Source organism: Hylobates moloch, unplaced genomic scaffold, assembly GCF_009828535.3.
Source record: "Hylobates moloch isolate HMO894 unplaced genomic scaffold, HMol_V3 SCAFFOLD_3, whole genome shotgun sequence".
NCBI lineage: Eukaryota > Metazoa > Chordata > Mammalia > Primates > Hylobatidae > Hylobates > Hylobates moloch.
Window position 1 is genome coordinate 171811947 of NW_026652278.1, and position 144179 is coordinate 171956125.

Below are 144179 nucleotides of genomic sequence, written 5' to 3' on the forward strand. Positions count from 1 at the left end.
CATTCCTCTTGATCACCTCTCCCTCCCTCCCCACCTGGATCTAAGGGATGGGTCGTCAGACCCCGTAAGGGGGCAGCTGTGGAGCCGCTGCCTCTGATGATTTGTGGCTGAGACCCCGTGCAAGCGGGAGGCCCCTGCGATAGGGTTTCAGTCTGAAGAAGATCTGGAGGGAGGAGGCATTTTTTCTAAGATGTTGATGTTTGAGTGGCAGTAATAAGGATAAGTAGGGCGCATTGTTTACAGTTGAAGACAATGAATAGTCTACGCCTACTCCTCTAATCTGTGACTATTACCCCCGACAGCAAGGAGCTGACAAGACGTCCATGAAGCAAGAAGACATGGAAGGGGAGGAGCAGCGTCTCCCCCCCACTCTCCTGCCCCGCCCCGGCTTGCCCTGCAGGCACCAAACACAGGCATCAGGCTCACCTGCGCTCCGGTGTGTGTGACCAAGAACGCTGCGGGCTCCTCTCCACCCTCCACTCTCAGGAAATAACAGGAAAGATGTCTCCCTGGCATGCCTGGACTCGTGCGTTTATTCATTCAGCCCAGGAGTCCAGGTGCTCGGGTGCAGGCCTGGCCCCAGCACTTACCGGCACATGCCTGACCTTGGGGAGGTTGCTGAAGCTTTCTATGCCTAGCTCCCTCACCTGAAAAGTGTGGCTATGACTAGTCCCCACCCCCTAAGGCTGGTGGGAGGACTAGGAGATAAGGCAGGTGAAGGGCTTGGCACACCACAGGAGTCCACTGCATGCTGTCTCTTGTTGGAGAGATGGCCATCAAACGCCTGCTATGATCCAGAGCAGGGACGTGGCCCCTTCTCCCAGCACGAGGATGGGCAAGAAAACCACACCAGACAACCCATGCCGGCCGTCGGGGTCTGGAGGAGCAAGGTGGATGGACATCCAATCAGCCTGAGGTAGGAGAAGGGACCCAACGGAGATTTTGCAGAGGGAATGACCGATCGATTGAACTCCTAATGATAAATTAGGCTTCACCAGGTGAGGAGAGATGGGGATGGGAAAGGGGAGAAAACTCCAGATAACAAGAGTCGTTTGCAGGTGGTTCTCTAAGGCTAGAATAGATCACAAAGACTCCCTGTGGCAAAGAGGGTGCAGTCGAACCGGGAAGTGTCTCTTCTGCCATGGGAAGAAATTTAAACTTTATCCCAAAAGCCAAGGGAAGACCCTGAAGGATCTTAAACAACCTGATCCCCTAAAGGAGTAACAAACCGGCATTCGATTGTCCACCCTCATCCTTAGCATGTGTCTCAAAGAAAACCCAGGGGATTTTTTTTGTTTTTGTTTTTTGATCTTCTCCAAAAGATTTGTCATAACACATGTCTGGGATGTGAATTGTGGCCAATTTTTCCTGCAGCAGTAGTTATGATTTTGTAGAGGCAACTGGCTAGATATTAGATGCTTGCTCCTGAGAGATTTTTCGTCTCCATCTCTTTTCTCATGTTGTACAGTAATTTCCGAAAAGGACCCACCAACTGTATTTCTTTATCCGGGTCCTCCACGTGGATGGATTCGTGGCAGGGCCTTTTGCAACATTTAGGGCAAACCACTTGGCTGAGCTGTCAAGTCAGGGCCTGGGTAATCAGCAGATTTATTCGAGGAAATGTATTTATGGTCCTGAATGGCTGTTAAATGGAGCCATTATCTGGCTTTCTTGCTGTTGCTACAAATGTCCCTCCAGAGCATGGGTACCCACACTAAGTCCATGATGCTTCCAGGGCATGAATTCAAGACGGTATTTATGCTGCCTCCAGTCAATGCACACGCATGTGCTGAGGTCATTTCAGTCGCGCTTCTTGAATGCTGAGGCACAAACTCAATGCCAGATGCTTTATTAAACATTCCCAGGGCAATCAAAGGCAGAAAGAGGGAGAAAGAGGATTTGTTGAACAGCCAGTGGAGACAAGAGGTTGAAATGCTGCCCTAAATTATTCATGGCTTGCTCTGAGCTGAGGAGGAATCACAATGAGCATCCTGGGGCCATTGTAGAGGACACCATCTTTCTTCTGGCCCCAGGGGTGCCCTCTCCACAAGAGTTTAATGAGAAAAACCCAGCCGAGCAGGAAGCCTGGACCAGTGGACCATCTGCAAGGAACGGCAGGGCTGGAGCTCTCGGGTTGAGCTTTCTGAAGACCTGGCACAGCTGCAACGCGACCAAAATGGAAACTCTTGGTTTCCATGTTCTAGTCCCCACTTTGCAAATACGCTTTGAGACATCGATGCTTTGAAATTTCTTACAAAATATCTGTGCCAAACCCCAAAATACCTTCTCCATATGTTCTTGTTTTGCTTCCATACCTCTAAAGCTTGTACAACAGAAATGGGAACAGATTCTTAAAGAACGTACCCATTTTTATTTATTTAAAGAACTAATTTTGTATGTATAGACATAGGCATGTGTGTACAGAAATACAGAAGGGTTGCGAGTATCAGCAAATTAGATGCCTCCAAAGTCTGATATATGTACACCTTTAATGAGGAGAGATTACTATTTCAAAAGTGAAATTCTTACAGAATTTTCACATTCTAGGGGAAAAGGCATTGTTCAAAGTAGTGGATGGCCAGTCGTGTTGACTCACACCTGTAATCCCAGCACTTTGGGAGGCCGAGGCAGGCAGATCGCTTGAGCTCAGGAGTCCCAGACCAGCCTGGGCAACATGACAAAATGTGGTCTCTACAAAAAAAAAAAAAAAATTATTGGGTGTGGTGGTATGTGCCTGTAGTCCCAGCTACGTGGGAGACTGGGGCGGGAGGATAACCTGAATCCAGAAGGTGTGGGCTGCAGTAAGCCAAGATTGCACCACTGTACTCCCACCTGGGTGACAGAGCGAGACCCTGCCTCCAAAAAAAAAAATAAAAGTAGGTGGCACATAGGCTTAAGGAAACATTTATGGACCTTTTGGTGAGGAAAGAAGAAGGCCCTGTCCAGTCTGGGTGGCTTGGGATTAGGCAGAGGAGAGTGGGAAATGAGAGAATTAAATTGCTCAGTTCAGTAAAGTAATGAGAACTTGGGTGTTCTGGAAGTTCTAGAAGGAAAAGACTGTGTGGGCCTAGAAGATGAGAAGAGGAACAGAAGGGTCTAGAAATGGAGTGTAGGCCTCAGAAAACATAGCAGCGGGCACTGCCAGAATGAGAAGGCCCTGGGCAGGAACAGCTGATACTCAGTTGCAAGTCATTGCCTAATCTGAGCAGCACGTAGGACTCCTCTTGAGCCCTAAACTTTCATCAAATCCTTGTGCTGTTGGTGCCTTGGGAAATGAAGAGAGAGGAATTGAGGCCACCAAGGAATATAGGCCACCAAGATTCAGGAAAAGCAGGAATTTGTAACAAGAGATCATCATGGGAACACAGGGCTGTATCCCCCACCCCCAAATCTGGGTGAGTCTCCAGAAGGCTTGGTGAGACCTTGAACCTTCTGTATCTAGAGCATGCTGGAGAGCCTCCAGCAAGTCACACGAAGATGGCAAGAAAAGGACATTCCAGGGGTTGGAGGACATTAGGAGCATCCAGGCAGCTGACCCCAGATCCCAATGATGCATAGTTTTGTGTCAGTATCAGAAAAAGAAGAAAAGAAGTGCTTGTGAGTCATCACATCCAGATTCGCTGTTCTGAGTCTCCACTGGGCACCAAATCAACACCTCTGGCTCCCGTTATAGACTAAATTGTGTTCCTTCAGAATTCATATGTTGAAGCCCTAACCCCCAGCATGACTTGGAAAGCGGGCGTTTAAGAAGTATTATCATTAAGGTTAAATGAGGTGATAAGAATGAGGTTCTAACCTAGTAAAGCTGGTGACTGTGTAAGAAAAGGAAGAGAGACCAGAGACCTGTCTCGCTGCAAGCACAGAGGAGCGGCCGTGGGAGAGTCCAGTGAGAAGGCAGATGTCTGTAAGCCAAGGAAAGAGGCCTCACCAGAAACCAGCCCTGACAGGGCCTTGATCTGGGATTCTCAGCCTCCAGAACCATGAGAAGATACAGTTCTGTCATCTGAGGCACCGTCTGTGGTATTTCATGGTGGCCGCCCAAACAGACTCATGCAGCTCCTGATGCACTTTTCTGTCCTTGGCTATTTTTTTAAATGTTGCTATAGGCGGGGAGCAGTGACTCACGCCTATAATCCCAGCACTTTGGGATGCCAAGGTGGGTGGATCACCTGAGGTCAGGAGTTCGAGGCCAGCCTGGCCAACATGGTGAAACCCCATCTCTACTAAAAATACAAAAATTAGCCAGACATGGTGGAGGGCACCTGTAATCTCAGCTACTCGGGAGGCTGAGGCAGGAGAATCGCTTGAACCCAGGAGGCGGGGGTTGCAGTGAGCTGAGATTGCACCATTACGCGCCAGCCTGGGAGACAGAGCAAGAATGTCAAAAAAAAAAAAAAAGTTGCTATAGTTTGAATGTTCTGTCACCTCCAAAACTTATGCTGAAATGCAATCCCCAATGCGACAGTATTGAGAGGTGTGGCATTTGGGAGGTGATTGAGGCATGAGGGCTCTGCTATCATGAATGTATAAAAGGGCCTGATGGAGGAAGTTCAACTCTCTTGCCCTTCTGCCTTCTGTGAGGACACAGCCTTCCTCCCCTCTGAGGAGGCAGCATGAAGGTGCCATCTTGGAAGCAGAGACTGGACTCTCAGCAGATTTGTCTTGGACTTCCCAGTCTCCAGAACCATGAGAAATACATGTCTGTTTTTACTATAATTATCCAGTCTTAGGTATTTTGTTATAGCAGCACAACAGGGACTAAGTAAATGCCTTTTCAGTTTTTCTGTTTGATACAAAGAAGAGAGCTCCAGTAGGCACACTTCCTTCTTTTTAATTTCTTCAATTAATGAGGTGCTAGTTTCCCATTTCTCTAATTGAAGCCATTTTTCTACCTTTCACTAGTGTAACACATAATTGCCTCATATCTGAAGAATGGCCAGATGGGCATGAACAATTACAATATTTTTTTCAGAATAGAAGTTATTTTATTGGATTTTCCTACTATAAAAGGAAATTTTTAAAGAAATATATGTTTATTGCTTTTTTTAAAAATCAGATAATACAGAAACCTAGAGAAGGAAATAAAAATACCTAATTTTCTACTACACAGCTTTTTTACTTTCTAAAAATGCAGTGGTAGGTTGTGTGCAGTTGCATACGTGGCTTTAGTGTGTTATAGCTCTGTGTTGTGAATATCTTTCCAAGTCATTAAATATGGAGCTTTATTTTAAATGGTTGCATAGTATTCTATTTTGTAAATTATCATAATTCATGTAGCCAATCTCTCATTTTTAGACATTTTAGAAGCTGTGAAGTCAAATGACCTTTGACTGACATTTCTGCACACTTAGCCAATTGTTTCCTGGGATGTATTCATCCTAGAAGAGGGATGTATTCATCCTAGAAGAGGGATGCATTCGATAACCCTTTAACACACGTGTTGTCTTCTAATGCACAGCTGGAATGAACACTGAAGACAGAACAACGATCCCAAAGACAGACATGGTCCCTCTCGAGCTTTTGAGTCCAGTGGTATTACACAAGGCACTAAAGTGTGATGAGTGTTTTCATGGTGAAATACAGAGCATTTTGGTTAAAAGGAAATGTACTTTTTTTTTCTTTAGAGACAGAGTTTCCATCATAGTGCACCATAACCTCAGCTCCTGGACTCAAGCAATCCTCCCATCTCAGCCTCCAGAGTAGCTGGGTCTACAAGCGTGTGCCACCATGTCAGCTAATTTTTTTTATTTTTTAAATTTTTTGTCGAAATGGAGTCTGGCTATGTTGCCTGGGCCTGTCTCAAACTCCTGGCCTCAAGCAATCCTCCTTCCTCAGCCTCCCAAAGCGCTGGGATTACAAGCATGAGCCACTGCGCCTGGCCAGTGCACTTTTAAAAAGGCTCTTGCAGGTGGGGCACAGTGGCTCATGCCTGTAATCCCAGTTCTTCGGGAGGCTGAGGCAGGAGGATTACTTGAGTTCAGGAGTTTGAGACCAGCCTGGGCAAGGTGGTGAGACCTCGACTCTACAGAAAAATAAATAAATAATGCTTTTTCTTTTTCTTAGCTAGTTGTTCCTCCAGAAACTTTGTGTTAATGTGTACTCCCCCCAGTCACTATGGAAACACCTGTGCCCCAGGTCTTTAGGCAACCTGAGAACTCACGTTGTTTCATCTTTCTGGCAATCCCAAAAGCCAACATTCTCATTGCGGTATAATAGCAACTCATTGTTCAACTAGGTAAGGTTATTTTTCTATTGTCCTGAGCATTTGTAAGACACTTAGCAACCCTAATTGCATTTCAAAATGCAATTCACGTTCTGAAATCATACATAAGTCTTCACTTGTATATGATTTTCAAATCAAGTGAAGACTTGTGTATGATTTCAAGATGCTAATTGCTTAATTTCCCAAAGATATGCTTAAATGTCATACCTCCAGCAAATTGTTCAGAAGCTGAAATTGGTCCCTTGTAGCCTCCTTTGTCTAAACCTCCCTGACTTCACTATGTTCCATGGCATCCAGCCCTCATGTTTCCTCCCACCCATGCAGGGACTGCTTCCCGTGCTACTCTCCCTGACTACTACCCATCCCCGCAAATGAGTTTGCGGAGGCCTCTGCTGTGCCCTGGACTTCTTCTCACGAATGCATAGCTGTTCTTTACTTTCTGCACAAAGTGCATTCATGTGGAAGGCTTTGGGTGGGTGGAAAAATGGAATGAAAAGGATAAAGGGTTATTGTTGTTGTTGTTGTTCTGAGACGGAGTTTTGCTCTTGTTGCCCAGGCTAGAGTGCAGTGGCGTCGTAATCTCGGCTTGTTGCAACCTCCGCCTCCCAGGTTCAAGCAATTCTCCTGCCTCAACCTCCTGAGTAGCTGAGATTACAGTCATGTGCCACCACGCCCGGCTAATTTTGTATTTTTGGTAGAAACAGGGTTTCTCCATGTTGGTCAGGCTGGCCTCGAACTCCTGACCTCAGGAGATCCACCCGCCTCGGCCTCTCAAAGTGCTGGGATTACATGCGTGAGCCACCGCTCCCGGTGGTAAAGGGTTTAAATAGTGATCCAGTCTGGGAGAACCTGAAAAGTTGGCAAATCCTGCACCAGGTGGATGGATCCATGGCTACAGGCATATCCATCATGTGGCCCCGTAAATCAATCTGAGAAAGAAAGTGCCATTCATTCATACAACTAATATTTTTTGAGCTCCTAATCTGTGTGAGGCCTAGTATCTGAGGATATAACTTGTGTTTATAATTCTATGAAGATCATAAATTGTTTGTATTTCCATTATTGTTATACTAGGGGACCTGCCGACCTGGAAAGCCATTCCCAGGAGGGGGCGTTGGTAGGTCCCATGAACAGGTGAACAAGTTCATTGCATCAGTCCTCAGGGTGAACCCTCACGTGGGAAACCAGAACCGAGGGGAAGAGCACTAGGGGGTGGGGCTTTCCTTGGAATCAAGCAGGAGACAGATGGAGGACTGACCTGAGATGGCCCTGTCACCTACCTGTCACCCGCTGCACGAGGCCGGCCCCTGCGCCTGTGAGGCTGCACTGTGCCACGGAGTGAGAATTTCCCCGTGGTAGGATCAGACCTCTGTCTCTGGGGAAATCTGACTTTTGTATGCTACCAACATTTTTCTGTAACTATTTCCTCTTTGCTTTTCTTTGTCAACGCCCTTTTGAAAATGCCAACTTGTCTCCTTTGTACTAAGAGACACAGGAAAGGACCTGTGTGCGGGCTCAGGTTGGGCAGTCCCCTGGGGACAGTGGATTAGCAGAGGAATCAAAGCCTGGGGACGGTGAGGGGTTTCATCTTTCTCACAATACCATCCATCCTCTTTCTCTTCCACTTCTTCCTGCTTCCTCTTTCTCCTCTTTCTGTTTATTTTTATCTCTGGCCACCCCTTTCCAGCCCCTCTCTAGCTCGGTGACAAGCTGGGAAAGAGCCAGGCCTCCTGAGGCCCCATGAAGAAACTTACTGCACAGGAAGTTTGATGGTGACCCCCAGGGCTGCCGCCGGTGGGAATCATCTTCCCAAAGTGCAGAAGGGCGTACCGCAGCCCTTCCTGAATCCTTACACTTCCATGGGAGAATAATATCACCCTTTGATTTAATTATAGTGGAGCTTTGTTCTTTCCATGCAAGAAGCCCTTAGCGATAGGCCCCACTGAGAAAATATACGGGCTGTTCTCAGTAGACCTGATAAACCCCGAGCCACGTTGGAAGAACAGCGTCTCAGGTTTTTGATTCATTTCAACACGGTTCCCGTATTATTGTATTTTCCTTGTGATTTTGTGAGTTTTTCACGGATGGTTTGGGATGTTTGCGTTCTTGCTCTGACAGGGAAGATTCGGGTCTTTGCACAAGAACCACACAGCATCCGAGCCTGGAGCAAATCAATGCAAAGATCCACCCATCCTGGGCAGGAGATGTGTTACAACGGCGGTGCTGATGGCCGGGCACACGCCCTCAGGGTGCAGAGCGGGCACAAATCAAACCACGACCCCAGTGCTTATTGTCAGCATTGGCTACACATTATTGGAATTCAGAAAAGATTCAATCGTGTGCGAATTATTGTAGCTTGATTTGTTTATGGACTTTTATTTTTAGACTTTACAAACATTCCCAATGTTAAACCCTCCAGGCAGATGTACGGTAGCAATACAGTTACACGACCAGCAAGCTGACAACAGCCAGCCAGCTCCTAAAATGGTTTAAAACCAGTCTCTGCTGTCACCTTCTCTCAGATCAAACCCAGAGTAAATATCCGTCGTCTTTGCTCTCTGTCACTAAAGGTCAGAACAGATACCAAGATGTGGGAGGCCGATAGCGCCAGTGCAGTTTGGAGCTGAAATCTGCCCTGTAGTACCCCCAGATGAGAGCAAAGTCCTCTTTAAAAGCTCGCTAAGACCGGGCACAGTGGCTCACGCCTGTAATCCCAGCACTTTGGGAGGCCGAGGTGAGTGGGTTGCTCGAGCCCAGGAGTTGGAGACCAGCCTGGGCAACGTGGCGTGGAGACGTGTGCCTGTAGTTCAGCCTACTTGGGAGGCTAAGGTGGGAGGATCACTTGAGCCCAGGAGGCTGAGGCTGCAGGGAGCTGTGATTGGGCCATTGCATTCCAGCCGGGGCAACGGAGTGAGACCCCGTCTCAAAAAAAAAAAAAAGGCTTGCTAATTGATTTTTGAGGGCCAGCAGTTGGAATCGTCTCCCCAAGCATGAGGAAGTAATGCCCCAGCATGAAGCAAGAAGTCAGAGGACCTGGTCTACAGCTGGAACTTCCTAGCTGCACAGCCTCGAGCAAGTGGGCCTTCCAGAACCTCAAGTCCCCACCTGAAAGGAGGAGAAATGATGCATACTTACAGGGTTTAGAGGATGACATCTTTCACCCAACACGTTTTTACTGGGTCTGAAATGTGTACTAGAAATTGTTTTAAGCACTGTGGATACAACTGTGAACAAGACAGATACAGGCCCTGGCTTGGTGTTTAAGGTCATGTTGGTAACGCTGAGACATGAACAGACAGTATTAATGACAGTGATCATCACTACAGTGGGACGGGAGAAATTCAGGATGCCACAGCCTTCAACACAGCTAGGGGTTGCAGACAGCCTTCCAGCATCGAGTCTTCCACACTGAATGCCAAAGGCTGAATCAGAGTGGCAGGCATTTGCAGGGAAAGTGTGCACGATGAGGGGGAGGGGAGGGGAGGGGAGGGGAGGGGAGGCGAGGCCCAGGCCTGGTGATGCCTGCCTCACCCCAGGTCAGTCCTGCCTTTATACCCAGCTTGGAGGGTAAGGCCCGGGAGAGGGGAGCTGGGTGGGCTAGCTAGGGGAAACTGGAGGCTACAGACTCCCGTCTCTCAAAGGCCACATCTCCCAGAAGCAGGGCAGTGAGCAGCACCCCCACAGAGGAAACCCGAAACATCTGCTGGTTCTGTGAGTTCAGGCAATTTATTCAGTGAACTGGTTTCTGTTAGGTCTGGAGGACACTTTTAGACAATTCAGAAGTGCTTGTCTGATCTAAAATACCCACTGACCTGGGTGGGGAAGAAATTCAGTGGCCCTCATTTATCAACTCCCTGCACTGTGGACTCTGTGGCTCCTACCCATTCACGACCCCTCCTTCATTAGCCCGGGCAAGCCGTCAGGTGACCCCATCGCCAGCCAGTATCCGACGGCAACTGCACAAGAGACCCCAAGGAGAATCACCTGCACCCAGGCAGGCCTCTGAACCTGAGAGAGAAACATATACTGCTGTTTTAAGCCACTAGGTTTCGGGGTGAGGGTTTGCACAGAGATAAATAACCAGAACAAAGGACAACCTCAAAGGTAGCTGTTAGCACTGTGGTGGCATCAGATTTGCCAAAGCTGACACTCTGCCTAAAGAAGCTCTAGCATAAGAAATTCTGGTTTTGTTTTTGGTGATTTTTGTTTGTTTGTTTGTTTGTTTGAGATGGAGTTTTGCTCTTGTCGCCCAGGCTGGCGTGCAATGACGCGATCTTGGCTCATTGCAACCGCCTTCTCCTGGGTTCAAGCGATTCTCCTGCCTCAACCTCCCAAGTAGCTGGGATTACAGGCACGTGGCAGCACACCCGGCTGAGTTTTGTATTTTTAGTAGATACCAGGTTTCACCATGTTGGCCAGGCTGGTCTCGAACTCCTGACCTCAGGTGATCCACCCACCTTGGCCTCCCAAAGTGCTGGGATTACAGGCATGAGCCACTGCACTCCAGCCTGGGCGACAGAGCGAGACTCGCAAGGACAGAAAACCAAACACCGCATGTTCTCACTCATAGGTGGGAACTGAACAATGAGAACACTTGGACACAGGAAGGGGGGACATCACACCCCGGGGCCTGTTGTGGGGTGGGGGGAGGGGGGAGGGATAGCATTAGGAGATATACCTAATGTAAATGACGAGTTAATGGGTGCAGCACACCAACATGGCACATGTATACATATGTAACAAACCTGCACGTTGTGCACATGTACCCTAGAACTTAAAGTATAATAATAATAAAGAAAGAAAAAAAAAATATGTGCTCTATTCTTTCTTTATGTAAAAGAGAGCAAACCTGGACTATCCACGCTGCACGTGGTTGTGGAGAGGCTGGCCCGCTCCCCTTCCGTGCAGTCTGCTCCCGCATCACCTCTGTGACCGCTGTGCCCAGTCAGGCCCCACAGAAGCGGCAAGCGACGTCCTCAACCGCAACCTCGGCTCCTCGGGCGCCACCCAGTGGCCTCAAAGCGGAATCTCGGGCGAGCTCGGAGGGGCTCCGAGGTGGCGGGGTGCAGCGCGGCGCCTGTAAAACAACCCTTTGTCTTCAGCAGGCGCTTGCCCTGCCAAAGCAAAGCACCGTGCTTTACAGCTACTGGAAGAGCAGTCCTGAGAAACAAAGCCCCGATTTTTTATAGCCACCGGGGAAACCAGACCCCACTTCCTTCCTCCAGGACCAGGGCTTTATTGATGCGGGTCATCTTGTTTCAGGGCTTACCTGCTGCCATCCCTCCACGAGAGAGAGGAGAAAGATTGAAGCTCTCTCAGGGAATTTATCAAAGGTCTTTCTGTTCAGGTTACCAAACTGTTACAAAGAACTCTCTTATGGATCTCTTTCTCTTTCTTTTCTTTTCTTTTCTTTTTCTCTTTCCTTTCTTTCTTTTCTTTCTTCCTTCCTTCTTTCTTTCTTCTTTCTCCTCTTCCTTCTTTCCTTTCCTTCCTTCCTCTCTCTTTTTCTTTCATTCTTTCCTTTCTTCCTTCTTTTCCTCTTTCTTTCTCTTTCTTTCTTTCTCTCCTTTTTTCTTTCTTTTCTTCTTTCTCTTCTTCCTTCTTTCCCTTCCTTCCTTCCTCTCTCTTTCTTTCTTTCCTTCCTGCCTTCTTCCTTCCTTCCTTCCCTTTCCTTCCTTTCTTTCTCTTTCTTTCTTTCATTTTTTTCTCTCTCTTTTTTTTTTTTTTGAGTTTTTAAATAACACTGAACATGAACTGCCCTTCCCTGCACAGCTGAGAGGAAGAGGCTTGGGGGCACGTGATGAGTGACACCTTTATTGCCCTTCTGTGCCCTCCTGTCAGGGAGGGAAACAGCTTCTGCCTCTGGGAGGGAGATGCCAGGAAGCTCAGCACGGGACCAAAGGGGGCCCAGGTGAGGAGGGTGTTTGTGGCGGGGAGCCGGTGGGCACCATGGGCCCTGGGCTTCTTCAGGCCTCAGTGCCCACCGTCCCCTACTCCCCCAAAGAGCCGTGCATCCAGGTGCTGTGACCAAGTGAGGCGGTACAGTGGGTGCTAGACCATGAATTCAATTTCTCATAAAGAAATTCAAGAGAAACCATGTCAGAATAAAGGTTTCACCAAATTCAAGAATGAAAACTCCATAACCAATTATTACCCAAAGACGATGATGCAGGGAAGGTGGTCTTCCCAAGCAGGGGGGTTGCATTGAAAGTTCTGCTGTGAGTGATCAAGTTACTTAACCCTTTGAGGCTCAACCTCCTCTGCAAAATGGGGATGTCAATGACACCCACTTCATAAGACTATTGTGAGTTTTTATTGAGGTGATATACATTTAATGGTGATAAATTTTACTCATAGACTTGGAGTATTAAAAAAAAGTGCCACATTCAGAATGTTCCCAAATCATATTAAATCAGCTTGCCTCTATGGTGAGAAATTCAATCCGTTGAATTCGAGGTGTCCTTTTTGTCTCTAGGATCACATGAGAGTCGTTGGTAACCCTGTGGTGTCCAGAAAGCCAGTGCTGGGCCTTTAGCCCTAGTCCATCAGCATGATGCCAAGCCCCTGCTGTGCCCAGCCAGCCTGGTCCCTAAGACTGACAGCCATGGAGGGCAGGGCCAGGTCTCTCAGGGCCCCCTCCCAACCAAGCCCTCTGGGTTGCTTCCTCCTTCCTGAGGGGGCTGAGTGTGGGCTGATGGGGCAGGGCTTGTCTTTATTACCAGCAGAATACACACACACACACACGCACACACACACACACACACACACACACACACATCTATTCCGCTGCCAGCCTTGGGAGCTGTCTCCAAGCCTCTGGCACTCTGCACCCTCCACCTCTTGCCCTCCAAGGACTCTATCCTGTGCCCTGAAGGAGAGATTTCACACAATCCCCAACATGAAGCTGGAGAGCCCAATACTTGGGATGGCAAAGGAGAAACAAAGACAACAGCAAGAATGACAACATGGAAAACACCAATTAATTCCTCAATGAATCACCCTGTAAAACCATAGCACATGTACAAGGCAAATCCTCAGTAACTGGGAATTGTCATCGATGTCAGAGGCTGGATTGGGGACACATAAATTATTGTCATTAGTGCTGTATTATTGCTGTGCTGCGGCCTACTCAGCTGTTCCTTTTGTTGTATGGACCCACCTGCTCATTGGTGCCCTACTGGTCTGGATGTAGGCTCTGGATAGCAGAGAGCAGCTTGCTCAGAGCTCACTCAGGGGACCTGCCTAAGCCTTTGCTATGTGAGTTTCTGGTGTGTGTGTGTGTGTGTGTGTGTGTGTGTGTGTGTGTGTGTGTGTTTTCAGTATCTACAGAGATAAATCAGTTCAAACAAACTGTGCCGTGTAAGTGACCTGCCCTTGGTGAGCCCTCACTGCAGATTTGATCTTTCAACCACAAGAGAGAGAACTGTGCTCCAGGGGAGAGAACGGCATGGGGTCAGGAGGTCTGGCCTGTCCTTCCGCCCGCAGTGGCTCTGTGCTCGGCCTCTGCACACTGGGACCTTGACGTTCACTATCTGGGGTTTCTCTCCTCTGATGGGAGATGGGGTGGAGGCAGGGGATCCCACCTTCCCTGCCTACGTCCCTGGGATCAAAAGAGGTCACAGGATATTCAGTGGACACATTCTGAAAAACACTTGTCAGACGAGGTAATTATATTTCAGGTAATAACGTGAGCAGGGAAATGCCAATGCCGGAAATTCCCTATGTCACTAAATAGCTTCATGTTAGCCTGATACCCAGGCGCGACAGAAACTCAGAGCCCATGCCACTTTCTGGCCTCAAGCTTGCATTCTTCCATGGGGCGTGACCGGGCCAACCATCTCTGTCATCTACTCCCAGCCTCCTGCCACTTGCCGAGAGTGGGGGCTGTGGAACCATCCCTTGGGGCCTCTCGACCTGTCTCTATCCCACCTTCCTCCTCCTCCATACCACCCCCCTGGCTTCCTGGACCTCCTACTTGAGGCAGCCCTGGCCCCTCCTCGCTGATCACTCCCGCAGGGGAGAGAGGGCTGAGCCTCGCAGAGAAAAAGCTGGCGTTTCATGAACGTGTGTCATGAGCTGCATCATCTCACCAGTCCTTGTACAACCCTCTGACTTGGCCTTTTCATTTTTATAGATGAGGAAACTGAGGCTCGGTAATGGGTTCAGCTTATGCCCAAGTTCAGACAGCTAAGAAGACACAGAACAAGCCCCTGCGCCTTGGTCCCTGGACCCTGTCTCTGCAGTGCCAGAGGGCCTCTGAAGCCCGGGTCTCCACCCCATTCTCTGCCTCTCCTAAAGGGACCGATTTCCAGCTTGGCCACAGAGTGTGGGCAAAACAGAACTGGCCCCACTCAGTCGCCTCTGAAGAGCTTTCCCAGCCCAAGAGGAAGACACCCAGCTAAGCAGACCAGCTGCCTGCAGAGGCTTCGGGGAGACGGTGGCCCCAGCAGGGGTTCCCGTTCATTCTATTTAAACAAGGGAAATGTAATAAGTATTTTTTGTCACAATGGTCAAAAAACGACAACAAATTTAGTTTAAAGATCTTAATTGTGGTCGGGCATGGTGGCCCACGCCTGTAATCCCAGCACTTTGGGAGGCCGAGGCGGGCGGATCACTTGAGGTCAGGAGTTCGTGACCAGCTTGGCCAACATGGTGAAACCCTGTCTTTATTAAAAATACAAAAAAAAATAGCAGGGTGTGGTGGCGGCATCTGTAATCCCAGCTACTCAAGAGGCTGAGGCAGGAGAATCGCTTGAACCCGGGAAGCAGCGGTTGCAGTGAGCCGAGATCGTGTCACTGCACTCCACCCTGGGCAACAGAACGAGACTCTGTCTCAAAAAACAAACAAACAAACAAACAAACAAAAAACCTTAATTGATTATTATTCATGATTCCAGAATCAGGCAGCCCCTGTACTGGAATAGGTTCAAAGCACCGTGGCCAGACAGCACGGTGGTCAGGCAGTAGCCGAGGATAGAAAATGGAAGGGCAGTCTAGCGCTGAATGGTTGCAGCTGAGCGTTTGCCTAAGTTGACTCAGTTGGCCACCCATGGTTGACTGAAGCTCAGCTGCTATAATGAGTTGAGGCTCAGCTGTTTGTTACAGACGTATGCTCCTATATTAGGTTTTCAGTTAGTTTCTGAACTAAGCCAGGCGGCAGTTTGTTATGTCAGGGCTCGTGTGCGGAGGCATCCTTGGGCCAAGTTTAGGTTAATTTAACACCACAGAGAGACCACAAGATGACAAAGAAAAATCCAGCATTGACAAGGCAAATCTAGAAATTTCACAATACTTCTCAGCCTCCATGACTCTTGTAAATATTAATTTAACCCTCTGCGTAAATTGGTAATAAAATTCTCTTTGTATTAAGGCAGTGGTAAAAGTTAATAGGCTGTAAGCCAGAATAATTCCTGGGTGGTTTTACTGCAGAGCATGTGAGCGCCTCGAATTGTACTGTGAGGCACTGAGTTTCTATGCCACACTCCATGACTGGAATAGCATTATCATTGACTCATGTGGCATTCCCATTATTGTTATACAACCTGGTACAAAGTAGGTGTTCAATAAACATCATTGTAAGGCCAGGTGCAGTGGCTCACTCCTGTAATCCTAGCACTTTGGGAGGCCGAGGCGGGTGGATCACCTGAGGTCAGGAGTTCAAGACCCACCTGGCTAACATGGTGAAACCCAGTCTCTACTAAAAATACAAAAATCAGCCAGGTGTGGTGGCATGTGCTTGTAATCCCAGCTACCTGGGAGGCTAGGGCAGGAGAATCGCTTGAACCTGGGAGGTGGAGGTTGCACTGAGCCGAGATTGTGTCACTGCACTCCAGCCTGGGCAACAGAGCGAGACTCTCTCAAAAAAAATTAAAATAAAATAAAGATAAACATCATTGTAGTAAGTATTGAACTCAGCATACATAACACCAAACAAAAATCTAGGGGCTACAGTTAATATTTTTTTAATGTCCATGGTTCAGGAATGGATCTAGAAACTTCTTCCTTTAGTGCCCTAAAACAGAGATGCTAGAAAACTAAGATGCTTTAGTTTGGGAAGTTTCCTGATCCCTTGTAGAATCTTCCTGGTAGCTGACCCCAGTGCTCAGAACCATAACAAATTCTGAATTTAGTACAGGAAGTGTGAAAAAAAACAAATTTTACCACTGACCTCAACAAAAATAACAACTCCAGTCAAAGATCTAGTGACATCAGAGTATCTTTTAAAAATGCCCGTAGGCTGGGCACGGTGGCTCATGCTTGTAATCCCAGCACTTTGGGAGGCCGAGGTGGGCAGATCACCTGAGGTCGGGAGTTCAAGACCAGCCTGGCCAACATGGAGAAACCCTGTCTTTACTAAAAATACGAAATTAGTTGGGTGTGGTGGCAGGTGCCTGTAATCCCAGCTACTCGGGAGGCTGAGGCAGGAGAATCCCTGGAACCCGGGAGGCAGAGGTTGCGGTGAGCCGAGATCACGGCATTGTACATGGGCCTGGGTGACAAGAGCGAAACGCCATCTCAAAAAAAAAAAAAAAAAAAATGCCTGCTACCTGGTCACTAAACCTGAGGAATCCAAGGCCTCGGCTCACTCAGTGCTCACAGTTTGAGGGTGACATCTACCTGGGCTCTCTAAAAGAGCAAAATATCATTCCATAGCGTCACTATGAACAGCTGGCCTTCCCATCATTCTCCTCACTTCATCCCATGATCAGTCAGAAGTCAGCAAGACACTGACGCGTTTCCTGTTACACAACCAGGAAGACCCGCGTTCAGTTATCACGCTGGAAATCAATCCTGATACCTTCTCCGTGATCCCAGGTCTTCCTGTGGCATTCACTGTTTTGTTTATGTCCTTTTGCTTCAATTCAAGACCCTGTGACCGCATCGTGCCCAGATCGTGCTCTGCATTAGTAAAATAGTGGCCGCTGTGGCGTTCGGGTGTTTTTCTTGCCCTGGAGTTTAGCTCAAGAACTGGGGCTTTCATGTACAGACACACAGCGGTGGGTGAGCAAGGATCTGGAGGAGCCTGGAGGATCTGGGGCTGGTGGGTGGTTCTGGAAACTAAGGACTCTAGTGCCCCGCCATTCATCTGACTCCACCGCTCTCTCTATCTCTTTCTCTTGTGATGCTTCTCACTTCTCCTGCCCCCAGGCAGCCGCTGCACTGTGATCTGCTTGTCATTGTCTGTGCCTCCTGCCCAAGGGAAGCCTCCTCCTGCAGTGATCCCTCATAGCCCTCCTGCCTCATCACCTTTCCTGTGCGGCCTCTCAGCAAAGTCAGCTTCCACTGCTGCCAGCCTGCCTCTGCATATTTCAGAGAGGTGACCTGGTGGACATGGCAGAGCTCTCCGGGTCAGGCCCCTGCAGGGCCGATGACAAGCATACCATGTGGCCCAGAATAAGACACCAGGTGCCCCCAGCAGCCTGGGTCTGCCTAGGTGCAGCTGTGTTTCAGGAGCAGGCTGAGCGTGGCAGGGGCTGTGACGGACACATCCAGGACAACAGCCCGGGGCACAGGAGCCTTTCCTTCACCTCTCTATTTGGGTTTATGCATCCGTTCATCTGGTCTACTTGGGGTCACCAAGGTCCTCCATGTTGTTGAGTCTGATGGCCAATTTCTAGGCCTGGTTCTCCCTGACTTTGCGCAGGCATCCGACCAGCTGTCTCCCTCTCCTCCCAGAAGAAGCTTGGCCCCAGGACACCACACTCGCCTGCCGCCACCTGACTCTCCTGGCAGCCCCTTTCTTGGTGCCCTTCACTCTTCTGCCCCTCCCTTTATCATTCCCTAAGCGAGGGCTACAGATTCCTTGATTCCCTCATCGATGTCACTGGTCTGATCGCTTTGAATACCATCTCCACGCTGAAGACTGGAATTTACACCTCCATCCCAGGCCTCCCCCTGAACTCCAGCTGCAGACTCCCGGCTGCCGACTTTCCACTCAGCTGTCTAACACTCATCTGAAACCAAAAGTGCCCAAACTCCTGATATCAGTTTCTAAGTTTATTTTAATTTATTTTATTTTATTTTTTTGAGATGGAGTCTTGCTCTGTCGCCAGGCTGGAGTGCAGTGGCACAATCCTGGCTCACTGCAACCTCTGCCTCCCAGGTTCAAGCAATTCTCCTGCCTCAGCCTCCTGAGTAGCTGGGATCACAGGCGTGCGCCACTACGCCCAGCTAATTTTTGTACTTTTAATAGAGACGGGGTTTCACCATGTTGGCCAGGATGGTCTTGATCTCTTGACCTTGTGATCCGCCCTCCTTGGCCTCCCAAAGTGCTGGGATTACAGGCGTGAGCCACTGCGCCCAGCCGTTTATTTTAATTTTTGTACATTAAAAAATTTAGGCCAAGTACAGTAGCTTATGCCTGTAATCCCAGCACTTTGGGAGGTTGAAGCAGGAGGGTCACTTGAGCCCAGGAGTTCTGACCACCCTGGGCAACACGGCAAAACACTGTCTCTATTAAAAATATACATTGAGGCCGGGTGCGGTGGCTCACACCTGTAATCCCAGTACTTTGGGAGGCCGAGGCGGATGGATCACCTGAGGTCAGGAGTTCGAAACCAGCCTGACCAACATGGTGAAACCCTGTCTCTACTAAAAATACAAAAATTAGCTGGGCATAGTGGCACATGTCTGTAATCCCAGCCACTCAGGAGGCTGAAGCAGGAGAATCGCTTGAACCCGGGAGGCAGAGGTTGCAGTGAGCTGAGATCGTGCCACTGCACTCCAACTTGGGTGACAGGGCTCAGTCTCAAAAAAATATATAGAGATAGATAGATATATAAAATTATATATATATAAAAATTTAATAAAAATGTTTCTGTAGTGAAACATCTTGGTATGTTGCCCAGTCTAGTCTCCAACTCCTGGCCTCAAGTGATCCTCCTGCCTTGGCCTCCCAAAGTGTTGGGATTAGAGGCATGAGCCACCACACCTGGCCTGACAGCCGTTTCTATCAACTCCTCCCGTGATCCCTCCCCAAAATCCCCTGCTCCTCTGGGCTTCTTTGCAAATGATGACTTTATTCTTCATGTTGCTCAGACAAAATCTATATATATGATAAAATATCTTAAGAGATATATTTTATATAGTCATCTTCAACTTCTCTTTTTTCTCTCACTCCCACTTCCAGTCTTCAGCAAATTCTGTCAGTTCCGCCTTCAAAATGTGTCCAGAATCCACCCTCTGCTAACTCTCTCCCCGGCTCCCACGATCCTCCTGGCTCGTCACCTGCTTCCACCTTTGCCTGCTGTGGTCTCTTCTCAACTCAAGCCAAGCAACGCCGTTCAAATATGATTAGATCGTGGAATTCCTGAGCTCCAAACCCTCCAATAGAGCTTCCTCTGTTACGGACGTTCAATCCAAGGCCATACAAGGCTCGCAGACCCACGGTACCTGGACCCTCGCTGCATCTCTGACCCTTCTTCCTCCTCCTCTTGGTTCTCTTGCCCCACTTCCTCCAACACCCCAGACATGCCCCAACCTTGGTGGTCTTTGTCCCTGAGAGATATCCTCATGGTTGCCCCACCCTCTCCTGCAGGTCTTTATTCAAATGTTGCCTTCTCTTGAGGCCTTTCCTGGACACGTCAGCTAAAACTGCCACCCATATCCCCTAAAGCCCCCCTCCCTTCCCTCCTTAGTTTCCTGCTGAGCACAGAGCACTGTCTAACACCCCACATTCTTACTGATTTATTGTCTGTATCCCTCATTGAACAAAGGCTCCGGGAGAGCAGGCATTTGTGTCTGTTCTGTTCTGTGCTGTATCCCTAGCACCTAGAAGAGTGCCCAACACAGAGGAGTTTTCCGTGAATACTTCTGGAATTCTCGAACCCATGCAAATCTTCATTGCCTTGTTCATCAGTCTTTGCGAGGCAGCTGCTGTCCGTGTGTGCACGCCTTCTCATGGCTGGTTGCTAGCTGTCTTTCAGCCAAAACAGAACCTTTCCGGGGTGCAGTTTGCCTAGACAATGCATTACTTACGTGTCGTAGATCGACTGAGAGAGGGATTTTTTTTAAAACAATTTATTTATTTTTAGATGGAATTTTGTTCTTGTTGCCCAGGCTGCACCGCAATGGCACGATCTCGGCTCAGTGCAACCTCTGCCTCCCGGGTTCAAGCGATTCTTCTGCCTCAGCGTCCTGAGTAGCTGGGATTACAGGTGCATGCACCACCACACCTTGCTAATTTTTGTAGTTTTAGTAGAGACGAGGTTTCACCATGTTGGCCAGGCTGGTCTCAAACTCCTGACCTCAGGTGATTCGCCCACCTTGGCCTTCCAAAGTGCCAGGATTAGAGGCGTGAGCCACTGCCCCTGGCTGGATTTTTTTTTTTTAATTCACAAGACTTTGTTACTCTGTTCCTTCATTGGTACAGTATTAAAAAATTAAGAATATTCACTTCACCCTATAGTCTCATTTGCAACTAAAGATGGATCTATATCACATGGGCGCTATAATGTTGGAAGGGCAATAGAAGAGTCTTTGTCAGAGGCCCTTGGTTACTCACTGTTAAAGTCTCTAAGCTTCAAGAAGTTGGAATCTCAGAGAAGCAGGGCATTCTTCACTGAGGGCCAGGGAGGGCGTGTATGGGCAGCTTGCTGACATCGAATTTGTAGGTCTAATCAGGAAACTGCCAGACCACCTGTCAAAAAGCAATTATTTCTATGTCAGTATTGTTCCAGCCACATGATAATCTGATGATAATCTTCATCTGGTCATTTAAAACTATGTCAGAATGACATTTCATTCATAATCCCTGAGGTGAAATTTAGGAGGAAAAAACTTTCTGTAATTTAGTTTAAAATGTCCATATATTGAAATGAACAGTGTTCAGTGTTTGTTGCATGAAATGACACTTCACCGCTTTCTCTTATATACATTTGTCATGTTATATGTTAAAGTATGAATGATTGTCAGGCTCTAGTTGAAAAGAGAGGGGCTGTAACAAGTCACCTGGGGTTCTGATTCCTTTCTCCATTTATTTCAGTCACCCCACAGTTCACGATGTCTAGTCCGTCTGGCAGGCACAGGTGCAACTATAAAATAGGAAGAGGTTTTTATTACTTTCCAGTCCCATTCTAAATGGAGCTGGTGACTGCAGTAGCCTGTCAACCTGCTGGTGATAAAACCTTTCAAATAAAAACTTCTCTTCTGCAAAGATAAAGAAAACTAGATTCAGAGTCTAATCTCCTTGCCTCTTATAACCTTCTTCTTCTTCTTTTTTTTTTTTTTTAACAGCCTCTGTGAACATTATTTTTAAAGCCAACAATGAAACTCTGCACTTCCACAACACAACCCAGGCCTTCAAACACACAGATGCCGCTGCCTTTGAATCATGGCCTCGCTCACTTCCTTCAGTCCTGGCAAATGAAGCATTCAGAGGAATTGAATTGAGGCCCATCTCTAGCCGCCCTGCATTCTCCTCTTCCCTCCAGGCTGTGTTGCTGAAGGAGACAGCTCAGGGGAGATGGCATGGACGCATGCTGGAGGATCCTGCAAAATTCCGACAAGCCAGCTATGAGGCCAGCGGCGCTGACCCTCTATGCCAGATGGGAAGGCAGAGACACAATCTGTTTCACTCCACAAACATCTGGGAACAAAATGGTCTGTCCACCAGTGCAAAACACCACCCCTAAGCAGTATTTCCAATTGTTCTTTTTATGGGCTGTCTGCACACACTCAGTGAGGCCAGCTCAAGTGGTTATTACTAATAGTCCATGCTTTACAACCACACCAGCACACAGAAAAAGAAAGAAGTCTTTCCAGTTCATTTCTTGATGTCAAAACAACTCTGGCACCAACACATCTGACAAATACCTTGCTGCGGGCACACCCACATGAGACCAATATTATTTATGATAGATGTACACATTATAAATAAAATACTAGGCCAGGTGAGGTGGCTCATGCCTGTAATCCCAGCACTTTGGGAGGCTGAGGAGGGTGGATCACCTTAGGTCAGGAGTTCGAGACCAGCCTGTCCAACATGGCAAAACCCTGTCTCTACTAAAAATACAAAAAAAGTAGCCGGGCGTGGTGATGTATGCCTGTAATCCCAGTTACTTGGGAGGCTGAGGCAGGAGAATCAATTGAACTCAGGAGGTGGGGAGGTTGCAGTGAGCTGAAATTGCACCACTGCACTCCAGCCTGGGCAACAGAGCCAGACTCCATTGGAATAAATAAATAAATAACTAGAAAACGTATCTTGGACAAGAGTGAAAAATAGTGTAAATGGGTCCTGTCTTGGTCTGTTCCTGCTGCTGTAACAAAATAGCTTGTATTGGGTAATTTATAAACAACTGAGGCCCTGAACTCCTGGCCTTAAGTGATTCTCCTTCCTCAGCCTCCCAAAGTGCTGGGATTCCAGGCATGAGCCACCATGCCTGGCCTGGAAGATGTTTTTGTGACAGATGAGTCTTTTAACAGAAAAAAAAACCCCTTGTGAATCCCTCAATCCAGCCCCTCCCACCCTAACCCCTAAAAATGAAAAAGAAAAGAAAAAGAAGCCCCCCTTCCCACACCATCAACACACTTCATCGCAATCCGGAATGTGCTGAACTTCAGTTCCTCACCTTGGCGGGTGGCCTGTCCACTCCCAGGACCACCAGCTGGTCTCTCTGGTGTGGCTCTCGGGTCAGCTGCCCCAGGGCTTCGTGCTCTCTTGTTCCATCCTTTTCACATCACACACAAACGGCCTCTGCTGGGCTGTGGACTCCATGCAACTGGCCTCAGTGGAAACCGGTGTCCTCCAATCGGCAGGAAGGGGTGGGCATTCAGGGCCACAGTCCAGGTTTGGCCTGGCAGGGCCACGTCAGCAAAAGTCACATCGCCACGGCCATGAGCACATGGTACTTGCGCTGGTGCCGAGCACCCTCCCTCGCAGGAAGGATGTTGGTCCTCTTCTTGGTCAAGTTAATGAGGCACGGCCAGAGCGGTGGGAGGACTCCACGGCCTAGACTAGAGCACCTGGACCTACAATGTCAGAGACATGGGAGATGGTGCCTGAGGCAGCCCCGAGGGACAGCGCCTGGGCCCTGGCTTGATGTGGGAGGGGTTCCACGCTTGGGACTCCATGCTGTCGTCTCCCGGCGAAGTGGGGACTCTCTCCTCTCCATAAACTGATTCTCCAGGGACCAGATTCTCAGTGACTAGTGCATGGTCTGATCCTTTCCTCCACAATGAAGACACCTCAGCCCATACGGATCCACTGTCACATTCTTCCCAGACTGCTTTCTTCCTTGTCTACCCCACCACCACCCCGGTGGCCACCAGAAGGGAATCCTCCACCACCTCTTCCTCCTCCCCCACCACCTCTTTCTCCTCCCCCCACCACCTCTTCCTCCTCCTCCCCCATCCTCTTCCTCCTCTCCCACCACCTCTTCCTCCTCCTTTACTTCCTCCCTCTCTTCCTTCACCTCCACCTGGACCTCGGCCTTCACCAAAGCCTCCTCGACCCCACCACAACTGCCACGGTCACCAATGCCCCCTCAGCTGCGGAAGCCACCCCACAGGGACTAAAACCTGGCTTCATTGTGAGCCCTGACTTGCGCAGTTCCAGAATCCACAACGCCACAAGTCTGGGGCTTTTGCTCATGGGAAAGAGTGGAAGACATTTTTAAAAACAAGAGTACTGAGGAGCAATTGATGCCACCATGCAGTACAGTGTGTCTTTTTAAGAATGCTGCGTAGCTATGCAATTTGAGGAGTAAAAGCAGTTATGCAATTTGAGGAGTAACTAAATCCAATAATTGCTAATGCTAGTAATGCATTTTATTAAACTACACAAATACTTAATAAAACAGTAGTACTGTTGGATTATCCAACAAGTAGATCAATGAAACAAAATGTATTGAATGAAAATTGAGTACGTTGGCCGGGCACGGTGACTCAAGCCTATAATCCCAGCACTTTGGGAGGCCAAGGCTGGTGGATCACCTGAGGTCGGGAGGTCGGGAGGTTGAGACCAGCCTGACCACCATGGAGAATGGAGAAACCCTGTCTCTACTAATAACAGAAAAATTAGCCAGGCGTGGTGGCGCATGCCTGGAATCCCAGCTACTCAGGAGGTCGAGGCATGAGAATCGCTTGAATGCGGGAGGCGGAGATTGCAGCGAACGGAGATCGCACCACTACACTCTAGCCTAGGCAACAAGAGCGAAACTCTGTCTCAAAAAAAAAAAAAGAAAAGAAAAGAAAATTGAGTACCTAATACGTTCCAGGCAGTGGGCACTACAGAACCTATGTTTATATGTGGTTCCTGCCTGTGAGGTTATGCTATAGTGGAGACTGACCCTCAGTGACACTGCAGTAACTAATGATCATAGTGACAGGGAGTTGGGGGAGGTGTGATGGGTTGAATGGTGTCCGCCAAAAAGATCTGTGCCCCTGAGACCTGTGAATGTGGCCTTATAGAGTCTTAGCTGAGTGCCGTGTCTCACACCCGTAATCCCAATATGCGGGGAGGAAACAGTCTTGGCTGAGTGCCATGTCTCACACCTGTAATCCCAATATGTGGGGAGGCCAAGGATAGCTTAAGCCCAGGAGTTTGAGACCAGCCTGGGCAACATAGCAAGACTCTCTCTCTAAAAAAAATAAGAAGTAAAAAATTAGCTGGGCATGGTGGTGCACACCCATAGACCAAGCCACTCGGGAGGCTGAGGTGGGAGGATCACTTGAGCCCAGGAATTCTAGGCTGCAGTGAGCCGTGACTATGCCACTGCGCTCTAGCCTGGGCGACAGAGTGAGACCCTGTCTCAAATAAAATAAAAAAGAGAAAGAAACACTGAGTGTGCCTAAGCCCCTTGAATGTGTATTCTGCCATGCCTTTCCCTCTAGAAGAGAAAGTGTGATAGTAGAATTGTTATAGATTTCCATCCCTGGATAAAATACCCAGAGATATGCCTTGTCCCTCCGGGGCCAAGCCCGGAACAGAAGGCACAGCCTCCCAACTCTCCCTAGACCAGAGTTTCTCAGAGTATGATAAACACAGCACCTGAAAGCATATGTTAAGGTTTAAAATCCAAGGCCCACGCCCAGATTTCCTGAATCAGAGTCTGCTGCGGTGGGGCCCAGGAGTATGCATTTTGAGAGATTGTCTCACGTATTTGGACGCACACTTAAGTTTGAAAACCACTGCATTCATGCATCTGTGACACCCCTTCCCAGCTCTAAAGCATCTGACCCACATTGCATTCTTGGTTCCGTTCCCGCCTATCAACTGAGCCCCAACTACCCATCTAGAAAATAGAGAAAAATCTTATCTGCCACCAGGTACTTGTCTAGCATTCTTTGAAATCCTGAGATCAGAGGGTCCAGATAAAGGAGCACAATTATTTATCCACCCTTCATTTTCAAGAGACCCTCAGCGTTTTCCTTCCCTATTTGTGCTGGAATTTGCCAAAGTCGGAAAGGCCTGGGAGCCTGGAAGATCGTTGTTTCTCTCTCAATCCACGTATGTGGCAGGTTAACATAAGGTTTTTGTTTGTTTTTGTTTTTTTTGAGACAGGGTCTTGCTCTGTCACCCAGGCTGGAGTGCAATGACCCCGTCTTGGCTCACTGCAACCTCTGCTTCCCAGGTTCAAGCAATTCTCCTGCCTCAGCCTCCCAGGTAGCTGGGACTACAGGTGCGTGTCACCACACCCGGCTAATTTTTGCATGTTTAATACAGACAGGGTTTCACTGTGTTTGGCCAGACTGGTCTCGAACTCCTGACCTCGTGACCGCCTGCCTTGGCCTCCCAAAGTGCTGGGATTACAGGTGTGAGCCACTGTGCCCAGCCAACATGATGTTTCAAGGGCTTCAGATGTCTCTTTTTTTCCGTTTCCTTGAAATAATCTGAATCAAATCTGGAGACTGCCCTCAGGCCCAGTTGAGCTCTGAATAGTCTGAGCTAGTCAAGTCTCCAAAGGACTCACAGCCAATCTCGGAAACCGGTTACTCCACGGGAAAGCCCAGCTACCTCCCAGCACCTCAGGGGCCCACAGTGCAAGCAGGTGAGCTGGCTGGATGATCGAGTTCCTGCTCAGTACATGGGTTTATTCGCTTAACACTCCAGAAACCCCACGAGCTGGGGTTCATTCTTTTCATTTTTGAAACAAGAACAATGAGACTCAGAGAAGTTAAGTGGCAGAAAGTCACACGACTGGTAAAGTGGCATCGCTGGGATGTGTGGTCGATAGCATCCTGTCTGTGACAGGAGGCACACCCTGGCACTCAGCATTGAGTAGACCGGGACGCAGGGCCCTGCCCCAGGCTCCAGCCGGGTCATCACCATGATGAGCACTGGCTCGCTCCTCTCCTGCCAGGCCTGCAGCCTCAGGGAAGGTGCTCCACAAACATTTGGTGAAAGCATGATGCCTCTACCTAGGAGGGATTGCCTGTCCCTGAACTTGAGCTGACTTCTCTCTTACAGGCTGCCTGACCCCAGAAGGTCCTCCCTGAAACTATCCATCCTGCAAGCCCCACTCCTCTGTCCCACTATCTGATGGGACCCTATTTGTATTGGAAACCCCCTCCATTTCCCCACCAACTGCTTGGCTATGATACCAGCTATTTTCCAGGCAGGTGGGTTCCAAATATTTAGTCAAGGGCTGGGCCTATTCCTCCCACCGTTTGACTGTGGCTAACCATCCCAGGCCCAGTTACATTCTCAGACAGGACAAGGTGCTGGATGGCTGACACTTGTGCAGAGACTTACTACCTACAGAGATCACCAGGCTTCCGAGGTTCTGTATTCCTTTCCTCCTGGCAATCCCATTAAAGTTATTACAAGTAATAAAATAGCACTAATTCCACAATGCCAATGATACAGAGGCGCATTCAGCAGGCTAGGTATTTCAACACATTTAGAGAAGATGGGAAGGGTCTGAAGTAATTCGGGGAAAGCTGCCCTCCAGAGGGGGCGTGTGGCCGAGCAGATGGCTGAGCTGCCAGGCACAGCACCAGAAGCCCTAGGTGTACACAGCTCAGGTGTGACAGGGGAAGGAGGTGAGAGGAGAGTGAAAGAATGAAATGCAATGGAATATATATATATATATATATATATATTTGTATATTTTATTTTCTTACAAAAGTCACACATGCTTCTGTAAAGATTCAATTAATGGGGCCAGGCGCAGTGGCTCATGCCTGTAATCCCAGCACTTTGGGAGGCCGAGGCGGGCAGATCACGAGGTCAGGAGATCGAGACCATCCTGGCTAAAACGGTGAAACCCCGTCTCTACTAAAAATACAAAAAATTAGCCGGGCGTGGTGGCGGGCGCCTGTAGTCCCAGCTACTCGGGAGGCTGAGGCGGGAGAATGGCGTGAACCCGGGAGGTGGAGCTTGCAGTGAGCCGAGATTGCGCCATTGCACTCCAGCCTGGGCCACAGAGCGAGACTCCGTCTCAAAAAAAATAAATAAATAAAATAAAATAAAATAAAAAAGATTCAATTAATGCTAGAATGCCTAAAGTAAAATGAGTCATCTTTGCCTGTCACCCTCCAATAGCTGGAATGTACTTCCTTGGCATAATTATGGTTAACAATATTTTTTTGTGGTGGGGGACAGAGTCTTGCTCTGTCGCCCAGGCTGGAGTGCAATGGCGCAATCTCAGCTGACTGCAACCTCCACCTCCCAGGTTCAAGCAATTCTCCTGACTCAGCCTCAGGAGTAGCTGGGATAACAAGCACATGCCACCATACCCACCTGGCTAATTTTTGTATTTTTTTAGTAGAGACAGGGTTTCCCATGTTGCCCAGGCTGGTCTCAAACTCCTGGCCTCAAGTAATCCACCCACCTCAGGCTTCTAAAGTTCTGGGATTACAGGCGTGAGCCACTGTGCCCAGCCGACTGTTAACGATTTTTTTTTATCTCTGTCCCTGAATTTTCGTTTATTTTTTGAAACACATGCAAGCATGTGCATTTGTAGATTTTTAAAACATAAAATGGAATCACACTATATGTTTTAAAATGTAGGTTTCATTATTATTCAGGTGTGGCGAGGCCAAATAATCAGGAAACAACTGCCATTAAAAACATAGTTTTGGCCAGGCCCGGCGGCACGTGCCTCTAATCCCAGTACTTCCGGAGGCCAAGGTAGGATGATCACTTGAGGCCAGGAGTTTGAGACAAGCCTGGGGAACATATTGAGACTTCATATCTACAAAAATAAAAATGAAAATAATTAGCCAAGCATGGTGGTGCATGCCTGTGTCCCAGCTATTCGGGAGGCTGAGATGGGGGAATCACTTCAGCCAGGAGTTGGAGGCTGCAGTGAGCTATGGTCGTGCCACTGCACTCCAGCATGGATGACACAGCGAGAGCCTGTCTCCAAAGAAAAGAGATAGTTTATTACTCCCATTTCCCGAGGTGGGGGGGGGGACACTATACCAGGCAGGGCCACTTGGGGAGGTGCCAGGGTCAATCAGGAGGCAGCAGGAGTGAGGGGAAAGGCTGGCCAAGAGCCTTTATTGTGGTTTTCCTGGGAAGAAATGGGCAAGGCAGGGTCAGCAGGACAGGCAGGTACAGGAGTGCTTAGTCTGAATAATGGATGTAGGCACTACCCTAGTTGCTTGTGCCTGGCCCTGGTGTGATTAGAGCAGAGAGACAGTGGCCAAACCTGGGAGAGGTCATGGTTAAGGGTTGGGCAGGGATGGGCTCTGGAATCATGAAAATGCAAAGTGCACTCCTAGGGGAGTCATTTGCTATTGTAGGAATTAGCCAGCCCGGGGAGGGTTGGTTTCTCCAGGATCGGCAACACCTTAAGATGCCAGATTAGCAAGAGTACAGAAAATTAAAACATAAAAATAAAAGGTTAATATGGCATATCTCTAACTTTTAAGCTAAACGATGTATTCAGGCTGGGGACAGTGGTTCACGCTTGTGATCCCAACACTTTGGGAGGCCGGGGTGGGCAGATCGCTTGAGGCCAGGAGTTGGAGACCAGCCTGGCCAACATGGTGAAACCCCATCTCTACTAAAATACAAAAATTAGCTGGGCATGGTGGTGGACACCTGTAATCCCAGCTACTCGGGAGGCTGAGACAGGAGAATTGCTTGAACTCGGGAGGCAGAGGTAGAGGTGAGCCGAGAACACACCACTGCACTCCAGCCTGGGTGACAGAGCAAGACTCCATCTCTAAGTATAAAAATAAATAAGTAATGTATCCAGAACAAGAGTACATACGTAACGGCTTGTTCTTTTTAATAACTTCATCATATCCCATAATTTGGATGTTCCCCATTTGAATGTGAATTCCACGAAGGGACAGTTTTGTCTCCTTTTATCCACTACTATACCCCAGAGTCTAGAATAGTGACAGACACAGGGTAGATGCTCAAAAGTATCTGCCAAGTGAACAAACAAATGGCCCACAATGGACTCAACCATTGCCTTATCAACAGATATTCAGATTGTTATTTTTTGTTATTTCAGACAACACTTCAATAAACCTATCTGTATCTACAGTTGTGCCTCAGTACCATGGAGGATTGGTTCTACAATACCCCGTGTCAGATACCAAATTCCCAGATATAAAATGGCATAGTATTTCCATAGAACCTACACACATCCTCTTGTACAGTTTAAATCATCTCCGGACTATTTATAATACCTAATACAATGTAAATGCTACATAAATTACTGTCATACTGTTTTGTTTAGGGAATAATGACAAGAAAAAAAACCTGTATACGTTCAGTTCAGACATAATCACAATTAAAAAAAAAAATTCCATCTGAGGTTGGTAGAATCCATGGATGCAGAATCCAGGGATGTGGAGGGCCAACCCTAAATCTTTATGCATTTGAATTAGTTAGGACTGGGCTTGGAGAGTAAAAGAATGACCCAAATAATTGTGGCTTAGCCAAGATAGATTTTTAAAATATTTGCATTCATTTATTTTTATTTCAATAGTTTTCGGGGTACAAGTGGTTTTTGGTTACATGGATGAATTGCGTAGTGGTGGAGTCCGGGTTTTTAGTGCACCCATCCCTGGAATAGTGTACATTGTACCCAACAGGCGATTCCTTATTCCTCACTCCCTCCCACCCTCCCCACTTCTGTGTCCCCAGTGTCCATCATACCACTCTATATGCCTTTGCATACCCATAGCTTAGCTCCCACTTATAAGTGAGAACATCTGGTACTTGGTTTTCCACTTCGGAGTTACTTCACTTAGGATAATGGCCTCCAGTTCCACCCAAAGTGCTGCAAAAGACATGATTTCACTCTTTTTTATGGCTGAGTAGTATTCCATGGTATACATATACCACATTTTCTGTATTCATTCATTGGTCAGTGGGTACCTGGGTTGGTTTGATATCATTGAAATTGTGAATTGTGCTGCAGTAAATATATGCATGCAAGTGTCTTTTGATATAATGACTTATTTTTCTTTGGGTTGATACCCAGTAGTGGGATTGCTGGATTGAATGGTAGGTTGGTCTACTTTTAGTTCCTTGAGAAATCTCCATACCGTTTTCCATAGAGGTTGTACTAATTTACATCCCCACCAATAGTGTATAAGTGTTCCCTTTTCACCGCATCTGTGCCACATTCTTTCTTTAAAAAATTTTTACTAAGGGCCATTCTGACCGGAGTAAAATGGTATCTCACTGTGGTTTTCGTTTGCATTTCCCTGACGATTGGTGATGTTGAACGTTTTTTTCATGTGTTTGTTGCCAAGATAGATATTTCACTGTCTTATGTTCAAGAAGTCTGGAGGAGGTCAGGTCAGGATTGGTCTGGAGCTCCCTGGATTCGGGGCTCAGGCTCCTGCTACCTTGCTGTCTCTGCCCTTCACAGCTTCCACTTCCAAGGACCCCGCATGGCCCATCTTGCTGCCAGAGCTCCAGCCAGTAGCCTGTATTACAGGAGGAAGAAAGAAGCAAGTCCCGGCATTACTCCTCCTTTCAGAGGTTACTTCCTGGAAGCTGCTACTTCTGTGTCTACTGTATTGCCCAGAACTGCAGTGCAACATCAAACCTAACTATAAGGTGTGATGGGAAATGACATTATTCCAGGTGACCATGTGCCCAGCGCAGCATCACAGGCTCTGTTACCGAGGAAGACAGGGTGGATGGATATCAGAAAACAGCTTGCTCTTATTTCTGTCAGATAAATTTCCAGAAGTAAAATTGCTATATTGAAAGGTACATACATTTAAACTTTTTTTTTTTTTTTTGAGACGGAGTCTCGCTCTGTCACCCAGGCTGGAGTGCAGTGGCGTGATCTCAGCTCACTGCAAGCTCCGCCTCCCGGGTTCACGCCATTCTCCTGCCTCAGCCTCTCCGAGTAGCTGGGACTACAGGCGCCTGCCACCACGCCCGGCTAATTTTTGTATTTTTAGTAGAGACGGGGTTTCACTGTGTTAGCAAGGATGGTCTCGATCTCCTGACCTCATGATCTGCCCGCCTCGGCCTCCCAAAGTGCTGGGATTACAGGTGTGAGCCACCACGCCCAGCCTGCGGGCAAAACTTTTAAAGACTGATAATCTGATAAACAAAAGAAGTTATACCACCGTTGTTTTGATTTGTATTTACGTGATTACTAGTAAAGCTTAACATCTTTTCACATATTTACTTGCCATTTCCTAGTCCTCTTCTATGAATTGCTTTTTTTTTTTTTTTTTTAAGACAGGGTCTCACTCTGTCACCCAGGCTGGAGTGCAGTGGCGTGATCTTAGCTCACTGCAACCTCTGCCTCCCGGGTTCAAGCGATTCTCCTGCATCAGCCTCCCGAGTAGCTGGGATTACAGGTATGAACCACCACACCTGGCTAATTTTTGTATTTTTAGTAGAGACGGGGTTTCGCCATGTTGGCCAGGCTGGTCTCAAACTCCTGACCCCGGGTGATCTGCCCTCCTTGGCCTCCCAAAGTGCTGGGATTAAAGGCGTGAGCCACTGTGCCCAGCCAAAACATAGTTTTACAATCCTGGCTATACAGAATGTCAATGAGAAATCCTTTGGTTGCAAGTGGCAGAAATCCGCCCCAAACTAGCTTTAACAAAAAAGGAGTTCATCAGTGTGAGAAAGAAAAGTAACTCAAAGCAATCCTACGGAAAAGATGCAAAATGTATCAGGCCCAGAAAAATTAGCTTGGCATGATGGTGGACACCTGTAATCCCAGCTACTTGGGAGGCTGAGACAGGAGAATTGCTTGAACTCGGGAGGCAGAAGTAGAGGTGAGCTGAGAACACGCCACTGCACTCCAGCCTGGGTGACAGAGCAAGACCCCATCTCTAAGTATAAAAATAAATAAATAAATAAGTAATGTATCCAGAACAAGAGTACATACATAACGGCTTGTTCTTTTTAATAACTTAATCATATCCCATAATAATAAAAAAAGTTATTACAAGTTATATAATGTGACCCTCACCCATCATCTTCTAGTTCCTAGAATTTGTGATACAAAGAACCATGTGTACCGAATCAGTAGCTTATTTTCATGTTACTTTAATGAACCAATGTAAGAACTGCCCCTTCTTTTTTTCTTTAAAAACTTACTGGCAACTGCTGCTAATAAGAGCATAAATTCAAGGAAACTGCAATCTGTGTTCCTAGGTTGCAGTCCTCAAATTTGGCCCAAATAAACTCTCTACTTATATTAATTTTGCCTCAGTTTCTTCCTTTAGGTCAATAGGATCGTTAATGACACTATCTAAAACAGTACTGCCCTAATGTGTTGCTTTTTTCTGTGACTGAGTTTTGCTCTTGTCACCCAGGCTGGAGTGCAGTGGCGCGATCTCGGGTCACTGCAACCTCCGCCTCCCGGTTCAAGCGATTCTCCCTGCCTCCGCCTCCCGAGTAGCTGGGATTACAGGAGTCTGCCACCATAAAAATTTTTGTATTTTTAGTAGAGACGGGGTTTTCGCCATGTTGGCCAGGCTAGTCTCGAACCACTGACCTCAGATGATCCACCTGTCTCAGCCTCCCAAAGTGCTGGGATTACAGGTGTGAGCCACTGCGCCCGGCCCCTAATGTGTTTCTTATTCTGTTCCTTTCTCTTTAATAGAACGTATCACCACCAGAATGATCTATAGGTCTACATGTCCATCCATGCGTGCATCCACCCATCCATGTACCCCATCCATCCGCCCACCAACTATCACTATGTCTTGATGTTTTCTTCACCAGAGCTTCACAAGGACCGAGACTTGTTCACTGCTGAATCCCAGTGCCTGCACAGAGCAGATGCTGAAGCCTGACCCTCGCTCTCTCCATTTCTGGGTTCTGTAGCTGCCTGCTCCTTCACGATTGCAATCCATGCTCTGCATTCTATGCACCCAAAGGATACACACATTCTTTTCCCGGTTGCTCCAGCAAAAGTCTCACAATTGGCTTTCAGTGGCCAGGCCTGGGTGATGTGTCCCCCTGGATCCAGTGATTGGGGACAGCCCCATACAGACCACAGGGACTGCCAGAGGGAAAGGAGCAGAATCCTGGGGAAGTCACGAACTGTTATCAGACGAAGGGGGACAACAACACAAATCCATTCTCTTTGGTCAGGCTGCTTCAACCATTTGGGAAGAGGTCAAGGAAATGTATAGACACAGACACACTGAGGGCTATAAGAATTCACATGTGACAAACGTTATGGTGAAACAAACAGGAGAAAAGCAGAACCACTCGGGCCACATCCTTCACCAAGGATTTCTTCTTTTGCAGATGTTCTAGGTGTTTCCTTTCTCACTGTGATCTCTTAAGTCCAGCTCCTGTCAATACACATTCCTTAATCTAATAAAAATGGTTTATTACTAATAGTAGAAGTATTTACCAAACATCCACAAAATGCTGGGCAAGATGCTGAGATACTTACAAGGATTATCTCATTTTTTAATTTATTTTTTATTTTTATTTTGAGACAGGGTCTCACTCTGTTGCCCAGGCTGGAGTGCAGTGGTGCAATCAAGATGCACTGCAGCCTCGACCACCTGGGCTCAAGAGATCCTCTCACCTCAGCCTCTCCAGTAGCTGGGACTACAGGCATATGCCACAACACCTGGCTAGTTTTTGGATTATCTCGTTTTATCCTCACAACAATCCTAAGAGGTAGTCACCACTGTTGTACCATTTTACAGATGAAGCAAGCAAGGCTCAGAAAAGTTAAGTAACTCCCTTGAGGTCAAACAGCTGGCATGCTGAGAAGGAGATCCTCATAAGCTTGGAAGCTTTTCTGCATGGGCAGGGCAGAGCAGGCAGAGCAGGGCTGGCTTGACTGTGGGACAGCAGAGAGAAGGAACTCTTAAGACATAGGGCTGGGTAGGGTCTGCACCAAGGAGGACGGCTTTCTCAGCCCCCCAGGAGCAGGGGTTTACTGGCCAGAGGTTTACTGGCCTCAGGGGAACTCAGGGCCTGGTCAGCAGACTTGAATGCAATCCCTTAGGGATGCATAGCGCCCCCCACTGCCTCTCTCCTCCCTTCTGAATCCAGAATTGTGAGAACGACCAGGAGAAATGGACTGAGCCCCAGGCCTGCACTTCGGAGAGGCCGCCAGGGGTGTGACTTCCTTTGCACTGTTTGGGCCTCTGGCACTTCCTGCCAGGCAGGAGATTTCTTGAGACTTCAAAGGCGGCACACAAGAGGAGTGTGAAGCAGATTGAGCACTAATAAAAAACTAACGCCTAGAACAATCACAGCTTCCCTGTGATTCCCGAGAGTGAGGAAAGCACAAAGAAGAAATGAAAGTCTCTCGCTAACTCTGGGAGAAACTAAAACATCCAGGAGCAGATTCTATACTCAGTAATGTGACAGAGTTCACAAAAATGTTATATTCACACTCGAAGCTACTGAGGCTCATGCTCAGTTGCATTGAGAGCGGGTATCACCACACCCAGAGAAAAATGGCCTCCTACGGAAAAAGCGAACCTAATATCATGCATATTATCCTGGAACAAAACAAGTAGAATAATATACCTTATATTTCTACAGTGCTTTTACCTTTTAAGGATTTTAATACCAGAGCGGCCAACATTATCTTGTTGCTTTCTCACATTTCCTTTATAAAAATTTTCTTTAGAATGTTCAAAATCACATTCTTGCTTCCAGAAAGTCGTAAGAATAAAATTGCATTTCTCTCTCTTTCTCTTTTTTTTTTTTTTTGAGACAGGCTCGCTTGGTTGCCCAGGCTGGAGTGCAATAGTGCCATCTCACTGCAACCTCCACCTCCTGGGTTCAAGTGATTCTCCTGCCTCAGCCTCCCAAGTAGCTGGGATTACAGGCACACGCACCACCGCACCTGGCTAATTTGTGTGTGTGTGTGTATATATATATATGTGTGTGTGTGTAAAAATATATGTATATTTTTAGTAGAGATGGGGTTTCACCATGTTGGCCAGGCTGGTCTTGAACTGCTGACCTAGGTGACACGCCCGCCTTGGCCTCCCAAAGTGCTGTGATTATAGGCATTAGCCACTGCGCCGACCGAAATTGCATTTTTAAATGTAAAAGCCCCCAGAAGGAAGGAGACTAAATACAGTTACCAGGCTCCACGCAGCTCTCCCCATGGGCCTACTTGGGTCTCCATGCTGAAACCTCGGGGTGAGGGGGAGGCCAGGGGAGGGAGTCACACAGCAGTGGCCAGTGTGGCTCTGAAGGAGGTGCTGCTGTGTGGTTAAGACTCTTCACACTGTGGTATGTCCAGTCTTGTGTTGTTTTCTTCTTGCCTTTTAAGCATTGTGAATTCCCCAAGTGAGTTTAACTGTAATTCAACTTGGATCCTGGATCCTTTCTTTGTATCTGACTAGGGGACTTCCGGTGGTAGCCCTGACTAGCCTTTTCTCTTCTGGAGACCAGGGCTCGTAGAAACAATACTGACCTGGAAATTGTGTTAGTCACTGCTAAATGGCCTCTCTGAGCCTCAGTTTCCTAATCTTCCCTAAATTTCCTAAAAATGAGGAAACAGCTTCAGTTACCCCTAAGGAACCTGCCTATAAAAGAATTCCATGAATCCATGATGTCATAAGACAGCAGTCCCCCACTTTTTTGGCACCAGGGACCGGTTTCATGGAAGACACTTTTTCCATGGAAGGGGGGTCGGGGGTGGTTTCAGGATGATTCAAGCGCATGGTGTTTGCTGTGCACTTTGTTTCTATTATGATTACATTGTAATATATAATGAAATAATGATACACTCACCATAATGTAGAATCAGTGGGAGCCCTGAGCTTGTTTTCTACAACTAGATGGTCCCATCTGGGTGATGGGAGACAGTGACAGATCATCAGGCATTAGATTCTCATAAGGAGCACACACCCCAGATCCTTCACATACGCAGTTCACAGTACAGTTCTCACTCCTGTAAGAATCTAACGCTCCTGTCTGATCTGACAGGAGGTGGAGCTCAGGTGGTCATGCGAGCAATGGGAAGTGGCCGTAAAGACACATGAAGCTTTGCTCACTTGCCAGCTGTTCACCACCTGCTGTGTGGCCCAGGGTTGGTGGGTAGTGGCAGGGGGACCCCTGTTATAAGAGAATTGAAGTGTTTAGAATTGAGTAATTAGATTTGAATTACTTTCAATTTTTTTCTAATAGTTCTTCCCCCCATCCCCCAATGGGTATATTACATCTCCTCTCTCTGAACCAGTAACTGAAGCATATATGATCTCTGTCTTGAAAGACAACCAATGGTGATGCTAAGTCCATAATGCTATGACCCAGGGCCACTGAGGCCAGGCCAGCGCCCAGTGAGCAGTGGGACGGTCCACACACATCAAGCTCCTTTCGTGAGTCTAAGCTGAAGCTTTCGGCCGCAGTGTCTGACTCTACCTACTTGCTTACTAAAACATGCCACCAGAGGTATTCCCCCATGATAAGAAGTAAATTCACAGCCTTGGGGGTGATATTAGCGTGTTCTTTTCCCTTCCTTTCTGGTTCTAGTTTCAGGTGGCAGTGATAAAAGGAGTGTTCTCCTCCTCTTAAACTCTAGGTTGGAAAAATAAATGAATGTGAATAGACATCCCCTGCTCTCTTCATTGTGTATCAAAGCCCTCGGGAATCCATTTTTTACCACACTGAGTCTCACTGAAGTCAACAGCGTAAGCTCCCCATTCATTTCCATGAGACTTGGCATTGTGAAAATAATTGGATTGCACTGCACTCTAATACTCCTTTCAGGGAACAGAGAAAATGTGCCTTTGCTAGCACGTGGGGTGAAAACTCGTCTGAGTGCTGGTAGGTTTCACCCTGTGTTTTCAGTATTGTCTTGTCAAGAGCAGTTATTATCAAGTCCCAGATGAGCCTGGCAGTACAACCCCTCAATGAGGCGTTTAAAACTGCCTTCCCTAGTGAGAAAGAAAACGCTGCTTTTGTTCTCGTTTTTAAAATTAACTGCATAGTATTACCACTATCAGTGAGGTATTTAACATCAAAATTGTCTTCCCTGGTGGGAAGAAAAACATTTACTTTGTTTCCTTTCTTAAAATTAATTGAGGTTTTAAAAAACGTATCCTTATTCAACCAACAGTCGCTCAAAGGGGAGAAGAGACGAAAATGTGATTTTAAAATGTTGTCTTTGGTGGCCCAAGAGTGTCAGCACATTGTTCCTCTTTAGGCCACTTGCTGAACACTTTTCTTCGCCTTTGCTTCATTTCTCCCCCATCATATTTTATGACTTTGGCCTCATTGGTGTAGTCCTTGGTAGGGAGCTAATCATAAGGTCTTTGCAGGAATGACTACATTGATCCATGTATTTTTTTGTGTGTTTGTTTGTTTTGTTTTGTTTTTAGATGGAGCCTTGCTCTGTCACCCAGGCTGGAGTGCAGTGGTGTGATCTTGGCTCACCTCTACCTCCGCCTCCCAGGTTCAAGCAATTCTCCTGTCTCAGCCTCCCGAGTAGCTAGGATTACAGGCGAATGCCACCACACCCACTAATTTTTGTATTTTTAGTAGAGATGGGGTTTCACCGTATTGGTCAGGCTGGTCTTGAACTCCTGACCTCAGGTGATCCGCCTGCCTCAGCCTCCCAAAGTGCTGGGGATTATAGGAGTGAGCCACTGCGCCCGCCCTGATCCACATATTCTTTATTACCTTGCAAATTTTCCAGAAGGCTACTCTACCTATTCTATAAGGTTAACGAAATTGCTTATGAAAAGTTAAAATCAGCCTGTAGTAGTAATATCTAAGGGGGCTTTGGCAGATATGGCTAACGACGCTCCCTCCCTCATTTCCTCAGGGGATTCCGGGGGGCGGCTCTAACCTTTAAAACTGCCTCTGCCTGTGCTCGAGGCGTGGAAGTTCTATGGCCACTGCCTTTTACAAGATGCAGCAGAGAAGAGAAGGCAAGAGAAGCAAAGCCCTGGCTTTTACGGGCATAGTTAACAGTAGGTTTTGGAGGACAAATGAAGACCCAGGCTACCTCATATCCAGACAAGAAATTATCCGATGGAAAGGAAAACTTGAAGGGTGACTTCCCCTTGAAGGGGACGCTAGGGAATTCGACTGCTGGTATGGTTCCCGGAAGAGAGGCCCCTTGTCCTGCCTACCGGTACCTCCAAGGCCGAATTGCAACTGGCCACGGGGGCGCGGCCGCGGGGTAGCAGAGAGGTGGGGAAGGATGATGGCAATCTTCTTTTTATTTATTTATTTATTTTTTGAGACGGAGTCTCGCTCTGTCACCCAGGCTGGAGTGCAGTGGCGCGATCTCGGCTCACTGCAAGCTCCGCCTCCCGGGTTCACGCCATTCTCCTGCCTCAGCCTCCCGAGTAGCCGGGACTACAGGCACCTGCCACCACGCCCGGCTAATTTTTTGTATTTTTAGTAGAGACGGGGGTTTCACCATGTTAGCCAGGATGGTCTCGATCTCCTGACCTCGTGATCCGCCTGCCTCGGCCTCCCAAAATGCTGGGATTACAGGCGTGAGCCACCGCGCCCAGCCAAGGATGATGGCAATCTTCAAAGGTTTGCGGGACCCATGAGTAAGGTGACCATGCCCATTCCCAGTAGAAGCCAGCGAAGCTGCAAGATCTGGAGCATCCATCCCTTCTTCCTGGCATGGCGTGGAGGAGTAGACTAGAAATGACGGCGTGCCATGTGTGGGCAAGTGGACTGAGAGGGCCTCAGAGAGAACCTGTGCTCCCCAGCACAGTGCAGTAGGCGACGGAATGTTCACCCGTGCCTGAGAGAGGCATGAGCACAGCAGGGAGAGTCACCTGACCTAAACAGGCACTGCTACAGGGATAAGGAGGAAGCAGCAGTGGCCTATGTGGGCCGAAACCTGGTGGGAAGATGGCTATTTCAGGGGATGCCTGGGAGCGCCTCACCTTGTCCCTGACCCTGTCCTTGTGCCTCAACACTGTGTCAGCTCCCTGGAATGGATACTCAAATTCGTACAGAAGGAAGTAAAATCTTGAGGTGACTGAAATTAAGTTTCCACCATTTGGCAGGATGGGACCTTAAAATAGAAAACAAATTTAGGCTGGGATCGGTGGCTCACTCCTGTAATCCCAGCACTTTGGGAGGCCAAGGTGGGCGAATCACCTGAGTTCAGGAGTTTGACACTAGCCTGGCAAACATGGTGAAACCCTGTTCTCTAGTAAAAATACAAAAAATTAGCTGGGCATGGTGGTGTGCGCTTGCAACCCCAGCTACTAGGGAGGCTGAGGCAGGAGAATTGCTAGAACCCAGGAGGCGGAGGTTGCAGTGAACCAAGATTGTGACACTGCACTCCAGGCTGGCGAGAGAGTGAGACTCCGTCTCGAAAAAAAAGAAAAGAAAACAAATTTAATCAGAGAAAAATATTGTGGCTACATTTGTTTACATGCCTTGAAATTATGGACAGAGATTTGTACCTACCATACTCAGAATTTATTTGAAAAAAACGTTCTCTGTACAAACGAAAAAGAAACAATTATTAAACTTTGTCAATATCACCAAATAAAACCTAAGATATTTCTAAAGTTTATTAATTGGATTTAAACTATGTGCCTTTATATACATCATCTCGTTTATTTCTTATGATTCATAGGTGCTGGTATCCCCTTTTACATGTAAGGAAATGAAGACTTAGAAAAGCGAAATAATTTGCCCATGGCCACAGTGATGGTAATTAGTAGAACCAGAATTCTAGCTCAGGAATGTCTGACTCCCAAGTCTATATTCTTGACCACTAAATTAAGCTCGATGCTGTTCTTTCCTTTGACTTTCTAGATCTCTCCAGGAACATTCCTTTCTGCTTCCTCGGCTGCTCACATTTACAAGGCAATCACACATTCATGAACTGGAGCCCTGGATACAAAGAAGCACAATTTTTTTTTTATCCTTCCTTCTCCTAATTTCCAAAGCGCCCAATAATTAAGTGGATTATTGTGGTCATAATCTTAGTTTTTGGATTTAACAAGTCTTTTTTTTTTTTTTTGGAGACATAATCTCACCCTGTCGCCCAGGCTGGAGTGCAGTGGCGCGATCTCAGCTCACTGCAATCTCTGCCTCCCAGGTTCAAGCGATTCTCCTGCCTCAGCCTCCTGAGTAGCTGGGATTACAGGTGCGCACCACTATGCCCGGCTAATTTTTGTATTTTTAGTAGAGACGGGGTTTCACCATGTTGGTCAGGCTGGTCTCAAACTCCTGACCTCTGATCCGCCTGCCTTGCTCTCCCAGAGTGTTGGGATTACAGGCATGAGCCACCATACCTGGCCTGGATTTAACAAGTCTTAGCTCAGTTCTTATTTATCTTTCAGTCACCACACCTTGTGAGTTAATCATTGGACAATAAACAGCTTGGACAATAAGTTAACCACTCTGAACCTAGGTTTGTCTATGAAATAAATGCCATCATTCTGTTCATATTGTTGTTATCTCCATTTCCTTGAGTGTAAATTCTTTTATTTATTGAGTTTGTTATTTTCCTTGCATGATACTGACCTTACTCAGTTATTTTATCATTCTTAGGGAGAGTGCATGACTCACACCTGTACAATCATTTCATACACCTGGCTAGAGTGTTTATGTAAGGGATATATGACTCAACAGGACCAAAGAACTCCTAACAGAACCTTAGGACATTGGCAGAAACTACCAGGAAAGAGAAGGTCTCTTGCTACTGAAGTTGCTGAGCTATGAAGAATGTATGCTGTAAGCTAATAGGAACCATTTTGCCACTCTGTAGGAAGAGCTTGCCTGAGACTGTAGAGACAAGAAAAACAGCTTTCCTGACTATATTGTTTCAGTACCTGGATCTCACAGTCTACCTCGGGACTCTCAATAACACAGCCAATAAATTCCCTTTTTGTTTCAGCACAAGCCATTTTAAATCATAATTTTGTGTCACTAGCAACTGAAATTAATCAAACGAAAATTTGTGAACCTGTAGAGAAAGTCCATAGTTCTCTAACTTCACATCAGTAGATGCCCAAGAGGCCTTTCTGTTTTTTCGTTTTTGTTTTTGTTTTTTTGAGATGGAGTCTCACTCTGTCACCCAGGCTGGAGTGCAGTGGTGCAGTCTCGGCTCACTGAAACCTCTGCCTCCCTGGTTCATGCAATTCTCTGCCTCAGCCTCCCAAGTAGCTGGGATTACAGGCGCCCGCCACCACTTCCGGCTAATTTTTGTATTTTTTTAGTAGAGACGGGGTTTCACCATGTTGGCCAGGCTGGTCTTGAACTCCTGACCTCAGGTGATCCACCCGCCTCAGCCTCCCAAAGTGCTGGGATTACAGGCATGAGCCACCACGTAGAGGTCAATTGCGACACTATGGGAAAAGAAGGTAAAGTGGAGTCACATCTGACTTCCATTTACATGCTGGTTTTAGAAACTCACCCCATGAAAGGTATAAGTTCACAATCTACTTAATCCTCACAGCAGCAAACAAATTTATTAACATTTATTAATGTTAAGGCTTAATGTAAAAACAATGGCATAAATCCTGCAGGTAAGTAGGAAAACTTCAGAATTATCCACCTGCTGTCAATTTATCACGAGAGATTAGATTTTATCCTAAACGCATATTTTGGGAATATCCAAATATCTGTAATATGGTCTCTCCTTCAGAATTTTCTTACATGATGTGGAAATCAAGAGCTACCTGCCTGAAGTTGACAGATTTAAAAATGATGATTAAGTATAATATTTGAATTTATGACAGGTAGCCAACAGGAAAACAATAAAAGATAACAAAAATTACAAGAAAAAAGTGGTAGTGTAAATGATATGGATTTCTCAGCTTCAACATTCAGGAGTGAAATAAGCACTGCTTAAAGTTGAAAAATTAAGAAATGGAAGTATAAGCATTTAATTTGGAGTTATGAAAATAATCACCCAAAGAAATCAAGATAGAAATGACATGAATGCTGATATCCACAGGGTGGGACCAGGTTGAGTGAGGGAGATTGTTTGCTTTCATTTATGCGTCTTTTTTCCTACTTAGATGTTTCATTTTTGTGTGCACGCATTATATTTTTATTTTATTTTTTGAGACAGTCTCCCTTTATCGCCCAGGCTGGAGTGCAGCGGCGCGATCACAACTCACTGCAACCTCGACCTCGTGGGCTCAAGTGATCCTCCCACCTTAGCCTCTCGAGTAGCTGGAACTAGAGGTATGTATCAACACACCCAACTATGTTTTGTATTTTTTGTACAGACAGGGTCCTGCCATGTAGACTAGGCTGGCCTTGAACCCCTGGGCTCAAGTAATCTGCCCACCTTGGCCTCCCAAAGTGCTAGGATTACAGGTGTGAGCCACCACGCCCAGCCTGTACTTTTAAATTGGCCAAAAAGACTATGTTCATCTAGGCAGCCTGCTCTTCTGCCCTCTAAAATATCCATTGCAAGCATTCTCTGCACCGTCAGATGGCCTCCATGTCAACTTCTCAGCTCCAAACTTACAAACGTCTTCTTTTAAAATAGAGGAAGTGTCTGCCCACCTAAGGTTAATCTCTCCACCTGTGTGTGGATCCCAGCCACACCTGTGTCTTCAGAAATTGCTAATTACCCTCTTTCTCTTCAGGATCCTCAAACTCCTTTTCTGTGAGCTGCCTTCAAGCAGTGGGCGACACGCTCAGGCTACTCCCATCTGAAGTTGAAAAGCCACCTTGACCCCATGACCCTGTCCAGCTTCCTCTCTCTTCTCCCCTTTACAGCCAAATATCTCCATTTCTGACTCCTGAACTCACTCTGATACGGAGTCTGCCTTCATCACTGCAGTAAAACGACTTTTGCCAAGCTCACAGGTGGCTCCAATCCCTAATCAGACTGTTACTACCAATCTTCTTCCTACTTGATTTCTCGAAGCTTCTAACAGAGGGGATCACTCTTAAAACATTCTCTTGCTTTTTCAGGACATCCCACCTTATCACTGTAATTTGGCAGATTTGTGTCCTCACACATCATTAGCATAAAATATTTCCCCTCACCATGAAGTATTTCTCACATCAAGTCATAACCTTGGCCATAACTGGAGTATTTGCTCCTCACAAGCCTCTCCACTCCACATGCAGACCTTCCTGCCAAAGGCTTTCTTGCTTCCACAGTCATATCCAAGAACAGGGCCAATCCCTTCATGTTGCTCCACAGGAAAGCCATCTGCAGAAAAGCCAGCTTGCCGCTGGAATTTTTATTGGATGTCTTCAGAGAGATATGCTGCAGCACCAGTCTCAGTGAATGGGCTTCCACTTACAGCAGAAAATTTAATCTTGTGAACTCAATCACTTGTTTGAAACTCAATTTGGGATGATAGTGGATCTTTCTCAATTCATTAGAATTCTCTCCCTTTTCTCCTCTGAGTAGATTTCTAGTGAGGGCAGTGGTGGGGCGAGGCTTGGTTATCATCCTAGCATTGTCCTGTGCTTTCTTCCCTGCGGGCTCTGTTGAGAGTGTGTGTAACTGCTTGATCTACCAGCACAAGCAATGCACACTGATCATTTCAGGAGAGGTTGAGGGTCCTCTCCTATTGATGTGGCCTGATGGGCACTGGTCTGATGACTTGCTGAAAACTAGTTGCATCTTCCTTTGCTGACAAGCTGACCACCCTTAGCCTCATTGACCTTGGACCCTGGTGCTTGGTAGCACTTCACCATTCAATTCTTTCTTGGGAACCTTTTGGATCTCCTCTAGGCCCTGTGAGATATATGTGCGTAAATGCGTGTGTGTGTGTGTATATATACACACACATATGTGTATATATATATACACACACATGTATATATATACACACATATGTATATATACACACACACGTATATATATACACACATATATGTATATATACACACACATGTGTATATATATACACACACACATATGTGTATATATACACACATATGTATATATACACACATATATGTATATATACACACATATGTACATATATACACACACATATGTGTATATATACACACACATATATGTGTGTATATATATATACACACTTGTGTGTTAGGGGCAGAGGAGGGAGTTGTATAGTTGGTTATCAAAGCTATAAAAGGCCCTTTCTATGTTCATTTCTAAAGGCCAACACATACAGGCTCAGAGCACTACTGGGCTGTCTTCTCTCAGAAATTCGGGCAGAGTCAAGTCCTTCTGCTCTTAGACCCAAAATCTACCCAGCAATTTATAACAGCCAACACTTCCCTCCCTGCATCTTATTCCCTACTCCCACAGATTTTCCTAGTTATCACCTAAGTTCTCCTCTCACCTTTTCTCTCAGAACGTCTCCCCCAGCTCAGAGAGGAATTTGTCTCTGTAGGTGGGAGGGTCTTTAAAAAAAAAAAAAAAGAGGCCGGGGACAGCGACTCATGCCTATAATCCCAGCACTTTGAGAGGCCGAGGCAGAAGGATTGCTTGATATTAGGAGTTCAAAACCAGACTGGACAACATAGTGAAATCTTGTTTCTACAAAAAAATAAAAAATTAGCCTGTCATCGTCGTGCCCGCCTGCAGTCCCAGCTACTTGTGGTTCATAGTCTTTGAATCTTTATACGCAGTGTCAACTTTTTAAGAGTCAAAAAAGAAAAATGCATGTATCTTTTATTCCAAGCACCTGGTTTTTGCACGAGTACTCCACCTTTCAGACTCTATCGCTTTTATTATAATTTAAAAAAAATTTTGAAATTCAGGCTCTATTTGTTCGCTCTTCAAGGCAATGAAGCCCATGAGTGGGAGGAAGACTATAGGGCAACAAGAAAAAAAGTGAGAACATTATTATTTTTTGAGATGGAGTCTCACTCTGTCACCCAGGCTGGAGTGCAACGGCTTGGTCTCGGCTCACTGCAACCTCTGCCTCCTGAGTTCAAGCGATTCTCCCGCCTCAGCCTACAGAGTAGCTGGGACTACAGGCATGTGCCACCACACTCGGCTAATTTTTGTATTTTTAGTAGAGATGGGGTTTCACTACATTGGCCAGGCTGGTCTCGAACTCCTGACCTCATGATTCTTCCGCCTCTGCCTCCCAAGGTGCTGGGATTACAGACGTGAGCCACCGCACCCGGCCGTGAGAACATTCTTGATTTAAAATTCACATATATAATCTAGGTATGCGATCATAGCTTCCTTTACTTGCTATGGTCCCCTTGCCAAAGAATTCATGAAAGGAGAAATCATAATTTCTCCACCTTTTAAATAGCCAGATTTCTGCAATCCATCCACCCCCTCTAGATTTTCAGCAATTACCTGTGAAAAGGAGGAAAGACTAGCAAACAAGAAGCAAAATCACAAAGCTTCAAAATTTCTTTGTGCCTCCGTTTTTATGCAGTTTCTTTTGGTACGGCAGGAAAATGGGCAATATTGTTTTCATACAATAGCTGTATTTTGTTCCAGCATGCACATAAATTACAGTTAACCTTATCTGATCTTACCTAAAGTGACCTTTTTTGCTTGATTATTCTGATTCACGCATTTTTACATCAAAGTCTACATTTATTGAAAGAAAATTTTCATAATTTATATCATTTAACGTATTAATCTTAGAGTGCATGTATACCTGGAATGGGAAACGTAACAATAAGCAAGCCAGCAGTTAAGAGTACATAACTGTGGGAAATGTAAAGTGGAAAAAAACATATAGTTGGAAAAAATAGCTCTAACAGGGAGAGGTTTGGGGCCCTACAGATAAATAGGCACATTTCCACTCCACCTCCGGACATCTGCCGATTGGTGGTAAAGATGTTGATTTTAGGAAATTCTAGAGACAGAGCGTTGTCGGGGTGTTGTTTTCCTACTGACCAAAACAGGAAGGCAATGCCTGGATTAACTAGAGACGTAAGAAACTGCGGGAACAAGCGCTACCGCTGCGGGGCCAGGGCTAGCTTCCAAGGCTGCAAGCCTCACGGCAACACGGAGTCAGGTCCTCGTGTGACCTGTCTACTACTGCTATGTAAGGGGACCGGCACTCCCGCCCTCCTGAAGGCGCCGAGACCCGGACGGCCTTGGAACGAACGCTTCGCTCGGGCACACTGAAAGCAGTGCGAGACGCAGTTCCCAACACTCTAACATGGAGGCCGGCTTTTGTTTTGGCCCCGCTCACACACAGGCGTCTCAGGGCGGAGACCATAGGCCCCGCGGCTGCGGGCGGCTCAAGGTCCCCCGGGACGCCGCCCTGGAGGACTTTGCTCGCCGCGCCCGGCTGCCTCCCTTGCTCGGGCCCTGCCCCTCTCGCCTCGGCTCCCGGCGCCGCAGCTGACCCGGCGGGGGAGGAGGGCGGCAGGAGCGCGCGGCATCACAAAGCGAGGCCAGAACGCCCAGGGTTCCGCCAAGACTCGGTCGTCCCGGGCCAGCCCGACTTGCAGCCCGCCCTCGCGGGGCAGGAGACGCCCGACGCCCGCCCACCTCAGCCCCGGGGTACCCTCCCTGGCCTCACGGGGACGCAACGTCGCGGCGGCCCAGGCGCCGCAAAGCGTCCCGGGAGCGCCGGCGCGCGCCGGAAGAACGCGAGGGCGCGCGGCGGCGGCGAGGTTATAAAAGGGAAGAAGCCAGCGGCGGGCGGAAGTGGGCGGTTCGGCGGCTCTGGGCGCTGTTGTTTGGTCTTTGGGCCTCTGGAGGGGCGTTAGCTAACGGCCGCCAGTGCAGGCCGCAGTGACAGGGCCGCTCGCCCCGCGCGTCGTGCCTGTCTCCCGGTGCAGCTGTGTTCGCGGCCTCCGCGGCCTGCAGGCCCAACATGGCGCAGGAGGTGTCGGAGTACCTGAGCCAGAACCCGCGGGTGGCCGCCTGGGTGGAGGCGCTGCGCTGCGACGGCGAGACTGACAAACACTGGCGCCACCGCCGGGATTTTTTGCTTCGCAACGCTGGGGACCTGGCCCCCGCTGGCGGCGCTGCCTCCGCTAGCACGGATGAAGCTGCCGACGCCGAGAGCGGGACCCGAAACCGGCAGCTGCAGCAGCTCATCTCCTTTTCCATGGCCTGGGCGAACCACGTCTTTCTCGGGTGCAGGTGAGTGAGGCAGCGTCCCTAACCAGCACGCCCCGTTTTGTCTGCCACCTGCAGACCGGGGCCCAGCGCCCTCCGCGGGACCTGCCTCGGCGGGGAGGGGAAGTTGTGAAGCGCGGGAATCCGCCGGCCCGGCTGCCCTCTAAGGGTGAGAAGGGCGCCCCTGCGAGGAGCCGACATGATTCCCGGACGTCTGTGTGCCCGGTGGTGTGGGGGCAGCTGCCGGTAGGGTTGCTTGTGTTAGGGGACAACGCTCTTGGGGACAGGTGCTAGATTTAAGATTGGTGAGGAGGTGCCCTGCCTCCCAGATCCTGGGGCACTTGTTTATGGGTTCCAGGAAACAGTTCTTGGCGGTTGGTTCACTTTCTTGATTGCAGCCAGGAAATGCAGTTCCTGTGGCCTGTTTTTTGCACGGCGCAAGTAGGACCTTAGAAAAAACACTTTTTAAAAATGATTTTTCCTTCTTTTTCAGATACCCTCAAAAAGTAATGGATAAAATACTTAGTATGGCTGAAGGCATCAAAGTGACAGATGCTCCAACCTATACAACAAGAGATGAACTGGTTGCCAAGGTGAAGAAAAGAGGGATATCGAGTAGCAATGGTTAGCAGATCATAGATGTGAACATACATAGGAGTTTAGAGCATAAGTTTGATATAATTAGGAATTATTGTTACTAATTTTTTAACAAGCCAGAATTTTTATGTTATTAATAAGTAATAAAGTTGGAATGTTAAACCTAAAGTATATATCTGTGTGTTTAGGCTTTGAATTTGATAGTTTGCTTTGACTGCTTTAGATTTTGAAGTGTCCACCGTTGTCTCATGCTGTTTTTTTTAATATTAGACATTCATGATGTTATTCAACACTGTGTTAAGATATTAATGACTCCACACTTTTTAAAGAAACGATTAGTCTTGAAATGTTTTCATTTTGTGCCTTTATTTTAATGTGTATTTGTCTCATCACCCGTTTTGTACGAGGTATTCTTAGTCACATATCTATGTTTTTCTTCTTTTTAGAAGGGGTAGAAGAGCCATCCAAAAAACGAGTTATAGAAGGAAAAAACAGTTCTGCAGTTGAGCAAGATCACGCAAAAACTTCTGCCAAGACAGAACGTGCATCAGCTCAGCAGGAAAACAGTTCAACGTGTACAGGGTCGGCCATCAAATCAGAGAGTGGGAACTCAGCTCGGAGCTCTGGCATCTCCAGTCAGAATAGCTCTACAAGTGATGGAGATCGATCTGTTTCCAGCCAAAGCATCAGCAGCGTTTCCTCTCAGGTAACAACGGCAGGATCTGGGAAAGCTTCTGAAGCAGAAGCTCCAGATAAACAAGGTTCTGCATCATTTGTTTCCTTGCTGAAATCCAGTGTGAATAGTCACATGACCCAGTCCACTGATTCTAGACAACAAAGTGGATCACCTAAAAAGAGTGCTTTGGAAGGCTCTTCGGTCTCAGCTTCTCAAAGCAGCTCAGAGATCGCGGTGCCCTTGTTGGGCTCCTCAGGAAGCTCAGAGGTAGAATTGCCACTATTGTCTTCCAAACCTAGTTCAGAGACAGTGTCAAGTGGGTTAACTTCCAAAACTAGTTCAGAGGCAAGTGTTTCATCATCAGTTGCTAAAAACAGTTCCTCATCAGGCACATCCTTACTGACTCCCAAGAGCAGCTCTTCAACAAATACATCGCTGCTAACTTCCAAAAGCACTTCCCAGGTAGCTTCATCACTGCTAGCTTCCAAGAGCAGCTCCCAGACCAGTGCATCTCTGGTTTCCAAAAGCACTTCCTTAGCAAGTGTGTCCCAGTTGGCTTCTAAGAGTAGTTCTCAGACTAGCACCTCACAGTTGCCTTCTAAAAGTACTTCACAGTCAAGTGAGAGTTCTGTCAAATTCTCTTGCAAGTTAACCAATGAAGATGTGAAACAGAAGCAACCTTTTTTCAATAGACTATATAAAACGGTGGCATGGAAGTTGGTAGCTGTTGGTGGCTTTAGTCCCAATGTGAATCATGGAGAGCTCCTAAATGCAGCTATTGAGGCTCTGAAAGCAACACTGGATGTATTTTTTGTCCCACTAAAAGAATTGGCAGATCTGCCTCAAAATAAGAGCTCTCAAGAAAGTATTGTTTGTGAATTGAGGTGCAAGTCTGTGTATTTGGGCACTGGCTGTGGAAAAAGCAAAGAAAATGCAAAAGCAGTTGCATCAAGAGAAGCATTGAAGTTATTTCTCAAGAAAAAGGTGGTGGTAAAAATATGTAAAAGGAAATACAGAGGCAGTGAAATAGAAGATCTAGTACTCCTTGATGAAGAATCGAGGCCTGTAAACTTACCTCCAGCACTAAAACATCCTCAAGAATTACTATAATGTGTCCAAAATATCACTGCATACAATATCTGGTATTTGAAGAGAAAAACTGACTTTCGTACAGTATAAAACACAGGCTTTCACAAATTTTGTATTGCTTTTTTTCCAGTTTTGCAGAAAATTTACATTCTAGTTCTCTTCACACAGTAGCAGTTGTAAATAATTTATGAATGACAGTACACATTAAAAGGTATGCATTAGCAGCATATTACTATGCTGTTTTATTTGCTGAAGAAAATACTGTCTTCTATTTTTAATGATACGTTAGGTACGATGTGTAGTTCGGTAGAGTCCTAAAATTTTTGTACTACTTTCAATTTGGTGAAAATGTATTAAGTTGTCTACCATGTTTTCTTTTCTAGTTGAATAAACCACAACAAAGAAAAGGGACCACAGTATTTGAATGTTTGAAAGTCTGTAAAGCTTAAGGTTTTAAAAATGTTGCCCGTAATGTTGAACATGTCTGTTAAAAAATAAAAGGAAAAATAGTTGCTTCAGACTATTTTTATGAGAAGTTGTAAGCATTTTTTAGATATAAAGCAGTATAAAGTACTTATTGTTATTTTATTCTGAAGTTGTTTAAAATTCATCATGACTTTGACCGCTGCAGATTCTTTAAGCGGGTTAATTTATGTTTTGAGGTGGAATACAATTTACACTTTTTCTTAAAGACATGAATGTGGGTTTCTATATTAAGCATATTTTGTGACTACTATTAACAGATTGATTTGTTTAGATATTAAATGCTTTAAGCTATTTTACCTTTTCAAGAAGTTGTGTTTTTTTTCTCCAAGTCAGAACCAATTCCTGCAAATAGGCTTCCCATGACTTGTCATTATAAATTAGACAACCAGGTAATTGTGTGATATACATCTTTATTTAATTTTTTTTTTTTTACAGCAACCCCCTGAGCCAGAATAGATTCAAAGCGATTCCCTTCAATTTTCAAATCTAGAACTGGATGGTTTTTGTGTTTATGAATCTTTTAGAATACTGGAAAGAACAGAGAGCCATGTTCAGCTCTTGATAATGAGCCTACTCAATTTAACTATATTCGTTAAAATGAAGTGGAATTTTGTTTTTGTCTTAGGTGATTCTGCCTGTTTGTCTGTCATTGTATATTCTGTTTACTTTGCTTCAAACTGGCCCCAAGATGTTATTTTTGTGGTTTCTGGCTTTCTAGGTTCTATTTTTAGATACTGCCCATTGAGCAATAATGGTGGTAATACACAGAGAAAGACCTTTCATGGGCCAATTGTGTTGGAATAGGAAACTTGAACGTAAGCACAATCTAAGTATGTAGCAGTTACTCCTATTTTGTATTCTAGGAATAAAAACAAGATACTTTAATTTTTTATGCTTGAATTACATAATCAGATGTTTTAATTTTGTCATATAACCTTTAAAAATGATTCATTTTTGAGGATATTTAATTGGATACCAAAGCTAAAATCCATATACTGTAAGTGGGTTGCCTTTATAGATTGTGGGACACAATAACATGAATGTATTGTGAAAGCACTTTTAGTTACCTCACTTTCCTCAGTCTTGGAATGTGTATTTTGTGGGATAATGATTATCAGAAAAGCAAAAAATTACAAAGAACAAATAAATTTATGTAATATATCTAATTAGGTGGTTTGGTAATTTCCTAAATTGGCTTGTTTCAAGTTAATACGAAGGTTATTGAAAATGTTTTATAGTGACCTTTGATGTGGAGGAAGTTGTTTAGTGTACATTTATGATAATCCTGTTTAAAAACCTAGAAAAATACTCTTGGTTAATAACATTTAAAGAATCCTGATTTAAGAGCAATGCATATTTTAGAATTCTATTATTGAGAGTGAATCTTGCTGTCTCTTACTGGACATGTAACCTCTGGGAATTTAACCTTTTAACCTTACTTCGTCTGTGAAATAGGACTAATAGCTGTCTCATAGAGCATGGCAGTTAGATGAGATGATACATTTAAAGTGCCCAGCGTGGTGCAGGTATCCCATGGTTCACTTATATATTCTCATTTCCTCTTATGAGGAGCTCTTCTCATTTGGCCTACTTTTCAGATGGAGAAACTTACACAAAGTAATTTGGTCAGATAATTCAAGCCCATGTCTAATTTCAAAACCCAAGCTCAAGTATGTTGTATTGCTTATTATCCTTGTCACTTCTCTATATGCTGAAATTTCTGAAAATCCCTCCCAGAACGTGATTTTCTACCAGAGTAAGTGACTGCATCTTTCTAAAGCCTCCTTGAAATTAGTCACTTCAGAGGCTCTTCTATTATTAATGCTTCTAATACTTGCCTATCTTGAATATCCTCAACTAGTGAATCATCCCATATGGATGCAGTTGAACTTTGTAAAAAGACCATACACACACAAAAGAAATCTGCACAAAAAACCCCCAAAACCAAAAAACCAAACACACCTGCCTAAAATAGTGTATCATCAAGTTGAGTGAATAAAGTCGGTTACCAAGATGGGATATACTGTTTTTTTCAGATGAGTGAGGGGAGGCAATTTCCTGAGATGTCAAGATTTTTCTTGATGTTAAAATGAGAATTTTTTTTAATGGTAAAATTAGTTGACTTGAAAGAATGATACTGTCATGAGTTTTTGACCTAAATTCTTGGAGCTTGTCACTGCTATCATTGGCTAGGATAATTGTCATAGGGATATGTGTAACTTTAAGGCCTTTGATACGTATTATCAAGAGCCTGCTCCAATTTGAATTATGTTTTCCCTGCCAAGTGCAGCTTTTCTTGGTACAAATTTCTCCTTGCTGTTTAGATTTTTGAGTAACAGCAGTGAGAAAGTAACAAAAGCAAGCAGCAATTGGGAGCCAGGTCAGTCCTACAGGTATTGTGTTACTACTTTGTGGGTTTTGTCCTCAAAAATTGTGCTGAAGTCCTATATATTGACCTACTTTCTAGACATTGGTTATCCCTTCCTGCATGATTTTTAATATTTTCTGTGATTGATGAATATTTCACTTTCTACTAGAACAAAATGTTCAAGTTGAATGAAGGGTTGTCAAGCCATTTGTTGCCCAACTACTCCTCCCCAAGAAAAATATCAATCATATTTCTTTGGCGTCCCTGCACACAGCTTAGTTGCCATCCAGTTAGAACCATTTCTTACTACCAACTTTAATTTTAATATCTCTCAATTTTCCTCCTTTTTTTTTTTTTTGACAGAGGGAGTCGCTCTGTCGCCCAGTCTGGAGTGCAGTGGCGTGACCTCGGCTCACTGCAACCTCGGCCTCCTGGGGTCAAGCGATTCTCCTGCCTCAGCCTCCTGAGTAGCTGGGATTACAGGCGTATGCCACTACACCCAGCTAATTTTTTTGTATTTTTAGTAGAGACGGGGTTTCACCATGTTGGTCAGGTTGGTCTTGAACTCCTGATCTTGTGATCCACCCGCCTCAGCCTCCCAAATTGCTGGGATTACAGGCGTGAGCCACTGTGCCCAGCCGATTTTTTTCCTTTAAAAAAAAAGGTCATTATCTGAAAATTACTAGTTTTTAAAGTTCTTTTTCTGTTCCTTTGCTATTCATCTAGCAAGAAAAAGAGCAGACAAGGCCCCAAAGTAAATGGACTTTTAATTTTGAACGGAAAAAAGAAAAGTAATGCTAGGCCAGGCATGGTGGCCCACACCTGTCATCCCAGCACTTTGGGAGGCTGAGGCAGGTGGATCACCTGAAGTCAGGAGTTTGAGACCAGCCTGGCCAAAATGGGGAAACTTTATCTCATAAAACTACAACATTAGCCGGGCATGGTGGTGTGTGCCTGTCACTCCAGCTACTTGGGAGGCTGAGACAGGAGAATCGCTTGAACCTGGGAGGTGGAGGTTGCAGTGAGCCATGATTGTGCCACTGCACTCCAGCCTGGGTGACAAGAGTGAGACTCCCGTGTCAAAAAAAAAAAAGTAATACTAACACAAAGGGTTGGATACAGGACATTTTTAGTAAAAACTAGAGATTTCATATGCCAATACTTAAGAAGCAATCAGAAATACTTTGTGAATTTGAAACTTTATTGAATAGAATCAGAATCCTTGGAGGTCTTAGGAAGCAACCAAACTAAACAATATAAGCAGTAAATACACTAAAGACCACCATTTTACTGAAGTGAGACTATTATGTGCAATGTATATAACTTGGAATCTAGAGACAAATGTACAAAAAGGTGATTTGGGAGGGAATCACCTAGTGATATACTGTTTTCAGTGTACCAGGGCTTAGACACTTAAAAATGATAAAACCCAAGTTCTGAATATGTGATCAGTGGGTTTGAAACTTTAGCCATATTTCTTCAAAGAAAAATGGGGGCATTGTGTATGTAAAACAGAACTACTGTGGTCAAAGGAGGGTGGCCAGGCTGGGCGTGGTGGCTCCCGCCTGTAATCCCAGCACTCTGGGAGGCCGAGGCGGGCGGATCACGAGGTCAGGAGATCAAGACCATCCTGGCTAACAGTGAAACCCCGTCTCTACTAAAAAAAATACAAAAAATTAGCTGGGCGTGGTGGTGGGCGCCTGTAGTCCCAGCTACTCAGGAGGCTGAGGCAGGAGAATGACATGAACCTGGGAGGCGGGGCTTGCAGTGAGCCGAGATTGCGCCACTGCACTCCAGCACTCCAGCCTGGGAGACAGAGCCAGACTCCATCTCCAAAACAAAAAAAAAGGAAGGTGGCCACACCCTACAACTGAATTACATGTTTGGTTCTTAATTTCTTTCTTTCTTTTTTTTTGAGACAAATCTGGTTCTGTTGCCCAGGCTGGAGTGCAGTGGTTCACTGCAACATCTGCCTCCTGGGTTCAAGTGATTCTCCTGCCTTGGCCTCCTAAGTAGCTGGGATTACAGGTGCGCACCACCACACCCAGCTAATTTTTGTATTTTTAGTAGAGATGGGGTTTCACCACCTAGGCCAGACTGGTCTCAAACTCCTGACCTCAGGTGATCCACCTGCCTCAGCCTCCCAAATTGTTGGGATTATAGGCGTGAGCCACCACACCCAGCCTCTGTTCTCAGACTCAATTTCTGAGCTACCTCCTTGGACTATGAGCAGAGGGGATGCAGCAACTAGGAGGCTCAGTGTAAATAGCCAGCCTCCTTTTGCAATAGGTGTTAGAGTGGATGTGGGTCGAAGCTGCCAGTTTACTACAAAATTGAACTAATTAGTTTTTTAAAGTAGTATGCCATATTAAAATTTACATGAATTGGGGGGGGACTCAGATCAGGTTTAAGGGATTATTACATAAATTAACATTTAAGTAATACTAAAAATAGCTGCCTTTTCTTTTTATTGTGAAATACAATTGCAAAAACCCATAAAGTCCACACATGTAAAGTCCAACAATTACTGAATGCCCATATAATAATTATGTAGGCCAAAAAATAAAATTTTATCAGCACCTCAGGGACCCAAATGCAGTGTTCTTACAGAAGACTTGAACAGTGGTTTGGTTCTGATTTGGGGCAGTGAACGTAAATGCCAGTGAGACATGCTGTCCCATGATCCTTGTTTCCTATATTCCAGAAAATAGTGAAATGCACACTTTGAGGAAAATTTGAGAAATTTTATGTTCAACTATTTAGGAAGCTTCTAAAATAGTAAACTTTAAAGAAAACTCAATGATCTGAATCAGAAAATTTTTCTAGACATTCTATTTGTAGAATTCAGGGACAATTTACAGAGGCAATGATATAACCAATGCGTCGAGATGCATGATGTATCTTAGGAATGCTGCCTGTTACTCTTCACCATTTGCATATTGTTGGGTTTTCTATACTAGCTAAGGAAAAAATGATTCTCATGAAATAAAATCTGAGTTCCCGGGAAGCATTTCTAGTGTATCTTACCTATGTGCACTGATAGTGGATCATATATACTTAATGCGGGAGTTTATGATGAATGTTCAACCTGCAGTTTGGAAACTAGTATCGGGTAGAAATATGTGCAACTTTCTGTCTTTGTTTTTTGTTTCAAAATAATATATGTGATTAACAAGAGAAATAAGATGGAGTAAGATACGGATACTATTTTGAAAATATTCACTACACTCCCCTGTAATTTGCATTCTCTAGCAATCATTCTGCCACTATGGTTCTCACAGGGAAGGATGTCAAGGAGAAGGTTAGAGGCAGGCATTTGAGACCTGTGGGTCCTGACCTCTATGACAGTGGTCCCCAACCTTTTTGGCACCAGGGACCAGTTTCAGGGAAGACCATTTTTCCACAGACGGTGGGTAGGGAATGGTTTTGGTATGATTCAAGCACATTACATTTATTGTGCACTTTCTTTTTTTTTTTTTTTTGAGATAGAGTCTTGCTCTGTTGCCCAGGCTGGAGTGTAGTGGCACCATCTCAGCTCACTGCAACTTCCACCTCCCAGATTCAAGCGATTCTTCTGCCTCAGCCTCCTGAGTAGCTGGGATTACAGGCATGAGCCACCATGCCTGGCTAAGTTTTGTATATTTAGTAGAGACAGGGTTTCACCATGTTGGTCAGCCTGGTCTTGATTGAACTCCTGACCTCACATTACCTACGTGCCTCGGCCTCGCAAAGTGTTGGGATTACAGGCGTGAGCTACCACGCCTAGCCTGTAGACTTTATTTCTATTATTACTACTTTGCAATATATAATGAAATAATTACACAACTCACCATAATACACAATCAGTGGAAGCCCTGAGCTTGTTTTCTACAACTAGATGGTCCCATCGAGGGGTGATGGGAGACAGTGACAGATCATCAGGCATTAGATTCTCACAAGGAGTGTGCAATCTAGATCCCTCACGTGCACAGTTCACAATAGGGTTTGTGTTCCTATGAGAATCTAATGCCACTGCTGATCTGACAAGAGGCGGAGCTCAGGCGGTCATGTGAGCAATGGCAAGCAGCAGTAAATACAGATGAAGCTTTGCTCACTCACCCGCTGCTCACCTCCTGCTGTGTGGCCCTGTTCCTAAGAGGCCACAGACTGGTACTGGAGGCTTGCAGGCTGGGGACCCCCTGTTCTATGGTGTAGCATGAATTTCACCTGTGTCAATATAGCAGAGATGAGAGTGATGACAATTTTCATCCAATGATCCTGCTTTTTTTTTTTTTTTTTTGAGACGGAGTCTCGCTCTGTCACCCAGGCTGGAGTGCAGTGGTGCGATCTCGGCTCACTGCCAGCTCCGCCTCCCAGGTTCACGCCATTCTCCTGCCTCAGCCTCCTGAGTAGCTGGGATTACAGGTGCTGGCCACTACGCCCAGCTAACTTTTTGTATTTTTAGTAGAGACGGGGTTTCACCGTGTTAGCCAGGATGGTCTCGATCTCCTGACCTCGTAATTTGCCCACCTCGGCCTCCCAAAGTGCTGGGATTACAGGCATGAGCCACCGTGCCTGGCCAATCCTGCTGCTTTTATCCCGTCTGTAATTAAAGCATGCATCACTTATTAGGAGGTTCCAAGAGAGCAAAGCAAAGAGGGCTTGAGTCTAAGAAATAGTGAAAGCATCAGGACCTTAAACAGAGAGCCACCGAGCTGTACACACCACGGGGAGCCATTCACAAGCAATCTTATAGACATCATTTACTACAATGAGTGGTGCCCCTTGAAGTTGTGGAAGAAGGTGGCCCTTTTTGGAATCCCTGTGATTGCTGTATATAGTGAACTTATTTTTGAAACCTTACTTTAAAAAGGACTTTGGTTCTGTAATATGGAAAGAGCTGCTAAAGAAAGGATTTTGAAAAAAAAATAGTATTAAAGGTCTATGAAGCATTGATAGCACATAAGTTCTAAGAAACTCTTCTTGGAAGTAGCATATATGCTAGTTATGTGCTGATGCTGGGGGCACTATTTATACTTGGTCATGAATTACTTTGCCCAACACATTCTTCTACAGGAGGGATTATTTCAAGACTGTCCTAAAATAAAAGCACATGAGATAATGTAAGGCTGCTTGGATTATATTTGTTTTGTTTCTATTCCCAAACCTTGGGGGAAATTCAGGAACTAGGCAGATGAAGAATTGTATTGGCTCAGATATGGACTAAAACTTGAGTGTCTGCTTTGTGTTCTCTCCTACAAATAGATAATGTCCTTAATTTATCACATCACTTGTTTCTGAACATTTGGTGTAAACCCACCATCTCTTGCCCAGTTTCATTTTCATCTATTGCTCCTAGCTTTCCCAAGATAACATGGCCTGAGCCCAGGACATTCTTGAATTCAAAGCTATGGGACCAGAATGAAGGTTGGTTAACTTATCTGCCCCTGGGCATTGGACAACAGACCCTTGAAGCAGTAAAGCGCCTATCCTGAGCTGGGCACCTTGACTGCCATCCCCACTGAGACCACCTGGGTATGGGTGGCTGGGCAGTAGTGGTGGTGGGGAGAATTCCTGAAAGTTCTCATTGCCTCAGGGATGACTTTCCAGAGGGATGTTTTAACCATAAAAGGAAAAAATGTGCTGGGCAGGCCAAAACAGATGTCCCGTAGAATGACTCAAGGTGAACAAACAGCCGTTGAGACCTCCAGTAAGTTCTTGCCATGGTCCACGCTGTACGAAGATGGTCATGAAAGCCATCCAGCACCCCCAGGTCCTGAAGCACACTCTCCCCATTCTCAAGGTCTTTCTCCCAGCAAGTTCCCCAAACACTGTGCCTGAGAAAGAAAAATGGTCAGGAGATTTCCCTCAGAAACTCAAACAACTGATCAGAATAGGGTGATGCTGGTGCCCTCCCACAACGGATTTCCTCCCCCTGGTTCCTGTGGTTTTCATTCTACTGGTCTCCAAGCTGCCATCACATCCAGCCAAAGCAACTGTTTGCTGCCAATGCTGCCAATATGGGCAGCTTTTTCACCAGATGTCTATCGATTAAAACCATTGGTAAGAGCCGTTGAATGATGCCAACAATCTTATCTTATAGTTGACTTGGTCTCTCTTAGTTTCCTACCCTAATTTTTTGGTTATCACTACCTTCCTGGGAAAGCTGTTTCCACTAAGATAATCTCTAATGTTTTGTTCTTTCCAACAGTTAGATAGATGGTCATCACAAATACAGTATGTGCCTTTAGATCTGATATAATCTGTAAAAAATAATAGACCATTCAATCTTCCTTATTCTATCTAAAATTACTTGTGATATCACTTACAGCCAACGGGTGTCACACTGATGAAAATGAAAATCGCTGCCTCCTCAAGAGATGAAAGAGCCAGACTCACAGCATTACACCCTTTTAGACAAAGTCTATCTCAGGAGAGTCTGGTAGCGGCGTAGCTCTTTGGTTTTCTTCCACCCTCCAGGAGAAATTGTTAGTATTCTAGCAACACTGTTTTCAGGAGCTGCCTGGAATACTTAGCAGGCAGAAAACTGGCCACTCTTGAGTGTTCATGAGGCTCACAGCATGCTAGCACGTGTCCTAAGCACAGGGTGCCTGTCCTAACATCAGGCATTTTCACCCATGTCCTCCAAAATACTTAATCTATCAAAAAATCCCAGGAACCCAAGAGTCTGCGGAGCCCTGAGGTATACAGCAGGCAGTCTCACATTCTTAGACCCTATGGGCCACATTATGAGCCAACAACGACAGTCTGAAAATTGGGACCAAACATTACTCCATGAATTAAAAACAACAGCAGCAGCAACTTAAAACAGCAATCAGTTCTACGAAGCAGGAGCTCAAAGCAGAAGTGTGGTAGCTCAGGGAAGAAAGAATGAGCAACAGGAATACATAAAACATAGGCTGGAGGGACTCAGGAACTGAGAGGAAGCAGTAAAGTCAGCATAGAATTGAAAACGAGATCAGGAGAAGCACAGGCAGAGAAGATGCTGCTGACGACACAGGAGCAGAGAGTCAAAAGCATAAAAGTGGATCAAAGGAAGTGTCAATTTGGGATTTTAAAATTAGAGTGAAATGATAGAGAAAATAGACAAAGGAGATGAAGAGCATAATTGGAGTCTCAAAAAAATAAAGTTGAATTGTTGAACAGGACAAATATTTAATAATACTTCAAACATTTTTATAAAATAAAAATATAGGATCAACATGCCGAAAGAGCACACCATATTTCAGGGAAAACTGGCCTAAATATTCACACATATATATATATATATATATATTTTTTTTTTGAGACGGAGTCTCGCTCTGTCGCCCAGGCTGGAGTGCAGTGGCGCGATCTCGGCTCACTGCAAGCTCCGCCTCCTGGGTTCACGCCATTCTCCTGCCTCAGCCTCCCGAGTAGCCGGGACTACAGGCGCCCGCCACCACGCCCAGCTAATTTTTTTTGTATTTTTAGTAGAGACGAGGTTTCACCATGGTCTCGATCTCCTGACTTAGTGACCCGCCCGCCTCGGCCTCCCAAAGTGCTGGGATTACAAGCGTGAGCCACCGTGCCTGGCCTATATATATTTTTTTGAGATGGGGTCTTGCTATATTGCCCACTCTGGTCTTGAAATCCCAGGCTCAAGAGATCCTCCTGCCTCAGCGTCCTGAAAAGCTGGGACTACAGATGCATGCACCATGCCCAGCTCTAAATATTTACATATATCTTAATAAAGTTATTGGACTTCATAGATTTTAGAAGGGATCCTTTGGGTGTCCAGGCAAAAAGATCAAGTAATGTATAAGAAAAAACTCAGGGTAAACTCATACTCCATAGCAACACGAAGCACCAGAAGGCACTAAGAAAAAATTGTGAAGAAGAATTTTATCCAGGCAAACAATGATTCCAATACAGACACAATTTTTAATACCCAAGAACTCAAGGATATTGTCACACGAACTCTGCATAAGTAAGGAAGTTTTAACCAGCAAGCTGACTGGGAAAGTTAGCACAAAGGGATGGGAAGCAATCACTGACTCCATTTTTTTTTTTTTTTTTTGAGACGGAGTCTTGCCGTGTCACCCAACCCAGGGTGGAGTGCAGTGGCGCAATCTCAGCTCACTGCAACCTCCGCCTCCCGGGTTCACGCCATTCTCCTGCCTCAGCCTCCCGAGTAGCTGGGAATACAGGCGCCCACCACCACGCCTAGCTAATTTTTTGTGTTTTTAGTAGAGATGGGGTTTCACCGTGTTAGCCAGGGTGGTCTCGATCTCCTGACCTGTGATCTGCCCGTCTCAGCTTCCCAAAGTGCTGGGATTACAGGTGTGAGCCACCGTGCCCAGCTAACTCTATTTAACAGTATAACCAAGATGAAAGCAAACTCAAGGATTAAAGTGACAGAAAAGAAATTAAATTTTGTATTTTCTGATAATGTAGAAATGATATAATTAATAAAGTTGGAGCAGAAAAGAGAAAGAAGGTAGGTAGAAATAAGTGTGCAAATTTACTCATCTTTAATAGATGAGGTCAGCGTTTACCATTCAATGCTGGCAAGTCAAACAATAGAGGGTTTTAGGTTTTTAAAAAACACACTGAAAGGTAAATAATGAGAAAGATAATCAACTAAATTTGGGAATAGTATTGATATGGTTTGGATGTTTGGTCCCTGCAAATGTCACGTTGAAATATGATCCCCAGTGTTGGAAGTGGGGCCTGAGTTCACAGGAGATCTGGTTGTTTAAAAGTGTGGCACTGCCCTCTCTCTCGTCCCCACTCTCACCATGTGACACACTGACTCCCCTTTGCCTTCTGCCATGATAGCAAGCCTCCTGAGGCCTCCCCAGAAGCAGCTGCTGGCACCATGCTTCCTGTGCAGCCTGCAGAACCGTGAGCCAATTAAACCTCTTTTCTTTTCCTTTTTTTTTTTTTTTTTTTTGAGATGGAGTTTTGCTCTGTCGCCCAGGCTGGAGTGCAGTGGCACAATCTTGGCTCACTGCAACCTCTGTCTCCCAGGTTCAAGCAATTCTCCTGCCTCAGCCTCCCGAGTAGCTGGGATTAGAGGCGCCTGCCACCATGCCTGGCTAACTTTTGTATTTTTAGTAGAGATGGGGTTTCATCGTGTTGGCCAGGCTGGTCTCGAGCTCCTGACCTCAGGTGATCTGCCCACCTCGGCCTCTTAAAGTGCTGGGATTACAGGCGTGAGCCACTACACCTGGCCTTAAAGCTCTTTTCTTTATAAATAACCCAGCCTCAGGTATTCCTTTATCACAATGCAAGAATAAATAAAGAGATACTCTCTAAAGAAGTGAGAGATTAAGGGCACAATATAAAGTCACATTTAGAAGGGTAAACTCTGGGAGGAAAAACCCAAATCTTACTACCTTTCAAAAGAAAAACATATACACACAACACAGAAAATAGGCCATACAGTGACATCTTTTAAAAGATGCAAAAAGAGAAAGCACAAAATAAATAGGACAGAATCAACATCAAATACATGCGGCTCATCAAAAGTATAAATGAAGAAACTTACCTATATAAAGAAAACAATTTTCGGATTGAATCATAAAGCAAAATACAACTTTATGCTGCATTCAGGGGACACAATTAAAAATATGCAAAAAGTTTGAAAATAAAAGGATAAGCAAAAGCATAACATTAAAAGTAAAAAATATTAAATGAGGTAATGTGTAGAGTGCTTACAACATTGGCTTGCACCTAATGTGTAGTATTAAAATACCAACCAAAAATAGACAAACTATCCAAAAAGAAAGCAGGAGTTCAGCTCCTACTGTTAGACAAGGTTGAGTTCAGGTTCAAAAGTAAGAAACAAAACAAAGAATAGTGCTTCATAATGGCAGCGGACATAATTCACAATATACATCTAATAGTTATGAACAGTTAAGCACCAAATAGCAGAGCGTTAACATTCAATATTCAAAAGGAAAAATTATAGGAGAGACCAGAAAAACAGACATCAGTGCACTGATGACTTTCAATCGCCTCTCAAGGTCCATCACAGATCAACTGGATGAAAATCAAGGCTACAGAGGAGCTAGATAATATAGTTAATGAAACAGATCTCAGTTATATATCCAAATATATATCAAATGATGATTGCTGAAAAGAGGCAATGGTCTGTTTTTACAAGTACTCATGGAATATTCATAAAAATGAAAATGTACAGACAACAATCTCAATCACAATGCAATGAAATTAGGAGGTAATAACACCACCCAAAACAAAAACTATCTGCCATCTGGAAACTTTAAAATACTTTCTTAACAGCTCTGGAATTCAAGATGAAATCAAAGTAGAAACTGCAAAATGGTTAGAAAACAAAAATAATAGAAAATATTACATATTTGTATGTATGGGATATGAAGCTTAGCTACAGAGTCAAAGTAAATAAGAAGGAAAATACAAATTAGAGGAATAAAAAATAAATGTAAGGAAAGCAGAATAAAGAAATGAATAATGATAAAATCATAAGTTGATGAAATGGAACAATTTTTTAAATCCACAGAACTAGAAACTAAATTTGAAATCTTTCTTTAAACAATAATATAGGTGAGGTGCAGTGTCTAATGCCTGTAATCCCAGCACTTTGGGAAGATGAGGCAGGAGGATTGCCTGAGCCCAGGAGTTCAAGACCAGCTTGGGCAACATGGTGATATCCTGTCTCTAGAAAATATATTTTAAGAAATTAGCTGGGCATGGTGGCATATGCCTGTAGTCCCAGCTACTCAGGAGGCTGAGGCAGGAGAATTACTTGAGCCTGGGAAGTTGAGGCTGCACTGAGCTGTGATTGCTCCACTGTACTCCAGCCTGGGTGACAGAGCGAGACCTTGTCTCAAAACAAAACAAAACAAAACAAAAAAAACAATAAAATGGACAAGCCATTGCTTAACCTAATGAAGGAGAAAAACCAGTATGCAAATAAGAATTTATTGAGGCCAAGTGTGGTGGTCCACGCCTGTAATCCCAGCACTTTGGGAGGCCGAGGTGGGCGGATCACCTGAGGTCAGGAGTTCAAGAGCAGCCTGTCTAACATGGTGAAACCCTGTTTCTACTAAAAATACAAAAAAATTAGCTGGGCGTGCTGGCGCATGCCTGCAGTCCCAGCTACTCGGGAGGCTGAGGCAGGAGAATCTCTTGAACCTGGGAGGTGGAGGTTGCAGTGAGCCGAGATCAGCCACCACACTCCAACCTGGGAGACAGAGCGAGAATCTGTCTCCAAAAAAAAAAATTATTGATAAGAGGAAAATAACCACAAATATAGTGGAAATCTCATATAAAAATGAATAAAATTGTTTTCTAGAAAAGTATCATTTACCATAATCGATTTTTTTTTTTTGAGACAGAGTCTCCCTCTGTTGCTCAGGATGGAGTGCAGTGGCACCATCTCAGCTCACTGCAACCTCCGCCTTCTGGGTTCAAGTGAGTCTCCTGGCTCAGCCACCCAAGTAGCTGGGATTATAGGTGTGTGCCACCACACCTGGCTAATTTTTGTATTTTTAGCAGAGACAGGGTTTCACCATGTTGTCCAGGCTGGTCTCGAACTCCTGACCTCAAGTGATCCACCTGCCTTGACCTCCCAAAGTGCTGGGATTACAGGCGTGAGCCACCGTGCCAGGCTCACAATCGACTTAGAAGAGAAAAAAATTTAAACAGATCAATTACTATAAAAGAAATAGGAAATTGTCAAAAAAAAAAAAAAAAGACCCCTCAAATTCCAGCAGTTCCAGAGGAATTCTGTAAAACCTTTAAAGAAAAGACAACTCCCATATCTTATTTTAATTTTTTCAGAGCATATAAAAAGAGGTAACATTTCCAGTGTTTAGTTAATGAACCAAGTATATTTCCACAGAAATATATTGTTATTATTAATAGGTATAAGAAGAAAAATTCTATACAGATACGTATCAATGATGGAGATACGCTCTGAGAAATGTGTTAGGCAATTTTGTCATTGTGCAAACATCATAGCATGTACTTACGCAAACCTAGATGGTAGCGCCTTCTACACACCTAGGATCTATGGTATGGCCTGTAGGTATGGCCTCCTGCTCCTAGACTACAAACCTGTACAACACGTGACTGTGCTCAATACTGTAAGCAACTGTAATACAATGCTAAGTATTTGCATATCTAAATATAGCTAAACATAGAAAAGGTACAGTAAAAATATGGTACAAAAGACAAAGAATGAACACCTGCACAGGGCACTCACCATAGACGGAGCTTGCAGGACTGGAAGTGGCTCTGGGTGAGTGAGTGAGTGAGTGGGGAGTGAGTGTGAGGGCCCAGGACATTACTGGGCATGGGTATAGACTTTATAAACACTGTACACGCAGGCTACGCTAAATTTATAAACAATAATTTTTCTTTCTTCAATAATAAATTAACCTTAGGCTACTGTAACTTTATCAAGTTTAATTTTTTAAACTCTTTTGTAGTAAGAGCTTAAAACGCGAAAACGTTGCATAGCTGTGCAAAAATATTTATAAGCTTTTTCATGTTTTTAAAAATTTTTATTTTTTATGTTTTTACTTTTAAAAATTTTTTGCTAAAAACTAAGACAAACATGCACATTAGCCTAGGCCTACACAGGGCCAGGATGATCGGTGTCACTGCCTTGTACTCCTACAGCCTGTCATCTCCTGTAATGACATGCCTTCTTCTGGAATAACTCCTACTGGACCTGCCTGAGGCTATTTTACAGCTTGCTTTCCTCTTTTTGAGATGCAGTCTTGCTCTGTTGCCCAGGCTGGAGTGCAGTGGTGTGATCTCAGCTCACTGCAACCTCCACCTCCTGGGTTCAAGCGATTTTCCTGCGGCAGCCTCCCAAGTAGCTGGGACTACAGGCACGCGCCACTACACCCGGCTAATTTTTGAATTTTAAATAGAGACGGGGTTTCACCATGTTGGCCAGGTCAGTCTCAAACTCCTGACCTCAAGTGATCCGCCTGCTTTGGCCTCCCCAAGTGATAGAATTACAGGCGTGAGACACCGCAAAGCAGGAGTACACTCTAAAATAACAATGAAAAAATATAGGATAGTAAATACATAAGCCAATAACATAGCCCTTTATTATCAAGCCCTTCATTATGTGCTGTACATGATTGTATGTGCTGCACTTTTAGATGACCGGCAGTTCTGTACGTTTCTTTACACCAACATCTTCACAAACACGTGAGTAATGCATTGCATTATGATGGCTATGATATCACTAGGTGACAGGAATTTTTCAGCTCCATTATAATCTTATGGGACCACCATGGTATACGTGGTCCATTGTTGACCAAAACATCATTATGTGGCACATAACTGTACTCATGTCTAAAAAAGCTATCAAAGACATTTGAAAAATTCCATATTAAAAAAATTCCATATTCATACTTGATGTAAGTTCTTCACAGGAGTATACAAATACATTCTTAGCATAATGAAATATATTTATCTCAACCACAAAGAATCTGTTTAATATGAAACACCATGGGTGTAATATTGAAACACTCCTGCTAAATTATGGACAAGATAAGCACTGTCTTTTTTTGGGGGGTGGGGGATGGAGTCTTACTCTGTCGCCCAGGCTGGAGTGCAATGGCACGATCTCGGTTCACTACAACCTTCGCCTCCCAGGTTCAAGCAATTCTCCTGCCTCAGCCTCCTGAGTAGCTGGGATTACAGGCGCGCGCCACCACGCCCACCTAATCTTTGTATTTGTAGTAGAGACGGGGTTTTCACCATGTTGGTGGGGCTGGTCTTGAATTCCTGACCTCATGATCTGCCCGCCTCAGCCTCCCAAAGTGCTGGGATTACAGGCGTGAGCCACCGTGCCTGGCAAGTACTATCTTAAGCTGAGGAGAGAGGCCATTTCTCTTACTGTTTCCTGTCTCTAAAGAGAAGGAGGAAGTAAGAGCTGAAAAACAACAGAAATGAAGTCAGTGGCAAGACCATCTGGCACCACTGACCAGGCCTGAGTTTAAGATTAACCCCCCCACCCTAACCACGTGTGTTATCTATAGATCACTCGCTCAATATATCTCGATTCTTTCAGGTGGACCCCCTTAGAGTTGTAAGCCCTTAAAAGTGTGTCCAGAGTTGGTTCCCTCCAGTGGGTTCTTGGTCTTGCTGACTTCAAGAATGAAGCTGCGGACCTTCGCAGCAAGTATTACAACTCTTAAAGGTGGTGCAAACCCAAAGAGTCAGCAGCAGCAAGATTTATTGTGAAGAGAGAAAGAACAAAGCCTCCGAACAGTGGAAAGGGACCTGAGTGGAGTGCCGCTGCTGGCTGGGGCTGGCCAGCTTTTATTCCCTTATTTGTCCCTACCCACGTCCTGCTGACTGGTCCATTTTACAGAGTGCTGATTGGTCCATTTTACAGAGTGCTGATTGGTGCATTTTTACAGAGTGCTGATTGGTGCATTTAATCCCTTAGACACAGAGTGCTGATTGGTGCATTTTTGCAGAGTGCTGATTAGTGTGTTTACAATCCTTTAGCTAGATACCGAGCACTGATTGGTGTGTTTTTATAGAGTGCTGATTGGTGCATTTACAATCCTTCAGCTAGACACAGTGCGCTGATTGGTGCGTTTTTACAGAGTGCTGATTGGTGCATTTACAATCCTTTAGCTAGACACAGAGCACTGATTGATGCATTTTTACAGCGTGCTGATTGGTGCGTTTACAATCCTTTAGCTAGACTGAGAGTGCTGATCGGTGCGTTTGCAATCCTCTAGCTAGACAGAAAAGTTCTGCAAGTCCCCACTCAACCCCGGAAGTCCAGCTGGCTTCACCTCTCAAAAGGGCCAGGAATTTTTTCTTCAGGGAGCTTGGCTCTTGAGATGCAAGTCTGCCAACACTCCCAGCCAAATAAAGCCTCTTCCCTCTTTCAGCCAGTGTCTGAGGGGTTTTGTCTGCAGCCCATCCTGCTACGAAGCAATAGAATTAAATGAGAGAAAACCAGCCTGGTCAACATGGTGAAATCCCATCTCTACTAAAATACAAAAATTAGCCAGGCGTGGTGGCGGGTGCCTGTAATCCCAGCTATTTGGGAGGCTAAGGCAGGAGAATCGCTTGAATCCGGGAGGTGGAGGTTGCAGTGAGCTGAGACGGTGCCATTGCACTCCAGCCTGCCATTGCATGCTAGCTGGGCAACAAGAATGAAACTCAGTCTTAAAAAAAAAAAAAAATTCAATGAGAGAAATATATGCTTAAACATTGGAAAGAAGGTAAAATCATTGTTATTTAGATATAATTATATACTAGAATTCCCACCCCTAATCAATTTAAAAATCTAAATAAATAAATAAGTGAATTCAGTCAAGTACTTGGGTATGAAATTAATGCCAAATACCAGTACAAATCTGGTGCTTTAGAATATAAAAATAACCAACCAGAAGATATAATAGAGAAGACGTTATTTACAATAGCAACAGAAAATAAAATATTTAGTGATAAAGAAGCATTTAAAACCTACATGCAGAAAACCTTTAAATATTAAGGGACAAGAAGGAATTTTTCAACAAACAGGAAAACACATAAAGCTCTTAGATACAAAAATTAACTTCATAAGTGTAACAGTTATGTTTGTTTATCTATATTTTAACATGATCCCAAGAGAAAAATACCAAGAGGATTTTTATACTAGATAAGCTGATTCAAAAGTTTGTAGGAAAAAAAATATAAGTAGTCAGGAAAAAAAAAGAATAATGAAGAGGTATTACCCCTACCTGATATTAAAACATAGTTTAATCCTATAAATAAAAACATATTTTAACCCTTGGAGTCATAAAAGTTAAAATTGTATAGTAGTAGAGCATAACAAGATAGGGGATAAATGGGAGAAAACAGAAAGTTAAGAAATAACCCAAATTTTCTAGGGAATATAAAATATGATAAAAGCAGCATTTTGACTAGTGGGAGAAAGATAGCTTAATCAATAACTAAATTAAGTAGCAAATTGGAAATGAAATCAAGATCCATCTCTGCTTTTCGGATCACGAGGTCAGGAGATTGAGACCACGGTGAAACCCCGTCTCTACTAAAAATACAAAAAATTAGCCGGGCGTGGTGGCGGGCGCCTGTAGTCCCAGCTACTCGGAGAGGCTGAGGCAGGAGAATGGCATGAACCCGGGAGGCGGAGCTTGCAGCGAGCCGAGATTGCGCCACTGCACTCCAGCCTGGGCGACAGAGTGAGACTCCGTCTCAAAAAAAAAAAAAAAAAAAAGATCCATCTCTGCTTTCCAACTTACACCAAGATAAATTCAAAGACTTAAATATAAAGTGTAAAACTATGAAAGTACTAACATGAGCAAATTAATCTTGAAGTATGGTGTGGGGCAGGGGGTGGTGCTTTCTAACTTTGACACAAAATTCAGAAGCCATTGAAGGAAAATACCAATTAATATGCTGATATGTTTTGGTTGTGTCCCTACCCAGATCTCAATGTGAATTGTATCTCCCAGAATTCCCACATGTTGTGAGAGGGACCCAGGGGGAGGTAACTGAATCATGCGGGCCCGTCTTTCCATTGCTATTCTTGTGATAGTGAATAAGTCTCACGAGATCTGGTGGGTTTATCAGGGGTTTCCGCTTTTGCTTCTTCCTCATTTTCTCTTGGCGCCACCATGTAAGAAGTGACTTTCACCTCCCCCCCATGATTCTGAGGCCTCCCCAGCCCACATGGAACTGTAAGTCCAATTAAACCTCTTTTTCTTCCCGGTCTGATATGTCTTTATCAGCAGTATGAAAACAGACTAATACAGTAAACTGGTACCATTAGAGTGGGGTGTTGCTGAAAAGATAACTGAAAATGTGGAAGCGACTTTGGAACTGGGTAACAGGCAGAGGTTGGAACAGTTTGGAGGGCTCACAAGAAGAAAGGAAAATGTGGGAAAGTTTGGAACCTCCTAGAGACTTGTTGAATGGCTTTTCCCGAAATGCTGATAGTGATGTGGACAATAAAATCCAGGCTGAGGTGGTCTCAGATGGAGATGAGGAACTTGTTGGGAACTGGAGCAAAGGTGACTCTTGTTATGTTTTAGCAAAGAGACTGACAGCATTTTGCCACTGCCCTAGAGATTTGTGGAACTTTGAACTTGAGAAAGATGATTTAGGGTATCTGGAAGAAATTTCCAAGCAGCAAAGTATTCAAGAGGTGATTTGGGTACTGCTACAGGTATTCAGTTTTGTAAGGGAAGCAGAGCATAAAAGTTCAGAAAATTTGCAGCCTGACTATGCAATAGAAAAAAAATATTTTCTCAGGAGAAATTCAAGGCAGCTGCAGAAATTTGTGTAAGTAGCAAGGAGCCTAATATTAATCCTCAAGACCATGGGGAAAATGTCTCCAGGCCATGTCAGAGACCTTCATGGCAGCCCCTCCCATCACAGGCCCAGAGATCCTGGAGGAAAAAGTGGTTTTGTGGGCCAGAGCCAGGGTCCCTGTGTTGTGTGAAGCCTAGGGACTCAGTGCTGTGTGTCCCAGCCCCTCCAGCTGTGGCTGAAAGGGGCCAACATACAGCTCGGGCTGTGGCTTCAGAGGGTGGAAGCCCCAAGCCTTGGCAACTTCCACGTGGTGTTGAGCCTGCAAGTGCACAGAAGTCAAGAATTGTTTGGCAACCTCTGCCTAGATTTAAGAAGATATATGGAAATGCCCAGATGCCCAAGCAAAAGTTTGCTGCAGTGGTGGGGCCCTCGTGGAGAACCTCTGCTAGAGCAGTGCAGAAGGGCAATGTGAGGTCAGAGCCTCCACACAGACTCCCTACTGGGGCACTGCCTAGCGAAGCTGTGAAAAGAGGGCCACCATCCTCCAGAGCCCAGAATGGTAGATCCACTGACAACTTGAGCTGTGCACCTGGAAAAGCCACAGACACTCAATGCCAGCCCATGAAAGCAGCTGGGAGGGAGGATGTACCCTGCAAAGCCACAGGGGTGGAGTTGTCCAAGACCATGGGAATCCACCTCTTGCATCAGCGTGACCTGGATGCGAGACTTGGAGTCACAGGAGATCATTTTGGAGCTTCAAAATTAGACTGCCCTGCTGGATTTCGGACTTGCATGGGCCCAGGAACCCCTTTGTTTTGACCCATCACTCCCATTTGGAATGACTCTATTTATCTGATACCTATACCCTCATTGTATCTAGAAAGTAACTAGCTTGCTTTTGATTTTACAGGCTCATAGGTGGAAGAGACTTGCCTTGTCTCAGATGAGACTTTGGACTGTGGACTTTTGGGTTAATGCTGAAATGAGTTAAGACTTTGGGGGGTTGTTGGGAGGGCATGATTGGTTTTGAAATATGAGGACAGAAATTTGGAGGGGCCAGGGGCAGAATGATATTGTTTGGCTGTGTCCCCACCCAAATCTCAACTTGAATTGTATCTCCCAGAATTCCCACGTTGTGGGAGGGACCCAAGGGAAGGTAACTGAATCATGGGGGCCGGGGTTTCCCATGCTATTTTCATGATAGTGAATAAGTCTCATGAGATCTGATGGGTTTATCAGGGGTTTCTGCTTTTGCTTCTTCCTCATCTTCTCTTGCCGCCACCATGTAAGAAGTGCCTTTTGCCTCCTGCCATAATTCTGAGGCCTCCCCAGCCATGTGGAACTGTAAGTCCAATTAAGCCTCTTTTTCTTCCCAGTCTTGGGTATGTTTTTTCAGCAGTGTGAAAACAGACTAATACATCTGTTTACATAGAAAAAATTTGCAAGGCAAAATCCTTTGACAGAGTATCTGTCTTTGTGGAAAGAAAATTGTAGCATTTTAAAGGATCAAGTTTAGAATACACAAGTACACTAAGCGTTAAGTGTCTGTGAACAGGGATGATCTGCTTTTGCACATCACCAAACCTTATGTTCCAGTGTGGGGGGTGGACAATAAATGTTTGAAGTCTCTATGGGACAGAGGAGCTCCAGAATGCATGTGCCAAAGTAGGCTGAGACATCACCCTCTCCATACCAAATCACCTCAGTCCCCCAATCTCCTCTCGGATGCCATGACTGACAGCAGTAAATAAGCTCTCCCAGTTGGAATACTGGAGTGAAAGTTTCATTCTAAAAGAAGAATTTTAATGCACTGTGACTCAGCTGCCTATTCCTGTTGTTTTGCTGCTGTAAACATTGCAACACATGGATTGTGCAGGGTAGAAGTGAACTGTATTATTACTTTTTAACTTTTGCTTGCCATTCTTTTGTCTAATATTTACTATGCCCTCTGTTCATATTTGTTGGTGTTTTTTAGAGTCCGATGGTTAAATGTAGCAGTTTTTAAGGAAAATACACTAAATGGAAGAGCAGTATTCATAGGCTTATACCTGTGAATAACTCTGATTAAAGCTAATTACAACCTTCTGAGTCATTTCATGATTCAGCATTAATATGATTAAGGATGCACCAAAAAGTAACAGTCAAAGTTATTTGTCGATGAGTTTTAGGTGGTCTGGTAATTCAAGTTGTTGGCCTAGTCTGTTATATGTTGAGTGTCATTTACAAATACAGCAGTGGCTCCAAAAAACTGGAAAAGAACCTACCCAGAAATCACAGCCATTTAATAGTAAAAGTGCTGATTTTTTTTTAAACGGCTATTGGAAATTCCAAACAGGGAAAGCTCTTGCAAGAAAAAGAAAGAAAGAAAGAATGAGAAGAAAAGATAATCGCATTCAGTGGAAAGGCTTACAGCAATTTATTTACCAGCTGGACTAATTGCTCAAAAAAGGAAAAGTCACACCATTGGTGAGAATCTCATTAGGCCATCATGTAAAATTACAGTGAGTAAAACGAGAAGATAAGATGCAGTGTAAGAAGTTGAAAACAGGCTGGGCGCGGTGGCTCACGCTTGTAATCCCAGCACTTTGGGAGGCCGAGGCGGGTGGATCACGAGGTCAGGAGATCGAGACCATGGTGAAACCCTGTCTCTACTAAAAATACAAAAAATTAGCTGGGCGTGGTGGCGGGCGCCTGTAGTCCCAGCTACTCGGAGAGGCTGAGGCAGGATAATGGCGTGAACCCGGGAGGCAGAGCTTGCAGTGAGCCAAGATTGCGCCACTGCACTCCAGCCTGGGTGACAGAGCGAGACTCCGTCTCAAAAAAAAAAAAAAAAAGAAGTTGACAAGGTTCCACTTTCGACAATATAGATCAACATAGTGATGACATGTCACATGATATGGAAGAGGATTGGAATATGCTACCCCAAAATGTGCCACTTTGGCATTTGAATTATTTTGAGCCAAAGGTATTTGAGAATTAGCAGATGCAGAGAGAACCTTCCTGGGGCTTTCCCTATCTGACTAAAAGCAGAAATGCCTGAGAAATGAGAACTGCCATAAATCTCCTCTCCCAGGGACATTTTATGACCATGAAGAAAACAGATAGTTGGCACCAAGATGGACCTGCACAAACCAACCTTACTAAATTAACCCTTATCTTCCATTACTTTCCCCATATATCTATGATCCCAAAGAGCGCAGTCCCTAGAAGCTTAAAACCCTTTTCCTGCTGGTGTGGTGGCTATACCTGTAGTCACAGCTACTCAGGACTGAGGTGGGAGGATTGCTTGAGGCTAGGAGTTCCGGGCCAACCTGGGCAACATAGCAAGACCCCATCTCTCTTAAAAAAATGTCCTTTGTCTTGTCACTTTTCCACAATTTATTGCTCTTTGTTGAAGATGGTATATAAGCTCTCAGATCTATCTGCTTCTTAGGCTTTTCACTTCTTTTCCAGGAAGGCCCTTATATATAAATATTAAGATCAAATAAAATTTGTATGTCTTTTCTCCTGTTAATCTGTCTTTCATCAGTCTAACCTTCAGGGCCCCAGACAATGAACCTAAAGGAGTAGAGGAAAAAGTTTATATGTCTTTCCTGTGATGCTGAAGAATTTTGCGTAATGAACTGGAAAACAATAGCTTCCTTATTCAGGTTGATGAGTCAACAAATGTTACCAATAAATATCACTGGGTAGCACTGGGAAGATTTGTAAGTAATGATGATCTCAAGAAAGCTTCCTGCTGTAAAAATTCACCTCAAGGCCAAGATACATTTAATGTTCTGTCTTCCTACCTGGAAACAAAAGCTCTGTCTTGGAGGAACCATGCTCACAATCTGGACCATAGGGTCCCACGCATGGATGGTTCCATAAGAATTTTCACCTCTTGGCCGGATGTGGTGGCTCACATCTATAATCCTAGCACTTTGGGAGGCGAAGGCGGGCAGATCACCCGAAGTCAGGAGCTTGAAACCAGCCTGACCAACATGGTGAAACCCTGTCTTTACTAAAAATACAAAAATTAGCTGGGCCTGGTGGCGGGCGCCTGTAATCTCAGCAACTCTGGAGGCTGAGGAAGGAGAATCACTTGAACCTGGGAGGCAGAGGTTGCAGTGAGATGAGATTGCGCCACTGCACTCCAGCCTGGGTGACAGAGTGAGTGAGACTCCATCTCAAAAAAAAAAAAAGAATTTCCACCTCTTGTAAAGAAAGAATATTCTGACAAAGTCACAACACACTACTTTCTTTATAGAAAGGTATTGAAGTAAAAATCTCTTGGAGGTGAAGTGACCAAAGTTCTTAGTGATTCTCAAACATGATAAATTACATTTTAAAAAGCCCAGTTCACTTGAGTATGCTTTAAAAACTAAGAAAACCTGGACAAAGGTACATGAATCTCCCAGTACAGAGAAACCAGGTGGCTTAACAAAGGAAGAGTTCTCAGAGTTTGAGCTGAAAGGTGACTTGCAGGAGGACTTTCAAGAAAATGGAAAGCCAGGTTTTTCTTAGTGCTTTGAAGATAAAGAATGTCAGCAGAAACTAGCCTACTTAGCAAATACTTTATCACATAAACTAGTTGAGCAAGTATCTTCCAGGCCCCAGGAGAAAATGTTTTGACTCCAAGTAATGAGATTCTTGGATTTAAAAGGAAACTGAATTTTTGAAAAAATCATGCTGAAAGAATCTTAAAATGCTTCCAATGTCGTTTGGCCCTATGAGCAAGAAAGACATCAGTAAGTCTCACATCTTCTTATTGAAAACCTCCTGGAAGAACTTCAGGACAAAATGAAAGGGGGTTTTCTCTCTGTTTCAACACCAATGACCGGCCGAGGGACCTTTTCTTTAAACCTACTCAGCTTGAGAACTTGACTTTGAGAGGAGAGAAAGAACTTTGTAAACTGCAATCTGATAGTACATTCAAGATGAGATTCACTGATCTCTCCCTAGGCAAGTTCTGGATTTCTGTGACAGAAGAGTATCCTGCTATTCACATGTATAAAATGAAAATTTTGTTACAATGTTCAATTTCTTACTTATATAAGCAAACTTTTCCCAGTATAACAAGCATGAAGAACACAGACAGAAATTCTCATTTCAATTGAAAAGGAAATCTGTGGGTGCTTAGTCCAAATTCATCCCAGGATTCAGTATTTGTGCTACCAAAAATAAGCACAGGTATACACTTAAAGAGGCAAATTTTATTCTTTATTGTTAATTTCAAAAGTAATATTTTATGCCTAAACAGGCCTATAAAAAAGATCAAGAAAAAATAATTTTGTAATGGTTGGGCTTATATGTGGGTCTGATAATGTCACTCAATAGAAAATGTTTTTCAGGCTTGGCGTGGTGGCTCACGCCTGTAATCCCAGCACTTTGGGAGGCCGAGGCAGGCAGATCACGAAGTCAGGAAATCGAGACCATCCTGGCTAACACGGTGAAACCCCGTCTCTACTAAAAATACAAAAAATTAGCCAGGCGTGGTGGTGGGCGCCTGTAGTCCCAGCTACTTGGGAGGCTGAGACAGGAGAGTGGCATGAACCTGGGAGGCGGAGCTTGCAGTGAGCCAAGATAGCACCACTGCACTCCAGCCTGGGTGACGACAGAACAAGACTCCATTTCAAAAAAAAAAAAAAAAAGTTTTTCAAAGTAATATAAAATTGTGTTTTAGAATTGATTTTTATTAATATTGCTTTGACTTATGGTTTTAGTAGCTTTACTATTCAACATTGCTAATAAAAGTAATTTAAGTCAATTTACAACCTTAATTTATTTCCATCTACTGAGACTACCCTTAAAAAATTAAATCCTGGCTGGGCACGGTGGCTCATGCCTGTAATCCTAGCACTTTGGGAGGCCGAAGCGGGCGGATCGCAAGGTCAGGAGATTGAGACCATCCTGGCTAATATGGTGAAACCCCGTCTCTACAAAAAAAAAAAAAAAAAAAAAAAAAAATAGCTTGGCGTGGTGGCAGGTGCCTGTAGTCCCAGCTACTCGGGAGGCTGAGGCAGGAGAATGGTGTGAACCTGGGAGGCAGAGCTTGCAGTAAGCGGAGATCCCACCACTGCACTGCAGCCTGGGTGACAGAGCAAGAGTCCGTCTCAAAAAAATAAATAAATCCTGGCCGGGCGCGGTGGCTCACACCTGTAATCCCAGCACTTTGGGAGGCCAAGGTGGGTGGATCATGAGGTCGGGAGTTCAAGACTAGCCTGACCAACATGGTGAAACCCTGTCTGTGCTAAAAATACAAAATTAGCCAGGCATAGTGGCACATGCCTGTAATCCCAGCTACTCGGGAGGCTGAGGCAGGAGAATTGCTTGAACCCAGGAGGCGGAGGTTGCAGTGAGCCGAGATTGTGCCACTGCACTCCAGCCTGGGAAACGAGTGAAACTCCGTCTCTAAATAAATAAATAAATAAATAAATAAAATAAAATAAAAAATTAAATCCCAATTTTGGCTTAAGCCAGTTACTTATTTTGTTTTAAAATTTTATGGAAAGGAAAGATTCATCTCAAGAAAGGAAAGCTAAATATAGCGGTTTTGTAAGTTTGGCTAAAAGGGAGTTGTTTGTTTTAAATGGAAGGAGGAACCACTCTCTCACACGTCCATGTAACCCTTTTATTCGTAGGGATTTTTATTAAGACTTTCAGGCCCACTTGGATAAAGTTTTTAAAAATCAAATATAAAATTTAAAAGAAAGAAAAAACGTATTTCTCTTATCTATACCACTGATACTCTTTAACATCCTTAATATCCTTTGTGAGGGAGGGGAACTACACAGTCAAACAGAGCCACGGGTCCTAGCCCACAGCACTGCCAAGGAGGGTTTAGGCGCCCAATGAACGGATCCTTTAGCCACCAGGGGGCAGCACCAGGGCACTTATTTCTCAGGGAATAAACTAAAAGAAGGAAAAAGCTACCTTATTCAACAAATATGTATTAGATGTCGTATGTGCCAAACGCTTAAGGAATTTACATTTACTGGGGCAATGGAATGGTGATAACGGGTATCAAAAGCAAAGTTGCCTACCTCCAATTTTATGAATACCTCATTAGCATAACCTCTTCCAAACACCCATGTTAGCCTTTCAACAAACATATTTTTCACTTCTTTCTCATTTCTAGGCCCTCTTCCTTTTATGAATCCCACTTCTGGATGGATAATAGTTCAGGTGAGGCTCTGATCATTTCCTAAGTGGAACAAAAAATTGTCACTACTGGCCACTCCTTTCTCAAAATTATAGACACCATGTCAGACTTTTTTCCTACCAATGTCATGGAAATTTCATTTTTCCTTCTTTTTTTTTTCTCTTGGCCTGAAAAACCTAAATTATTTATCATCTGGTCCTTTACAGAAATGGTTTGTCAACCCCTTGATCTACCCCACCATCTTCTCTTCTTTGCACAACAAAAGATTCCAGGCTGTGTGTCTGCTTCTTCAACCACCTGGCCCCTTTTCTCTTCCTCAGTCTTTCTCTTCCTCAGGACTTTCATACTTGCTGCATCCTTTATCTGGAATGCCTTTAGAGGCTCATTCCCATCCCTTAAATCTCATCTCCAACACCACGATCTAGATTAAATATCCCCCTCTCTAGTTACTATGTCATGAAATCGCCCCTTTATTTCCTTCATAATTATCTCACTTATTGTCTATTTCCTTCACCAGAATGGAAGCTCCATGAGCTCAGGCACCTTGCTGTCTTTTTCAACACTGACTAGCACATAACAGGTGCTCATTATTTTTGTAATTGTGGTAAAATATACATAACAAAAGTTACCATTTTAAGTATATAATTCAGCGGCGTTATGTACATTCAAATTGTTGTGCAACCATCGCCGCCATCCATCTCCCGAACTTTTCATCTTCCCAAGCTAAGGCTCTTGGCCCATTAAACAATAACTTCTAATTGCATCCTTCCCTATCCACCCTGGCGACCATCATTCTGCACTCTATGAATTTGGCTACTTTATTTCCCTCAAATAAGTGAAATCATACAATAGGTGTCCTTTTGTGACTGGCTTATTTTCCTTAGCATAATATCTTCAAGGTTTATCCATGTTATAGCATGTAACTGACTTTCTTTCCTCTTTTATTTATTTATTTTTTTTGAGATAGATCCTGGCTCTGTCACCCAGGCTGGAGTGCAGTGGCGCGATCTCGGCTCACTGCAACCTCCGCCTCCCCGGTTTAAGCAATTCTCCTGCCTGAGCCTCCCGAGTAACTGGGATTATAGGCGCCCGCCACCATGCCCACCTAATTTTTGTATTTTTAGTAGACACACGGTTTCACCATGTTGGCCAGGTTGGTCTTGAACACCTGACCTCAGCTGATCCACCTGCCTTGGCCTCCCAAAGTGCCTTCCTCTTTAGACTGATTAATATTCCTTTTTATGTACATACCACATTTTATTTATCCACTCATCTGTTGATGGACACTGTAAGATTTTCTTAGTATACACCTATAATCCCAGCTACTTGGGAGGCTGAGGCAGGAGAATCGCTTGAACCCGGAAGGCAGAGGCTGCAGTGAGCCGAGATCACACCACTGCACTCCAGCCCAGGCGACAGTGCAAGACTCCATCTCAAAAAATAATAATGATAAGAATAAGAATAATCTCGGGGCAGGATGCGGTGGCTCACACCTGTAATCCCAGCACTTTGGGAGGCCAAGGTGGGTGGATCATTTGAGGTCAGGAGTTCAAGACCAGCCTGGCCAGCATGGTGAAACTCTGTCTCTACTAAAAATGCAAAAATTAGCTGGGCATAGTGGCGCATGCCTGTAATCCCAGCTACTCGGGAGGCTGAGGCAGGAGAATCGCTTGAACCCGAAAGGTGGAGGTTGCAGTGAGCTGAGATCACACCACTGCACTCCAGCCTAGGCAATAGAATGTGACTCTTGTCTCAAAAAAAAAAAAAAAATCGTGGCCAGGTGCAGTGGCTCACACCTGTAATCTCACTTTGGGATTAGCACTTTGGGAGGCTGACCTAGGAGGCTTGTGTGAGCCCAGGAGTTTAAGACTAGCCTGGGCAACACAGTGGGACCCTATCTCTACAAAAAAAACCAAAAGCTTTTTTTAATTAGCTAGTGTTCTACGAGGGTGTACCAACAACAATAAACAGAAAGTAAAGAATACATAAAATAAACAAACAAATAAATAAATAAATTAGCTGGGTGCAGTGGCACATACCTGTGGTCTCAACTACTTGGGAGACCGAGGAGGGAGGATTGCCTGAGCCCAAGAGATGGAGGCTACAGTGAACCATGATGACACCACTGCACTCTGGCCTGGGTGAAGGAGTAAGACCCTGTTTCAAAATAATAATAACAACAAATATTTTATCAATTGTAAACATTCCCTGGGGCTTTTTAATGCCATTTGGCTTAACTGAGCTTTACAATTACAATCAATGTTCAGTTAGTATGTGCTTAATTTTCTATCCAAAATACCTACTAACTAGCAAAACAAAGGGAGTAAAAACAAATACCAGGTACATTACATATCTTAATGAGAGAGTCTTTAAAAGCATTTGGGTGGACAGCTTTTTTTTTTTAACTTTTAAATTATGGAGTATATCAAATATACATATATAATATAATACATCAAACCCCCATATAAACATCACCCAGCTTAACAACCGTCGGCTCATTGTGAAGCAAATCACATCATGTTGTTCGTATTTCAAATGTCTTCCTGACAGATTAGTAAATGGTTTGAATGTCTTAGCATTTTATGAAGATTTTTTCAGCTGAATTTGGTATCAGATTCATATCTGCAAATCTGTCATATAATATGGTAGAAAGCATTTCATTAATACAAATTTTAAATTGAATATTTTAGAAGGATTTTTACATGCGTGATTATTTCAAGAATGCAAATTTTGAAGGAAAATATTTGTCAACAATTAGTCACTAACAAAGATAAAAATTGTTGGACTACAAGGTGGCTATACTTCTTTCAGTAACTGGTGGGGGCTCAGAGACTACGTCCATGGTTCTCCACTTGGTGAAAGAATCACAGGGAACTCAGTTGGCTTGTTTGTTTTTGAGACAGTGTCTCCTTCTGTCACCCAGGCTGGAGTGCAGCGGCTTTCTGAGCTCAAACGATTCTCCCACCTCAGCCTCCTGAGTAACTGGCACTACAGGTGCACACCACACATGGCTAATTTTTGGATTTCTTTTTGTAGAGATGGGGTTTCACCATGTTGCCTGGGCTGGTCCCGAACTCCTGGGCTTAAGCAATCTTCCTGCCTCAGCCTCCCAAAGTGCTGGGATTACAGACATGAGCCACCATCCCAGGCCCGGAAAGAACTTGTTTAAAACGTAGGTTCCGGGGCCTCGTTTTTGGAGATTTCAAGTTAGGTCTGGGCTGAGGTCCAGAAATATGCACTTCTAGTAAGTGCTAATGGCGATTCTGATGGAGGTGGTCTGAGACCCCATTAAGGGCAACACTGGCTGAAAACCCTTTTTCTAAGTTTGGCAATAATTTGCTCCCTGGCTTTGGCCATTTAACATTTTGCCTTTTAGTATTCTCTTCAGTGAAGATTTTCATGTACCAACCAGATAAATACACCATAACCCAGCACAGCCTTTCTTTTCATTCTCTGCTTTGAATGATGCACACTCTTCCCGCAGCTTTCATGATCATGTATTGTCTCACTTGTGAGTATGATTCGTTTTCATGGTCTTTGTAAATTCTGATTTCTTTGTCGGTTTCCAGGAGCAACGAACGGTATCATTAAAATCAGATGGCATTGGCCTGAGCAGTTTATAATACAGTGAATATTTCATACTACTGAGGATGAGGAAAAATGTAAGAAAAGATTATCCGTTTCGGTAATAGTCATTTCTTTTGCATCAGCTTGTTTACTGTTGGAACACAAAAACAATTTGCCTGAATCTTCTTAACTTAAAAACAGGTCGGGCACGGTGGCTCTCGCCTGTAATCCCAGCACTTTGGGAGGCCAAGGCAGGCGGATCATGAGGTCAGGAGATGGAGACCACCTGGCTAACACAGTGAAACCCTGTCTCTACTAAAAATACAAAAAATTAGCCGGGTATGGTAGCCCGCACCTGTAATCTCAGCTGCTTAGGAGGCTGAGGCAGGAGAATCCCTTGAACCCGGGAGGCAGAGGTTGCAGTGAGCTGAGATTGTGCCACTGCACTCCAGCCTGGGTGACAGAGCAAGACTTCATCTCAAAACAAAAACAACAAAAAAAACCCCAGAACCTAAATCAGCAATGCTTTTTATTAATTAACAGCAACTAATAGCAATCAACAGCAATCTTCTTAGAAAATTATTTTATGCTACCAATTAAAGTTCCAATTTCACAGCGATAGAGCTAAATCTAAAGGGAAAACCTCAAGAATAAGTGGCCTGAACATGAGGAAAATGTAATGGAAGAAAGCAAAGAATAAGAGGAAACTGGATCTGAGTTATTTATCAAAGCACATTAAAGAACAGCCATAGGCCGGACGCCGTGGCTTACACCTGCAGTCCCAACACTTCGAGAGGCCGAGGCAGGTGGATCACCTGAGGTGAGGAGTTCCAGACCTGCCTGGCCAACATGGCGAAACCTCGTCTCTACTAAAAATACAGAAGTTAGCCGGGCGTGGTGACACGCGCCTATAGTCCCAGCTACTCAGCAGGCTGAGGCAGAAGAATCGCTTGAACCCAGGAGGCGGAGGTTGCAGTGAGCCGAGATCGTGGCATTGCACTCCAGCCTGGGTGACAAGAGAGAGACTCTGTCTCAAAAAAAAAAAGCCATAAATTTAAGAAGCTCAGAATTGGCACCCCAAAATATGCCACTTTGCAAAAGCATTATTTTAAACTGAAGGCAACTGTGAAATAGCAGGTGCAGGAAATACTCTCTGCCCTCCCCTTTTCTATCTAAAAGCAGGGCACAAGTTTCCCTTTGTGAAAATATCTCCCACTCTTGTACCAGGAAGGGAAAAACAGCCTTTATCTCTGGAGATGGAGGTGTACCTAGATGCAGCTGTGTGAATTAACCTTATCTTCCCATGAGTTTCCCCCATATTTTACCTTCCCAGAATTTGCCACCCTAGAAGCTCTACTCCTCTCTCCTTGGTCTTATCACTTCTCTACGTTTTGTTGCCCTTTTTAAGATGGTATTTAAGTGCCCCGAGTTTAACCACTTCTTTGGGTCTTCACTTCGTATGAACGCTTTTAAGCACATAAAAAATAATTAAAATATTAACATCAAATAGGTTTGTATGCCTTTGTCTTTTGCCAGTTTAATTCACAGGCTCCAGTCACTGAACTTAAGAGAACACAGGAAAGTTTTTCCTCCCCAAAATATTATCTGGGAACTTAATCCACTGGGCATTTGCTCACAGCCTTCCCTTCCTCCCTCCCTTCTGTTCCGTTCCCTCCCTTCCTCCCTCCTTCCTTACCTCCCTCTTTTCCTTCTTTCCTTCCCTCCTTTCTTTTCCCTCTCGTCTCCTCTCCTCTACTTTTCTCTTCTCTTTTCCTTTTCTTTTCTTTTCCAAGATCTTGCTGTGTCACCCAGGCCGCAGTGCAGTTCAATCGTAGCTCACTGCAGCTTCAACCTCCCTGGTTTAAGCAATCCTTCTGCCTCAGCCTCCCGAGTAGCTGGGACTACACGTACATGTCACCATGCCTGGATAATTTTTTTTTTTATTTAATTTTTTGTAGAGATGGGGGTCCCACTATGTTGCTCAGGCTGGTCTCAAACTCCTGAGCTCAAACAATCCTCTGGCCTCGGCCTCTCAAAGTGCTGGGATTACAGACGTAAGCTATTGCCCCTGACCACAGTTTTCTTTTAACTATGAAGGGATACTGGCGTAGGAGAAAGAACTTTGAAGTTAGAAAAACCTGGATTGAAATCTCCAACCTATTAGTTAATGCAAGTTGTTTAAATCTGTGCCTCAATTTCTGCATCTATAAAACAAAGATGAGACCTATTTAATCTAACAGCTATTGAAGGTTCATTAAAATGAAACATGTAAAATACTTAGCACAAAGTAGAAGATTGGTAACATTTAGTCCCTGAATTCTGATGTGTATCTCTGTGGCTAAGATTGCTAGAAAGAGATGCATTTAGAAAGCTGGATGGATAAAATGTAAGTCTTGCGTTTTTCTCTTTTCCTTTAGGTGGGGCTGCCATAGCTATATCCAGGGGTCCCATCGTGCTAGCTGGCAGGCTTTGCACAAGATTTTGCAGCTGAAAGAGGAATTTGAGAAAAATATGAGATCCCAATGAGTATAAAATAAAAGCACAGAAGGACGCAATTACCATTGTGGATATTGCCAAATGATTCACAGGGCAGAAAGTGGGAAGGGAAGGAGCAGAATCTGCCCAATTCTTAATATGTAGCAAGAGCTTCTACCCAGTAATTCTGCTTTAAGGGGCCTCTGTTAGGGAAATAATCCTAAATACATAAAAACAAACACATAGGTGGTCATGGGATATTATTTAGCCATTATAAATAATACAACTTAGTATATACATTATCAACTCAATTATGTTTTCTGAAAAGGATACAGATGAACAAAGACTAGAAAGAAATATAAAACAGTACTATAAGTACTTAATTTTTGTATGGTGAATTACGACTGTGGAATTTTAATATTCATTTTAGTTCCTATTTTGAAAATTTCTACCCTTAACAATGTCATTTTTATAATCTCTCTACCCCCAAAAAAACCCACAACAAAAAAATGATCACCATAACACAAAAGTTTTTCAAAAAATAAATGCATGGAAATTATCTCTATTGATTAAAAAGAGATCCAATCACTTCAGGTTTCAGATTTGTAGGTGGCAAGATGAAAATTTCTTTCTTTCTTTTTTTTTTTTTTTGAGGCAGAGTTTCGTTCTTGTCTCCCAGGCTGGAGAGCAGTGGCACGATCTTGGCTCACTGCAACCTCCACCTCTTGGGTTCGAGCAATTCTCCTGCCGCAGCCTCCCCAGTAGCTAGGATTACAGGCATACACCACCACGCCCCGCTAATTTTTGTATTTTTAGTACAGACAGGGTTTCACCATGTTGGCCAGGATGGTCTCGAACTCCTGACCTCAGGTAATCCACTCGCCTCGGCCTCCCAAAGTGCTGGGATTACAGGTGTGAGCTACCGCGCCTGGCCGGAAATTTCTTTATGCAAATTAAAGGGCCTGAAATTTGTGTTTCCTATAGGGGTGGAAGGCTTCCATGGCTCCACATGGAATAAGACTGCAGAGGGATTGCAAAAGAGAGTCAACATCTTTTTTTTTTTTTTTTTTGAGACAGTCACTCTGTTGCCCAAGCTGGAGTGCAGTGGCATGATCTTGGCTCACTGCAACCTCCATCTCCTGAGTTCAAGTGATTCTCATACCTGAGCCTCCCCAGTAGCTGGGAATACAGGCATGTGCCACCGTGGCTGGCTAATTCTTGTATTTTTAGTAGAGATGGGGTTTTCGCCATGTTGGCCAGGCTGATCTTGAACTCTTAGGCTGAAGGGATCCACCTTCCTTGGCCTCCCAAAGTACTGGGATTATAGGCGTGAGCCACCGCACCCAGCCATACTTTCAATAGTAGGTTTACATCTATTGTATGGAGCAAAAAAAGTTCTCAACTACAGCCTCAACATTTTGTACTTGACAGGTGTGGTGGCTCACACCTGTAATCCCAGCACTTTGGGAAGCTGAAGAGGGAGGATGGATTGAGGCCAGGAGTTTGAGATTCACCTGGGCAACATATTGAAGCCGCCATCTCGACATAAAATTAAAAAATTATCCAGGTGTGGTGGCCTGTGCCTGTAGTCCTAGCTACTTGGAAGGCTAAGGCAAAAGACTGCTTGAGCCCAGGAGTTGGGGGCTGCAGTGAGCTATGATTGTGCCACTGCATTCCAGCCTGGGCATCAGAGACAGACCCTGTAACAAATAAAAATATAAAAATTCTGTACCTTACAGCATGGTAGAGAAAACCAAGGCTTGGACTTTGAGGACTATTGTTTGTTTTTTGAGACACAGCCTCACTCTGTCACCCAGACTAGAGTGCAGTGGCACGCTCATGGCTCACTGTAGCCTCAACCTCCTGGGCTCAAGTGATCTTCCCACCTCAACCTCCTGAGCAGGTGGGACTACAGGTGCGAGCTACTGTGTCCGGAATTGGTGGGTTCTTGGTCTCACTGACTTCGAGAATGAAGCTGCAGACCCTCGTGGTGAGTGTTACAGTTCTTAAAGGCGGCATGTCTGGAGTTTGTTCCTTCTGATGTTCAGGTGTGTTTGGAATTTCTTCCTTCTGGTGGGTTAGTGGTCTCGCTGGCTCAGGAGTGAAGCTGCAGACCTTCGCAGTGAGTGTTACAGCTCTTAAGGCGGCGTGTCTGGAGTTGTTCATTCCTCCAGGTGGGCTCGTGGTCTCGCTGGCTCAGGAGTGAAGCTGCAGACCTTCGTGGTGAGTGTTACAGCTCATAAAAGCAGTGTGGACCTAAAGAGTGAGCAGTAGCAAGATTTACTGCAAAGAGCAAAAGAACAAAGCTTCCACAGTGTGGAAGGGGACCCGAGCGGGTTGCCACTGCTGGCGCAGGCAGCCTGCTTTTATTCTCTTATCTGGCCCCACCCACGTCCTGCTGATTGGTAGAGCCCAGTGGTCTGTTTTGACAGGGCGCTGATTGGTGCGTTTACAATCCCTGAGCTAGACACAAAGGTTCTCTGTGTCCCCACTAGATTGACTAGATACAGAGTGTCGACACAAAGGTTCTCCAAGGCCCCACCAGAGTAGCTAGATACAGAGTGTGGATTGGTGCATTCACAAACCCTGAGCTAGACACAGGGTGCTGATTGGTGTGTTTACAAACCTTGAGCTAGATACAGAGTGCCGATTGGTGTATTTACAATCCCTGAGCTAGACATAAAGGTTCTCCACGTCCCCACCAGACTCAGGAGCCCAGCTGGCTTCACCCAGTGGATACCGCACCGGGGCTGCAGGTGGAGCTGCCTGCCAGTCCCGGTGCCGTGTACCCGCACTCCGCAGCCCTTGGGTGGTTGATGGGACTGGGTGCCGTGGAGCAGTGGGTGGCACTCGTCGGGGAGGCTTGGGCCGCACAGGAGCCCATGGAGGGGGTAGGAGGCTCAGGCATGGCAGGCTGCAGGTCCCGAGCCCTGCCCGGCAGGAAGGCAGCTAAGGCCCAGTGAGAAATCGAGTGCAGCGCTGGTGGGCTGGCACTGCTGGGGGACCCAGTACACCCTCCGCAGCCGCTGGCCCGGGTGCTAAGCCCTTCATTGCCCGAGGCCAGCAGGGCCAGCCGGCCGGCTCCTCCGAGTGCGGGTCCTGCCAAGCCCACGCCCACCCGGAACTCCAGCTGGCCCGCAAGCGCCGTGGGCAGCCCCGGTTCTTGCTTGTGCCTCTCCCTCCACACCTTCCTGCAAGCTGCGGGAGCCGGCTCTGGCCTTGACCAGCCCAGAAAGGGGCTCCCACAGTGCAGTGGTGGGCTGAAGGGCTCCTCAAGTGCCGCCAAAGTGGGAGCCCAGGCAGAGGAGGCGCCGAGAGCGAGCGAGGGCTGTGAGGACTGCCAGCACGCTGTCACCTCTCACTACCATTCCTGGCTAATTTTATTGTATTTTTTGTGGAAACAGAGTTTCACCATGTTGCCCAGACTGGTCTCGAACTCCTGGGCTCAAGCAGTGCCTGAGTCAGCCTCCTAAAGTGGTAGATTACAGTCATGAGCCACCACGTCTGGCCCTATTGTTACTAATACTCCACATTACCATAAAAAGACTTTGATATGACTATTAATTAGAGAATGTTTGATTTTTAAACAGGACTATGTTCATATGATTGATCATTAGGGATTTAAATCTGAAAACTAAATAAAATGACTTCTCATTCCTTGGGCCTGGCAGGAGTTTAAAAGTGTTTCTTTCTATAGTAAATGCTTTTGTCCTTCAAAGGCGTCTACTAGGAATCTATGAGTGTATTTCCCATGACTGAGACAATGTATTTTCCTATTGGTGACATTTCCATTTATAGGATTTTCCATGGCCCACTCCACAGGGACATTTTTCTCGTGGAGTTCCATTGCTCCTCTTGGTCAGGATTTTAAATGGCTCCCGACTCTGGGGCCTTCATGTCTGCAGGAAATACTCAAGCAACATTGCGCCTGACAAACTCAGGAATGTAGGCTGATCCCAAAGTATCGACGACCCCTTCTTCATGCCTGCCTTTTCAGGAGCTAGTCGTCTCTTCTTTGTCTTTTTTGATTACTAGGTGAGATTCGGTTAATGCACTGTGTCTCTTTAATTACAGGTGAACATATTAGACTTTCTGAGAGGTCCCACTAAGTCCTCCCTCCCAACCTGAGGTTTTTCCCACCCTCTTTCTCTGGAGGACTCCACAGCACAGCCATCTCTATAGTCATCTTCACTACCTATTTACCTTTTAAAATACTTAATGGAGACTAGGGGCTCAAGACGCATGTACTGGCTGGGCGCGGTGGCTCATGCCTGTAATCCCAGCACTTTAGGAGGCTGGAGTAGGCGGATAACTTGAGGTCAGGAGTTCGAGACCAGCCTGGCCAACATGGTGAAACCCCATCTCTACTAAAAATACAAAAAAATAGTGCCCCAGAAGAGCCTCGTCCTGGGCGGCAGTGGCGCGGTGGTTGCTGTGATGGTCACAGGGCTGGGCGGCTGACCGCTAGGCTAGGAGAGGGCCCAGCGCCCCAAATCTTGGTGGCTGCTGCTGGAGCACGGCCTGTGCCATGGCCACATCCGCCGCCTCCTCGGAGCATTTCAAGAAGCTGCTTGAAATCTTCTGTGGCCTCCATGAAGACCTACAAGGGGTGCCCGAGTGGCTGCTGGGGACGGCGAAGACTGAAGAGAAGTTGATCAGGGATTTTGATGAAAAGCAACAGGAAGCAAATTAAATGCTGGCAGGGATGGAGGAGGAGCTATGTTATGTCTTTCCATAACCCCATGATGTCTAAGCTTCGAAACTACCGGAAGGACCTTGCCAAACTCCATCCAGAGGTGAGAAGCACGCCTTTGACAGCCACACCAAGAGGGCGAGGAGACATGAAATATGGCATATATGCTGTAGAGAATGAGCATATGAATCGGCTATAGTCTCAAAGGGCAATGCTTCTGCAAGGCCCTGAAAGCCTGAACCGGGCCACCCAAAGTATTGAATGTTCTCATCAGATTGCCACGGAGACTGACCAGATTGGCTCAGAAACCACAGAAGAGCTGGGGGAACAACGAGACCATTTAGAACACACCAAGAGTAGACTGGTAAACACAACTAAAAACTTGAACAAAAGTCGAAAGATTCTCTGTTCAATATCCAGAAAAGTGACAACAAGCTGCTGCTTTCCATCATCATCTTACTGGAGCTCGCCATCCTGGGAGGCCTGGTTTACTACAGATTCTTTCGCAACCATTGAACTTCCTGTAGGGAAAGGTTTGTGGACCAGAACTTTCACCTTGTGAATGCAAGATGTTAGGGATGTGGATGTGTGTCCGGAATTTTTGGTCTCACTGACTTCAAGAATGAAACCGTGGACCCTTGTGGTGAGTGTTATAGCTCTTAAGGTGGCGCGTCTGGAGTTTGTTCCTTCTGATGTTCGGAGTTTCTTACTTCTGGTGGGTTCGTGGTCTCGCTGGCTCAGGAGTGAAGCTGCGGACCTTCGCGGTGAGTGTTACAGCTCTTAAGGCAGCAAGTCTGGAGTTGTTCATTCCTCCCAGTGGGTTCATGGTCTCGCTGGCTTCAGGAGTGAAATTGCAGACCTTCGCGGTGAGTGTTACAGCTCATAAGGGCAGTGTGGACCCAAAGAGTGAGCAGCAGCAAAATTTATTGCAAAAACCAAAAGAACAAAGCTTCCACAGTGTGAAAGCGGACCAGAGCGAGTTGCCACTGCTGGCTAGGGCAGCCTGCTTTTATTCTCTTATCTGGCCCCACCCACATCCTGCTGATTGGTCCATTTTACAGAGAGCCAAGTGGTCTGTTTTGACAGGGCGCTGATTGGTGCATTTACAATCCCTGAGCTAGACACAAAGGTTCTCCACGTCCCCACCAGATTAGCTAGATACAGAGTGTCGATTGGTGCATTCACAAACCCTGAGCTAGACACAGGGTGCTGATTGGTGTGTTTACAAACCTTGAGCTAGATACAGAGTGTTGATTGGTGTATTTACAATCCCTTAGCTATACATAAAGGTTCTCCACGTCCCCACCAGACTCAGGAGCCCAGCTGGCTTCACCCAGTGGATACCACACCAGGGGCTGCAGGTGGAGCTGCCTGCCAGTCCTGCGCCATGCACCCACACTCCTCAGCCCTTGGGTGGTTGATGGGACTGGACTCCGAGGAGCAGGGGGTGGCACTCCTGGGGGAGGCTCGGGCCGCACAGGAGCCCACGGAGGGGGAGGGGAGGCTCAGGCATGGCAGGCTGCAGGTCCCGAGCCCTGCCCTGCGGGAAGGCAGCTAAGGCCCGGCGAGAAATTGAGCACAGCAGCTGCTGGCCCAGGTGCTAAGCCCCTCACTGCTCGGAGCGGGTGGGGCTGGCCGGCTGCTCCGAGGGCGGGTCCGCCAAGCCCACGACCACCCGGAACTCGCGCTGGCCCGCAAGCACTGCGTGCAGCCCTGGTTCCCGCCCGTGCCTCTCCCTCCACACCTCCCTGCAAGCTGAGGGAGTTGGCCCCGGCCTTGGCCAGCCCAGAAAGGGGCTCCCACAGTGCAGCGGCAGGCTGAAGGGCTCCTCAAGTGCCGCCAAAGTGGGAGCTCAGGCAGAGGAGATGCCAAGAGCAAGCGAGGGCTGTGAGGACTGCCAGCATGCTGTCACCTCTCAGATGGAATAAGCATATTGCTGCTGTGGGCTAACAGTTCAGGCATGCACTGTGTAACCAGGCTGTGGCAGGAGGCAGGAAAGATGGAAAGCCACTTAAATGTGAAGGAACAGCAATAACACCAGTATGATATACCAAGGTAATAAATGCTGTTTATGACTTCTTTAAAAAAAAAATACAAAAACTAGCTGGGCAAGGCGGCGCAGGCCTGTAAGCCCAACTACTTGGGAGGCTGAGGCAGGAGAATCACTTGAACCCAGGAGGTGGAGGTTGCAGTGAGCCGAGATCGCACCACTGCACTCCAGTCTGGGTGACGGAGCGAGTCTCTGTTTCAAAAAAAAAATTAAAAAAAGACGCATTTATCTATGCTAAAGTTTTTGCATGATGGTTTATTTGGAATGTAACATATACAGACTCATTGCCTCTACTAAAATTTTGACAGGAACGGTCCCAATTAACATCCTATAACATCCATAAATGCCTGTATATGCGTAGCAAATCTCTGGCTTCTTTTGGGAAGAAACTGGCTCTTCCTCTGGGAAGAGAAGCTGCAGGGTCCGAGGTCAGGGGCAGAACTGTACATATTTTATTGATATCCCTTTTTACTGTTTGCATGTACTATGTGCACGTACTACTTTAAAAAAATTCAAATAAAGAGAAAATATATAAATAAGGAGAAGATAACTTCTGCATAAATGGATATTAATATCATGCTCTTGGTTGGGACAATTTGTCATTGTAGAATTGTTCAGTCCTCCAAAGTTAATCTATAAATGTGGTGCAATACTAATAAAAATCCTATCAAGATTTTTTGCAAGAATTTGACAAATAAATGCTAAAATATTTGTGAATAAATAAACCTCCACACACTAGCTAATATAATTGAAAAAGAATTATATTATTATTATATATATATAAGAATTATATAAAGAATTGAAAAAAAAGAGGAAAGAATTGCCTATCAATATAAAGTCACAGTATCCAGCCAACAAAATTTTAAATTTCTGTATTTGGGGTAGTGGGCATAGAGAAAGAGCAAGGGAATGGAAGAGAGTCAAGGCACAGAGCCAGGAATGGTAGAGAATGGAGTGTGGGCCGGGAGTGGTGGCTCACGCCTGTAATCCCAACACTTTGGGAGGCCAAGGCAGGAGGATCTCTTGAGGTCAGGAGTTCGAGACCAGCCTTGCTAACATGGTGAAACCCTGTCTCTACTAAAAATACAAAAATTAACTGGGCATGGTGGCATGCACCTATAGTCTCAGCTGCTTAGGAAGCTGAGGCATGAAAATTGCTTAAACCTGGGAGGCGGAGATTGCAGTGAGCCGAGATCATGCCACTGCACTCCAGCCTGGGTGGCAGAGCAAGACTCTGAAAAAAAAAAGAACGGAGTATGCACGATAGCTGAATCACCTGGGGGTGGCATGACAAATCCTAGGGGAAATGGTCATTTAGTGAAAATGGAAAAATGGCTTGCTTCATGGAAGAGAAAATAAATTATGTCTCTACTATATACAACATAAAAAATAAACCTTAATTAGGTTAAAAGTGTGAAAGATAAAAACAATATATTTATTTATTATTTATATTTTTTTTGAGAGGGAGTCTTGCTCTGTCACCCAGGCTGGAGTGTGATGGTGCCATCTTGACTCACTGCAACCTCTGCCTCCCAGGCTCAAGCATTCTCATGAATCAGCCTCCTGAGTAGCTAGGATTACAGACACCCACCACCCCACCCAGCTAATTTTTGTATTTTTAGTAGAGACAGGGTTTCACCATGTTGGCTAGGCTGGTCTCAAACTCCTGACCTCAAGTGATCTGCTGGTGAGGTTGAGAATCTCTTTATGAAAATTCCTACTCATAGCCTTTGACTAATCTTCCTTTAGGGTTTCCTGTTTTATCTTGCTGATGTTCAGAAGTTCTTTTTCTTGAGACAGTCTCACTCTGTTGCCTAGGCTGGAGTGCAGTGGCACGATCTCGGTTCACTGCAACCTCTGCCTCCCTGGTTCAAGCGATTCTGGTGCATCAACCTCCTGAGTAGCTGGGATTACAGGTGCCCGCCACCATGCAGGGCTAATTTTTGTATTTTTAGTAGAGACAGGGTTTCACCATGTTGGCCAGGCTGCTCTCAAACTCCTGACCTCAGGTGATCCACCTGCCTCGGCCTCCCAAAGTGTTGGGATTACAGGCGTGAGCCACCGTGCCTGGCCTGCAGAAGTTCTTTGTAGCTATTTATCCCTTTATTGCTTTTATATATTGTATTTCTTTCCAGTCTGTTACCTATGTGTTAACATGGTCTATTCTTTCTTTGAACAAAACTATTTAATTTTGGTGTACTCATATTCATTTGTGAACTGAGGATCTTGTTTAAGAATCTTTTCCACTCTGATGTTTTAAAAATATTTTTCTTTTTTAAAAATTGGTTTTGGCTGGGCATAGTGGCTCACACCTGTAATCCCAAGCACTGTGGGAGGCCAGAGCAGAAGGATCACTTGAGCCCAGGAGTTTGAGACCAGCTTGGGCAACATAGTGAGACTTCATCTTTATTTAAAAAAAAAAAAAATTGGCCAGGTGGGGTGGCTCATGTCTGTAATCCCAGCATTTTGGGAAGTCGAGACGGGTGGATCACCTGAGGTCAGGAGTTCAAAACCAGCCTAGCCAATGTGGTGAAACCCCGTCTCTACTAAAAATACAAAAGTTAGCTGGGCGTGGTGGTGGGTGCCTGTAATCTCAGCTACTCGGAAGGATGAGGCGGGAGAATCACCTGAACCTGGGAGGCAGAGGTTGTAGTGAGCCGAGATCATGCCATTGCACTCCAGCCTGGATGACAAGAGTGAAACTCCGTCTCAAAAAAAATAAAAATAAAAATAAAAGATCTTTTTAGGCCACACACAGTGGTTCATGCCTGTAATCCGAGCAATTTGGGAGGCTGAGGCAGGAGGATCACTGGAACCCAGGAGTTTGAGACCAGCCTGGGCAACATATGGGGACATCATCTGTATCAAAAACAGAGGTTAGTCTAGTGTGGTGGCACACATCTGTGGTCCCAGCTACCCAGGAGGCTGAGGCAGGAAGATAGTTTGAGGCTGGGAGGTCAAGGCTGCAGTGAGCTGTGATCAGAATACTGCACTCCAGGCTGGGTGACAGAGTGAGACCCTGTCTCAGAAAAAAAAAAAAAAAAAAAAGATTCTTTTAATTTGTATAGGATAATGGAAGGACTTTTATTGGAAACCAGAGGACCTGGCTCCACTATTCAGTAGCTATCTGACCTCCATGTTAGAATCTAGCCTCTGTAAGCCTATTTCTTCATCTGTGAAAAGCTGCCTACCTCAGTGTCAGTGTAAAGAACAAACCAAAAATATTCAGTGAAATGTAAAGAGTTATAAACAAAAACCTAAGGATTTATTAAAACTCTTCTTTGATGTGAAATGGCAGCTCTCCTAATCATTTTCTTAAATGGATCTATAAAACTGAATTCAAACATAACTTTAAAGGGAAACATGCTATTTAAGAAAAAAAATCTATTTCTTGGTCAGTTACTTTCGAACCACGTAGGAGGTGGAATGTGTATATTAGAAGACTCTGGGGAATTTAAAGATATTAAGGAATGACAGTTGGCTATGAGCCAGCCTTTATTTGCTCTTTAGAATAAACTCAGTACTTCCCTCAGAGAGAAATGTTCATCGTTTCAGGACAAGTGTTATTTATCACATTACAAAAAAACTCAAATATGTAAAATTGTTAATGTATGTTACATTATTTTAACCAGCAAAAAAAATGTATGGAAATCTAACTTTGCACATAAAAATGATTCATTTATCAAAAAACGACATCCTATTTCAAATTCACCATAAACATTTTTGGCTGGGTGCGGTAGCTCACGCCTGTAAACCCAGCACTTTGAGAGGCTGAGGCAAGTGGATCACGAGGTCAGGAGATAGAGACCATCCTGGCTAACACGGTGAAACCCCATCTCTAAAAATACAAAAAAATAAATAAATAAACAAAATTAGCCAGGTGTGGTGGCAGGCGCCTGTAGTCCCAGCTACTTGGGAGGCTGAGGCAGGAGAATGGCATGAACCTGGGAGGCGGAGCTTGCAGTGAGCTGAGATCACACCACTGCACTCCAACCTGGGTGACAGAGCGAGACTCTATCTCAAAAAAAAAAAAAAAAAGTCCCTCTTTTTCCTGATAATTCTCTTTGTCTGGAAATCTACATTATGTGATAAATAGCCACTCCAACCTTCTTATGCTTATATTTTGTGCCTATCGTTTTCCATCCATTTACTTTCAACCTATCTGTTTTTATATTTAAATAGCATCATTGATAGACAGCATGTAATTGCCTTACTTTTTAATGCATTCTGACAATCCTTGCATTTTAATTGGAGTTTTTAGTTTATTCAAATACAATGTAATTATTGCTATGGCCGAATTTAGCAAAACGGTCTTTGAGTTGCTTTTTTGTGGTTGCCCAAGAGATGACAATAAACAACCTTAACTTTTCATAGTGTTTTTAAAGTTAATATTGTGCCACATCAAGTAAAATACAAGCCCCTTACACTCTACCTGTACTTTAATTAGTTGTCAAATGCATCACATTTCCATGTTACAAATTTCATTACAGGGTTTGTTACAACTTTTGCTTTGAACAGTCACATATTTTAAAGAAATTATGAGGAAAAGGAGTCTTTTATATTTACCCACATATTTACCTTTCTGAGCCTCTTCCTTCCTTCCTGAACATTCAGGTTTCCATCTGGTATTATTTCCCTCCTGTCTAAAGAACTTCATTTAGCATCTCTTGTAGCACAGGTCTGCTAGTGACAGATTCTAAGTTTTAAGTAAAAATGTATTTAATTTGCCCTCATTATTGCATGATATTTTCATTTCATCTGTAAGATTATTTCCAGATAAAGGGTTGATGCTTTCTTTTTTTTCAGAACTTTAAATATGTCATTTCACTGGATTCTGATGAAAAGTCAATGGCATTTCAAATCTTTGTTCCCCTCATAAAATGTCATTTTCCTTTGGTTACTCTAAAGATATTCTTTTTATTTTTCCCTTTCAATGGTTTGGCTGTGTTTTGTTTTTTGTTTTTGTTTCTGAGATGAAGTCTTGCTATGTTGTCCAGGCTGGTCTCAAACTTCTGGGCCCAAGTGATCCTCCCACCTCAGCTTCCTGAGTAGCTGGGACTACAGGTGGACGCCACTGTACCCAGCCTCATTTTTGAAATTTAAATACAAAAAGTGAGCACTGGCTTTTTAAAAACATGCACACAGGCCGGTCACGGTGGCTCACACCTGTAATCCCAGCACTTTGGGAGGCAGAGGTGGGTGCATCACCTGAGGCCAGGAGTTTGAAGCCAGCCTGGCCAACATGGCAAAACCCCATCTCTACTAAAAATACAAAAAATTAGCTGGGCATGGTGGTGGGTGCCTGTAATCCCAGTTACTTGGGAGTCTGAGGCAGGAGAACTGCTTAAACCTGGGAGATGGAGGTTGTAGTGAGCCGAGATCACACCACTGTACTCCAGCCTGGGCGAGAGAGACTCTTATCTCAAAAAACAAACAAATAAAACATACGTACAAGTCTAACAGCCAAAATGCACAGAGGAAATGATCTCCTACTCTGTCCTCCAAGGTTCCCATTCTGTGATTGAATTTGCTGCTGGCCTTCCTCCTTTACAACATACATAGAAATCCACAGCATCCACTTTATACTACAGCTGTAATGCATTTTGTCTGCTTCATGCCATGTGCACATCCTTCCTCATTCTGACTGATGGTCAAGGATACATCCCTCCACTAGCATCAGTTCCTGCCCTACAATGGGATAGTGAGAAGATCAGTTAGGAAAAATCTAGTAAAAGTGGTAGGGTGGCTGGAGATGGAGTAACCCTCTGCACTGATGTACTGTGGTATCTGAGTGAGGAGAGAAAAAATAGGGCAGAAAAGCATGGAGGACACAGTTGCAACTTGGGAGTCTCTCTGTGAAACGCTGTGAGGAGGATTCTCCTGACCTGATTTAGATAGATCAATGTGCCAAAGTAAAGAAAAAAATCCAAATCATCAGCAGTCTAGAGACTTGAATTTCAAACTTCTCCCACCAAGATGGCTCATATATGGCAGTAACAATCTAGATCTCTCCAGGATTGAAGGGAGAGCCTGTGGTAGGCCCCGTGGTAGGCCCTAGAAAGTATCCACTGCTGCTTCTAGTTGCTGCTATTGTTCCACTTGTGACTTAGTCTCAAAGACAACAGAAGAGCCAGGAGTATAAAGAAAGTGGTTGCAATCCACAAGGCTGTTCTAGAAAATCTGTATATCTTTTGAGCCATGAAGAGGGAGAGATCAGAAATGGATCCAGCTACAGACCAGAGCTCTTTGGGAGCATCTCCATTTGACGCCATTGTCATGATGGGTCTCATTTAGCTCCTGTGGCTCCTATTCCACCCCCTCCTCAGTCTCCTCTATGTTGCCTTTTGGACACAATTTGGGGACGGGGTACCCCCATGCCATGGCAGCAGCAAATAATGGGCATGCATTTTCTCTTTCCTTTCTGGAACCCTATACATGTTAGATCTTTTTGTATTGTCCTGTCTCTTAGGCACCATTCCTTATTTTATTTTCCTTTCTGATCTTCAGATTGAATAATTTCTATTGCTTTACCTTCAAATTCACAGATACTTTCTTCTGTTATTTCTATTCTGATCTTTTTTTTTTTTTTTTTTTTTTTTTTTTTTTCTTGTTGCCCAGGCTGGAGTGCAATGGTGTGATCTCTGCTCACTGCAACCTCCACCTCCTGGGCTCAAGCGATTCTCCTGCCTCAGCCTCCTGAGTGGCTGGGATTATAGGCATGCACCACCACGCCCAGCTAATTTTGTATTTTTAGTAGAGATGGGGTTTCTCCATGTTGGTAAGGCTTGTCTCAAACTCCCAACCTCAGGTGATCCACCTGCCTCCGCCTCCCAAAGTGCTGGGATTACAGATGTGAGCCACCGCACCTGGCCTCTATTCTGATCTTAAGGCTATCCAGCAAAATTTCATTTTAAATATTATATTTTCAATGTTAGCATTAACCTTTGGTTCTTTTTTATGGTTTCTTTTTCTCTTCTGTGATTTCCTATCTTTTCATTCATTATGAGTATATTTTCCTCCAAATCCTTGGGCATAGTTTTGACAGCTGCTCTAAAATTTTTGTCTCTAATTCCAACATCTGGTTCATCCTGGGATAACTGATTGACTTTGAGTCACATTTTCTTATTTTTTCGGATGCCTGGTAATTTTAGATTCTTTCCTGGACACTTGGATGAACTCAAACTTCTCAGTTCAGTTATTTAAGCCTTATATGGTCTGCTTGGAGTCTGCTGTGTACATGTGTAGTTTAGGTTTGGCAAGAAATTTGGGCAGTTTCTATATAGTCTTTAAGGCTCCTCCTTTGTGAATCTCTCTTTTCTGTGATTTCTCCTCTACTTCCCATTGCTGTGTGTTTGCATCCCTCCTCGTCACCTCTTTGGTGAGGGAGGGATTTCTACTATAAGGTTATGGGAATAGGCTAAACACAACACTAGGCACTACACAGATGAGACTGACAGCAGTGTACTAGTCACATAAACTCACAGCCTAGCAGAGGAGAACACCCACTCCACACAGGGCCAGGTGGGGCCTGCACCTGGAAATAGAGAACAACCATGGGTACAGGGTTTGTAGTATCAAGAGGATGAGGTCGCTCCTGGTTCCCGAGGGAGGATGTGACTGGTGTGGATGAATAATTCCATAAGCTGTCAGGGAACTAAAACCTGTGACTCAGGAATAAGCAGGAAATGTGCCTGATCCTTGAGCTAAGGAGCGGAGTGTGGACAGGAACTTGTAGTTAGGCCATTCAAGGGCCTCCTGATTTTACCAGATATCAAGGCAATACATGGTATTAACTTTAGACCATACACCACCCTGTGGTTGTCCTGGACTCCAACCTCTGGCTCTTCAAGCCAGTAAGTCTGCAAGTTTGAAAGTTATAGTCATTCTACATGATACTGATGAGGACCTGCCCCAAGGCTAAATGACATTCTTATATAATGAAACTCATGAACTGCTATTTCCTTCTTCCAAGTGTGGACTCCTGTCCAGAATTTGCCTTCTTTTTCTTGCTCTCCACTGCCTTTTGGTAGATTTAAAAATTCTGTTCAGAATGTATAGCTGTTATTTGCAGAAACACTGATCTGACAGGAGCTATCTGGCCATTACAGGAAGCAGAACCTTCAAAGTTCCTTCTTAATCTGGGCTGCTTACAGTCTGCCCTGCACATGTGTAGTTCAGGTAAACTGCTTTGGACACAAGCAGCTTAACCACACAACTGAAGGAATTATCAGGTGTGACTGATTATAATAGGAATTGGCATGGAGTCTCTGGGATAATAACACATGAGAACATTATCCTACAGCTGAAATCCGTAAAAAATTTTTGCATAAAACACTTAAATTTTGATTTAGTACAAATTTAGATTCCATACAAATAATTCATCAAACTTGAGTTGAGCTTGGAATATATCAGATAAAACCCAAGAAAAAAGTTTTTTGTTTTACAGTTTTTACATACTGCTAAAGTACATATGGGGGAAAATTATGGCTATCATTTGATAATGCAGTCCTATATCTCTTCTTAAATACCTACCATCTTTCATTAGCCTTGCTTGACTTTTACCAATTTTAATCTCTCTTTAATTCTGCCGTCATTGCCAATTTGCTTTTATTTATACTTACGCTCATAAGCATTTCCCTAACATGTGTCATGTCCCTATAAAGACTATAAATGTCTCATGGACAAAGACCAAAGCCTTGATTTCATTTAAACCTCGACACTGGAGATACTCACATATGTTGATTATTCTTTTTCAGTGAATCCTGTCAAGACTCAGATGGACAAATTGGGCTTTAAAAAGAATCTCTTCAGTACTAGGTATATGGTTGTTTCCTTTGGTGATCCCAGAAGGCCTCACAAGACTCAATAGCAGGTTATATATTAATACGTGGCTAAGATTAATGACAGCAAAGGATACAGAGCAAAAGCAACAGGAAAAGATGCATCAGTGGAGTCCAGAGAGGTCCAATATAGGATTCTGTTGTCCTTTGCCTGCAGCTACACAGGAATTCTCTCTCTCTCTCTCTCAGCAAACTACAGACACGTGTGGAATGTCTCTGCCCACAGAATCCCACTTGAGTCTCAGGGTCTAAGGCTTTTGTGGGAGGCTATTCATGTACGCATACTCTGCTGTGGAATTGGCTATGGCGACCAAAACTCAGGGGCCCAATAATAAAACCAGGTGCCTATTTATCAATCTTGGGGTTTGTGCAATGCAACTTGGTGAGCCAGTATGGAATGGTCCAATGCTCCAGGTGTATACAACAAAATCATCATCACTAACATAAAGAACACTCCAAGGATTGCAATCCAGGGGTTGGCCAAGGTCAGAGATGGTTCCCCTGGAGACATGCAAGGCGTAAGCAACCAGAACTGCTACAGTGACTCTTTTCCTCACAAGGCCCTGCGCATCCTTGCTTATCACCTAGAACTAATTCCTGGCTTACTAATAGGAATAATACAAAGCTAATTAAGTCTGGGCATGTGAGAAGATATTTAAACCTATTTTATTGCTAAATCATTCCCTCTAGTCTCTCTACCCTACCCAACATATTCTAGCCTCCAATTTCTATCCCAGTAGATAACATTACGTTTGCATTTTGTTATTCCAGAAGGTGCATAAAGTTCTTTGTTTTTTTCTTCTCTTTTTTTTGAGATGGAGTCTCGCTCTGTCACCAGGCTGGAGGGAAATGGTGTGATCTCGGCTCACTGCAACCTCCACCTCCCGAGTTCAAGCGACTCCCCTGCCTCAGCCTTTATGAACAGGCAACATGTAGGCAGCAGTAGTTTATGCTGCTTAGAAGAGGAGGCCTAAGAAAGATAGAGCTCAAAGTTGTAAAATCTACAGGGTTCATATCCTTGTATGATTTACATTTGTATCATTTCCCCCACACACCTGCGTTACCTCCTGGATTTTCTATTTCATACAGCCTTAACAAGATCTACCTGTGGCCCAAGCCAAAACCCTAGATGATACCTCTTCTCTCCCATCCTCTAAATACAGTCACTAAACCCAGTTGATATTAGCTCCTAAAGATGCCCTGATCTATTTCCTTCTTTCCATATGACCTCATTTTCCTCTTAACTGCTCCTTTCTCTTGCTTCTCTTCCCCTCTCCCCCAGGCCATTATTCATTTCAGCAGGGTTCTCCCTCCCATTCTTTCCTAGAAAGCCAATGCACCACACACTGAAGTATAATTTTCTGAAAAAGATGTCTTACATAATGAGGTATTATTACCACTTATCTCTATTTTCGATTGTTTCCTGTATGTTATAGATCTACTAATATCTATTTTACTGGAAAACAAATTAATTATATCTCAAATTGAAAAAATATGTCCTTAGGATAGAATCAATTGCTTGGAGTTCTCTGAGCCAAAGTGCAACAGAAATAATAAGAGCTGCTTCCTGTGCCTCATCCTCTCTTTGCTTTATGACATCTGGAGTCTTCTCCCAACCTTTCTCCTTTCTCAACTGCTCTGTTCACATTCCTCTTCATTAAATATTTCTGCCAAATTTCATTCCTACAGAAAAGACCACAGTCAGAAAAGGATTCCTTGGCTAGTTAACATTTCATAGGTCCCTTCTGAGGGTGTAGGCAGATGTTATAGATGGTGTTAACATTTAACATCAATCTAAATTTGAATTTTAAAACATCTGATTCATAAAAGTGATAAGAATTGTTCCATCTGAACCTAAAATACTCAAGTGAGATCCTGCAAAAATTGTTAAAGCTCTTAGCAGCACATTGAGGGCCATACTGAATGAGAAAAGGGTTACCTAGAACCTCTCTTAAACTGCTAAAAATTTTTCACAAAAAATGTGTTTCTAAGCCAAAACTGCCTAGATTAATTCCTAAAGTGAGAAGTCTTCAGAAGCTTCAAATTTACCAGTTGTGGTACTTCTTCACTGTAATTTGTGTAATAATTTATGTGTTATTAGAATGCTGGTATACTAAGACCAGACATGACTAATAAGTAAAAAAAATTATAATAAAAGTGAACTAAATCCAACTATTTGGTGTATCTACTTATCTACTCTTTTCCTGGTAGATAATATTACATTTGCATTTTGTTATTCCAGAAAGTGCATAAAGTTCTTTGTTTCTTTTCTTTTTTTTTTGAGACGGAGTCTCGCTCTGTCGCCAGGCTGGAGTGCAATGGCGCGATCTCGGCTCACTGCAACCTCTGCCTCCCGGGTTCAAGCGATTCCCCTGCCTCAGCCTTCCAAATAGCTGGGACTACAGGCACGCGCACATCATGCAATTTTTTGTATTTTTTTTAGTAGAGATGGGGTTTCACCATGTTGGCCAGGATGGTCTCGATCTCCTGACCTCGTGATCCACCCGCCTTGGCCTCTCAAAGTGCTGGGATTACAGGCATGAGCCACCGCACCCACCCAGTTTTTTGTTTCTTTTATATTTTAGATGAAGCATAAATTTTTGTTAAAATAATACATATACCAAAAAAAGAAAAACAAATGTGCAAAAGGATAAATGAAGCCTCTAGATATTGCCAGACTATTTTTCCAGAGATATTTAATCTGAATACAAAGTTAACATTGTTTAGGATATCCTAAATGTAATATCATATAAGGAAGTCACTTGGCTTTTTGAAATTATTTTTTAATCAACATGCCAATTATCAAGTCAAAGACTAGGTTAGATATGCTATTGCTCTAACCCTGTATTACAACTATACACACACGCACACGCATACACACACACACACATATATATGCACATACACAAACACACACACAATTTTTTTTTTTTTTGAGACAGAGTCTCACTCTGTCGCCCAGGCTGAAATGCAGTGGCGCAATCTCAGCTCACTGCAAGCTCTGCCTCGTGGGCTCAAGCAATTCTCCTGCCTTAGCCTCCTGAGTAGCTGGGATTATAGATGCCTGCCACTGCACCCAGCTAATTTTTGTATTTTAGTAGAGGTGAGGTTTCGTCATGTTGGCCAGGCTGGTCTCGAACTCCTGACCTCAAGTGATCTGCTTGCCTTGGCCTCCCAAAGTGCTGGGATTACAGGCGTGAGCCACCGCACCTGGCCAGCAACTATTTTTGTTATTGAAAAGAAGTATCACAAATAGTCTCTATAAATAAAATTTGTATATCTCAGTCCCTAAATTTTAATTTTAATATTCTACTATCATCAGTAAGGGCTCAAATAATCATTTCTTTCTCTGATTCTTCTATTTCCCCTTAACATATAGCTTTTTAGCTTCTAATACTTCCCATATAATTTTCCCCCGTATCTTTTATATCTTTGTTTTTAATCAATTTTAGTACTTACTTTAGCCAGATACCAGAAGAAAATATGTGTTCTGTCACTTCAGGCACTTTTTCGAAGTCTTTTCCCTGAAGATATCATTTCTGTGATGAAAAGATGTTGTACTAAAATATCTGCAAGGTACAGTATAGTTAGAACAAGAAAATGAAAGTACATCTAGACTGCAGTTAATGAACACTACCTATGTTTTCTCAAGGTAACAACAGAGAAAAAGAAATAAAATAAGATAAATTATTTGTATTAAATGAATATTTTCATTTTCAAAATTTCGGTCTCATTTTATAGAACTGGCACATTTAAAATTACCCGATTTAGCAAAATAAGATTTAAATACAATTTTCCAGAAACATATGTATTGTGTAAAGTGAGATATACTGGTTTCATATATAAAACAGTCAGAGAATGTCAATTTATGGAAATAAATAATTTTTAAATATCTGTTACCCTTACCGGGCATGGTGGCTCATGCCTATAATCCTAGCACTTTGGGAGGCCGAGGTGGGCAGATCATGAGGTCAAGAGATCGAGACCATCCTGCTCAACATGGTGAAAACCCCTCTCTACTAAAAAATGCAAGGATTATCTGGGTGTGGTGGCGTGTGCCTGTAGTCCCAGCTACTTGGGAGGCTGAGGCAGGAGTATCACTTCAACGCAGGAGGCAGAGGTTGCAGTGAGCTGAGATCACACCACTGCACCCCAGCCTGGTGACACAGTGAGATTCATCTCAAAAAACAAAACAAAACAAAACAATGTTACCCATGAAAGATAATCAATACTTACCAAATATTGGATTAAATTAACCATGCTAAGAGCAATTAATGTAACAATAGCTCTAATAAGACCTCATTAAATAATCAAGTACTTCAAATAAACGATAGATTTAGCAAAAAGCACCTAGCCGATAGCATTAGTTTCATTTTTAAAAGACTATTCTTTAGCTAGTGCTGAAGGCATAAGGCATTGATCCTTTATACACAGTTTCTAGTACTTTTGACTGGGTGGTTACTTGAAACATTATTCTTCAGGAAATTCTGATTTTCCTTCAGAGGAGATGTTGTTAAATTTGATGCAAGACTTCACAGAAAAATATTTTATGATATCTGAGTTCTTAATTTTTTCCCATGGGCCCGCTTCTCCCTTCAATAATTGTCAGCCAGAAAAAACATAATTATTTGTTTAACTCTTAAACTTTTAGGTATATACTTATTTTATGGATTGTTATATGACACTGGGCAAGCTAAGTTATCTGGGTCCCAATACTATCACCTGTAAAAAAGCTGGTCTGTAGGTGATCTGTAATAGTGATCTCCATCCTCTTCCCCATCCTTACATAGATGATGGGTAGGATAAACTACCATCAGCAGCACTGGCTCCTCCAGCTACCCAGTTGGGCTGCTTGTTGCCTGCTCTTCCTTCCTTTGGAGAAATCGTTGATCTAAGATAACTTCAGCATTAAAAAATTACGAGTCTAGAGTGATCATGAGACTGAAAACAACTATCTGGAATCATGCAACCTTGAGATGCATTTTCTTTTTGAGACAGGGTCTCACTCTGTTGCCCAGGCTGGAGTGCAGTGGTACGATCCTAGCTCACTGCAGCCTCAAACTCATGGGCTCAAGGGATCCTCCTGCCTCAGCCTCCCAAGTAGCTGATACTATAGGTGCGCACCACTGCACCCGGCTAATTTTTAAATTTTTTGCAGAGACACGATGTCTCTGCTACTCAAGCTGTTCTCATGTTCCTGCTCTCAAGTGATCCTCCTACCTTGGCCTCCCAAAGTCTGGGGTTATAGGTGAGCCACAAGGCCAAGGCTTTTTTTTTTTTTTTTTTTTAAATAAAAACATCTTTTTTGTAAGGTTGTTAGTAAAAATAATTATAATAATAATAATACATATAAAGGAAGGGTGAAGGCTGTGCCACCACAACTTTCAATACATTCCCTTCCTGCCACTCACTTCCATTTGATGAAATCAATAGGAAAATCGCTGTACAACAAAGAGTAGCATCTGACAGGCACTGTGCCAACCTTTACCTCACACTTTCAAAGACCGGAAGAGTTAAGGCTTTAGTTTACACATGGTTTGGCTACTCTCAGACGCTAGGCAATTGTTGGGTTTCCTGATTACCTGCAAAAACATTTTCGGGTAGCAGTTTATTGAGAAAAAGGGATATCTACAAAGACAGAATATGTCATTTTTATGGATCTAGCTATTATGTTATTTGTATAGGTTGAATAACTTATATGTAGTATATCAACTATTAAATTTTGGACAAATTTTTAGGTTTTGCCAGCAAAACTAGACCAAAATTTCAATTTTGAACAGAATATAAATCTCTCTTCTCTAAATTAAAAACCCTTTCCTCTGCTTTTAAAAAACATAATTGCATAATTCAAACTCCTTCAATACTGTGACCTAGTTCCCCCTCTTGATGTTATAAAGGGCTCATGTAACTATGGTAACTAGCCAGGGAAAATTGAATGTTTTTCTGGTCAGCAATATGCAAAGTATACCATATGTGCTATTTTTTCTCTTTGGGATAGCTAAGGGGATATTATGTTTGCCTTTTTTCTTGGTTATGAAAATATGAGATCTTATTATACTGAATTTCCTCTTCACTACAATCCCAGTCATTCACACAGTCCCTTCGTTAAAACGTTTTAGGATCATGTTTTGCTTTTAGTAGTCATCCTAATGCTGAATAGTACTATAATCTAAAGCAGTAGGATGGACTGTATACACCAGTTAAATCTGTGCAGTCTATCACATAAACTCCACGTACAGGGGGATATTGCTCAGATTTCTAATATTCCTTCTACAGAATCTGATATTTTCTTAACTTTGTCTTTTTTTTTTTTTTCTAATGGACAGAGTTTTGCTCTTGCTGCCCAGGCTGGAGTGCAATGGCACCATCTCGGCTCACTGCAATCTCCGCCTCCCGGGTTCAGGCGATTCTCCTGTCTTACAGGCGCATGCCACCACGCCCGGCTAATTTTTGTATTTTTAGTAGAGATGGGGTTTCATCATTATTGGTCAGGCTGGTCTCGAACTCCTGGCCTCAGGTGATCTGCCCACCTCGTGGCAATGTGCTGGGATTACAGGCATGAGCCACCACACCTGGCCTAACTTTGTCCTTCAATCCTAGCCAAAGTGTTTTCTTAAAGCAAAAGAACTGCTAAAATGGAATTACATCTTGGAACATATTTAGATATTGACAAGAGTTATCTCCAGTTTGTAGTGACTTTTATATATCTTTTTATTTCTATTTAAATTTTTTCTACAATAGTATTACTTATGTAATAAAGTAATAAAAAATGCTTTGAAACTGAGTTCAGTGGAGATGCAAACTATTAGGTTTTTTTGTTTTTTTTTTTGAGACGGAATCTCATTCTGTCACCCAGGCTGGAGTGCAGTGGCATGATCTCAGCTCACTGCAACCTCCGCCTCCTGGGTTCATGCCATTCTCCTGCCTCAGCTTCCCCAGTAGCTGGGACTACAGGCACCCGCCACTACGCTCAGCTAATTTTTTGCATTTTTAATAGAGATGGGGTTTCACCGTGTTAGCCAGGATGGTCTCGATCTCCTGATCTCGTGATCTGCCCGCCTCAGCCTCCCAAAGTGCTGGGATTACAGGACTATTAGGTTTTTCTTTAGTTGCTTTTTGTACTAATGAATTGACTTAAAGTTTTAGGGTTTTTCACTATAATTTAAGATGCTTCACTGGACCTTCTAGAACAAATTACACTCTAACACAGCCTCCTAGATTATTAAAGATTTATTTATCTGCATCAGGTACAATTACATTTCTTACAACACGCTATCAATTGGTGACTTTTTCATATGAGGATTTCTTCTTGAATTTCTCCATATTTAAGGGCAGTGATTTTAAACTACTTAAATATCTTCCTCAGAAAAACATTGCTCTCTGCTTCACTGAATTAAACAGGGAATAAACTGCCTCTTACTGGTTTGGAAAAGACCTCATTAACCAAATAAAATGCACGGGATTTGCTGGATACTGTTAAACCATATGTGAAAGATTTAATGAGACAACAGAAAAATTTGAATTGTGTAGTTATTAAATGATAGTAAGAAAATCTGGAGAGGCAGAATACATGGTATTACAGATATGTTTAAAAAACTGTTATCTTGGCCAGGCACGGTGGCTCACGCCTGTAATCCCAGCATTTTGGGAGGCCAAGGTAGGCGGATCACTGGTCAGGAGTTCGACATCAGCTTTAACCAACATGGTGAAACCCCATCTCTACTAAAAATACAAAAATTAGCTGGGCATGGTGGCACATGCCTGTAATCTCAGCTACTTGGGAGGCTGAAGCAGGAGAATCGCTTGAACCTGGGACGTGGAGGTTGCAAAGAGCCAAGATCGCCCCATTGCACTCCAGCCTGGGCGACAAAAGCAAGTCTCCGTCTCAAAAACAAACAAACAAAAAACAACTGTTATATTTTACCTATTCATATTAAATATTATTCATATTTAAAGTATTTACAGATAAAATGATAAAAATCCAGCAAGAGTGAGGGAGTGTGAAGGGCTATAGATTAAATAATCTTAGCCATATGTTGCTAAATGTTGAACCTGGGTAAACGGTATATAAGGATTTATTGTAGTATTACTTTTGCCTTTGTCTGAAAATTTCCATAAAAGTTTAAAAATATTAAAAAGTAGAAAAAAGAAAAGGATTTCATTTATTTGGTCTGACTCACAGAAGCTGAATTTTCTTAGCAGGCATCTTTAGGAATCTTTCACAATTACTTGCCAGTTTGTTTTCAACCAGTTTGAAGTTGTTGCTCTCCCCAAGAGACAGGTACGGAGGCATACACATTTCCTGCCAGGGACCTCTTAAAGTCACTGGCTTAGAAATTCAAGGTAATCCCAGACTAATTTGGGGAGATCAGTTACTTATGTTTTTTTAGGTTGCTTTATGGTAGATAATACACTGTATTATTATTAGAGCAAATAAAATGCCCTTTTGCTTTATTCACAGGATTAAATACCATCAATTAATTTCTAGTTGCTGAGAACGGGAGATTTTAAATTTTGCATTTAGAAGACAAGAAATTCAATCTGAAGAGGCCCCATATTTCCAGTTAAGTGACCACTCAGAAGGGAAGGACAGCGCTCAATAACCGAGGTCAAGAGTTGAGTTTAGGGTTTGTGGCGATTTTTTTTTTCGGGGTGGCAAGAATAAGTCTTAGATTAACCTTTTAAAATAAATATAGCAAGAAACGCATGTCTAAAATAATTCATACATATACATATATTACATATTACAGTGTTTTGTAGTTTTAGATCAGTACCAGCTAAAATATTCTTTGGATTTTTTTTTGTTTGTTTTTCCAGCCTGTTCAACAGAATTATAAAAGGTGAAAATAATGCTATCAATGTCTCCTATCCCATGCTCATCCCTCCTCTCATCTTGCTCTGTTTCTGGAGTACTCCAGGTATTCTGCATCTTTGCCTTTTTCCCCTTCTAGTTTCTAAACACATTTCTTATCTACTTGCAGATCACTTATCAGACTGAATAAAATCCACAGGTACATTCGGTGTCTGACCTATAACAAGGCACCCCACATTATTTTGGGCCTTTGATAAAGACCAGTTTATTCAAACTTGTGAGAAAACAAAAATAGCAAGGTTCAAGTAAAAACGAGTAAAATTCAGTTCTTCACAGTGGCGGTTTTTTGACGAGACTCGGCCGAAAGATTTCAAGAACAGTAAAATCCCCGAATGTTCTCAGAAATACTACCCACTGTACTGTCTGGGTTGACTTAATACTGGCCCAAACCTCAGTGTCCTAGGATAATAACCCAAGACAATTTCCCAGTCCTTTGAAATAGTTGACGTCCCAAGACGTCAAATTGCCTGGAGTGCTTTATTTTGGTTTGAAATTTAAAATCTCCTCTAGATAAAGATCTAGATTTCTCTTTGCAAGTCAAAGGCTAGTTACTATTAACAGCTGTTTCAAAAGTGCTCTAAATAGGTCACCATTCAGGTGTACCAACGCTGCAAACTGGATCTAAGAAGATCCAAATTTGTCACCACTCACTCACATTTTCTTTTTAACTCAAAGGTAGTACTCGCAGTTGGGCTTGTTTACATAGGCATCCATTACAATTCTCCATGCATTCATTCTACTTGCACCCATTTCTTTCAAAAATGTCCATCTGTAATTAAAATCAGCTCCTCTGCCTGGCATCTCGTTTACACTACACCGAAATGAAACCCCACTAGATCACGTAGATTATAGGGCCGAGGGCCTGCCCGCTGACTAGGTTTTTACTCGCGTCTCCTCCATGCCCCAGGTCCCCTCCGATTGTAGTCCTGGGGCAGAACTGAGCAAAAAGTCCCGTAAAGCTGGCGTGTGCCCCACTCCGCCAGGAAGCCTCGCCGACGTCCTGTGCTTAAATGTTCTGACACTCCCCAAAGCAGTTGTTTTTAAACGCTGTCTGTGGGACCAATGCGTTGGCAGGCAGATGCCGTCCCGCATCCCCTCCCCCTAAATGACACAGAAGATTCCAGCGCAGGGGAAGGGCCACGAAACCCGCAGCGCACACGACGCCGGGGGCCGGAGGGAGCACCGCCTACCTCCCCGATCAAGCCCCGCGGTGCCGGGCGAGCCTGAGGGCCCGGCAGGAGGCGGGCGGCAGCCCCAGGCGAGCTCGGAGGCGGCGGGAACGCAGCCGCCGCGCATGCCGGGAGCCGCCCGCCGCCCGCCGGGGCGCGCAGTCCTGCAGGCCTCGCTCCAGGTCGTCCGAAAAGGAACCGCCCGCTGCTCCTTTGCAGGCTCGCGAGGAGCCGCACTCGGACCGCCTGATGGGGAAAAAGCCGGTGTGGCCGGGCGGAGCGAGCCGAGAGGAGCTGCCCCTTCCCGCGGGGAGGACGGCAGGAAGCACCGAGCCGCTTCCCCTCCCGGGTCCCATTCAGATGCGGGGCGCAGAGACTGGCTCCCCGGGCTTCCCCTTTAAGGGGGGCGGGGCGCGGCCTGCCGTTTGGCCGCCCCCCACACCCTCCCCCACTAGCCCGGAGCCGGCAGACCAATCGCCCGGGCGGCGGAGCGAAGGCGGGAGAATGCGAACCCTTCGGTAGGCGGTAGGGGCGGGCCCAGGCCTTATTCGGAGCGAGCACTGCGCAGGCGCAGAGGCGGCCGCGGGCGGAGGGGCGGGGGCAGGCCAGCCGGAGGCTCTCCGTCAGGCACGGAGGGTGACTGGGGACAGGCGGGCGGCGACGGGCTTGTCATGGGGATCCGGGCTGCGAGACGGCACTCGTAGCATCTGGGGACTCCGACGGGGACAGGAAGTGTCAGCGCCTGGGACCCCGGCGCCGGCCCCACCGAGGGGATCCCCTCTGCTCCGGTCCTGGAGCGGGAGGGGAGAAAGGAGGGAGCCCCGGTTTCGCCCCGCCCCTGGGCTGGTGCTGCGGGGGCGGGGAGTGAGGGCTGCTCTAGGGGGAGTGGAGATCGGGGAGCGCGGCCGTGCCCTCTCGAGCGGCTGCGGGGTTCCCGCGGCGCCGGGCTGCTGAGCTGAGGGCCCGCGGCGGCCGCGGCCGGTGCATGTGCAGCTGCTGGATGCGGAGGCGGCGGCGACGGCGCGGATCGGCAGGATGTTAGGGCAGCAGCAGCAGCAACTGTACTCGTCGGCCGCGCTCCTGACCGGGGAGCGGAGCCGGCTGCTCACCTGCTACGTGCAGGACTACCTTGAGTGCGTAGAGTCGCTGCCCCACGACATGCAGAGGAACGTGTCTGTGCTTCGAGAGCTGGACAACAAATATCAAGGTAGGGACCGCGGGGCTGCCGGCCTCGGGAGCCGGTGGCGGGGAGCCTGTCCGGGGGAGTGCCACCTTCCCTTTCTCCCGTGACAGTCTCCCCGAGCGCACCGAGGGTCTGCCGAGCGGGACGGGGAGGACTGGAGACCGGGTTCGCGGCCCTCCCTTGCCCCGCGGTGGGCGAGTACTTCTCTGGGGTCCCCGGAGTGGGGGTGGGGGCCGCTCGTCAGCCCCCGCTGCAGACCCAGCGGCTGCAGCTGCCGCTGAGGGGAATCAGCCATTTTAAGCAGCTAGCATTTGTTCAGGCGCTCGCCCGCCCCGTGCCGCAGACCCTGCCGCCCCGGCCCGGGACTGCAGCCGGGCAAGGGCCGGAGGGAGTGAGCGGCCGGGCTCCCGCTGGTCTGCGGGGCGCGCTTCCCCACCTCACTCGCCCCCACCCCGGAGTGCGGGTGCTTTGGAACGTGCTGGGGGAGGGGGCGAGAGGCCGCGGAGGCGGACTGAGGGGGCCTTCCTCCGCGCTCCTGCCCCGGCCCGGAGGAGAGCAGTCCGTTCCGCTCTCTCGCCCCGGGAAAGTTCGCGGCCGCCCCGCGTCGCAGCCCTAGCCCAGCTCTTTCTGCAAAATGGTTAAGAGGGGAGGGGTCCCCCGCGGGAGAGGAAGAGAGGGGCGTGTGTGGCGGGGAGGGCCCCCGCGCCGGAGGTGGGGCCTGCGGGCGTGACGTGGGGCGTGGGAGGGGCGCGGCGCGCGTTCCCGCGGGCCTGGAAAATGGCTGGTCGCGAGAGGGGCGGCGGCGAGCCGGATGCTGGGGAGAGAGTCGGGGCTGTGCGGGGGCGTTGGTTCGGCCCCAGCGGAATCCGAGTCGGGCTTTGCAGCATGTTTTGCGGTGATGTTTCCAGTCTCTTTCCCAACCAATGGATCAGGACGGCGATCAGCATCTCGGACCGTCGCGGATCCTGGCTCCGCGTAGGTTCCGGGACATGTGTCACTTCCGGGCTTCAGGAGGAAGTGGGTTGGTTGACTGGGCAACCGCCTGGCGTCCCCGAGCCCCTCCTTCTCCGACTTTAAGTGTTGAGGCGAAACCACCGTTTGCGGGCCGACCCGTGAAGCCGGGACAGAATCGACCTTCCTTACAGTGTTATCACCTTCTATCGGTGGTGCTACTAGGAGGGCAGTTTAAAAGGGGAAATGTGTTGCGCTTAATAACCTTGAATCGAGGAACAGACCTTGAACATAGTATGGAAACAGCCATACGGACTTTAAAGATAATTTCCTGGACCCATTCTCTGTTTTTGTAGACACGCCAGTAATCCTATAGTTTAAAAGTCTGTAAGGAATCCACTTCTTGGGTGACATAAGAGTCTCTGATTTTTTTGTTTATAAATTTGTTTCTGTTTTCTGAATCCATAGGATTCATAGGACTGATCCGTGTTTGTGGGGGGGGGGGGGAGGGAATTAAAACTGATGCGCTGGGTCCAGACCATTATATAAATATTTCTTTTACAGATTACAGGGGTTTAAGTAACTCGTCCAGTTAATTAGGTGTAGGATATTTGGCTCCAGAGCCTGCTACTTTAGATGCATATCCTTGTTTTCAAACAATTTAAATTTTAATTAAAACTGTCCAAGGGGATTTCTTCAGATATGGAGCACAAACATGAATGGTAACCTAAAAATGATACGTGCTTAATAATTGTATATGGAACCTTTCTAGTTTTTCAGATAACACCAAAGTTTGTAAAGCTTGCAGTTTGTATTGTTGTTGTTGTTTTAGACAGTCTTGCTCTGTCCCCTAGGCTGGAGTGCAGTGGCTCGATCTTGGCTCACTGCGACCTCTGCCTCCCGGGTTCAAGCGATTCTCCTGCCTCAGCCTCCCGAGTAGCTGGGATTACAGGCACCTGCCATCACGCCCGGCGAAGTTTTGTATTTTTAGTAGAGACGGAGTTTCACCATGTTGGCCAGGATGGTCTTGAACTCCTGACCTCAGGTGATCTGCCCGCCTCGGCCTCCGAAAGTGCTGGGATTACAGGCGTGAGCCACCGGGCCCAGCAAGCTTGCAGGTTTTTACATTTCTTTGAAGGCACAAGAGTTAAGCTATTTGAAGTTGGTGAGGGATACTATAATTTGTTGACAGGGAAATCTGCTTTGGGATCATCTATAATTGTCAGATATTAATAGCTCTGGTAACATTAGTAATATAGTAGGCCTTACAAGATTGAGAGATTATAAAAATTCTTAGCTCTATGAAGTTTGTGATTAGTGATTAAAAACTCACCAGTTTTCACTCTGCACGTGGTTACTGAGCTCAGCTTTCACAGTTTTATGTTTATGTATATTTTGGGTTCAGATTTCATGTTTTTTATATCTTCACTAGTGCTTAAGTATTTTCTGGTTTTGAATCTAATATTTCTAGCAATATTTAGTGATATAAATTATATAGACACTCAAATTTCTCTATCACCTACTTGAGACACTTTCAGAACTGCTGAAAAACTTATAAAATGAGAAATAAAGAAGAAAACAATTTCACAATTGAAGTACTTATTATGGGATAGGGTTATTAGAGAACCTTTATTTTTATTCTAGTGTTCTCACTCATAATTTCTTAGATAAATAACAACCTTCAAACTAAACTTTGATACTTAATTTCAAGTGCCTTTCATATAGTTTATAGAAAGTGCTTAACTGCGAGGTCAGACATACAGATCTGGCACAGTTCAAAGTCTGGGGTTCTTATCTCTGGAGTTGCAGTTTTTTTCACAAGCAGAAGTGATGGCTTTCTCATGGGGTTGCTGTGGGGATTCACTGAGAAAATCTTTACCACATAGAAGGGGCTGAGTAAATGTTAATTTCTTGTCTTCTTTCGCTATATAATAAGGTATCTTAATTTTTTTATCTCATCTATCAATGTGCTGGTATGATATATACTGTACTTAGCCTCTAACACTTGATTATTAGGTACAAAATATTTGAAAAGAGGTTTGCCTCTTTTTTTTTTTAGTCCTCAATTTTTTATGTGTCTGAGGGAACCAGTTTCCTTATTTTTCCTGTAGGGAAATTAGGTTCTTAAGAAATCTGCTTAGATGCCAAGCTAAGCAAATGGAATAGACATGAACTTTGTTCAAAAATATGCTATGCAGGTATAAGTACTCTTAACTGTGTGGTGGCACTTTGTTAAATATTCCAAGTTAGACAGTTGTACATCAAGTATGAGTACCTGCGATTTCCAGGGAGAAGCTAATTAATGAGTTCTGTTGAATATTTGCTTTTGTGTGCCTTACTTGCAGACAGCCCCAATGTATATATCTACTTGTCTAACATTTCTGTTTTTAATAATTATAATATTGGAATATAAAACTAGTATGCTATGTGGTATGAAAAATACCATGTGGACAGAACTCTTTGAGATAGCATTACATCTTGTAAGAATAAGAAATAAAACAGATTTGAACAAAACTAATCTTAAGTAAATTTTTGGTGACATCTGAAATTATATTTTCAGATTTTTGGATACCTTCTAGTGACTCAGCTATTTTTATTTGATTTAAGTAAATGTATTCCACGTGCCATACAACTAAATCAGCAGTTCAGAAAGCTTAGAACTACTGATTTATCTACAAAGGCAGAATGATCGAGTGCTGACTTTATTGTAATTTTGTTAGTGGTTTGGTCAGTTGATGCCAGAACCAGAACCTACTCTGGAAATAGTTTTACTCTGGAAATAGTTTCATTTTCAGAATTTCCCATGTGAGGCTAAAGTAGAGCCATTAAAAGTGAGATGATGGGAAGCTAAGAGTTGCTTATGCCTTCTTTGTTAAGAATGTATGATGTGAAAGTGAAGCTATGGTATCTCCGGAGTCATGTCACAAGTCATTGATTGGACTGTAAATCCTGTAAACACAGTTGGGCAGTAATCTATAGCCTAGTCCTATAACCTTTTCAAGTTTTAGAGCTGGACCCCAGCCTGCAAATTTTATATATAGGGTTGTTTTGAAGGTGTTACAGCACTTAGTAGACTAAAGTGGCATTCAGTGTTCCTGCCCATGGGAAATACTTTTGATCATTAATTAGCCAAACATCTCTTACCCTTTTTTTTTTTTTTTTTTGAGAGGGAGTTTTGCTCTGTCGCCCAGGCCAGGGTGGAGTGGTGCGATCTCGGCTCACTGCAACCTCCGCCTTCCGGGTTCAAGCAGTTCTCTGCCTCAGCCTCCCAAGTAGCTGAAATGATGAGGGGTGCCTGCCACCATGCCCGGCTAATTTTTGCATTTTTAGTAGAGACAGGGTTTCACCATCTTGGCCAGGTTGGTCTTGAACTCCTGACCTCAGGTGATCCACCTGCCTCGGCCTCCCAAAGTGCTGGGATTACAGGCGTGAGCCACCGCACCCAGCCTCTTTTTAATATAGATTAATGAGTATTAGTTTTATGTCCTTTCTTTTCATTACTTTATTTCTAACTATACTTTCATATTAGATAATGTGGTCTTTGTATGAAATAGTTTTTAATGTATATGTACCAAAGAGGAGTATGGTTTTATGGTTTGAGTTCTAACTTCAATTCTGTAAAAAATAACTAACTTGGAAATGTTGTGTCTGCTAACACATGATAACGTTCTCATTTTCTTTTCCTTTTTTAGAAACGTTAAAGGAAATTGATGATGTCTATGAAAAATATAAGAAAGAAGATGATTTAAACCAGAAGAAACGTCTACAGCAGCTTCTCCAGAGAGCACTAATTAATAGTCAAGAATTGGGAGATGAAAAAATACAGATTGTTACACAAATGCTCGAATTGGTGGAAAATCGGGCAAGACAAATGGAGTTACATTCACAGTGTTTCCAAGATCCTGCTGAAAGTGAACGAGCCTCAGATAAAGCAAAGATGGATTCCAGCCAACCAGAAAGATCTTCAAGAAGACCCCGCAGACAGCGGACCAGTGAAAGCCGTGATTTATGTCACATGGCAAATGGGATCGAAGACTGTGATGATCAGCCACCTAAAGAAAAGAAATCCAAGTCAGCAAAGAAAAAGAAACGCTCCAAGGCCAAGCAGGAAAGGGAAGCTTCACCTGTTGAGTTTGCAATAGATCCTAATGAACCTACATACTGTTTATGCAACCAAGTGTCTTACGGGGAGATGATAGGATGTGACAATGAACAGTGTCCAATTGAATGGTTTCACTTTTCATGTGTTTCACTTACCTATAAACCAAAGGGGAAGTGGTATTGCCCAAAGTGCAGGGGAGATAATGAGAAAACAATGGACAAAAGTACTGAAAAGACAAAAAAGGATAGAAGATCGAGGTAGTAAAGGCCATCCACATTTTAAAGGGTTATTTGTCTTTTATATAATTCGTTTACTTTCAGAAAATGTTTTAGGGTAAATGCATAAGACTATGCAATAATTTTTAATCATTAGTATTAATGGTGTATTAAAAGTTGTTGTACTTTGCCTGTGACCTTAATTTTCTGCACTGAATTACCAAATATTTCCAACCAGGTAGTCTTCAGCCCACCTGATGAAAGGAGCAGGGAACAGGAAGAGGGTGGTGTAAACATTATAAAAATTTCACAAACCATGCCTATTTCATTTTCACTTAAAACTGCAATGCTATTTTTTGGGTAAACACAAAACTTTCACTAGCATTTTAGTTATACATGCTTAAAAAAATGTTAGATACAGTGGGATTTCTCTTAAGCATCAAATGATCTTGGGTACTTTAAAATACAGACACTATGCCATTTGAGCTTCTTTTTCCCTAGCCCTATTTATACATTGGCTTGTTCATCTCTAGTCTTCCAGGAGTTTAAGGAACTGGAGATAAGAGTAATTTGGGATTCCATGTGGAATAATGTGCTCTTATGAGAGTACGTGCTGCTGTCTTTTGCTTAGTAGCAGTTTGATCCACTGTCAGTAGCCCATTTGTCAATGCCTTGCTGCTGCTTCGTAGATGTACTTGATCTAGTGCTTAATAAGGGAGTTGTTTTGTGTTTTGTTTTAATTGGGACAGGTTAGAGTAGTTAGGATACTAAAAATATACATTGGCTTACATTGGCAAACTTTGGGTTATGTAGTATCACGGCTCAAGGTTGAACAATTTAAAAATTCATCTTAATTAATAGTATTTTCCGTGTGACCCGCTGCCAGGATGCCTAGCCACAGGCCTATCAGTGGAAAAGGGCCTATAGTAGTCTTTACATATTGCCTTTATGTCAGAGAGTTGTTTTAAATGGTTTTGCTAGTGGTTATTGTTCATTTCTGTCCCAATCAGTGACTATTTTAAATAATAGTGTATTTACCTTCTTAACTTCTAGTATTGGTGCTGTTTGATGTTTTCACATTTAATTAACTTACTTCATCATAATAATACAATTAATGTATTTGTAAATTGAATTTTCCAAGATTCTGATATTTGAAGGGTAAGCATCTTGATGGATATATGTCCATATGTTTAGAGGAGGTTTTGGTTTTGGGGGCAGCAGATTGACTAGTTCTTTAAATCTATATGTAACATATGTTTTATTCCTCATTTCTTCCTAATCTGATGATCTTGATTCTTTTTGATTAACATGAAAAATCCTGTCTGCTTGTTTTGGGAAAAAAAAAAAATGTTTTTTTCTCTTCTAGCTCTCCTGTGTGACTTTTAGGCATGTCATCTCACCTCGTCTGGGTGTCAGGTCATTCACCTGTAAAATGAGTTGGCTTAAATATCTCCAAGATTCCTTGGAAATTTCTAGTATTTGCACTATAGTGAGGATTTTAATAATGATATGACTTCTCCTTTCATTAATTTTGTCCTTCATTCTGGGGTATAAAGATAGTTTAAAGGTGAGTTTGGAGATGGGTAAATGTGCAATATTTGTTAGCTTCTGTCCTAAGAATATTTGGATTCATGACTGGAGCTAGTTGATTCTATTACCTTTTGAGTGAGAAACGTTAGCATGATTAAGAATTTAGGAAATCCTTTCTCATCATCATAACTTAGTTGAGTTGTAAGGAAATCCTTTTGAGAATATGGCATTTTGTTTTAGTGATTACAACCTTGTCACCAGAATGGAGGTTTTTTACTTGACACCGTTAAAAATATCAGTATGGACAAAACCCCCAAAGCCTTCAGATGCGACTTACATAGCAGTCACCACTTTTTCATACGTAAATCTGCCTTGGCAGGTGGGAGAAAAGAATCAACTTCCTAATAGAAATGCCCAAGTTTGGATTAGACTTGACGGGAAAACGAACCTGGAAAATCCTGGAAGGTGTGCTCTCTTTAAGCCCTAATATCTGAAACAGTTTTATGAATTTTTTTGTTTTCTTTTTTTTTTTTTTGAGACGGAGTCTTGCTCTGTCCCCCAGGCTGGAGTGCAGTGGCACGATCTCGGCTCACTGCAAGCTCCGCCTCCCGGGTTCATGCCATTCTCCTGCCTCAGCCTCCCGAGTAGCTGGGACTACAGGCGCCCGCCAACACGCCTGGCTAATTTTTTGTATTTTTAGTAGAGACGGAGTTTCACTGTGTTAGCCAGGATGGTCTCGATCTCCTGACCTCGTGATCTGCCCACCTCGGCCTCCCAAAGTGCTGGGATTACAGGCTTGAGCCACCGCGCCCGGCCTTTTTGTTTTGTTTTCTACGCATCTTGGAAATAGAAGTCTTAAGCATCCATAGCACTAGGACTGGAATTTCTTTTGTTGAGTATTCTGGATCTCATATCATGGTTACCAACTCATACTGTGTATACCAGTGGTTCCCAAACTTAACGTTGGAATTACCTGGGAGTTCAACAAATACTGATATCTGTGCCCCACCCTCAGCAATTGTGATCTAAATTTATTTGGAATGTGGCTTAAGCATTAGAATTTTTAAAAGATCCCCATTCTAATATATAGAAATGTTTTGGAACCACTGCCACATTTCAGTTTTCAACTTATTGAATGCTGCTGTGGATTATCTACATCCAGATTTATGCAAATCTGAAGCATATACAGATGCTTATACACACATGAGGTATCTCCTGCCCCCAGTGGCTCCACCACCAGTGCTTGAATACTCAACATCTGAGTGCTTCTTAATGTGCCAGGCACCGTTTTAAGCAGTTGTGGCGTAAAAAGGAAATATCCCTGCTTGTGGACGATACATTCTAGAGGAGGAGTCAGATACATAAATGTCAGGTAAATTGCTAAAGTGAAAGGAAAACCGAGTAAAGGGCTGGAAATGAATGGAAGGGGGGGGTGGTGAGTCTTTTATTTATGGTAATTTAAAAAGGTGTCTCTAAGGAAGTAATCCTTAGAGCTAAGAGCAGAAATAAGGTAGGCAAATATTTGAGGGAGAGAGGAGGGAACAAGCTTGGCAGTTTGACTAAAGCAGGGCATTAGAGCACAGTGTACAAGGCGCTAGGAACTGGGGACTCTTGGAAGCCATGGTAGGAAACTTGGGAGGCCATTGAGGGGTTTGAGCCATGGTCTGACATATTTAAAGGTCACTCTGGATACTGTGTATACAATATTATAGGGAACCTGGGTGAAAATAGGGAGATTTAGGAGAAGCAACTCAGAAGATTTAATAGCAACTCAGAAATCTTCTCATCGAGTGTTGGTGGCTTAGCCTAGGGTGGTAGCAGCAGCAGTAGTGGCTAGTAGTAGTGGTAGGACTCTGTGTACTAAAGGTACAGCCAACAGAACTTTGGCCCAGGGATTGGAAGGCAAAGAGATGACAAGGGTGACTCGGGTTTTTGGCCTGAAGGGGGAAAAAATAAAAATTTATGGTTTGCGCTTAGGTTTGAGATGCCTAATAGATTTCTAGTAGAATCCAGCATGGAGCCCCGCATATGACCGTTAGGGTAATAGGAGGTAAACATTTTGGAGAGTCATCTCTATGGCGTTTGAAGCCATGTGACTGAAATTACTCAGGAAATTAGAGCTTCTCAAATGTTAATAAGCATGTTTGGTTAAGATACAGATTCTGCTTCAGGAGATCTGATGTGGGGCCTGAGGGTCTGCATTTCTAGCAAGCTTCTCAGTGATGCTGATGCCGCTGGGCCAGGGCCCACATTTTGAGTAGCAACCAAGTAGATGGGGAGGAGAGAGGGTCAGCCCTGTGTCACTCCAACATCTAAAATGGGGAGGAGCCAGCAAAGGAAGCTGAGAGCTCTCCGTGACGTGAAATAAAGTGTTTCAAGAAGGTAGTCGTCGGCCCATTCAGGTGCTGAAGGAAGATGAACACAGAACTAACTGTTAGATTGGGGGGATTGTCGTTAACAAGCTGCAAGTTTGGAGTCTGGATTGTGAGCAAAAGGGGACTGAAATAGAGATGGCAACTGCAGACAAGCCTTGCAAAGGGGAACAGAGATGGGTTATAACTGAGGCGGAGGTGAGCTAAGGGAGGACTTGAACTATTCGGGAAATAGTATAGCATGATTGACTATATGCTGGTGGGATTCCATTAGGAGGGGCAAGTGAATGCTGTTGATGGGGAAACTGAATAGGCAAGACGGAGTGGGATGCAGGACTCAGGAGAGGCTGGTCTCAGTAGGCAGAAGGGGCAGTGCCTTGTCCATGTCCACAGGGAGGGCAGTACTTTTATTCACTTACTCAAATATTTATTGTGCACCTATTTGCAAGGCATCGTTTGTACTGGGGATAAAGCAGTGACCAAAGTGAGACAATCTGTAACCTCATGAAGCTTAGATTCTGGAGTGAATGGGGCGTATATGCAGGTAGGTTGCTAACTTTGTTATTGGGAAAATGATAGCTTCCACTTTCCCAGCTGAGGAAGTGATGGGGAAGGGAGTTGGAAGTCTGTAGGAATGAGAGGTGTGGAGCATCACCTGGGAGGGTAGGAGAGTGAATGGCCCTGGAATGCCAGGACTGTGGCCAGGCTGCAGGTTTGCGTCAAAACTTCACACGAGCAGACTACTCATTTTGTTGCCTGGATGCAGGCGTGAAAAAATAAACACAAAAAATAACAGAAATTTTCAAAATCTCTACAGTACACCAGAAAAATTGCATCTCCCCAATCCTTTTCATATACCTATTAGGTGGCTTCCTCTGGAGTTCTGTCCTCATTCCCCCTCCTGAAATGGAAGGAGCAAATTTTCAAGGAGCAGTTAATAAGCTAGACGGCTAGACGGCTCTTCGGCGCTTTCTGAATCAAGTACTTAGTAGTTTTGTGTTGTTCAAAATATATTTTAAGTGAAGTTAGTTATTTTGGGACTTCCTTTACTATATTGCCTAAACTGTACATCAATTAGAGAAATGACAGCTCCTTCATCGTCTCCTATTTCAATGCGAGGGAAGTGGTCTGGACCAAGATTCCAGAGACGTGGACTCAACCTGTGATCTTGGACGGGTCACTCGTCCTCTTTGGCCTGTAGTTTGTTCAGCTGGAAAATGACTGATTTAATATATGGTTAAAGTGTGGCTGTTATTCATGTCTTAACATTAGTCTGAGGAAAGAGGTCTCCTGGTCACAAACTTACTAATTGGGTAGTTTATAAAAGAACAGCTTTAATTCATGTGCGTGGTAAGTAGACTTTAAAGCAGGGCTTTCTAAACTTCAGACACCACAGACAGATCTTGATGGATTTTGCCATTTCTGCACACCATTCTAATTTTATATTTAAAACTACTATGTGCTTAGTACTTTTAAAGTCAACTCACTGTTTGATGGAAATTTATTTTAAAAAGGAAGCATATCACTTTGGCAAATGGAAAATTAGTATCACTTTCTGTGACTAGAAGACTACCTTAAAATGTAATAAAAACAGTGTTATTAAACTCTAGCTATGCAGTATGGCCAGTGAAGAAAGCCCAAAGTCTATCCTTTTTTTAATTAAAAGGTGTGATTAGTAAGTAACGTTAGGTAAGGGTGAAAGACACGTAAACACGAAATTGAGTCTTTCTGCATGATGTGATCAAATGGATTTTGAGACTTTTCTTGAGTACTTACCTTACCATCCTACTCTGGAAAACACTTTAACAAAAGGTTAACCACTGCAGTTCCTTGACTATCAGTATAAAACAAATATTAACATTTCTTAGTTTAACAGAACTTGTCTAGCTGCATGCAGATGGATGTTGCCTCTTAATTAAGGTTTCTGTAAACCTCATAAGGTATTTCCCAACATTGTCTATGTCAGTACTAGAGTGACATCCTGACCCCAAAGGAGTTTCTAGTCTTACCTCTTTTTTCATCTGAGGATTAAAAATGGCACCTCCTCAGTGCATCTCTCTTTTTTTTTCACACGGAGTCTTGCTGTGTCGCCTGGGCTGGAGTGCAGTTGTGTGATCTTGGCTCATGGCAACCTCCGCCTCCCAGGTTCAAGCAATTCTCCTGCCTCAGCCTCTCAAGTAGCTGGGATCACAGGCATGTACCACCACGCCTGGCTAATTTGTATATTTTTTGTACAGACAGGATTTCACCATGTTGACCAGGCTGGTCTCGAACTCCTGGCCTCAAGTGATCTGCCCCCCCTTGGCCTCCCAAAGTGCTGGGATTACAGGCCTGAGCCGGGCCTTAGTGCATCTCTTTGGGAGCTGAGAGAGGTTTCCTGGGCCAGCCTTGCAATACCATCACTCTTGGGCCCAGCATTCCAGGCCTGAAAAATCCTTAGAATTACCCAGATAATTTCCTCAGTTATCCACTAGCTAGTGGGTTCTTGATTTAGCAGTCTCTATTATAAAAACAAAAATTCCAATTTCCTTACAAATTGGATAAAAGCAACATGTCCATGTCATAAACACGGGAGGAATGAGATTTTTACTGCAGCAGGGTATTTTGGTATTTTGGATAGCTGTGTACCTGTAAGAGCTAAAAGTAGTCTTTCAGATTTTAATTGTATTGGATAAAAATTTTCCTGCCTTCTTAAATATGTCCTTAAATTCTTCTTGGCATATAGTAGGACAAACAAACATTTAATGTATTCATCCTTTGACTCAAAACCATGTGATTATACAGTGATATTCTTAAATCTTGCTCCAGTATGGAGGACCATTTGCCTCTGTACTTGCTTCCGAGTGGTTTTTAAAATAAATTTGGCTGCTTTTAATGTTTTTCATGCTTCCTTGCTTCTAAAACTGTCTTGTAGTTTGTATCCCTCTTAGTTTGTTGTGTGTTGGAAAAGCATTTGGTTGAATTTGTGTCTAGCTTCAGAATAAATAGATTCTAAGAGAGTATCTAGTGCTTGACTTCAATGTATGATTTTTTTGTCTTTTTTTTGGGTTTTTTTGAGACAGAGTTTCACTTTTGTTGCCCAGGCTGGAGTGCAATGGTGCGATCTCAGCTCAGTGCAACCTCCGCCTCCTGGGTTCAAGTGATTCTCCTGCCTCAGCCTCCCAAGTAGTTGGGATTACAGGCATGCACCACCACACCTGGCTAATTTTGTATTTTTATTAGAGATGGAGTTTCTCCATGTTGGTCAGGCTGGTTTCAAACTCCCGACCTCAGGTGATCCACCTGCCTCAGCCTCCCGAAGTGCTGGGATTATAGTTGTGAGCCACCGTGCCCAACCAGTTTTGGTTTTTTTAATATGTGGATTGTTTTTCTCCCCTGTTCTTGTGTTCAGATAGCAGTATTTTGCCATATACTTGCTTTGAACAGCAAGATCTAATTGCTTTGTTTGACAAGAGGACTTATTTATACAGTATTCTAATCTTAGAAACTTCCCACATAGAAACAGGTGTTAGGCCAGCTGGCTAGTTTTCTCTCCAGGTGTTCAGGTTTTAGATTAGTAATATGGAATCATACCCTTGGTGGGAAGTAATCTTTTTGATTCTAATAGAAGAACTTGGTTTACCAACTATATGAAATGGTAGAACATAGCAATTTCAAGCCTTTTAGACAGACTTCCATTGCTTTTCTGTGCCTTCCTGAGATGTGATAACATCTTCCAAATTTCAGAAATTTTCTTCTGTAATCTTAGAACACATTTTGCTTTTTGGTTACATTCATTTCCCATCAACTTGAAAAAAGTAAATTCTCATAGATTAAGCAATTATAAAGCACCATAGCAAATTCGTGACTGGGAAGTTCAATTTTCACAGCAAAAACTTTGCAGTAGCTTTGGCTTTGAGTTTATAGTGTTTGAGTATTGCGTAGACTATTTTCTTCATCAATGTCATTGTTACTTCAGGATAATTCTGACTAAGGTGCAACTTGGTGGAACTGACAACCCAGCACTTTTCTAATTACCCAGTGAAAAATAAGGACATTTTCCTGTGCCCAGTTAAGAGAAGGAGAAAAGCTAGAGTTATCTAAAGTATTCTCTCTCTCTCTTTTTTTTTTTTTTTTTGAGACAGCCTCACTCTGTTGCCCAGGCAGGCTGGAGTGCAGTGGCGCAATCTTGGCTGACTGCAACCTCTGCCTCCCAGGTTCAAGCAATTCTCCTGCCTCAGCCTCCCAAGTAACTGGGATTACAGGTGTGTGCCACCACGACTGGCTAATTTTTTTTGTTGCTTTTTTTTTTGGACGGAGTTTTGGTCTTGTTGCCTAGGCTGGAGTGCAATGGTGCAATGCCACGATCTCGGCTCACTGCAACCTCTGCCTCCCAGGTTCAAGTGATTCTCCTGCTTCAGCCTCCCGAATAGCTGGGATTACAGGCATGCACCACCAGGCCCAGCTAATTTTGTATTTTTAGTAGAGACGGGGTTTCTCCATGTTGATTAGGCTGGTCTTGAACTCCCGACCTCAGGTGATCTGCCCGCCTCGGGCTCCCAAAGTACAGGGATTACAGGCATGAGCCACTGTGCCTGGCCTTGTATTTTTTTTTTTTTTTTTTTTTTTTTTAGAGAAATTCTCGCTCTGTCACCCAGGCTGGAGTGCAGTGGCACAATCTCAGCTCACTGCAACCTCCACCTCCGGGTTCCAGCAATTCTCCTGCCTCAGCCTCCTAGGTAGCTGGGATTACAGGCACGCACCATCACACTGGCTAATTTTCGTATTTTTAGTAGAGACAGGGTTTCGCCATGTTGGCCAGGCTGGTCTCCAACTCCTGATGTCAGGTGATCCGCCCCCTTCGGCCTCCCAAAGTGCTAGGATTATAGGCGTGAGCCACCGCACCTGGCCTAAAGTATTCTATTTTAGTCTTCACTGTATTAAATTTATTTTAAATTAGACTTCCCCTCCTAATAGTAGACTAAATGCTTAATTATCTGGAATTGATTTTAAAAATTTATATCATTTTCATGTCACTTGAAGATCTCAAAACAAGACTTTTATCCATTTAAGCTAACAAGAGTGAGTCTGGGTTCTTTGTAAAGCGCTTTTGTAAAAAAGTACCTTATGTGTGAGAGTTTGCAGTACCTCCCTAAGTATTTCAACAAGTGGCTAGTCCAGTGAGTTGCAAATAGTAGCTAAAAGTAGATTTTTATACTACTTTACATCCAGGATTAAGGTAGAAGCTTTACTATTTTGTTTTGTTTTGTTTTTACTAGATACTTGCATCTTTGTTTTACTTGTTGTGCTCCACTGAGGTCTGTCCTACCAAAGGGACAAGAGAAGCAACTATTATGCCATGAAAGGAATTTTCCCATACATAAGCATTCGTAAATAATCCCCAAGTGTAAACACAATGCCACTTGTTTCCTTAACATTTTCTCAGACCTGCCACATCCTGACTTTCGACATTGATACGACAATTCAAAGATAACTTAAGTAGAATGTGAAAAATAATTTGCAAAAGCATGCCATGTAGAACTTGGAGAGGAATCCTGTAGTAACTAGGCAACGTCCTTAGGCTTGGGGTGAGACTGTGTTCCAAACTAGAGCTTCCCAAAGCGTTCCATGGATCCTAGAATGCTGACCGGCCCAAGAAAGCTGGGATACTTTGCATATAAAATTCTTCCTCTTGGAGAATCAAAAGGCACGTACATATTAGAGGTTCTGAGACATATTGCCACTTTTCCCCCATAATACCTTAATATTCTGAAGAAGTAGGGTCCTTTCAAATGGTTTGAAAATATTGCCCTACACTACACCATGAAAGGATGGATCATACTCAAATCTACTGAGTAATCCTACTGCAGGGGGACTTATACCCCAGGTCCCTACTTTCCCATATCCAGCACTATGGTCTTGGTGCCATTTGTACCATTGTTTAGACAGCAGTCAGGCATAAGGACCGATATCTTCTTTCTACTAGACAGTACTACTGAATTGGGTGGAGGAAGTGTAAGTGTTTAAAGCCTCCCTAACCAAACCTGGTGCAACAAGTAACAATACTGTTCAAGAATTGTGTGTCAGATACAATTGGGTTTTATAACCCACTAGCTCAACCTTGAAAATAAATTAACTTGTTTGGCTTCTTAATTGGTAGAATTCGTCTACGTTCATAGTCACACATGGATAGTAACCTTCATATTTCATCAGAGGAACTCCAGAAAGGACCACTGTTCGTCTTATGTCCCTTTCTGAGAAAGAAAGGACTACAAAAGGCAAGCGATAAGGAGGATCCGAATTCAAGCCACATTCTATTGTTACCATGAGGGTCAAGTCGATGTGAGAAGTGGCCCTAGGCAACAATCTTGTGCTCCCAGTGGGCCCTGAAGCTTATTCGAATTTAATGTCATGATGCGCCTTTGGCTTTATAACCTGTAAAGATCAACTAAACTGCTTTCCTAGGAGAGTCCCATTGTCATTTTAAAGTAATTGTTTCTGTAAAATGCATTTACAGAAAGTCAGAATTGCTTAACCAGTGTCACCATCAAAAATTTCTATTAAGGATGGAAAAATACCATCTGTAGATAGAATTAAAACCTGAATTGTGCATGAGGCACAAGCTTTCTAGAGAAAAGGGGTAGTTAGTTGCCCAAGAGTAATAATTCCAGCAGAGTCATTGACGGGGCTCCAAATTTGCCATTTCTAGCATGGTTTAGTGAGAGAGTAGGAAATCTGTCTTTCTGTTTGTTTCGTCTCTTAATTAGTTGGAGTCTTCAGGAAAATCAGTAGCTATGAAGGATAAAATGATTATTCCTGGAGCCAGAAAATTGAGTTACAGCAGTGTTTGATGCTCTATATACTGAGAGGTAACAGGCTCCCTGTCACTCTGTGTAAATTTGTGTGGTAAAGCTATTTTGAGACTAGTTTACTGTTTATTCTGAACAGAATAAAATAGGAAGTCCAAGGGAGGAGGATGTGCAAAGGGAGAATTTCCCTTCTCCCTTTTCATAATCATCCTCTCATCTTACCATAAAAATGAGGGCTGGAAGCTCTGACCCTGCAACCATATTGCTGTGATGCGTTACCTGAGTTTCACAAACTGCTGGAGCCATACATTCTAAAACAATGAACACCAACCAGCTTTTCACTCTCGTGGTTTCGTCATGGTTCTGAACACCACACTATACTGGAGAGCACACCATTTAGTGGTTTAGATTTTAAAAGCTTATGGGCCACCATAGGGAACATTTGAAATACACTGGGAAACCTTTTCTCAAAGCACCATAAAGTTTCCCCCCAAATCCTTGTCATGTTTAATACAAGTTTATGAATTTTAACAATTCCCAGTGTTCATGTTTCAATCAATTGGGAACTAATAATTGCAATACTAAATTCAGAAAAAGTTCTTAACTTTGAGAATTATATATGCTTTTGTTCGTTGCAAGAAGTATAATAGAGTAATCAAATGACTCGAGAATAAGAATACATCATTAGGATACTATTTTGTGGGGGAAGTGGAATGGAAATACAATTTTAGGGGAAAAGCAATGTTAAACTCTTATTGTAGGTATTTTAAAAAATATGTGGTATAGCACTTAGATTCCATTGAACTTATTTGAGCCATGTAATATTTAAATGTTTTATTTTAAAATGACAGTATGGGCCGGGTGCAGTGGCTCACATCTGTGATCCCAGCACTTTGGGAGGTTGAGGCAGGTGGATCACTTGAGGTCAGGAGTTTGAGACCAGTCTGGCCAACATGACAAAACCCCATTTCTACTAAAAATACAAAAATTAGCCAGGTCTCGTGATGCATGCCTGTAGTCCCAGCTACTCGGGAGGTTGAGGCAGGAGAATCGCTTGAACCTGGGAGGCGGACGTTGCAGTGGGCCGAGATCACGCCACTGTTCTCCAGCCTGGGTGACAGAGCAAGACTCTGTCTGAATAGAAAAACAAAAAAGACAGTATAGACAATATACCGGAAATTGCATTTGTGGTAATCATGGAAATTTATAGCAAAACATTTTAGAGGTCAACTTATATATGTGAGAGAGTATGTAGTATTTCAAAAAAATTTTAAGATATGTGAGAGCCAAAACGTTAGAAATGGACAGAAACAATCTGTTCAATACTCTGGCCTTGACTCACACCTTAAATCCTGCCTCAGCCATCTGCCTCCTTGGAGTTCTCTTAGACTTTGCAAGTACCAAACTCTACCTACCACCAAAAAATACCCTCTCAATTTGAAGCATCCCACCCTCACCGCAACCTCCGCCTCTCAGGTTCAAGTGATTCTCCTGCCTTAGCCTCCCAAGTAGCTGGGATTACAGGCTCACACCACCATACCCAGCTGATTTTTATATATTTAGTAGAGATGGGGTTTCACCATGTTGACCAGGCTGGTCTCGAACTCCTGACCTGAGGTGATCTACCTGCCTCGGCCTCCCAAAGTGTTGGGATTACAGGCATGAGCCACCGCACCTGGCCCCCCTACATTTTCTTAGTCAAGTTACTCTTTCACCTCTGAGACCATGATTCTACTTTTTCTTCTTTCTTCAAACCTTCAGTACCCAATATCCCTCTCCCTCTGCCTTCGCAGGGTGATTAACTCAATTCTTATTTTGTTAAAAACAACAAAACAAAGGTCATCGGAGCCCTCCCCATTTCTACCACAACTGCTGGCCCACCTGCCTTCCATCTCTTTACAGTGGGTGATTGTCTGTTCCTAGGGCCAACCCTTCAACCTCTCCCTATGCGCAGGAACTTCACTCCCGCAATTATTCCCTCAATCATCCGTGTTTCTCCTTCCAGTGGACCTTTCTATTGGTATGTAATGTTGTTATAGTGCCAGTCTTAAAAAACGACAATGAATAGCTAACTAATGTCCCATTTTTTGTGTGTTCACCTTTGTGGAGAAACTCCTCAAGAGTTGTCTATTCCATTTTGTTGTTACTGTTTTTCATACCAACATTTATTAAAACTTATTATTCCATGGTCCTCAATCACAGAACAATTAAGCAACCATATAAAAATTTAACATAGCTGAATGTGAGATGTTGCTTTTTTTTTTTTTTTTTTTTTGAGACAGGGTCTCGCTCTGTTGCCCAGGCCGGAGTGCATTGGCACAATCTCGGCTCACTGCAGCTTCAACCTCCCAGGCTCAAGTGATCCTCCCACTTCAGCCTCCTGAGTAGCAAGACAACAGGCATATGCCACCATGCCTGGCTAATTTTTTTATTTTGTAGAAATTGGGGTCTTGCCAATATTGCCCAGAGTGGTCTTGAACTCCTGGGCTCAAGTGATCTGCCTGTCTCAGGTTCCCAAAGTGCCAGGATTACAGGTGTGAGCCACCGCACCCGGCTCTTTTTTTCTCTTATACTCCAAAATCGATTTGTCTGAAAATTCTGTCAGTTTGGCCTTCGAGATATACTCAGCCTGCTGCTCTGCTGCCCCTTGCCTCCCCTAGACCACCGTCGCCTCTACCAGGGCTATTGGCACAGCCTCCTCATCAGTCTTCCTGCTTCCGCCTCTGCCTTTATGTTTACTGTCCGTAAAGCAGATAAAGAGATTCAGCCACATCCATCTCTCCTGTGCCTAAAGTCCTCCAATGGCTTCCCGTCTTACAGTAAAATCCAAAGTCCTTATGTTGACCTAAAAGGCCCCATGTAATCTGGCTCTGAGCTCTGACTTCTCCTAGCACTCTCCTTTTGCTTACTCCATTCCAGCCACATGGGCCACTTTGCTCTTCCCTGGACACACCCGACACTGTCCAGCCACGGGCCTTTGCGCTTACTCTTCCCTCTGCCTAAATGCCTTGTCTCAGATTTCCATTTCAGTCGCTCCTGTTATCGCGTAGCCACTCCTGCAATGCCTGTTTTATAGTCTAGAATGCTGTTTGTTCCTCTGACCCATCAAAACCCTTCTCCAACATCATCGAAGTTAAAATGAAGACCATAACCTATGAAACTCTAACTAAAGGAAGGTTTTCTGAACTTAGCCTTTTCAGAGAATTTTAATACTGCTAGTCCAGCTAAAGTGATATTAATCCAAACAAATCTTGACTTTGTGTAAATTTGAGACAGTATACAAAGACATAATTCAAATAGAAAAGAACCCCTATGAAAAGAGAAAGTGTTCTAATAACATGTTATCAATCCCATCACTTTTTTTTTTTTGAGACGGAGTTTTGCTCTTGTCGCCCAGGTTGGAGTGCAGTGGCGTGATCTCAGCTCACCGCAATGTCCACCTCCCGGGTTCAGGCAATTCTCCTGCCTCAGCCTCCCGAGTAGCTGGGATTACAGGCATGCTCCACCACACCTGGCTAACTTTATATTTTTAGTAGAGATGGGGCTTCTCCATGTTGGCCAGGCTGGTCTTGAACTCCTGACCTCAGGTGATCTGCCTGCCTTGGCCTCGCAAAGTGCTGGGATTACAGGCATGAACCACCGCTCCTGGCCCACCTTTTATTTTCTTCATAGCACCTGGTTATTGGACTGTCTCCTTTCACCAAAATGTAAGCTCCTCGAGAGCAGGAACTGTGTGTGTTTTGTTCACAAATGTATTTTCAATGCCTAGAACAGTGCTGACACCCAATATGTTATGTCCTTAATCAATACATTTTGAATGGATGTCATGAAACTTTTGTTGATCCAATCCAGTGTCTTTGGTTTTTAAACCTATCATCCCTTCTCACTAGGCCTGTTTTCTTTCTTTCTTTCTTTTTTTTTTTTTTTTTGAGACGGAGTCTCGCTGTGTCGCCCAGGCTGGAGTGCAGTGGCGCAATCTTGGCTCACTGCAAGCTCCGCCTCCCGGGTTCACGCCATTTTCCTGCCTCAGCCTCTCCGAGTAGCTGGGACTACAGGCGGCTGCCACCACGCCCGGCTAATTTTTTGTATTTTTTAGTAGAGACGGGGTTTCACCATGGTCTCAATCTCCTGACCTCGTGATTCACCCGCCTCGGCCTCCCAAAGTGCTGGGATTACAAGCGTGAGCCACCGGGCCCGGCCCCTCTTTCTTTCTTTTTTTTCTGAGACGGAGTCTCGCTGTGTTGCCCAGGCTGGAGTGCAGTGGCACCATCTCAGCTCACAGCAAGCTCCGCCTCCTGGGTTAACACCATTCTCCTGCCTCAGCCTCCCGAGTAGATGGGACTACAGGCACCCACCACCACGCCCGGCTAATTTTTTTGTATTTTTTTTAGTAGAGATGGGGTTTTACCGTGTTAGCCAGGATGGTCTCGATCTCCTGACCTCATGATCTGCCCACCTCGGCCTCCCAATTTTTTTTTTTTTTTTTTATAATAGAGGCTGGGCATGGTGGCTCATGCCTGTAATCACAGCACTTTGGGAGGCCAAGGCAGGTGATCACTTGAGCCCAGGAGTTCGGATAGAAAGAAAGAAGAAGAAAGAGAGAGAGGAAGGAAGGAAGGAAGGAAGGAAGGAAGGAAGGAAGGAAGGGAGGGAAGGAAGGAGAAAGAAAAGGAGGAACAAGGAAAGAAAGAATAAGAGAAGGAAAGAAAGAAGAAAAAAAAAGAAAGAGAGAGAGAGAGAGAAAGGGAAAAAGGAAAAAAGAAAAAAAATAGAGATGGGGTCTCACTATGTTGCCCAGATTGGTCTCAAACTACCAGGCTCAAGTGATCCTCCCCTTTCGGCCTCCCAAAGTACTAGGATTACAGATGTGAGCCACTGTGCTTGGCTTCACTAGGCTTGTTTTCTTAGGATAAAGATGTTGAGTGGATTAAGTGCTTGTACATATTACTAAGTAATATTAAATAATTCTGGTAGGAAATCTACTTGTCAGGGCATCATGGGAGCACTTAGTTATTGTATTTTTTCCCCTAAATTTAAAAGCTGATGCATTTTGTCCAAGTGGGGAAAAACCCAAGAATGTTTTTGGTTCCAAAGCAAGAAGCAAGATTTGATATTAAGTAGGGGAAATAAGAAATTAATTTTAATAATGCTTACTTCGTCAAGAAATAGTGCACAGCGCAAACCTGTTATAGAAGCATTAAATGGACAGTCAACCATCACAAAATACTAATTTCCTATTGAGGAGCTTGGTCTGAGTAAAGGAAGATGGGGCTCTCTGAAGTTTTACTTGAACTCTACTCTGATCTCAGCAGCAAAATCCATCAGATTCTGTGATGGTCAAGTCACACACACAGGGCTTGCTGCTTGTCCATTGGGAAAGATGAAGAGTTGGCTTGTTACTCTTGCTTTCCTATGTCAAATTGTAGCCAACCATCCTCTGTTATCCAGACACCAAAATTAATCAGGGAGGACCTTTTGCGGGGCTGTCTTGGTCAGTGTACAAAAGCTTCCTTTTCAGAGTGTTGTTCTGCACCTCAAGAAGCTGAAGACAAACAGCAAATGTGCAAGGTCACAGGTACATTAGAAGAACTGTTCAAAATGTGACATCCCAAGATGATACTTGTTGGCCACAGTTTTGTATGGTTCAAGGAAAGGGAGGTGTAGCAACAGCAAATATTTGGCAAGAGTGCTGTCAGTTAGATACCCATGCTGGACATAGCTCATATTTTTCATGGTACTCTTTACTTGCTGAACTTCAATGACCTCCAAAGTTCTTCTCAATGTAGATTTTAGAGAGCCACCATCAACTGATTGGCATTAACACTGAAGAGCAAACCCATTTGTTTTTTGCAGTTCTGATGGAACTTTCAACATTCTTCACAGGCACGCACTCTGCTTTCTGATTGTCATTCTTTGTTGACAGTTTTGCAAAAGATGAAAATCTGTCATTGTTAGTCAGCTCATCACCAACTGGGTTAAACAGGATCCACAGAGAATTTGCCTTTTGCTTGCTGGATTCCACATGTGGGTATTTTTTCCCCTCTAAGTATGTAGTGAAGTACTTTGAGATTTTCAGGCTGCATTGAGCTGGGAAAGCAGAGATCAGCACTTCTGGATTAGACCCCATGTTAAGCATGTAACACAGGCTCACCACCAACAGACTGCAACGGGACTGGTATGCATGGCTTACCTCTAGCCATTGTTTTGCCCTTATGAGTTGGGACTCAAAAAAAAAAAAAAAAGAGTTGGGACTTATGCCTATAATCCCAACACTTTAAGAGGCTGAGGTGGGAGGGTGGGAGGATCACTTGAGGTCTTGAGTTCAAGACCAGCCTGGGCAACAGAGTGAGACCCATCTCTACAAAAAAAATTTTAAAAATTAGCTGGGTGTGGTTGTGCATGCCTGTAGTCCCAGCTATTCAGAAGGCTGAGGCAGGAGATGCGCTTATACCCAGGAGTTCGAGGTTGCAACGAACGGTGATTGTGTCACGCACACCAGCCTGGGTGACAAGATCCTATCTCAAAAAGAAAAAAAGAAAAAGAAAAGTTAGGACTCTTAAGACTTAGTGGTAGTGGTAGTTGAGACATTCTTAGTAGGCTGATGTCTTTTCTGCTTCCTTCTAAAATGCCTCCCATTCTCTTTAACCTTTGTTGTACTCAACAGTTTTGTCATTTTTTAAAACTGTCTGATTGTGCTTCCATTGAAACCATACTCTCTGCACTTGCTTTTCACATCTCTGACTCCTTTGTGTATCTGCATTAGTCCCTCTTCTTTCTCTGGCTCTTTAGCTGGGAATGCCTCCTGCTGCCCAGCCCTGGCCTCTGTTACGTTCCACATGCTCTTCTGAAATCTCAAGCTTGGGTGGGAAAGCAAAGGCATCATTTATTCACTCCCTAAAACTTCCACACTTAGTCAATAATTGGTCCTCAATAAATAGTTGTTGAGTCATTAAAAAAATTAGCCTGGCATGGTGCCTTGTGCCTGTAATCCCAGTTACTTGGGAGGCTGAGGCAGGAGAATCGCTTGAACCCAGGAGGCAGAGGTTGCAGTGAGCCAAGATCATGACACTGCACTCCAGCCTGGGCAACAGGGTGAGACTGTCTCAAAAAAAAAAAAAAAAAGTCAGTGTTTTTGGGCGAAAGGAGGAGGGGAGAGGAGGTGGATTAAAAGAGACATACCCAAATGTAACGCCTGAACCATGATTGGATCCTGTCTTGAACAAAAAAGGCTATAAAATACATTTTTGTAATAAATGGGGAAATTCGACCATGACTTGATAGTAGATGATATTATGAAATTATTGTTAATTTTCTTAGGTGTGATACTAGTATTGTGGTTCACAGGAAAATGTCCTTATACTAGGGAGATGCACGCTGATTTCATGATGTCTGCAACTTATTTCCAAATGGTCCAATAACAATAACAAAGATAAGTAAAATATATAAATATGTACAAATACAGCAATTATTAGATCTGGGTAGAGGATAAGAAGTTATTCATTGTACTGTCTTTAAAATTCTTTCATGTATATGAAATTTTTCTAATAAAAAGTTGGAGGAGAAAAGTTGATAAAACCCAAAAAGTACAGTCAGGTAGCTGTGGCAACACTTCAGAAAGATAGCCCTTTCTTTTCCCAGCCTAGTCAAATCTTGCCACACATTTGTGAATCTGTTTTTGCATGAGATCTTATTTATAGTGGACCATAGGAAGGGCTTAGTCCTGCCCAGACACTAAAGATTCTGAGACCCTTATTGTGTAGATACATTCATTCTATGGAGCCAAAGGAGCTCTCCTAATAGAGGCAGGAATAATAAGAAGTAGTGTATGGCTCTGATTTGTGTGTAGCATGCTCTGTTGTTATATTTAAAGTATGATTGCTAAATTCATTATTTGGGAATTGTTACAAGATGTGGTTTCAAACCTTTAGAAAATAGTACGATATTATTACAAAGAATGCTCTCAAACAATCTCCATTCTGCTTTCCAGTCTACTATTGGCATATCTTTGTTTCAGCTTTCTGGCCTGGAAACCTCTTGGCTTGTGGAGACTCATGGAAGATACTCGAAATTGGCAGATACTTGAAATTGGCAGATGATCCCCTCAGCCAGGTCTGGAGCTTACCCTTTCAACTCAGGGTGTGGAATCTGCTTTTGGACACCTGGCATTTTTCTTAGCTGGGCCCAGAGAACTCATTCTGTGTGACTCTTTATGGGTTGCCCAGATGCTGACCCTAAGCCTATCCAGAAACCAGGAATGTTTTACTGTGGTAAAAGAATTCTGGTTAATGAGGAAACCTAGCTGTTATTCAGCTGGAAAAAAACAGACGGCCCAATCCTGCTAAGAGTTAGCTGCATCACTCTCTAACACTTTTCTCTGAGTACATGGAATACATGCGTTAAGGAAACCCCTGCCTTGTGAAACTGCTGTTTGTTTGCTTCAGACAAAAATCTTCAGTGCTGCTTCCAACGTCGGTACTGAAGGAGGGCAGGGAGAGGGGCTGCAGAGGAAAACGTCCTTTCAGAGCTTATTACCTCACAGGGGAGATGGACGCACACACATCTGCAGAGAAGCCATCAGGGACGCCCTCATCTTCAAACTGCCCGTGCCTTTAGTCCCACGCTCTGTCTTCCTTCCTGTCCACCCCTTTCTGAAGCCAACCATTTCCCTTGCGTCCTGACCCCACCCCGGCCTTGTTAAAGACTTGCTTCTTCAGGTGTCCTTCTCTCCTCCCTGCCTCATTTCTTGTTTTGGGGGGGCGGGGGTAGGGGGCTGGGAGAGACGGAGTCTCGCTGTGTCGCGCAGGCTGGAGTGCAGTGGCACGATCTTGGCTCACTGCAACCTCCTCCTCCCGGGTTCAAGCGATTCTCCTGCCTCAGCCTCCCGAGTAGCTGGGATTACAGGCGCACGCCGCTACGCCCGGCTAATTTCTTTTGTATTTTAGTAGAGACGGGGTTTCACCGTGTTGCCCAGTCTGGTCTCGAACTCCTGAGCTTAGGCAATGTGCCCACCTCGGCCTCCCAAAGTGCTGGGATTACAGGCGTGAGCAACCGCACCCGGCCCCTGCCTCATCTCTTACCTCTACGGCACCATTCTTCTCAGTAGCCACCGGGTCTAACGGCATCTCATCTTTAAAAATAACAGGCCGGGTGCGGCGGCTCACGCCTGTAATCCCAACACGTGCCTGCAGTCTCAGCTACTCCGCGGCTGAGGCAGGGGGAGGGCTGTGGGGGTTGTGGGGGAAGAACGGCTTGAGCCCGGGAGTTCAAGGCTGCAATGAGCTATGATTGCGCCACTGCACTCCAGTCTGGGCAACGGAGTGAGACCCTGTCTCTAAAAAACAAACAAAAAAAGATAAAGAAAAAAATAATTGCACGCCTCACCCCCCAAATTCAGCCATCTTCTTTCCCTTCCAGCCATGGTCGCGTTCTCTGCTGCTCTTCCAGCAAAGCGTCTGTCATCACCTAACTGCCGAGCAGCTTCCATCCCCTCCCCTCCTCCGAGGCTGCTGTTGTGCATGTTTCCAGGGACCTTGAAGTTGTTGGTTTCCACGGGAGCGTCTTTGTATTTCTCATGCTTGGCAGGATTCAGTCAGTTACCCACTCTCCTGCTTCTTGAAACAATTTCTTCTCATGTTGTCTGACAGCAGGCTCTTCTGGTTTCCTCTCCACCTTAAGAGATGCTGCCTCCCACTCTCCTTTGTTCTTCCTTCTCCATTTGACTTCTAGATGTCAGGGGTCCCATCTGATGTCTGTCTACATACTCTCCTGGCTGACCTCATCCAATCCCGTAGCTGTAAATACCTCCATATCCTGATGACTTCCAATCAGAATCTCCAGCCCTGACATCTCCCTGGAATTCCAGATTTATAGAACCAACCACCTACTTGATTAATCAACTGATAGATTTATTTAATTAAAACATTTATTATTTTTTGAGACAGGGTCTCACTCTCTTGCCCAGGCTGGAGTGCAGTGGCATGATCACAGCTCACTGCAGCCTCAACTTCCCAGGCTCAAGGGATCCTCCCACCTCAGCCTCCTGAGTAGCTGCGCCACCATGCCTGGCTAGTTTTTTGTATTTTTTGTAGAGACAGGATTTCGCCATGTTGCCCAGATTGGTCTCAAACACCTGGGCTCAAGTGATCCTCCTTCCTCGGCCTCCCAAAGTGCTGGGATTACAGGCAAGAGCCGCCGCAGCTGGTTGATAGATTTATTAATTCCATGAATATTTATCGATTACCTATAAATGCCAGATACTATTCTAGGTTTGGAGGATACTTACATCAGTTAAAGACAGACAGCAATCACTACCCTGGAAATAATGAACATCATAAATAAGTAAATCAGACACTATGTTAGAGGCTGGAAGTACATAGAGAAAAATTAAGCAGGGGAGACAGAGAGTGAGTGCCAGGAGGAGAGGGTGTTACAGTTTTAAAGAGGATGGAGACAGAATGTCCTACTGAGAAGGTGACACTTCAGCAAAGACTTGGAGAAGGTGAAGGAGTGGCCTGTGTGGCTCGTTTAAGGAAATAACAGTGGAGGCAGAAGGTACAGTAAGTTTCAAGTCACTGTGGCAGGTATGGCTTTGTGTGTTCAAGAAACAGCAAGGAGGTGAGTAGAGTGAGGGGAGAGTCGCAGGACAGAGGATCAGAGAAGAAATGGAGGGTACGGGTGCGGATCCCATGGAGCGTGGTCAGCCATAGGAAGGACTTTGGTTTTTATACCAACTGAGATGGAGATCTGTCAACAGTTTTAAGCAGAGGAGTGACATAATTTGTCTAACTTTGTAAAAGCTCTCTTTGCCTGCTTTGTTGAGAACAGACTCTAAGGGACAAAGGAAGAAGAGCTGGGAGGCTATTTTAGCCGTTTCAATGATGACAGTGTCTTGGCCCCAAGTGGTAGCAGTGAAGATGTTATAATAAAAAGCTTCAGATCGTAGATATGTTTTGAAGGTAGAGCCAATAAGATTTGCTGACAGAATGGATATGGGATGTGAAAAAAAAGAGTGAAGGAGGTCACAAGTGTCTCTGGCCTGAGCTATTGGAAGGATGAAGTTGCTACCAATTAAGACAAAGAAGTCAGTGGGTTGAAGAAGGTTTTGAGTAAGGTTGCTGGCTTCCACAACAACAGCAAAAAATCAGGAAGTCCAGTTAAATTTGAATTTCAGCAAAACAACAGACACTTTAGCATAAGTACATCCCATGCACTATTGCTTATACTTATTATGTGCTGTTATTCTAAATTTACTGGGCATCCTTTATTTTATCTAGCAATCCTAACTTGAGAGGAAAGTTTGAGTTGTGTGTTAGAGATGTTGAGAAGGCAGTTGGATATATAGGACTGGATATCAAGGTATAAGTCTGGCCTGGAGATTAAAATTTGGGAGAGAACAATAATATTTAGGTAGCCTATAAAGCTATGAGATTAGAAGAAATCCCCAAAGGAGTAAGAATGGATAGATGACTGGCCCAGGAAAGGAGCTGGGGCCCTCCAGTGTGAAGAGATTGAGAAGATGAGGAAGGAGCAGCAGAGAAGAGGGAGGAGAAGGAGCTAGTATAGTAGGAGAGAAATCAGTATGTCTCCTCTGACAGAGATACTGAGGGAAGCAGCAATTGGTACCTAGGATTCAAGATGGGGCACGCACTACTCCTGACTTCTCCACGCGCACCCTCTCAAATTCTGCTTCCCCCGCCCCCCCCCCCCATACTATCTGAGTTCGGGATACAACTGCATCTCTCCAGGAACAAAGGCCAGAGAGATAGGAATTATTTTTAATTCTCTTTCCATCACTCTTGTCTGTGTTCAATCCAATAGCAACTTCGGTCTCCTCTCCTTTCAAGACATGCTCTGAATTCATCCAGTTCTCTTCATCTCTACCACTACTACCACAGCTCAGCCCTCATCATCTTTCAGCTCAACTCCTGCAAAGCCTCTGATTCCCTTACAATAATTCTCAACATGGCAGTCTGAACCATTTAAATACGTTATATGTATGTGTGTGTGCATATATACACATACATATGATATAGTTTTTTTTTTTTTTTGAGACGGAGATTCACTCTGTCCCCAGGCTGGAGTGCAGTGGCGCGATATTGGCTTACCATAAGCTCTGCCTCCTGGGTTCATGTCATTCTCCTGCCTCAGCGTCCTGAGTAGCAGGAACTACAGGTGCCCACCTCCACACCTGGCTAATTTTTTGTATTTTTAGTGGAGACGGGGTTTCACCATGTTAGCCAGGATGGTCTCGATCTCCTGACCTTGTGATCCGCCCGCCTTGGCCTCCCAAAGTCCTGGGATTATAGGTGTGAGCCACTGCACCCAACTGATACAAATATTTTTAATATACATATACATACAGTGGACAGGGCTAGGGATGCGAACCCCTAGCATCTTCTAGGATGGAAGAGAGACAGCTAGAGAGAGTGGAGGGAGGTGCCAGGCTGTTTTTAATAATCAGCTTTTCTGGGGTCTAATAGCGAGAGAGCTCATTCAATACCATGAGAACAGCACCAAGCCATTCATGAGGGATCCGCCCCCACGACCCAAACATCTCCCACCAGGCCCCACCTCCAACACCAGAACCACATTTTAACAGGAGACTTGGTGGGCCTAACAAACCATATCCAAACCATAGCAACCAGGTTGTGACTGTTGTCTTTGAGAAATGAAGAACTGGGGGCCGGGTTCGGTGACTCACACCTGTAATCCCAGCACTTTGGGAAGCCAAGGTGGTGGATCACTTGAGGTCAGGAGCTCGAGACCAGCCTGGCCAACATGGCATAACCCCGTCTCTACTAAAAATACAAAAATTAGCCGAGCATGGTGGTGTGTACCTGTAGTGCCAGCTACTTGGGAGGCTGAGGCGGGAGGATCACTTGAACCTGGGAGGTGGAGGTTGCAGTGAGCCAAGATCATGCCACTGCACTCCAGCCTGGGCGAGAGAGCGAGACTCCATCTCAAAAAAAAAAAAAAAAAAAAAAGAATTGAAGAACTGGCTCTCTGTTGATTATTCTAAATCGTGGCCGTTGCTTATTGAAAACCACAAATTCTGAACTGCCATGTTGTGAGCTCCTCATTTGTTTGTGGACACATAAATTTTAGAAAGAAAATGTAGATGTTGGAGACAAAATATTGAAGGAAAGCAGCAATCAGGCCGCAATCTGCTTTTTCCCACCTGCTTGTAGATCTTCTCAGGTTATTGCTATTTAGGTTTCATGAGAAATTACCTGGGCAATAACTAGGTATTATTCAGTCAGTGTCCACACAGGCATTTGTGATCACAAGGAAAAAGTGGCAAAAATGAATTTTGCTTTTGAGACAGGGTCTTGCTACGTTGCCCAGTCTGGCCTTGACCTCCTGTGCTCAAGCTGTCCTTCTGCCTCAGCCTTCTGAGTAGCTGGGACTATAGGCATGTGCCACCATGCCCAGCTCAAAAATGCATCTTAAATAATTTTAAAAGATTGCCCTTTAGGGTTTGTCCAAAAGGATACACAAGAAACCAAAATCAATGCCTGCCTCTAGGGAAGGAAACTAAGGGACTAGAGGTCAAGAGTAGGAAGAGGGTTTACTTTTATTGTATATCCTTTCATGTATTTTGAATTTTATATTGTGCTTTTGTACTACCTACTTATAAAAAAAATTGACTGGGTGTGGTGGGAGGCTGAGGCACTTGGCAGGCTGAGGTGAGAGGATGGTTTGAGGCCAGGAGTTTGAAACCAGCCTCGCCACATAGTGAGACTCTGTCTCTACAAAAAATTAAAAAAAAAAAAATTAGCTAGGCGTGATGATGCTTGCCTGCCTGCGGTCCCAGCTACTCCGGAGGTTGAGGTGGGTGGGTCACTTGAGCAGGAGTTTCAGGTTGCAGTAAGCTATGATTGTGCCACTGCACTCCAGACTGGGCGTGACAGAGTGAGACCTTATCTCTAAAAAGCAAAAAGAGATTAATTTTTATAAAATGACAGCTTAAGAAGGCCAGAAACAAATCTTATTTGTTTATGTTTTCTGGAATTACATATGCACATTTAAAAAATTTTTCTCAGCTATTCGGGAGGCTGAGGCAGGAGAATCACTTGAACCTGGGAGGTGGAGGTTGCAGTGAGTCGAGCTCGTGCCACTGCATTCCAGCCTGGGTGTGACAGAGTGAGACCTTATCTCTACAAAGCAAAAAGAAACTAATTTCTATAAAATGACAGCTTAAGAAGGCCAGAAACATCAAATCTTATTTATGTTTTCTGGAATTACATATGCACATTTTAAAAATATTCCCCAGCTACTCGGGAGGCTGAGGCAGAAGAATCACTTGAACCCGGGAGGCGGAGGTTGCAGTGAGTTAAGCTCGTGCCACTGCACTCCAGCCTAGGCAACAGAGTGAGACTCTGTCTCAAAAAAAAAAAAAAACCATATATATGTTTTGTTTTTTTTTTTCAAAATGGGAAAATGGTTTGCAGATTGTAGATTATGTGCATGGCCCTGGGCATAGCACTGGGAGCCTGGGACTGAGGGCAGTGATGCCTGACCTTGGAGCTATCCAGAGCTGGGCAGGTCCTGCTGCTACCGTGCATTCTACCGCTCTCAGCTGTCAAACATGGGACCACAGGGGGTGATCTCTGTGGCCCCTTGCAGCTCAGATACTCCATGAATGTCTTCGCCCATGCATTTCACAAAGTGGAAAAGTATCTTTTGACCTATGAGAGGAGCTGCTTCAATCGGTGTTGCCCATGAAACTTCATCTCAAAGCCTGGCTGAGGGCTTGATTTCAGAGCTGAGCCCACTGAGCCCCACCAGCTTTTCACACCTGCGAGGTTGGTGGATTTCTTGATCAGTTGAGACTCGCACGGCTGCCGCTTGCCTGTGATCTACAGGCCTCCACTTGCCAACCCACATGGGTTGAATCTAAATCTGAATATTAATTCCACCCTCAGGAACCAACACGTATGGTAAATATTAATGCTTCCTTCAAATGCAACTTTTTTCCCTTTAGAAACAGATTTTTAAAGAAGATTCTAGGTACTGTGCTACCAAAAGAAAAAAAGTGATGTTTCCAAATTTGCGTCGAGTCATTGTACCGTAAAGAAAAAAATAGTGTTTACTTAAGGAAAGAATAAAAACCCAGTCAAGCTTTTTCTGTCAACAGCTACAATTGTTAGCTTTAACAAACAGAGCGTGCCATCTCCTTGAAACGAACCCAAGAACATCAGTGTCCATGGGACCCACGTGTTGTTTCATCCCTGCCGAGTCTGCTGGGCTGAAACACAAGCCTGGGTTCTTCACCTCTGACCCTTACGAGCCTTCCAGTGCATTAATTTCAAGTGTGGAACCTGGGCCAACACTGCTAAGGCCATATCGAGTTAAAAATGTAAACACAAAGTCTCTGAGACCAGGAGGGCACATTCTCATGGTAACCGCGGGCTGCCTTTCTTTTCTCTCTGAAGTCCTTAACTGCTTAACTGAAGTGCAATGGACATGAGGGAGTCTCTTTAAGAGGGGTCTCTCCAGAGGCCTTTGAAGGCGTTTAAATTTAGAAATATTATGCCTATCAAATCATATCTAATATTTCTGTCTCTTGTTGCCCAAAGTCTAACAGTCTAACAAATGTAGTCCATATAGTTAGGCAACGCTGGTTCCTATGTTCCTTTTCCTTTTCCTTTTGTGTGGGGCTGCTTTGTCCTGAGCTAGACTCTTAGGTATGAAGGAAAAGAGTGAAGAGGATTTACTCTAGCACTGATGGGGCTAGTTGGGATAAAGCTCAGAATATCTCAATTAAGGGGCTCTTCAAAAGGCTGGATTTGTTGCAGACAGCTTGAAGAATGTGGAATTCAGCCTTCTGCATTCCCCTTGCACAGCCCCCGAGCACCAGAAGGAGAACCCACTGGCCCCTCAGGGAGGGTGGCCATGCAGAGAGCAGCTCAGGGCTGTGTTTGCTCCTGCCAAAGCCACAGACCTGGCTTGCTGGCTTATAAGGGATTGGGGGCAGCCAGAACAAGGGTGTTTGAGAAAGGAATATTCAAGAGGAAAAATCTATTCATACAAAAACCTGCACGTTGTGCACATATACCCTAAAACTTAAAGTATAATAAAAAAAAATTTTTTTAAAAGAATACAAACACTCAGAGTATGGCAGGTGCTTTCCTCTTGCCCTTGGCAAGAACCCATTGGGGGCCCTGAAGACTTTGGAGTCCTGAATGATCCTCTCCCCCACTGTTCTCCAATTCCTCTCCTTGTGAAAAACAAATAGATAAGTAAAACAGCAGCTCTTTCCAACCCAGGCGCCTCCATGCTCTATGAAAGGGACTCCGGAAATCTGAGTTTTGGGACGGCACTTTTCTATTTCTTTTTACATGCCGTCGTGGAAGTCCCTTTCACCTCCCAGGCCGAGGCCCAGGTCCATTTTCCCACAGATCTGATTCTTAGGCTAGGGTAGGGAGCAAAGCCTTGTGTATCGAAAGTTATCTTGCCGCTGTGCTAAATTCACTGATGGTGTGCACAGCATGAGCTACAAATTATACACTAATTATATGACTGACTTCATTATCTCACTTCTGAAAATATGCAGTCTGTCCCAAACAATTAGCGCTGAATTATTTCCCTATATTGTTTCCTAATTGTTCCATACGTTGATTTTTACTCTTCAGCCAGACTACACATCTCTGGAAGGCCGAGACGGGGACTTGAACTTTTTTGAACTCACAACATGGCAATATTTATTAGTCCTAATACTGTCACTGGCAAGGCTGGTGTTTTAGGGAAGAGATGATAGTGTAAGTATCAACTAATCTGAATTCTTTGGGTGAAGGCTGAGCAAAGCTGAAATAGGTTTAAGAAGAAAAAACAAAACTGCAAGATGTTTAGTTAATTTGTTCATCATTCAAATTCCCAGAGAGCAGGGATCACGTCTGTCTCTTGCAGTGTTACATCCCCAGCACTCAGCCCACAGTTTGACAAGCAACAGACACTAACAATTATTTTTAATGAATGAGTTAATGAATATATTTCTTGAGCTTATGTTATGTCTAGGTCTTGTACTAAGTGAAGATAAAAAGATAGTCTTCTCTCTTCAGAAGCTTTCCGTCTGGGGAAGAAGAAGAAAGGCAGAATTGAAAACAATTGCTATAAAATATGAAAGATGCAACCCTGGGTGCAGTGGCTCACACCCATAATCCCAGCACTTTGGGAAGCCGAGGCAGGCGGATCACCTGAGGTCAGGAGTTCGAGACCAGCCTGGTCAACATGGTGAAACCCTGTCTCTACTAAAAATAGAAAAATTAGCCAGGCATGGTGGCGGGCACCTGTAGTCCCAGCTACTTGGAGGCTGAGGCAGGAGAATCGCTTGAACCTGGGAGGTGGAGGTTACAGTGAGCTGAGATCGTGCCATTGCACTCCAGTCTGGGCAACAAGGGCAAAACTCCATCTCAAAAAAATAAATAAAATAAAATAAAATAAGAAAAATGCTATTGGAATTCCATTCAAAGTGCTCTGGATTCAAAGGAGGAAGCTGCTGACCATTTAGGGGAGTCAGAGAAACTTCATGCTTAAAAACACAGGCACAAAAACACTGGATGGATTTTGAAGGAAGACTAAGCATTTGCCAGCTGGAAAATGTGAAGACATTCTAGGCAGAGCGAACCACTGGAGCCAGGTCAGAGAGCTGTGAAAGGCCGCATTTTCTGGGAAACCTACAGCTGTCCCGAAGGCTAATAAAGTGTTTTGAGGCAGGTGGATGAAATAAGACAAGTAAACTGGGGCTTGTTTGCAAGGGTTTTAGGATTGACACTTGAGACAGTGGGGACCTGTGAAAGTTTTTAGCAGGGAATCGATGTGAATAGATTTGGATTTGGAGAAATCACTGTGGACAGCATAGTGAGGAGACTGGAATGGGAGAAACTGGAGTCATCCACCTCAGGGTGATCATGGCACCTTGGAGTAGAGGTCGTGGGATGGGGGATGGAGGGAAGTGGACTCATTTGAAAGCTATTCAGAAAGTAGAGTCACCAGAAGACCAAGTGGTTAGTCGCACGTGGGGAGGTGGGAGGTAGGAAGACAGGAGTCCAGAATAATTTCTAGTTTCTAGAGTAAAGTAATCAAGAACCCAGAATAAGCAGCAGCACTGGTGTGATGGGGAAAAGAAGTTTTCATTTTTGACTGCAATGAAAACCTCTTCTGCAAAATCAGCATCTTCTCTGTTTATGCTGACTTGGGATATGCTGTTCTCGTTCAGACTGCAGGGGAGTTCC

General features: G+C 44.4%; 2 protein-coding genes, 1 long non-coding RNA gene and 1 pseudogene across 8 annotated transcripts; 3 read left to right on the forward strand and 1 right to left on the reverse strand.

Annotated features, from left to right (window-relative positions):
* The first annotated feature begins 47085 nt into the window (after positions 1-47085).
* CDKN2AIP (CDKN2A interacting protein) lies at positions 47086-107268 on the forward strand. 4 transcript variants are annotated; one of them, XM_058436919.1, is made up of 4 exons: positions 47089-47553; positions 48023-48153; positions 48573-48832; positions 107226-107268. In XM_058436919.1, the coding sequence occupies exons 1-4, from the start codon at positions 47282-47284 to the stop codon at positions 107229-107231; spliced, it is 669 nt and encodes a 222-aa protein (XP_058292902.1). In that variant the 5' UTR covers positions 47089-47281; the 3' UTR covers positions 107232-107268. The 4 variants fall into 4 exon arrangements, with proteins under 4 accessions (XP_032004864.1, XP_058292902.1, XP_058292901.1 ...); XM_058436918.1 differs by lacking the exon at positions 107226-107268 and adding an exon at positions 50275-51538; XM_032148973.2 differs by lacking the exon at positions 107226-107268 and having other exon boundaries at positions 47086-47553; positions 48023-48122; positions 48573-51538.
* On the reverse strand, positions 76648-109314 carry LOC116466060 (uncharacterized). 2 transcript variants are annotated; one of them, XR_009212958.1, is made up of 5 exons: positions 108827-109314; positions 102224-102333; positions 84914-85437; positions 79179-83193; positions 76648-77181 (listed from the first exon to the last, which is right to left on the reverse strand). It is a non-coding gene; the product is annotated as an uncharacterized LOC116466060 (long non-coding RNA). The 2 variants fall into 2 exon arrangements; XR_004247340.2 differs by lacking the exon at positions 108827-109314 and adding an exon at positions 102671-103149.
* On the forward strand, positions 87710-88390 carry LOC116466059 (vesicle transport through interaction with t-SNAREs homolog 1B-like; annotated as a pseudogene).
* Positions 109315-109442: 128 nt separating the features above from the next.
* On the forward strand, positions 109443-116618 carry ING2 (inhibitor of growth family member 2). Of its 2 annotated transcripts, none has more exons than XM_032148974.2 (2): positions 109443-110012; positions 114632-116618. In XM_032148974.2, the coding sequence occupies exons 1-2, from the start codon at positions 109841-109843 to the stop codon at positions 115300-115302; spliced, it is 843 nt and encodes a 280-aa protein (XP_032004865.1). In that variant the 5' UTR covers positions 109443-109840; the 3' UTR covers positions 115303-116618. The 2 variants fall into 2 exon arrangements, with proteins under 2 accessions (XP_032004865.1, XP_032004866.1); XM_032148975.2 differs by lacking the exon at positions 109443-110012 and adding an exon at positions 110743-110963.
* The last annotated feature ends 27561 nt before the right edge of the window (positions 116619-144179 follow it).

What these genes read in the sequence shown, in the direction of transcription:
- ING2 (XM_032148974.2), top strand. Translation starts at nt 109,841, where the DNA reads ATGTTAGGGCAGCAGCAGCAGCAACTGTACTCGTCGGCCGCGCTCCTG. An exon ending in GCTGGACAACAAATATCAAG is followed by an intron (nt 110,013 to 114,631) that starts GTAGGGACCGCG and finishes TTCCTTTTTTAG; the next exon opens with AAACGTTAAAGGAAATTGAT.
- CDKN2AIP (XM_032148971.2), top strand. Translation starts at nt 47,282, where the DNA reads ATGGCGCAGGAGGTGTCGGAGTACCTGAGCCAGAACCCGCGGGTGGCC. An exon ending in CACGTCTTTCTCGGGTGCAG is followed by an intron (nt 47,554 to 48,022) that starts GTGAGTGAGGCA and finishes CTTCTTTTTCAG; the next exon opens with ATACCCTCAAAAAGTAATGG. An exon ending in AGGGATATCGAGTAGCAATG is followed by an intron (nt 48,154 to 48,572) that starts GTTAGCAGATCA and finishes TCTTCTTTTTAG; the next exon opens with AAGGGGTAGAAGAGCCATCC.